The sequence below is a fragment of the Tinamus guttatus genome, unplaced genomic scaffold (assembly GCF_059628265.1).
Source record: "Tinamus guttatus ecotype Peru unplaced genomic scaffold, ASM5962826v1 Tinamus_guttatus_pri_ptg000566l, whole genome shotgun sequence".
NCBI classification, from domain to species: Eukaryota; Metazoa; Chordata; class Aves; order Tinamiformes; family Tinamidae; genus Tinamus; species Tinamus guttatus.
Genome location: NW_028289100.1, coordinates 1 through 140,707, shown reverse-complemented (window position 1 = coordinate 140,707; position 140,707 = coordinate 1). Strand labels below are relative to the sequence as shown.

Sequence of the window (140,707 nt, the reverse complement as noted above, 5' to 3'; positions counted from 1 at the left end):
TCCCAGATAGAGGGACAATTTGTGGCACCTGCCCCGTGGGACGGGGGCTGCAGAGGAGCCTCTGGCCACAGGGGGGAGGCCTCGCTCTTTGCACCGAGCAGGGTGCCAGCACCCTGGCTGGGATGTCCCTTGCATGGGGCTCAGGGGGTGGCACAGTGTCCCCAGCTGTCCCCAACACGCTGCACACGGTCACCACAGCAGTGCTTGTCACCAGCGCGTGGCCCTTGGCTTTGTCACCTTGTGCTAATACCAGTCACTGCTGTGTTGGCCTCGCCGCCACCTCCTGTCCCCCCCCACCAGCAGCGTCACGGCCTTGTCCCCCATCCCCTTATAGCCCAAACCCTTCTGCTTCCTACCCCCTGGCCTGGGCGTTTTGGGGACCCTGCGGATCCTGCTGTGGCCAGCCCGGAATGTGGTCCCCGGACCCCCAGGATGCAGCTAGTGCCTGACTTGTCTGCCAGCCAAGGAGCGTGAGCGTATTTATAAAATAATAAAGGGAAAAGAGAGAAACTCGAAAATCAACACAACAAAGTTGACTAAACCAAACATTTCCGTCCCTGTAGGAGGGCGCCTGGCTGACTGGAATGCTAAAATCCCCTCTATTTGCATCCTTTTAAATAGGACCCGATAAAAGCAAATACTCCAGCACCAATAATTATAATATTTTAATTGCGTTTCTTGGGGGCTTTTGTTTTTTTTCCAGGAGACAAAGGCAGCGTTGCGAGCTGGCAGCGATCCCTGCCGCTCTCGTGCGAGCGGCGCTTCGGCGCCCGCCGGCAGGGCAGCCCTTTGATCGCGCGCCCGGCCCCCTCGCCACCGCGGCGGGGACACGGGGACGGCGCCAGCGCTCCGAGGCCATGGAGGGGACCGGGGGGTGAACGCAGAGCCGGGGCTGCTGCCCTTCCTACTGCTCCAGCTCGCCCTGTGGAAGGGGAATAGCTGCCTGCAAGGGGCAGTTTTTCCTCGTTTTTTCACCCCGCTGGTGGAACACAAGCACATCTCCGAAATCCGGGATACCCGAGGGGCTAGAAGTCAGTGCCCCTCTTCTCTCCACGTGTCCCTAGGCAGCTCCCAGCACATGGTCTAGCCTCAGCCCAGACACTGTGGGCAGCCTGGCCCCTGTTTCGGGGTACTCGGGGTCCCGCTTGTCCCCAGTACCCCCCAAGGGCTGTCAGGGCCTTGGCTCTGCCTCTGCGGATGGCAAAAGTTGCAGCATTTCATGGTCGGATGGGGGAACAGGGGGCTCTACAAGCAGGGTCAGTGCACGGGGGTCCCCAGGGATGTGCTTAGTGCCCCAACTCAGCCCTGCAGCGGACCAGGGCCAGCTCGGGGCTGCCGTGGCCCCCGGGACCCCCCGCACTGCCCGTCGCGGCCGCCCGGGGGTGCCACGAGCCCGGGGAAGGCTCGGAGGCAGCGGCGGAGCCGGGAGCGGCGGAGCGGGTGGGTGGCCGGTGAGTGCCGGGCGCTTTTCTCTTTCTTTTTCCCTCGTCTTTTGCGTGTTTTTGTTTTATTTTTTCACGTGTTAGTGCAGTTCAAGCGGCCGGGCACCTCCTCGGGGCTCTGCTTTTGGAGTTAGGAACTTCTGGGCGCCGTAAGGGAGCCCCAAATTGGCTCCCCGGCACCCAAGAGGGGGTTTAGGCTGCAGCAAAGTGGGAAAACCCCGTGTCCCGTTGCCTGGGGTTGCTTTGCCGCTGTGTGGGATTTCGGGAGGCTAAACCGGGGCCCCCTGGTTCAGCCAAAGCCCTTTTCCTAGCCCTGGGGCCAGGGAAGTGTTTCTTGCCCTTGGGAACATGTTTTCAAGTGCATTTTGTTGTCCGGGCCCAAATTCCCCTGCAAACTTTTCCCGACCCCAGTGTGTGCTGTAAAACTCTGGCTTTGTGCAGACTGTGGAGCTCCCGAGCTCTGCAGGGAGTTTAGTGTTTAATGTCCCAAAGTGTCCTAGGCCACGCGTGTGCATCCCTGGGCTTGCTGGTGCTTTTCACCCGCTACCCTTTTCATTGAGCTCGGAATCTGCAGAAATAACTTGTAATAGAGGGGTTCATGCAGTGGGAAAAAGTCTTAGGAATTGCAATGGGAGCAAGATTTGCCCTGCTTGGTTCCCCCACAGCTGCGCCGAGGGGGCTAACGACCCTGATGCAGCAGGGCTGGTGGCTGCTGCTCATCTCACGCAGCTGGGTCAGAACCGGGCATGGAGGCTGCCGAGGTAGGTGCTCTTTGCTGTGCTCCCCGGTTCTGTCCCCACGGAGCGCGGGATGCTGTTCCGTGGGGTCTGCGTCCACGTGGGCTGGAGCTGGAGCTGGATTTGGGTAGGCTGGAGGGTGTGCAAGCCTTGGAGCGGGGCTGTTTCGGTGCGTGAGACAGGGAATGGTGTTGGGATACTGGCCCAGAAGGGCTCTCTGCCCTTTTCCAGCTGCTTTGGATAATGCTGAGATGTTTGGAGGGTCGAAAGGGGGAGATGGGTTTGTAGGGGGTCTCTGTGGGGCAGCCAGGGAGAACGTGGAGGTGAGGGATTTTCCCAGGCTCCGGAATCGCTCTGTGTCCTTCTGCACCAGAGTTATTTCTGCTGTGACTCCATAGGGGAGCAAAGGGGCTCCTTGCCCCTTTGGGAAGGGGTGAACTTTGTATTTTGCTTTCAGGGAGAGCAAAGTTTCCCAGGTGTGTGCAAAGATACACATGCACTAAGATATTTGCAGGGTCAGGGACTATTAATTTAAACTGCCGAGCAAAATAAATAAGTGTAAAACAAAACCAAACGCGGAGCGGCGTGGGAGCAGGCAATGTTGTTTGCTTTTCAAATAGACACACGGAAAATACAAACAGTAGCAGGAGCATACAGAGATTAAAAATTTTGTAAAAACAAAATACCCCAAATCCCACCAGCAAGTATTGTTTCCATTTTGTATGTGCATGAGATTAGAAACACTTTGCTGACTGCTCTGAGTGCCCCTCTCCCCCGCCCTGCCAAAAACTTTGACAAAAATGATTTAAAATAAAGGAAAAAAAGGATTGAAATTTACTGTGGGAAATACTGGCTTGTTAAATTGGAAACTGCCCCAGCTCCAGGCTAGGAGGCAGCCATAAAATGAACCGGCTGGGCTTTTCGAATACCAAAAAATTGAAAATTTGGGAGGAAATTAGGTGCTTTCCGGGTAAAACTTTACGTCGTTGCGTACCCGGTCCTTGCACGTGGTGGGGCGGCCCTGGCGCGCTTGGGCTTTGCATGTGGATAATGAATTCTGCTGCAGAGCACGAGCTCGCAGCTCCATCTGTAACGAGACTCGAAATAATTACAGCCCATGATTGCCTGGTACCTCAGCCAGAAAAAACAGAGCAGATTTTGGCCGCCGGCAACTGCAAGCGGCACCCGCTCGAGTGCGGGGGGATCTTTGGGAAGTGGGGATGCGATTCCGGGGACACCGCGGTGGGGTTTTGTGAAGCCCCCAGGTTGCTTTTGGGGCTGGAAGTGGCTCTGCGGGGTCTTTGCGCTTTGCTCTGGCTTTGCGAGCCCAAAACCCCGCACCGAAGCTGGGGTGGTTTTTACAAATCTGTTTCCTTTGCCCCTAGAGCCCGGCTGCGAGCGACGGGGACGGCGCCGAGCGTCGCGCGGGGACTCGCAGGTACGTCGCGCGCTCGGCACTGTCCTCGCGTCCGCGTCCGGCGCCGCTCCCTTATCTTGTTCGCCTCCAATCTTACAAGGATCTGCTCGGTTCTGCTCTGCACCTCCAATGCGCCTTGCTCTGCGCGCGGCCGCTCTTCCCACCTGCCGGATTTCCTTCTGGGAAACAGTGGAAATAGAGGCAGGTTTGGCGGTGGCTGGGAGCCCGAGGCTCCGCTCCGTGGGTCTCCTCGTGGTTTTAGGGGAGCAGGGAGCTTCTCAGAGGAGAAGCACCAGTTTGGAGTCACATCCAGGGTAATTCCAGCGGCTCCAGTGGCCGGGAAGCAGTTTCCCAACCGCTAAATCTCCTTTGATTCCGTTTAATTGGGACGTTGCGGAGACCCCTGTAACAGGGGCAGTGGGAAGCTGATCAGACAGCTCATTAACACCCAATTAACGTCGCCCTGTACGGCACAGCAGTAACTTTTAAAAAATGCATGTGTGCGGCTGCGGCGAGTTAAACGGGGCGATTCTGTGCGTGCGGGACGCGAGCTCCCCGCGCGCGCCCGTGTGCCATTGAAGAGGGATCAAAAGCTGAAGTGCACTTGTTTTTTTAGGTGAAGGCAGTCACTTTCCACAGTGTGGAATTAGTTCATTTTTAATTCATGGGTGCAATTAAAGGGCGCTAAGAATAAAATTCACGCATCTTTAGCTACTGGATCGTGTTTTGCTTCTGAGGACTCTTTCTGCTGGCTCTGTGATTGCAATACTAAGTTTTAGCTGCTCCCTCGGTGCTCTGCCTTGTCAGTCCGGGGGCACTTCATAGGGGCTTGTCTAGACATGCCCCTGCGATAGGTGTGTGGTTGCTGGTAGGGTTTGGACCCGCCGTTGCATCCTGCATCCTTCTCTCCCAGCGTTTCCCCCTGCACAGGCCACATTGATGCGGCTGGAGGGGTAATTACCTGTCATTTCCCTAATGAGCTTCGGGCTCCTGTGTGCTGGTGGGGACACAGCTTTGATCGGGGCACATGACGGGTCCAAGGGGGAGATTCCCGCCAGCAGCTCCGTAATCCAGCTCCCTCCGACCGCTCATCTCCATCAATTGCCATTTCATTGAAGGGCACGCTGTTTTTCCCCCTCCCCCCTCTTCTTTCTTTCCGTTCTTTCTTTCTTTATTTTTATTACATCTGCACGCTCAGTCATGCAAAAAATTACATGATTTCAGAGATTCGGCTGACTCTGGGCTCGGAGCGCGAGGGCTGCTTAGCATCCCCATAACTGTTCAATTAGGGCCGGCACACGGAAAAGATGTCCTGGAATAACGCGGCCTTTGCCTAAAAGCCTTTCCGTCCTGTCCTGCGTGCTCGCCCCTCGCAGACCTCCTTGCAGTCCATCCTTGGCCCTCCCTGCCTCAGTTTCCCCACACTCCATGCCTGCATCCTCGCTCCGGAGGATGCACTGGTGCTGGAAGAGCCCCACATCATGGAGTGACCCTGTGATGTTCTCATGGACCCACTGCAGGGTCTTCTCATCCCCTCCGTTTGGCTGCTCTCTGTCTTAACCTGGGCCCGGCACGGGGCAGCGGCCTCGCAGCAAGGCCGGTTTCTGCCCAGCTCTGCGGTCCCCGTGTCACATCGCGCTCGCGAGCCCTGTATTTTTGCCGCGGCGGTGATTAAAGTAAATCTGTGACTTTGAAAGCGGGGGCAGAGGGCAAAATAAAAGTTATTTCTTTCTTTCCACCTCTGCCCTTGAGGAGAAATTGATAAAAATCCAAAAGCGGGTTTCTGCTCCGCCACAAGATCAGACTCCAGCCCGGCTTTGCCTAGGAGCCATGCGGATAAAATATTAAGTACCAGGGCTGGAGCAACGAGGGTACAGCAGGCATAATCAGATGAGTTGTTAAAGGTCTGGCATCCTTCGGGGACACGTGTGATTGATCAGCCCTTGCAAAAATAAATAACCCAGCCCTTTAGATGTGTGTAGCAATTTTAAATTTTTAATAAATCTGTACGTACGGTGAAGGGTAAGTCGTCACCCTGCCCTCAACGCCTCTGATCGGCGGGTGGATTTATCACGCCCGCCCTTCCCGTACACTCTGGATCTTGGGCAGGGACGCTCTGGATGGCACCCCCGATCCCGGAGCTGGCGGAGGGCTGGGAACGGTGCGCAGCAGGCGCAGCAGCTGCGCTCCCTCCGGGACAGCGAGCGAGCTGCTGTCACCAGCTGTGCCACCGCGCGAGCGCGCGTGTCCCCGGCTCGCCGTGTGGCTCGGAGCCGTCCCTTGCCCCCTCGGCCACGCTGCGGCCTCTTTTCCTTTGCCTACGCACGAGCTCCCCATGGTCCCTAGCCCCACGGCGAGTTCCCAGCCCCCGGCCATCACTAGAGCATCAGGAGCAGGAGGGAGAGGGAAGCGGCTCCCGGCAGCTATGAGGACGCTGCCACTACCTTGTCACATCGTTTCGCTTCCTGACAGCATCTCTAGCCTCTCCAAAGCTAGGGAAGGAGGGGGACACATGCTCGGCGTGCATTAAGCGATGATGAGTGTGGCTTTGGCTTCCTCCCCCCTCTTCTACTGCAGATTGCGCTGAGGCCCCGCAAAACTCGCTGCGGATATTAAAGCGGGTGCAGTCGCACCATGTGAGCTCGGCCCTGCACGTGCTGCAAACCTTCCCGCTGATCTTTAAACCCTCTCCTCAGCGGAGCCCTGAGCTGGCAGCCAGATCCCTTGCTCGCCTTTCAGCGGCTGATTGCATCCCTCCTGCGCTCCGTTTGTTGTCGCCGTGTCTCTGATCGGCAGCAAAGATGGTTTTTAAGACATTCTGTTTCTTGCTGATAATATTCCTCCGTGAGCAGTCCTGCTTTACTGCGTTCCTGATCCCTTTCTGGGGTACGAGATGTGTTTAATACAGCTCCTGCAGCACAACTGCATGTTTTTTCCTCTCGGCTTCTCCCGTTTGCTGCTCTTTGCAGGGGCAAAGCTTTCAAGAGGTTCACTGCATCCTCCTCAAGGTTCCTTTGTGTTCAGGACCATCGGTCGCACGATGCTGAGCAGGCTCAAGAGGACTCCTGGGTCCTACAGAGCTGCTTGAGCCCAGTGGCTACTTCAAGGATGCTCTTCTAGCCTGATGCTTTCAGCTGAGAAACTCATCCCAGCTCCTGTCTGGGCTATAGGGTGAAGGATCCCCAGGATGGACCAGCCTTTTCCCCCCCTAATCCTGCCTGGGGCAACATTTTTAAACTGTCCCCAAAGGCCCAGCTCTGCTTTGCATCCTGTCGCTTGTGCGTGCATGTGAAAGCAGCTTTCATCCGCCGGGTCCTTTAGCATCCTCTTCCCGCCCCATTCTTCTTTTTTTTTTATATCTAAAAAGCAGAATTTTTAGAAATGAAGCGAAAGAGAGAAAAAGCAAGCAGGCCCAGATGCAAGTTTCTGCTCATGAAAGGGAAGGCATGGAATACAACAAATTAAATAGCCACCCAGTGAGAAAAAAGGAACCAGAGTGAGAAATGGGAAGGGGGGATGAAGGCCAGACGAGCAAGGCGAGCTGGTGCCGGCACGTGCCAGACGCTCCCGGGAATAGCGGCATAGCATGGTGGTGAAATAATTGTGCCCCTTTGGCTCGACTCCAGCGCTTCCTTTCTGGATTAGTGGGTTTTTTTATCTGGGATTAGTTTTATGAAGAGGCGAGCGGATGCCACGTGCTGGCCTTTCTGCTCCGCGTGTGCGTTCCCTCTGGAAAGTTTTCTCCCCTTTCTCCTCAACCAGTTCTCCCATCTGCATGGAGAGGAAGCAAAACAACCCAGTAACCCGGGAAAGGGCGTCTTTTCCGAGATCCACAGGGACTGGGGAGGAGATTGTTTGTGCTTCTTGAATAATGGCTTTTGATATGTAATAATATATTGTGCGTTTTTGATGGCCAATATTGCATTTATTTCAAATGATATAATCAGCCCTTGGTGTCTCAGCTGATTTAGTCAATTAAGATTTTAACCTCATGTTTTCAGTCTCATCTGTGAATAATTTAAATGTGGTGGTTTTAATGAAAGTACAGCTACCTGTTCATTTATCCAGGCATATCATTGCCCTTTCCATCTTCCATGTGAGGATTTGGAGATGTTTTTCCCCTTGTGCATGGGGATATTTAACTGGAGTGAGGAGACAATAAATTAATCGGCATGAGGGGGCTGTTCCTGTCCAAATATCCAGATACGGAGGATGCAGTGATGTCCAAAGCTCCCTGCAAGTGAAAACGAGCAGTTAGCAGGCATGGCTTCACCTGGATATCAGACAGGGAATGGAGAAGGTTGGGAAGGGGTGGTCTGAGTCCTGGGAATGCTTTCCCAGGGACTGCTGCCTTGTTGCCTCTGAGGTTCCCTTTAAGCAGAGCTTCAGGCTGCAGCTCTCAAAACAGAATTAGAGGCAGGGTTGAATCATACAAGCTCTGGAAATATAGTAGATTAAATCTCTTTTGAGGAGGGCGGCTAAGCACATTATTTGCTGTGCTGGAATCTGCAGGGGGTTGGAGACCGGAGAACTAGATTTAAAGCTTTTAAATTCCTTCTTTTTTTTTTTTTTTTTTTTTGAACAAGAGGTTCTTTCACAACGCACAGTTGGGCAGGACAGACTTGAAAGTGATGGCTAGAAAAGCAGGAACGAAGAATGAGAGGAATGGAGGCACTCATTGAGAGTAGACCTTAATAGTGTGAAGTGCACTTCTGCTCGGGAAGGGATTTTTGGGGCACTCGGAGGAGGTTTTTCAGGGAGATTGTGCTGTATTTCACCATTTTTGGCGAGATTCTATTGAATGAATGACCCTGTTCTGTTAGTTGAGGCCTGCAGTTGGGTCAATGTGCCGGGAGCGCAACCCAGGCCTTAGATCGCTGCTCCTCGGCCCTCGTCAAGTGTTGTGTGGAAATGACAGCTCATTAGGCATTCAGCTGCTAAATAAATAAATTAAACTGTTCGAACCCTTCGTTCTGTGTGTAGAAAGCAGATCACGAAGCACTCTTGATTAATTAAGTGTGGACATTCAGCAGTGAGCACGGCTCCTTGTCAGCTTGGTGGTGCTGGTCTCCATGCCCTGATCCCTTATGGATTCGAGTTAAAGAGCCCAAGTTAGGGAACAGAAACCTGATAGTGAGTCAAAAATGGCTTGACCCGAGTGGGGTGCATGCCTTTCACCCCAAATTGGGCAGTCGATGCTGCTTGGACCTGTCTAGAAGGAGCCAGATGGGTCTCACTCTTAACACGCGGTGACCAGGGCAGATATTTTCTATCCTTGGTGCTTAATCATCCAATTTGCACTAAGGAGCCTCAGATTTTGGTTTCCCACTGTGCAAGTACAGAAGATGCTGCCTTGTTAATGAATGTGAAACCTGAAAGGTCTTCGGATGGAGGGGAGCGTGGTTGGAGGTGCCCCAGGACGCTGGGCCAAGGCCTCGTGCGCAGGCCGCGGCCCGAATTTTAGCCTTTTAAGAGGATTATCAGGTATCTGTTGGAATTACTCTGACACGAACAGTCAGTCAGAAAATGTACATTCATTTGAAAGGTCAAGTACATGTGATTGCTGTGTTTGGTATGCTGGGGCTCATCCTTTCCACCCTCCCTCTCCTAATGAGATTCTTGTTTCAAAGTGCTCAGCCGTGCGCCCGGGGTTTGATGGTACAGCTAGTTTTTGTTAACATTTTTACCCTTTCATCTATATCCCTTCTCTTTTGTGCATGAAAATGGAGGTGGCAAATCCATGCAAATAGTGCAGGACCCCAAAGGTGGTCTTGGTGCTTTTGCAAGGCCATTGGTCACCAAAGGAAGCCACGGGCTCTGTCGGAAAGTGCCGTGGAAATGATGCTGGGTTTATCCAGGAATGGTGGAATAGTGTTTCTTGATTAAATTAATGTGTATTGATATTTCTCCTGTTGTTTTGACTTCAGAGGCTGTTTAAATTCAGCCTTGTCACAACAAAATACAAAGGAGGTTGCTCCGAGATTGATTTTTTTTTTAATCCTGTCTCTGAAGAAGAGTATTTTAAATTTTTATTTTTTGTGGCTTCCACGTTGACAGCCAGAGGAGGCTGCAAATGTTAAAACTGTTGCACACATAATTATGTTAAAACGTTGCGCATATATTATGGGCGAAGATGCACGTTGATTGTAAAGCACGAGGCAATTTTCTGCGTCACCAAATTACTGACATCAGGGTTTGCTTTGGTGGCTTATTCCCTTGAATGACGATTTTGTGACTAGAAACCCAGGAGAGGTTTTTGATGGGTGAAGCTTTGGTCTCTCTGCTGTCACCGCGTTTTTCTCCCCGCGCGCAGAACAGTCCCCTCCAACTTCTTAAAAATAGACTCTTTCATGCAAGCTGCATCCCCAAACGCTCCGCCAAGTTAAATAACATAGTCACAAAGCCAAATATTGAATAATGACTGAGGGGAGGATTAAGGGAGACAGTCAAGGAACAAAAGAGAGATTCTCAAGTGTTTTGAACACAAAATTAAGAAGACAGGGACACACGAGGAGGGTTATTTTTGCTCTTTCTGTTCTGCAAGATGATGCAGATGAAAAGAGTCCCCCGGCTCCTGCTTTTCCCCCAGCCGGTATAAGGTGCAAGGTGCCCACCCATTTAGGTAAAACCTTCTCAGCAAGTCTGGATATTGAAGAAATTGGGGGAGGAAAGGGAATGAGGCCGTGTTTCATGTCCTGTTTTCCTAGAGGAAAATCTCGGGGAAGTTTCATTGGTTTTTGGATAGTGACTTCTTGAAAGCAGCTGTTTCAGTTTTGCTCGTTTCTTTGCAAGGGCGCTGCCCGAGCAGCCCGATCAATCCCCATTTTCTACATGACTTCTGCTTTGAGGGAAGATTTAAATAAAAAAAAAGCACTAGTGGAAGAAAAAACTCCCAGGCGTGTAACTTCTCATGGGATTCATCATCTTTTTCTAGTCCAGCTCTAACTTGGTGAGTTATAACAACCGTGCGGCGAGTAGCTTTTGGATGCTCTTATAGTGAGAGCCAGTGTCTGTCTCAAAGACCGGGAGCTTTTGATGTTGCACAGAAACGTATGTAAATGGCTTAGCATAGCTTGAGTGAGAAAAAAAGCCTTCGAGGACGGTTCTGCATTTAAAAGCAAGTGTTGGAAATGCTGCTGGCTAGACATGGGAAATGTCTTCTCTCTGCTGCACTTTGCTATTGCAGAAAGGTTCTGCAACCCTTCTGCTGGTTCCTATTTTTTATTTTTCCTATTTTTTCCTATTAGGTCTGGGGCAGTTTGCAAAGTAGCCTAGAATAAATCCCGAGGTGATGATTTACATGGCAGGTGACACCAGGAAGCAAATTATTCTGGGAGGATGCACGAGGTGGGATGTATTTACTGCCTGTCTGGGCAAATTAGCTTCTCTTGAATGCTTGGCATGTGTTGGTGTGGAAAATGCATATGTCCAAAATAGCGTGTAAAGGAAGGATGCACAGAACAGCAGTTAGCAAATACAACCCTCCCACAACGGTTATTGCTGTGTCTCTTGCCCTTGCTTTCTAACTTGGTCCTTGGCCAAGCGGATGCCAGAGTCCAAGTGAAAATAAAGCTGATTTGGGGCAAGCAAGCAAGCAGATAAATGTTATTTCTCCAGTGGAGGTGAGACAAGCCTGAGCGCTGGTGGGAAAGGGGGAATGACCCGTATTTGGGGTCATTTCTTGGTGTAGTCATGTTGGCTGTGATTTCCTCTAAATGTGTATACCTCCTCACCCTCCCTTATTAGCGATGAGCGAAAAAACCCCAAGCAACGAGGTGCAAGGGGTGAAGTCCCTAATCCTGGTCCGTGCAGCTCACAAAGTGCAGTGATTTGGGAATGGAGATGCCGTTTGCAAGACTTGACCTCTCCTGCCTCGGCTCAGGGACTGCTGCAGGCCACATCTATTATGGATGGATCGCATGTGTTTCCAGAAGGCTTTTTCTTTCCCCCTGGGCAGGTTTCAGGTTGACTGTGTTTTCTTTGCGTGTGTGCCCAAGTAGAGCTCAGGGCTTCATCTGGCTTTTAAGCGTATACTAGCAGGTATTGTAGGTGGATGTGTAAATTAGCCTACTGTTTATATAGAAAAGTATGTGTCGTATAAAAACAATTTGCTTGTGAAAAGCTCCTCCCGTCTCCGGAATGTGTTTGTATCTTAACACAATGCGAAGTAATTGAATCCCCCCCAAACCCGTACATTGTTTGCCTCCTGGTCGCTTTCCAGCAAATTTTTCCTTCATCAAAAGATAAATCAATTTGCAGCAGCTATTGGCAGCTGTTTAAGCCAGAGCCCTGAACGGCTTAATTAGAGAAAGTGTCTTAGGGAATGTGAGGGGCTCTAACACGCGCTGGGGGACGATGCTTCGGTGCGACGGGTGCACGTGCCCTGCGTCCCACCGCCTGCACCGCTGTTTTGGCAGGAGGGGCCGCTCCAGAATTATCGCTGAGCACGGGCAGCGCTGCAAATAGAAATGATGCATCGTGCTGCTGCCCAAAGGCCCGGTTTGCCGGTCGGGAGATGCCCCAGCAAGAAGCAACAAGTCCTCGCTCAATTTACCCCTGGGCTTTGGGGGCTCTGATGAAGTGCAGCTGAGATCAGGGTAGTCTTGCTAGGGAAGAGGAGTGCTGTCAGGGCCGAGCAGAGCAATCTCCATCTGTTCCGTCGCTGTCAGCAGCCAATATTAGATGCCTCCAGTGCAGCCTGGGAATGAGTGTTTTTGCAGCAAAGCCTTCACGTGGGCAGTTTTTCTCCCCTGCTTTCCCTTGCTAGCGCTTAGCTCACACCCAAATCACCCTCTTGGCCAAAGTGCTGCTGCTCCTGCTGGTATCTAGGTTGGTTTTATGGTCCCCCCGCTGCAGTGGAGCATCACCTCGACGCTCTGCAGCCTGCAAACCTCCCGGCGTCCTAGAGAGGGCATGGTTTTGCTGCCAATCCATGCGGTTTTGTAGCAATTGAAGTGGTCCCGTGGGAGGCTTGCACCCAGGCTGCATCCCTCGTGCATCCCCAGGGCGCGCGCGCTTTGCTCCCGCGTTCCGCGTTTCGTGCCCGGCTCCGCTCGCGATCTCCTAACGATCTCCCACCCGCCGAAGACAGATTGCTTTGCACGGTCCAGCGGGCACAGCTCAGACATTCGTTTTAATCAATAAGACAGTCAAAAGAGAGAATAGATTTACTTGTTTCTGTTTTTTTTTTCTTTTTTTTTGTGCGTTTAATTGAAAATTTTCGAGCGGTTACAAACACAGATATTGCATGGATTGCAGGGGCAGGAGGCAAGGAGGGAGCGGGGATGTGCCCTGAGGATCCCCTGCCCTCCCTGCAAAATGGGAGGTGATTTTGAGCGTTTTGGGGAAGAACAGCTACTCCTTGTGATTTTTTTCTAATGTAAAAGCAGCTTTTCCTTGAAAAGAAGCTTCAAACGGAAAACTTTGACCAACCCAAATTAGAGGGACTTAATTTACTATGGTAAAACACTTGAAGAGCTGCAGATGAAAACTGCAGTTTAAGTGCCTAATATTATAATTATATCCTGATGTGTGTTATTAATGGGATTGCATGTGCAGAGCTTTGTAGTAATGAGCTTTTTTGAAGATTCGTGTAATGGAGCTTTCTGATGGGAAGGATCCCAGTACTCTGGTCCTCTCGGAAGCTTCTAGGAATTCATGGATTAACCAGGAACAGGGATGACTCATTGGCTTGGCTAGTAATTAGCTGCCCTTGTCCTGGAGGAGCTTGGAAGGGGAGAGGAACCCAAATTTCTCCCTTTAGGGCAGTCGACGAAGGAGCTTTTGGAGTGGTGGGACAAGAGACTCTGGAGCAGATGAAGGGTTCGGAGACCCTTGGAGTTGAAAGGTGTTGTGCTGACAAATTAGCACTTAGCAGATTGCTAGTATTAAAGATCCGTGGCTTTGAGCAGATCTTTATAACACTGGGGAAGAAATAATTTCCCCTCCCGAATGCACTTGTCACAGCAAATGGGGACAAAACATCAAAACCTGGAGCATTTGCATGCGCTGAGACATCCCCTCCCCACCGAGCTGGGCTGGCTCGGTTGAAATGATGTATTCTTAGAGCTTGCGTCTACTTGCATATTCCATCTTTTATCTGTAAAAAAATCCTGGGCAACGCTAACCTAGATTTTGAGATGAAGACAGGCTTTAAAACAAACAGGTTTCAATTTTAAAGAAACCCTTGGAATAGGGTATTTTGATAAGTGAACTTTTTTCAGGTAATCAGTTTTTCACAACTGACTCTTTGCTGTGAAAAAATTTTGACTTGGATAAATCAACATATAGTATTAATTATATTAATAGACACATTAATAATATAAGTGTTAGTGCATTAGAATTCAAGGCTTTCTAAGGCTGAATAGGTTTAGTAGGAAAATATAGAAAATAAAGTAGCAAAGTATAGAGATGTTACAGTGTGGGCTGGATATTTCTTCCTAGGTATCTTTTGACAAGAAAAAGAAAGACTTCTGTAAAGACATCACAATGTTCTTTACAAATCTTGCTGTTTTTTTTCAATGCTTGCTGTTCTCCAAAGCATGATTAGCTTGGGGTGGGGGGGTCCATTTTGTGCTTCCTTTGGAAGTTGTGGCTGCTTTTCCAACGCGTTTGGAGGTTGTGGTCCTTTTCTTCGGTGTTTTTACCCCGTTTTTTCGTGATAGGGGATGTTTGGCTTGGCCTCGCTAGCTGGGGTGGGTTGGGATGAAGGGACATCACGTTGGCAGCTCCCCATCCCGTGCATTTGTCTCCAGGCCTCGATGCCTCCCGCCCTTCCCGTTCGGAGCTGCCGTCGGTAATGAGATGGGCAAGGGAATGGGAAGGGGCCGGGAAGGCGGCACCGCCCTGTCCGCCCCCGCGTTATGCTGACTTATTACGCTGTGATGAATCGGACCATTCTGCTCCATTATTTCATATTTGAGGAGATTTATAGATTGTCGGGGTGGCTGAAGAGGCAGTGATTAAGGGAGCGCGGCGCTAATGAATGAGCTTCAGCACAAAGCCGTTTTAATTAACGCGCGCCCCGGGGCCGTAAACGACTTGCTGATAAGGAACCTTGCCCGGGCTGGACTTGAACCCGCGGCTTCGCGTGAGGCGAAGGCCGCTCTGGTGCTGGGGTGGCAATTAGGGCTAATCAAGCGATCCGTGTCCCCTCCAACAACACTGGCGGCCCTTCCCCTGCCGCTGTGGCCGGCAGAGATGCCGTTTTGGCTCCTACAGCTGTTCCTCCAGGAGATAATTTATGGGCTGGCAGCTGCATCTGTTCCTCAACGTGGCTCCGACAGGGATTTTCACTCAAGGTCTCTCTGAACTTGCCTGGAATTTCCCTGAGTCAGGTTGTTCTGGCTCCTGCTTCCGAAGGGGCTCTTTGCTGCTGGTGATTCTCTTTTTTGAGCTTCTCTAATGGAGCGTCTTGGTGAGAGGGAAGGCAGCAAATGCGTCCGCACTTGTTGTCCATCCATCCTGGAGTGCCGTCTTGCTCGGCTAAGCAGAGGTTGTGCTTGCTCAAGCCTTGAACGGGGTCACCAAGACGACAATGTCACCATGTCAGCGAGGAGCTGGCAGCACCACGGCCTTTCTGTTCTGGATGAGAGCCCCTCGTGCACCTTGGCCATGCTATAAAGCACGCTGTGCTGTATCTGCACAGAGCAGGGCGATGGTTACGGCCGAGCAGCATCCTTGGGAAGTTATGGGCCGCATCAACAGCAGAGGTAGATCTTTGCTGCTCCAAAGGAGTCCCAAGGGGACCCAAAGTCGTCCTCCATCCCGTCTTATCAAGGTTTCAGCATCTCCATTTGGCCTCAGCGAGACCCTCGTGGGTGGAAGCACTGCTTTCAGTGAGAGCCAGCGAGGGTGAACTTTTAAAAAGTAAAATAAAAAGGCAACAAAATATAAATGATGCTGCCTGTGGCCTGTAGATTTAATGATATTTACCCATTTGATTGATGAAGATGATGAACGAGGCTTCGTGGCCTGCTGAGGGTGAAAAGTCTAAGTACCCGAAGAGAGAGTGAATCAATCACTGGTCCCGTTGCCCTGCCAGCCGGGTTCATCAGTTAACTGCCGTTCCCAACAGGGTCATCTGTTAGCCCGGCTGAGGGCCGGCGCGGCAGCCGCGCTCTCCTCGGGAGAGATCGATAACCCGCGGGGAGCGGGAGCCGCGTGAGAGCCCTAAACCTCCTCTCCAACCTTATCCGCGCGTTGGGTTTTGTTTGCTCATAGGTACGGCCCCATGCGATGCACAGCAAGGCTATGAGGTGACATAGCCTGTGTGGTGATGGTCTGGTGGAAAATAGTCTTCTCCGAGTGGCCCAGTTCTTCTTCTAGAGGTACCTTTTAAGGCACATATGTACAGCTTGAGCACTTGCTCGTAATTCCCATGGTGAAGCCCGTAACACTTCCATGAGGAAGCGTTTTGTCCCTTCTGTGGGACACAGAGACTCAGGATGGGAGTTGTCTCACCCGGAGCCTGAGGATTTCCTGCAGGGAATATCCTTAGTTCACGTTAATGATAGAGCAATTTCCCAAAGGCTCTTGGGGATACGTTGTATTCCTCCAAAGGTCAAACAATTCATTCCTTTGGCATCATGAGAAATATCCTCTTTGTGCCATCAGAAATTTGGGAGCTTTTATTTTTCCTGAGCGCCACCAACCTTATAAGCAAAGCCAATGTGATTTATGGCTTTGTGTTATGTTCCTGTGAAACTTGCAGGGTTTTGATATAAAATTCTCCTGGTTTTAACTGTCAAGTTTCACCTGAGTCCTGCTCGGAGCCCATTATTCTTTATGTTGTCATTTCTGAAGAGCCTTTTACAGTGGGAGCCTGGCGTTATATGGCACTTAATAACTAGCAGGTTACACTCTGGAGTAAAGAACATTCTGCTATGTTCAAACCTTTTTTAGTGATCATTGCAACGGGTTGATGTCCAGGACAGATGTACGGAATATTTTGCAATATGGTTGGGTAGGGAAACGCTGTTCTACTAAAGCACTTTTGCCTCGTGATTTAGAGCTCAGAGGTGCTGGAGGATTTTCACACCAGCTGAGCTTGGTTATCTAAAAAAAGGGCCGAGTTAGGCTCTGTGTTTTGTGTGTTGAGTGGAGGAAGGGAGGCTCCTGCCTTCGGTGCTGCGAGTTATCCTCAAAAGGAGGATGTCCCTCTCCAGAACTGGCCGATTCCGTGTGCAAACTGCTAATATTCAGCCCAGTGCAGTCATTAGAAACTGGCTTAAATTCATTATCTCCTTTTCATTAGCGTTAACCATTAACTCTGGATGGTCTCGTTATTGATATAAATGTCTCCGCAACCTTCCGAGCTCTCGGATTCCATGGGAATTGTTGGGGAGAGTGCTGCTTTTCACCCGTTTTGAATTTGTCACCATTTCCCTGGAATCAAAGGGGACTTCTTGTGCTGCAAGGCAGGGAGCCGGGAAGCACCGCGGGTACTTTGTCTCTCTCATTCATTATTTCATATACATTTATCAAATGGCTTCCTATTTGTCTCCTTTATAAGATAAATAATCTCAGCCCTTCCAATTCCTTGTCATACGGTGACAAGAATGATTTAAGGACATGGGAGAATTCCTTATGACGGGGGATAGGGAAACTAGTATATTCAGTCTGGTTGTCTCTTTTCCTGGAAAAAGACGGAGCCGGCCAGGCTGAATATGCGAGTCCTTGTGATAGCTGATTCCCACAGGAACGTGTGCGTGGGTACACGTGTCCCCCCCATATTTTGTGAACCCAGAGCTGGTTGCTTCGTCCTTTCCTTGCTGGCAAGGGAGAAATCTCCCCGCGCAGCCACGTTTAATTCACCTCGCCGATCCGGTGCTCGCCCTCCCGCGCTCCCGTTTAGCACCATTGATTTATTGGATTGCGGGAATATTAAGAACCTCCAACTGTTAGTCCTGAGCGCAACTTCTCGGCGGCTCCATCACTCCGTGTGTCTTGCCCTGCTCGCAGGGAGCCGAATTAAACCTGGGAAACGCCGCTTCCTCCCCAGGAATGTCCTGCGCATTGGAAAGCTTTTCTCCAGCTCTTCTTTGACACACACGGTGTTTGGTCGTGGTTCTCGGGTGCACTTGGGCCCCCGGCGTTGTCCCTTGCCGTGACGGTCGCGGCCACGCTCGAGCTGTGGGCTGCCAGCCCGGGAGAGCAGCGAGCGCGCCGCGTACGGAGCAGCCGGGCTGCTTAAGGAGCGAAATTTATTTCATTTTCTAACCTGCAGCTGGGAAGAAAATAAGGAGCCATTAGGCTGTCAGTTGTCAGGGCTCTCCAGGAGCGTCAACACGCCGCGTTGTTCTTTACGGGGACGTTCAGGGTGTCAAGGGCTGTGATGGAGCGTGTGGATCACACGCGGAGGGCAGAGCGGGCGGCGAGCTCGGGCAGGAGGTCCCTTGTTCTCCCTTGGAGGCCAACAGCCTTTCCTAGAGGGAAGGCCGAGATGCCCAGGACACTTGGCTGCTTGCCAGGCATCCTAGGGGCTGCATCCATCCCGCCGTCACCGTGTCCTTGAGAGCCGCGCGCCGTTTGCGTTGTCACCGGAACGCGGCCCATCCTGCTCCCGTCCACCGGGATGTCAGCAGCTAATAACGGGGCTGGCGCCTTCGTTCCCATTTATATCACCGTGGAATAAAACGCCGTTGTCAAGTTGCTGTGCGGATTGCGGCTCTGCTTGTGCATGGAGGGGCTGGATGCTGCTGCTGGGAGCAGGCTGGCCACGGCACTGCTGCATCCAGCACCGTGCTACAGGCTCCTTGCAACTTACAGCAAAAAGGATTCAGTGGGAATGCAGCTTTTATCGTTTTCCGAAGCGTCATTGGGACATTTTTCTTTTTTTGCACGGTTTTACAGAATGCACAAAACCTCCCCGAAGCCTCCAGTGAGTGGATGTGCAAGGTTCTCCCGAATGCAGTGTTTGGTCTGGATGAAACGTATGATGAAAATGTATGGCAAATATTTTATTTCAGATGCTGGCATATTTGCACTGGCACTGACTGCATTACATGTGAGTGATGAAAGGCCCTGTATAAATATGGTGTTTCCGCCGGTCTTGGTGGCGTTCTGACTGCGGTTGCTTTTGCAGCGGAGCTCACGGTGCTGTGTGTGTCCTTACACACATGGTCATCACCAAGGGTTGCCCGGGGCCCGTTTCTTGCTCCTCTCGGGTTGTGGCTGGAGCAGGAGTTGAGCTGTGGAGGGACAGGGATATCCTTGGATAACCCCAATCCCAGCAGCTCCTCCCGAGCTCTCCGGAGGCCTCAGTGCCTGGCCCTCAGCCACGCGGATGGGGGAAAATGGTGAGGGGGAGGCAGGCAAGAGGAAGGGACACCAAATACGCGCGCTCGGTGACAATCCACATGAGTTTGAAGTCAAAACATTCTGTGCGTGCCGGCTTTTTTCTCCGCTCGCCACCTGGTAGCTATTATCAGCTGACAGTTTATTCCAAGCGTCCTCTTGGGAGGAGGTTTCGTAAGCGCCGAGATTTAGACCCAGCAAAGGCCGTCGCGCTCGCGGGCGTTGCACGAGGCAGCACGTTGGGCTCTTGGCTCCTGTGCGGGGCTGCGTGATTTGGCTTTGCAATCTGGCTTTGCAGTTTGGCTTTGCATCCTCTCCTGCAAACCCTTAGCGTGCCCAGGGCGTGAGGAACGTTGCGTTTTGGCCAGGGCAAGGCGGTGCAAACTGCAGCTTCTCCCCAGCAGTGAATATAGACTCGACTATTCCGTTCGGTTTGGTCTATGGACTTGGTTTGGTTTCCAGCAGATATGTATCCCCATATAACTTCACTTGGTGGTGATGCTGGGGAAGGAGAAGACAACCATTGCCGTCATTATCTGCATGGAATCCAGTGATCTACAGAGCTTCTTGCCTCTTGGTTTTGTTAATGCTCTGGCCTCCTGTCTAACCCAGTGAAGCAACGAGGCTTGCTTGGCTCGGAGGCCTTGTGCTCGGAGCCAGAAAACAGCATTTGGAACGAGACTGGAAACTGGGTGAATTCTGTCGTGTTCTAGATTTTGATGCAGATCCGAATGTCAGCCTGGATTTATTGTTCTTCCGGGAGCGTCGGGAAAGAGCAGATGGAAAGGTGCGACCGTAAAGTTCATTGCCTGCCGAGCTTGACGCCGGGGCTCGGGTGAGCTTTGCTCTTAAAGCAAATGCTGGAGGTTGTAAACCCCTGTGGAAAGGAGGCGATAAAGTCTGGGAGGCTCCTCCGGCTCCGCTCAGCCACCCGCATCCGCTCGGGAGCCCCCTGGGACTCGCCGATGCCCATGGAGATCCTTGCTCGGGAAGTGCTGGGGAAGGACAAGGTCTGCGGATGTGGGGAGCCGAGTGTCTCCCAGCTCCCCTGCCCTCAAACAATGCCTAGAAATACAAGTTATGCAAATTATAAACTAATTCAGATGATGGAGCATGGGAATATTGCTCATACTCCCCAAGCATGGCATTTCCAATCATATCTTTGTTTCATTTTTAAGCAAAGAAATCATAATCTTGACATGTTTATCATTCAGTGCCGGCACCAATTATCTCTTTGGGTTCGTTCTATAGTTCATAGAGCTGATAGATTATGATCATGTTGTTAGGAGAACGGTGCAGTCATTATTCCTCCAGCTGGAGGAGAAGTTGAAAAACAATTACGAGGAGCGATTCCCTTTGGATTGCTTGGGGAGCTCGTGCAAGGGGCGAGTTCCTGCTATGGAGCTGCAAGGCCACGATCCAAGATTTCTCCATGTTGGGACTCATAGAAATCTTCTCCCCACCCTGTTGTTTCGCAGGGCTCAATACTGAGTGCTCAAGCAGGGGCTGGATGGGTGTTTTTGCCTGCTTGAGCCTGGCAGCACCTTCGAGAGTCCTTGAAACTTTAGAGGGAAGACAGAGAAGCAAACATTATTATTTATTATTTTGGAACACCTACCACCCGGAGCTCCCCGAGCTAACAGGCTCCCCGTAGGTCTCCGCTTGTTAGGATTTGGTGGATGGATAAACAGACTTTATTTCTTTATAAAGGGGAAGTGTTGTTTACGAGCTCTAAAACAGAATGGAAATGCTGTTTCCCATCAGAAGTGTTCTGCGAGCAATAATAAAATAATGCTTAAAAAGCCCTTGAAGTGTCCCTTTCAAATGAAAAATCGAAGTACTGGGAAGAATATTAAATGGCACACAAAAACAAGGTATTAATGTGTATTAATGAACTAAGAAACAATAAAACGTAACTGAGAGCAAAATCTGTGCCGGTGCTCAGCGGCGGCAGAGCCGGGATGCAAATCCCTTCTGTAGACTCTAAGGCTTTTATTTTTCAAAGCCTCAAAATCTGTTTGCTCCGAGTTCTTGCGTCTTTCCTTGCAGAATTTAGAATTCCCTGAGAAAAGGGATATGGATCTGATCAGGTTCTGCTAATGCTGCTTCTTGCTGTTCTCCTTAACACGTATTTGACTCATTTCTTTCATCTGAGGTGGCAGAAGGGGTAATATTTCTGGTTGCTTCTCCTTTTCCTCCTAATTAGTGCCCTAAGGATGGGGAGAGCAGTTGCAGAAGCAGGAACCCCGGTGGAACGTATGGAATCGGAGCAAGACTTGTTTGGCTTGGGAGAAGGATGCTCCAAGGAGCTAGCTCAGGTTCCTGGGTGGTCACAGCAGCCACAAAACACAAATATTTCCAAGTGCCAGAGGAGGGAGCCAGCAAAACGCAGGAAATCTGGAGGGTTCCTCTTCTCCATGTCCCTTTTCCGGATGAAATTGGAATAAACTGGTGCGAGGGGCAGCGCGGGGTGCCCGGGAGCGCGTTGGCACCGGGATCCGGAGGCCGGGATGTTCCCTCTCCGCTCTGCTCCCAGGCTCCGGCTCGTTTCCTGCCGTAGCCGCTTGGCAGGGGGGTGTCTAGGTGAATTTGCCAGCAGGTTTTCCAGGTGCGGAACAAAACAGGCTCCGGGGAGCCAGCGGGAGCTGTCACCGCCGGCCGCGCGGGCCTTGCCTTGTGATTCGCTCCATCCCCCTGCAAATTCCCATCCTCTGTCGAGTTGCCTTGCAAAACCGCCTGTGCCGCATACGAAATGGAGGAGATAAAATTACAGGAGCTCGGAATTGGCCGGGCTCCGTGCGGCATGTAACATAACAGATGGTACTACACGATGCCTCTGAAATATCTGTGCAATAGCATTTTAAGGAATGTATAACTGATCAGGCAGCATATGGAAAATACTTTGTGTGCCGAGAGCGGGTGCGTTGCCCCCTCCCCAGGCACCTGCTCCATCACCCGAGCTCGGAGATGCCCTCGCGTTGCTGCCCGCGGAGCCGGGCGCTGGTGTCACCCTGTGCAGCAGGATTTCAATGTGCCGTCTTCTAATTAAAAGGCTTTGCAGGAGGGAAGGGGGTTGAGCTGCTCTTTGCAAACCCAAGCTGCGGGCTGAGCATCCTCCGGGTGAGGGCAAGGCCCCCGAGCGAAGGTGGCCGCGTCGGATCTTCGCCCGTGTCACCGCTCCTGCTGTCGGCAGGTTGTTTTTTGCATCGCGCGGCTCTGAACTCTCTACGTTTGCTCTTGCCGGCCCTTCTTGCTGGGCTGCCGCCTGTCGTCGCGTCCTCCCGTGTTGGTTGACCCTCCTGCCTCATAGAGGGGACGATATTTCCTCCCTGTGGGGCTCGGCTTGCGGGCTGGAAGGTGCTTGGGGGTCACGGCATGAAAAGCTCCTTGCGGTGGTGGTGGAAGTTGAGCTGGGAATAGCTCCATAACGGAGGCAGCAGGGAAGGTTTCCAGCATAACAGAGGCAGCAGGGAAGGCTTCCAGCAGAGACCACCGGGCCCCGGCGATGCCTTCATGCTGGAGTCCTTTGCAAAGGAGCCTCGGAGCTCCGGCGGGCGCCCTCAGGGGCCTGTAGAGATCCCGGGAACGTGAAGCATCCGCAAGATCCCCGAGCTCCGCACGCGAGCCTTGGGCTCCCGAAAGGTCCCCGTGGGCTGTGAAGGGAGTCGAGGCCGAGGGAGGCTCCAATAACAACATGCGCCTTTGCTGCCGCTCTGCTTATTCCTCCAGCAGCCCCGAGTTCAGAGTCTTTTTTTTCTTTTTAAAATAAACTACTATTTTTTTCTCTCCTCTTCTTCCCTTGCATGAAATGCAAATCAATAGCTGTTGTGCTCGCATTCTAACAAGATGTCAAGGAGAAAAGGGTAGCCTTGCACTGGGAGAGACGCGACGGGCGCAGGCAGCACCGGGGCTGCGGCGGCTCCTTCCGCGCTCGGCCTCCCCTTTCCTTGGGATGTTCCGCTTTCCGGGAAGCTCTGGGCCTGGGGGACCACACTGATCCCTGTGGGAAATTGAGGCGGATTGGGAAAAGGACCTGGAGATGGGCACAGAAAATCGTGTTGAAATGTGCCCACCAGACCATAGTGTCTTGCAGATCTAGTGCCGCTTGTCATGTTTAAATACGCATTTTTTTCCCTGCTTCGCCTCGGAAAATTAACAGCCCTGTAGTCGCCAGCTACCCCAGAAAGCTCTATCAGCCCAAGGCAGCCGTGGATTTATATTTGTGTGTTTGGGAGCCGTCAAACGGAGCAGGATGGTGCCTCCGTTGGCCCTGGAGGGCCGGCAAGCAGTGCTGGGGGGAGAGGGGCGAATGGTCTGAAAGGGAGAGGAGACCTTGAGCCCCCAGCGAGTAGGGAGGGAGGTTGTTCTGAGCAAAGCAAAGCCTTTGCTTTCGCCTCCAAGCATTTTAAGATGCTTAAAATGTATTATTAGTGAGGCTGCAACGAACGCGAAATATGAGTCGGAGATGCTTCTGTTTGGGGAAATGTCAGAAATAAGTGTTATTTCATTTCAAAACTTTTCTCGGGAAACCAGCTCAAGGCCTTAGGCTGCGGATGCTTTTTGCTGGACGGGGGGAGCGTTCCTGCTGGGAAATATCATCGAGTGGGGCCGGGATGCAGCGGGGGACTGGGATGTGAGCGTGCGACGGGGGGTCCCGCGCGGGGCGGTGGGAAAACGTGCGATTGGGCCCAATTTGTGCTGAAAAGGAGCGTGCGGGGAGGCTCTTCTTGCATGCGTGTCCCGCGGGGAGCACGGGATGCGGGGGCATGGATTGCACGGGATGCACGGGGCAGCACGGCTCCCGCAGCATCCCGCAGCGTCCCGCATCCCCGCAGCGTCCCGCAGCGCGGGCCGTCACTCAGCGCGCGGAGCCAATGGGGGCCGCGCGGGAGGGCGGCGAGGCGGCCGTTCCCGCGTGCGTGCGGGCGCGCGCGGGGGAGCTCGGCGCTCGCCGCCCGCTCGCGGCTCTTCCCCGCGCCTGCAGCTCGCCCTCCTCCCTCCGCCGACGGTGGATTTAAACCTGCTCAGGATTCCGCGCAGGCGAGAGCGCGGCAGCAGCAGCAGCAGCAGCGAGCGCGGCCGCCGCTCGCCTACCGCAGCCCCAACATGTACCCGCCTGCCTGCTGGGTCGCCGTCGCCGCCGCCGCTGCCCTGCTCTTCGTGCCGGGTAGGGCAGAGCGCCCGCGCCGCGGGGCCGAGCGCCGCGGGCCGGGACGAGCCGCGTTCCCCTCCCCGAACTTCGCGTGTCCCCGCAGCCCCCCTGCATCCCCGCTCGTGCCGGGCTCCCTTTGCAAGGCGAAAATGCGTCTCCCCCCTGCAAGCACCTGCGCTGATGCTCGGGGCTCCGTCACCATCGGGGGGGGATGGAGATGCACGTTTTGGGGTCCGAGTCGCCGGCATCTTTTGATGGTGGGATGCGTTTCTAGCAGCGGGAGGGTCCTGGCCGCGGCGCGCACAGGACGGTGCCTCCGGGCTGCGCTCCTAACCCAATGTGTGTTTTTGCAGCGGGATTGCGGGCGGGGGGGATGCGTGGCTGTGATTCCCGCAGCTCCCCGGCGCTCGGTTGCGGCGCTTTTCGGCGCAGCGGTGGCACGTGCGGGAAGGAGCCCGGAGCGGGGAAAGGTTGGCTGGGAAAACGGCGCTGCTCACCGCAAGCAGCGCCAGGGGCTCAAACTTCCATGTGGGAGCGTGCGCATCCGTGGGTCCTGCGGGAGCAGGGCGCAAAGGAGCCTCCAAGGGAGGCAGGGGTAGACCTGATGCCCAGCGCGAGCACGGGGCCGTGCAATGTGCCCCTCCAGGAGGAGGAGGATGCAGGGACACGATGGTGCCAAGTACACAGGGGATGGCTGGAAAATCTCCCCGTCACGTTACCAGTTGGGGCCAGGCAATGCTTGTCCCCTTGGGACCGAGGGACGTGGGCAGTGTGAGGACAGCGGCCGTCACCGCCGCGTCCTCCGCGTGCAGCGGCCGGCGGGGAGCGTTGGCGGCCGCTGGCGCCGACGCGTTTTACCCGGCGGGGCGCGCGGGGGCCGCGGGCTCCTTCCCGCCCGGATTCGCAGGGATCCTGCGGCATCGGGGCGCGGAGGGAACCTGCTTTTGCAAGGTGTAATTAGAGGGAAGGGAAACATCACAACTTGAAGGCTCCTGGAGAAAATAGCACCACAAAGTTATTATTAGCTGTAATAGCTTATTTGCCTGTGTTTTTTTTTTCTCTCTTTCTCTCCCACCTCTGTTTTTTTTTTTTTTCTTTTTTTTTCCCTCTTTTGTTTGGAAAGACACGTTTCCCCATCGAGGCTTGTGCCGTCTCGTTGCCAATTCACTCTTGCGAGATGTAAAGACAGGAAAGGTTAATGCAGTAATGAAGCCCTGACCCCGGCGGTCACAGGCAGCAGCTCGCTCAGCAGCTCCTTATTCCTTTGCAAGACAAGTTTCCATCCAAAACCATCCCCAAGGCTCTGCTGCCGTCACCTGGGGAGGTGGCACCGGCCGCTTCCCTATGCGCAGCCTTTCCCATGGGAAGGATGGGTGCCAATTCCCAGCCCGCCGCCTCGTCCCCGCCAGCTGTTTTCTCCTGGCTTTTGTTTCCCGAACTTGTTGCTATGCACGCGGCGTGTGGCAGGAGCTCCGGCGAATATAGGCCACACTTTGATTGTTCAGCAAGCTGGAAAATGACGCTTATAATTTTTGACAGAAGGGAAGGAGGGGGCGGCCGATCTCCGGGCTCTCAAATCTGCTCTGTCACGAGCGGGATGGCGCGAGGGCCGCCGCGTGGCTCTGCCTCCCCAAAGGAAGCAGCAAGAGGGGTCACGGAGTGGGATTTCTCCCCAGCGTGGGGGCAGAACCGCGTTTCTCGCAGCGGGGCCCGCACCTTGCGCCGCTGTCACGGCGCATCAGCGAGAGGCGGCAGCGCCGGCCGCTAATTCGACGGGAGGCAGCCGAGAGAAACCTGGAGCGGCTGCTGCTGATGAGAAAAAAAAAAAAAAAAAAAAAAAGCAAAAATAGCAGAATGGAGAGGGAAGAGCGGATCACAGGAGGACGGGTCAAATTTAGCTGCGTTCGGACCCAAATTGCTTGGCCGCTCATGTCTCCTGCCCATCCCTTCCAACCCAGACTGGATCCATTGGTGCATTCCCTGCGGGAGCTGCCCAGTTGTTTACTTTATTTAATGGCTCTGGCTAATTTCCACTTTAATTTTTTTCCCTCTTTTGTATTTATTTCAACGCCATCACCTCTAATGAGGCTAATGACATTTAGGCTCCGTGGCGGCGCATTTTAATTTGGCCAGGGAAATGTCACCGCGTGGAAACCCCTCACTATCTGCCCGCTGCAAAAGGTCCCTGTCCCTCGGTATCTGCTGGAGCATCGGGGACAGCATAAAATGTCCCCATTGCAGGTGGCCATAGTGGAGAGGTGGCAACTTTCCCGGGCCACCCTGTGCTCGAGCCCTCTCAGGATGCAGCGCCGTTGATGCACGGGCCGTTTTGCTTCAAAATGGCCTTTTTCTCTGCAATCTGAGCAAGATTTGGTCCGTTCTCCTTTGATCTGCTCTTCCCTCTGCGTTGCGCGTCGCCGGAATGGAGGAAGATTAAAGTTTGCAGCTTCCGAGCGAGCCGGGTTGCTCATCACGGCGTGAGACCCAATTACCTGCCGGCAGCGCGTATCGATCCCGCTCCCATCCGAACTCGTTGAACCGCAGAGCCCGGCTATTGCCGGCGTTTGGCTCGGGACGAGCCATTTCCTTTGGGAATCACAGCCCGTGGCGCCGCCGCGGCAGGTCCCTTGTCCCTGGCACGTGGGAAGCAGTAAGAAATAACAGCTTGAGGTGGCATCTGCACCCGGCAGAGCAGAGGAGGGATGTGCACGTGATGACTTCCCTGGGCATGGGGAATATCTCTGCTTTGCAGAAAACGGCGAGTGTTTTGCAGAAAATGGCAAGTGTTTTGCAGAACCCATTGCTCCCCACGCCGGTGGCCTCCGGCTGGGCAATTCCTTGCCATAGGGTTGGAAACTTCATCTTTCTAAAGCAGCCCTAAGTGGGCGGGATAATATATTTGGCTTTTAATAAGGTGTTGCTGATTGCACACGCTGTGAGGAGCAATTAGGCTAAGCCGTGAGCCGGCCCTTGGCCCACGTGGGAGGATTTACGGGCAGGAGCATCCGATGGGGCTGCTCTTGGCTTGAATCCGGGCAGCACTTACGGAATGACCCCGGGGCGCGCGGATGCAGCGCGTGGCGGGCGCTTCTTTCCCGGAAAAGGGGATCGCTGCCGTTGGGAAGGCTCCTCTCCGTTTTGGAAGCCGCGTTGCTCCGTTGTGCCTTGCGGAGCGGGCAGGGGGGATGTTTCCGAGCCCGCTCCGAGCGGCTGTTCCTCGGCTTTGCTCTCGGGGTTGAAAGCCTTCCGTTTTCACACCTCTGTAATTGGTGCTAGCTGCGCGGAGAAACTCTGCGACTCCGGCGAGCCAAGGTCAGGAGGAGCCGGGCTGAATTAAAAAGGAGCAGAAATTGGCTGGAGAACGGTGCAATTTCGCTCCTCGGGGCTCCTGATGAGCAGGGAAAGCGATGCCAGCCCCTCTGCGCCCAGGGGGGTCTGACAGCAGCCCCCCCACGCCGGAATGTGCGGATCCATCCGCTGAAAACACGGGAATGAAGCGCAGCATCCCGGCCTTTTATCTGGCCAGTGGGACAGGGCTCTGCTCCTCTGCTTCCCTGGCTGGGCTGCTCGCAGCTGCCACCTAAATGACCTTGCGGTGGTTAAATATGGAAAGAAATGACGTTTTTAATGTAGAAAAAATAAAAAGTGGAGCCGTGCTATGGGCGGATGACACGGAGAGTTAAAAGGCTGTGCTCTGATCCTAGCTGTAACTCAAATCCAGGTGGAAAAACCTCCATGTTGGGACCTCCTGTGTTGGAAAAGGCTCTTCTGAGCACCTGGGCAGAGCTGTCTTAGGGGCCTAGACGTGATGCTCATAGGGCTGCTTGGACAATTTCCCACAAATCTTTTGTTTGTTTTGGTTTTTGCTTGGAAAAAAACGTAGGTTTCCTTGCTCATCAGAACGTTCCTATGGTGAGTACTGTTTGCTGGCAAAAGTTGCTTAGTTATAAAGAAAATCAATAAATAATGCGCCCTTGGCTTGGCTCGGGGCTGCACTTTCCAGGAGCAGGAAGGTGCCCGTTGCAGGGAGCACATCCCATGGCTCCAGGTCCCTGCTGTGCTGCTCATAGGGAGCATCCCATTCCCAGGCTGTTGGTGCTTTCCCAGCTGGGGGTGATTCCTGGCTTGGCCCTAAGCTCTTCCCGCTTCCCAAACCCATTGGGAATCGGCCCTTCAGGAATAGCCGCGGCGGCTCCGTGCAGAGCAGAGCCGCTCCGACAGGATATTGCCTAACGCGGGAGGACTTTTTTTTTCTTTCCCCCCTTTTTTTTCCCTTCAAATCGCGAAATTTCAGGGAACAAGGCAACAATTTTCCGCCCGTTGGGAGCTGGAGCGAAGCCCTCGCCGCCTCCCTTTCTCTCGCTGCCCAGCTGGGCTGGCACCGGGGCCGCGCGATTTATCGGGAGCAGCGGGAAGGCGCGTGGCCAAGGCCGCCTTGGAGGATGCCCAGCGTGGCGCATCCCGGGGCGCTCCGGGCGGGAACGGCGAGGAGCGGGGCCGCTCTCCCGCCTGGAAAAGCGCCCGCGCGATCGATGCAATCAGCTCGCCCTTCAGCTCCTTTTTGGGCTGGATGGAAGAGCTGCTCTGAGTGAAACCCATTTATCGAGCGGAGAAGGTGCAACGAAATTACAAGCTGGAGCTTTTACCAGCTCCTGCCTTTCCTTGTTCTCCAGGAGAAATCCCAGCTGCCGAGCGTGCCGGTCCGGCCCACATCCTGCTCCATCCCTGCACTCTTTTTATATATATCTATAAACTGACCTTCCTCAATGTATATGTCTATACATTTAGGAAGACACTGACCTTCCTTGGCGCTCACCGGGGAAATCCGTGTGAATTATTTCCCTGCAAAGCCGAGCGCGAGGTCGGAGTCAGAGCCATTTGCGCTCTGCTCCCGATGAATCCCAGGGCTCTTTAGGACAGGAAGCGGAGGCATTAAATGCATTGCAGGGAAATTAAGTGCAGGATCCTGAATATGTGATTCAGCAGAAACGCTCCAGCGCGGAGCTGCCAGCGACATAGTAACGGGTGGGATGCGCTCCGGGAATGCGCCTTGGGGTGGGAATGGCGGGGGGAATCTGTGGAATTATGCAAAAAACACGCGCCGGCTTTCGTGGCATTTCTCCAGCAAACCCTGGGGAAAGGAGATTTGGCTTCGCTCTCCTCCCTGTCAGGATTTTGCTTCCTTAGGGAAAGGGGAGTTTTTGGTTGTTTCTTGCTTAGGCAGGAAGGCAAATGTTGACCCTCAGAGCAGCAGGTTTTGGTCACTTCAGGCTGATGCGAGCTGGTTTTTTTTTGCATGAAAAGCTGCGTGACTCATGGGGGATTATTCTCTTTATAAAGAGGCCTGCACTCAAGTCAGGCCTGAAATGAGAAAAAAAAAAAAAAAAGGAAAAAGCATCTCGAGTTTGCTCTCCTTTAATCTCTCGCGCCTAAGAGCCACCCTCGAGCTTGCTGTGATGTTTGCTGGAGTTTTTTTACATCCTGCAGTTTCCACCAAACTTCTTTTTCTCTCCCAATGAGCTGTTTCTTCCCGCCGACCCCTTTTCCCTGGAAAAGCCGTGGTGGCTCCTTGCTCTTTGGGCCGAGGCCTTGGTGCGGCGGCCGCTTCGCGCCGCCCGGCCCTCCAAGTCAGTTCGCCCCCTTTGCCCATAAAGGCAAACAAAAAATTAAATCTATAATTATCATTACTAATTCCACTTAATTAGTCACAAGCCAGCAGCCAAATTGGCTTTCTCATAATTATCAGATAAGCAGTAAGCACATCTCATAGATTATAATTAACATTGCTTAATTAAAATCTAATATACATACACCCTTTCCTCAGCATATGCCTAATTGGGTTCACCAAGAGAGGCAGGGAAAAGCCCCCATGCCCAGAAGCTTCCCGAGAGGCTGCTTTTCCCATTGACTCCATGGAGCTGGATGGGAAAAGGTGCCTGGATGCTCCAGCTTGCAGGGAGCCGGGATGGGCTTTCCCGGGAAAAGAAAGGGCAACTCCTGCCGGATGATGAACGCGTGAGAGATACTGCCGCGACTTAACTATTTCTGCTTATTATTATTGTTATTGCTCCAGCTGCGGCCTCGCCGTAATCCCCCCATCCACACCGGCCTCTAAGGAAGGCGCTGGAATAAATGAGGCGTTCGGAGGCGAAGGCTGGATTTGACGCCAGGCTGGAGAAATTCCCTGTGCCATTTCCCCGTCCGAGCGGCGCCCGGCATCGCGCGCCCCGCGAAAAGCCCCAATTCCTCCTTTTTCTCCCCGATCCGGCCGCGGAGGCAGCGCTGCTGCTGCTGCTTATTAATTAGATCATTTTCCTGCCAGCTTTTGCTGAGCTCCTCTCTGGCGGGTGAGCTCGTTCCGGGGGGAGATGCGGAAAACGCCGCTTGCGGGATGCGGAGCGGGGTGGCTTTTGCTGGATGCAGGCGCCTTTCCCGGCGCTCCCGTCCCGCCAGCATCACATCGGGCATCCTCATCCCAGCGGCAGCTCTTGGCCACTGAATAAGTCTAAGTAGGTGGTTTGGAGGCCGCTCGTGCTCCGAGCCGGGAGGTTCCCGGGCTGCCGAGAGCAGAGGCTTGGCACGTGCGCCGGTGTCGGGGGAGGATTTGCGGATTAGAGACGTGTAATTGTATGTAGTGCATGACAAAACAAAATAAGTGGCAGAAAGAACTCGGTCGTATTAAGAATTCAAAGCGACATTAAGCTATTTTTTTAACATAATAAAAAAAAAAAAAGGCAAGCGAAACGTGGAGATCAATGAGAGGCAAAACCCGCGTTCCTTGCAGCAGCCTCCGCTCCGCGCGCGTCTCCTGGTGACCCCACGGGCTCCTCTTCCTGCAAGACCGGACGGTTGTGCATGAGCAACGTCACTTCTCCCCTGTGTGCTGGTTTTCCCTTGGCCCAGGCTGGTTTTCCCGGGGATTTTGGAGCAAACGGAGCCATCGGAAGACACGGCTCCGCGTGCTCCGTTGCCGCGCGTTCCCGCTAGCCTGCGCCAGGCAGCTGCACGCCTTTTCCGTGGGGATTTCTCGCCATCGTAAGATCTTCCCAGATTAAGTAAATAATTTCACGTTAGCTTAATTAAGTCTAATGGGCTCATTAGTTTGCTCTCCGCGCTCGCTCCCAAGGGAGCGATGGCCGGGAAGCGTGAGGAGTTGCTGCGGAGAGATCCTACAGCGCCTCGGAGACGAGTGGGAGCTCTGCTCCTGTGGGCAGCTCCTCAACCCCAGGCCATGAGCTTGGGCATCCCCTTCTAAGCAAGACGGGTCTTTTTTCCCCAAAATGACGTCTACTGTTGACCAAGCAGTGTTGACCAAGCATGGTCCCCCCATCCCCTGGTGTGACCTTGGCGCACTTGGGGGATCTTGGCTGTCTTGGAGCTTGCAGAGCCACGAGGTCGCTCAGGCACCTCATCAGGTCTGGGTGATGCTTGAATTTTTTGGCACTTGTGCAGTTATGTCAAGTTATGTCAAGGGCACAGAGAGCATATGGGTAGGTGACCTCTTGGGGCATCTGCATAAATCTAAATAAATAAAATCGAGCTGGGAGAGAGAGGCAGGGACCTGCAGCCTGAGAGTGGAGACGGGTAGGTTGGAGGGATGCGGATGGTGCTTGTAAATGGGAATTAAATTCCAGACACATGGGATAAGCAAGAGGAGATGCTGCAGTGACCACGATGCAGAGGGTGTCGCGTGTCCGGGCAATGATTTCCCCAGCTCCGGATGGGCACTGGCTCCGGAGGGGGTGGGAATGGCAAGAGGATGGATTGAAGCACTTAATGCACCCAGCGGGAAGCAGCTGGAGCCCGTGGAAGCCTTGACTACATAACCTATAAAGGAAGAACACAATTTTTCATTTGTTTTGTTTTATTTCACAAGGAAAAAAAATCTTCACAGCCCAAACTGTCACTTTGGAAATAATTCGTGGCTGAGGATTTCAACACCCACTCCAATGATATTTTATTCTGACCCTAGACAAAATCAATAGCGGTTTTTTGTTCTTTATTTCTTTTTTTTTTTCTTCTTCTTTCCTGAGAAAACAGTATTTTTCAGCTCAGTGGAAGAAGAAAATAGATTCTACCCCACGTTGTTAAAAAGATATTATAACCAGTGTCTCTGGAAGTGTAAAAAGTCCACGATCTAATATGTCTGAAGCGAGGATGCTTTATTTGGGGCCAGGGAGAAGCAACAGCAAAACTGGGAATCTGCACGGGAGGGCTCAGGGATGCGGTTTTCCGCCCTGGCTTTTTCTTGGAATTTGAGGCGAGTTCGGGTGGCACCGGGTTGTGCTCGGATGGCTGCGTCTGCCGCTCCTCAGGGGAGCTGCAGAAAACCTCGTTTCTCAGACGGGAGGCGAATGGGGAGAAAAGAAAAAAAAAAAAGCCAGTCTTGTGAGTTTTAAGATAAATTATGAATTATTTTTTTTTAATAAATTATGAATACATTTTCTCTGCCAGGGTTTGAGGCTGTGCGCTCTGATCAAAAAGTTTTTGAGCGGGCTCTCTCGCTGCTTCCTCAAATGCAGATGTGTGCATTTCTGCGTCTGATTTGGCTTTTATTTTTGTTTTTATTTTTTTTTTGATGAATTTTTCACTCCGCCGCCATCCAACGCTCTGTTTGCTCTTGACGGGCGCCGGGAGAGCGCCGGGAAGGGCTGCCCAGGGGAGGACGGGGCTGGTGGACGATGCTCTCGGGTTTGCTCCGCCAGCCCGAGGTTTCTCACCTAGGAAAGGGTTTTCTGGAAGGTTTTTTGGCAGTTCGTGGTGCAGAGTCTTGTTGCTGCCTCGCAGGCTTCTTGCAGAGGGTTTTCTGGAAGGTTTCTCGGCAGCTCGTGGTGCAGCGTCTTGTTGCTGCCTCCCGGGCTGCTTTGGCGGCACGTCCTTGGGCTGGATGCGAGGGACTTTATTAGCCTTCCTCTCGCGGCATGACAGGAGCAATCACTCTTGTAGATTTTAATTAAAATGTTTAATTAGGCACGGCTCGAGCAGGCAGGAAAGTTAACGCCGGTGCCGGCCGCGTCCTGCAGCTCGCGGAGGCGAGCGCCGAGCGCGTGAAAGATTGCGGAGTGGGTTGGAGATGGAGTAGGGGGAAAAATCAGCGCATGGCCGTGTTATTTGGGTGCCCCTGGGCTTGTGGACCTGGGGCCTGTCCAGCGGGAGCCCTCGGCCAGAGGCTGAGGGTTTTACGGGGCGATTTGGGGTGAAAAAGCCAAGGATGGCAAATCTCCGTGGCTGTTGTTGAAGTCACTTCTCCATCTCCTCCGGTCGCCTTTTTGTGGCAATCGCTGGCGTGTTTATTCCTCTGATTAACGAACTCTGCAAATTAACCTCCACGCTGCTCTATAATTGCTATTAAGGCTTCAGAAATCACTTAAGCGTTTCCGGGGCTGGCGAGCCCGTCCCGCTCGCGTGGCCGGCGCCGCGCGCCGATCGCGGGGAGATAGAGCCGCTCTCCTGACCTCCGCGCTTGCAATTAATTATTGCATTCAGCACCCAAATTACCCCCAGCCTCCACGTGCTCGGCTTTATCTCTCTGCACACACAGGCTTGGCTTTTAATTAAAGGCCCTTCAAATTAAATGAAAACAAATTCAATTATTACCTCGCGCTGGAAGAGCTCGCAGCAGATGCCCGACTATCCTTCTATGGAGAACCTGGCGAGCGTTGGTCTTCCATAACCCAGGATAACTAAACTTGCCTAGTATGTTGTTTTCCTTATCATCAGTTGAGCTGTTTTCTCATTGCTGCCTCAAACGTGGGCTTAAGGACAGCCAGGAATTAAGACAGGATATCAGAGTCCACGTGAATTCCGGTCTTCCTTCCCGTAGCTTCTTTCCATCGGTGGATGCCGAGGCACGTCAGTCCTTGCAGTTGGCCTGTGCACCACTGAGCCATTGGCATCCATGCTTTTGATTAAATAATTGTGCTTTTGGTTAAGTAATTGCAGTTAAGCATCTTTCCCATCAGAGTTGGGCTTTGACCTGCCTTTGTCACTGGAGCAGGGAGACGTGACTCCGCTCAAGGTGGTAAATTGTCCCCCTGTTTTTCCGCAGGCTGCTGTTTTTCCCTTCCTTTTCCCCCCTTTCCTCGGCCATCCATCATCATTCCGCGCTTGCCGCAGTGATTTCCCCAAAGCCATCCATCCAGGGGCCGCGCCGCGAACGCGCCGGCTGCAGCGTGATGGGTTGGTTTGTTCTTGGAAAACGATAAATATTCCTGAAGCCGTGGCCTAAGGGGGCAAGACTGTTTTTTTGAGTGCACCTCTACATTGCGGGGGGCTGAAACCTAATCAAAAAACTCAATAACCCGGTGTATTCAACGCAGGTGATGGTATTTGGCAGTTCTGTGTCTTGGATTGTGGCTTTTTAGGAGCATCCGGGTCTGTAGGGCTTGGTGCAAAGTGTGTCCGAGATGGTTTTCCCAGGATCCTGCACCCGTCTGACTCTCCAACGATGGGTTCCCTTCTCTGGGTGCTCCAGGAAGGTTTTTGAGCTGATCCCTGATGATTTTCCATCCTGCTTGGCGAGGGCCAGCGATGCATTTGAGTCAAGTGCTTCCGCCACAGATGCATTTGATTAGGTGCCTCTACATCCCATTAAGTAAAAGCAAAGCCTGCAAAACCTCCCAGCGAGCCCAAACTCTCTTTTTCTACCCGGAGTGTCGCCCAAGGCACGAATGAGGTTAAATCTTCCCTTTTCCTCTCCATCCCCGGTGAAGACTGGCCGCCTTCGCCAAGTGTGATTGGAGCAGTTTGTTTTTAAGCTCCACATAAGCACTGTGCTGGATTTATGGCGTTTTCATTCTTTCGGAATCGACCCGCTGGGAGCCATTAAACTTTTATTGCTCTCTGCAGTCGCCTGGCCGGAGCGGCGCAGAGAGGCCGGATACCGGGAACGCTCCGTGTGCTGCTCCCGGGGCGCCTTGTGCGGAGCGGGAATGCCGCCATGGATGCATTCCCGAGCACCAGGGCCTTGCTCATTAGCTGCGAGGTGCTTTATGCCTCCCAGCCTCTGCATGCTGGATAAAGACCTAGGAAAATGTCCCATCCTGTGCCCTGTTTTCCCGGCTTTTGCGCCGCAGGGATGCGCAGCGGCACCAGCTCGGCAGCTCAGCGACTTGCTGGCCCTGTCTTCCCAAAGGGGCTTGTCCAAGAGCATCCTCTGCTCGGCTTTAAAAGCCGGGAATGGGCAGCTGGGGGGTTTCCCAGGACGTCACTATTACTTAATTCCTCTGCTTAAAGGAGCGCACGAGTCGCTTCCGAGAGGGAAGGATGTGGGAACAGGGCCCAGGGGGAGCAGAGGCATCGGCACCCGCTGCTGCCTCTCCGGAAAGCTGCTCCTCCAGGAGCACCATCCCTTCCCGATGCTTTCCTTGGTGCCTGAGCTTCCTGCAAGCTGTTGCTGTGTGTCCTAGGAGAGTCCTGCTTGGAATGCGTTGGACTGGGGCGCTGGGCTTTCGGATACCCCTTGGAAAGTGGGAATTGTGTGGACACGGAGGGGACACTTCCCCTTTGACACTTGCAAACTCTTCTTCTAGCTCAGGGAAGGCCGGGCCAGGGTGCTTCTCCCGGCGTGTTTTCTAATTTAATTACTTATCCTTGTCTCAAATTGTTTATGGTACACTAGGCTATTAAATGTGCCATAAGCAAATGGCTCTTGAAAGAGGAAGAGGATTTATTTGTTTTAGCAAGCACTCCAACAAAAGTCTATTTCCTCAGCTAATTAAGATTCCGTTCGCTAATTTAAATGTTATGCTAATTAAAGCATAATTCTGAAACTGTAAAAAGAAACTTAAAAAAATAAATAAGGGAGAGAAAGAAGTGGCAAGTAAAAAAGCAAGCTGGTTGGCCTTTAGGAATTACATTAAATTTATTGCGTTGTTGTAACAATGGCGAGCGCCGTAATTATTTTATTTGCCTCTCATGTGCTCTTCATGTTGCTTTTATTCATTTTTCCCCCCGTTATCCCCACACTTTGCCTCATTAACTTTCCCTGCTAATGGGCATCATCTTGCAATGCTTGAGGATGACTTGGGAGCGCGATCCCTGGAATGATCCTTGCGGTTCCCAGCGAAGGAGAGCGTCCGAGCCGGATATTTGCCCCCCAAACTGGGCCGCGCTGTGGCCAAACTGGTTCAGAGAGTTGCGTTCACTTTCGTTAACATATGAATAATCTGGATGCACGGCAGGAAAGCAGGAGGAGCAGGTGGGAGGTCTGTTTTGGTGTTTGTTTTCTTTATTAAACGGGATGTCTCGCTATCTCGGCGGCGCCTGGAATTGGCTGCGAGTCTCGCTTTGCTCACTGCGTTCTTGGCACCGCGTCTTGCACCAGCCTCTGCACCTCGGAAATCGCCTTGTGGGCTCCCCGGGGGATGTTTTAACTCCCCTGAGACCTGGGAGATGGTCTGGGAAAAATGCAGATCCCCAGGGGAGCAGGGGAAGCCTCATTTGATGTGTACCAGGGCCTGCCTGTCCCCGCTCCATCCTTGCCCTTGGATTCGTGGCCGCTCCATCCCCTTCCTCTCCCTTCTCCATGCCGGGATGCTCCCGGCCAGCAGCATCTCCTCCCGGCTCCCCTTTGCTGCAGCAGCAAATGGTTTCACCTGCATCTCTATTTGGTTTGGGGATGCCAGGAAAGATGGGGGGAAAAAAGGAGGGAGCAAGGAGGAGAGGAAACCACCCCAAGTTAATTAACGTGTGTTGGATACGTTAGTCCCGGAGGCTTTCGGAAGTGTCTTGCCAGCCCTTGGATGCGTCGCTGCTAATTCCAGCACCTGGCTGGGGGAGGCGGCTGCTCCCGTCACGTTTGGCCCCGGCTGCTTTTGGCGGGGGAGCCAGATGTTGGATTGGGAGGAAAAAGCCTCGTGGAACTTCCCTGAGCCGTTAGGAGCAGGCGGAGCAGAGCCGGAGCGTTCCCGGCGGGACGGGATGCTGGGAATTGCGGGAGGCTTGCGGCGAGCCTGAGCGCGCCGTAGCCAGCGGCGTGGCTGGCTCGGCTCACACAGGGAAATGGGATTACGTGCGTGGCAAGGAGGCCCGGGAAGCAGCAGAAGCCGCTTTCCCTAGGCTGCTTAGGCAGCTGGCGGTGGGATTAGGTGGGAAATCTGCCTTTTGCCGTCGCGATTCCGCCACCGCTAGCTCGGTTTGTCGCTCCTTGCGTTTTTCCCCGCCGTAGAACAGAGCATCCCACAATGCGGAGCGCTCCTCAAACCTCAGACCAACCAATGAGTCCCTCCATCTGTGCCACAGCACTAATAATCCCTATTTTCCTTTTTATAAAACAGAAGATGCTGCGTGTGGTCCTCCCTTCCACCCCAGCCAAAACGGGTCCTTCCCAGGGACAAGTATTTGTGCCGTGCAATATCTTTTCTCGCCCAAGACTCTTAATTTCAGGTGTGAATATGGAGACATTTTTCATTAGGAAACATATGGTGGTAAGGTTAGGGGGAAAAAAAAAGGCAAAAAAAAAAGCGATGAAGTTTGACAGCCAGGCACAAAGCAATGAAGTAATAACTACAGGTGGGCAAAGCCTCCAGCAGCGTTTGCAAACAACAAAACCGAGCCCGGGGCCGTCCGGAGCCGGGTGTTATTGTAACTTATTAGAGCCGGTGGAAAAATTCGCAGGAGAGCGGCTGCTTGATGGAAACTTGGGTTTTCACCAAAAAAGCAAATTTCTGCGGGAAGCATTTGACTTGTGCGGGAATTTTTGGACATCTGTTTGAAACAGGCTGAATATCCGCGGGTGACCTTGAGGAAAGGCCCTGGCTTGAAAGTTGGGGTAGGAAAACAGCACAGAGAGGCCCTCAGATTCCAAGGGGTGTGGGATTCCAGCAGGCACAATTCCCACCTATTTCCATTGGAGAGGAGGAGTGCGGTGAAGCAGCAGAGTAAGGAGGAGCAAACGTTTTGTAACCGCAGAATTCCGTGCAAATTCACAGTCTGGGTTATGCATGCGGCGTTTTGGGGGGATTTCCTTGCAAACGTGCGTTCTCAGGGGGATCAAACTGAGCTCCGTGGCACTCGGGTTAGTCCTTGTGAAGTGTTTAGGTCTCAGGGACATGTGAGTGCCCCAAGAGCCATCGAACGGGTGGAAATTGTATGTACAGGCTGCGCGCTGCCTTCTAAACCACAGCCCTGTCACCAGGCAGCTTCTCCACAGGTTGCTGAGCGAAGAACCTGTGGGAAGACCCAAATGGCACTTAAATTATATTTGCTCTTTGATTGTGCCGACGTTTAGTGCCGTTTAATAGAATCAGAGCGCGGTTTAACTCCGCGGAGAGGGGGAGGCAGCCTCGGGAGAAGCGACACTGTGGGCTGGGGAAACACGAAAAAAACCCGAGCGAGCAAAACAGCAGGGCTGCATTTACTACCCGGGGAATTATTATTAGATAAAGCGCCGAGTGGGTCCGGGTCTGTCAGCACGAAGCGCTTTGGTGTGATCCTTCCCCAAAAACTCCGTCACTCATCACCTTCCGTCTTGGAATGCGAAAACCCGGCCTTGTTTTGGGCGAGTTTCCTTTGGAAAAGGCTGTGGAACAGCCAGGACAGCTGCAGGCACCCGGTCCTGCTCATAATAGGGGCGAATTTCTGTCTGTCTCCCTAAAATAGCTGGATCTGGCCAATCCTCCTGGAAAAAGGCAAGGGATTGCATTATTACAAAAGGACAATATTTCATTTCCTATAAGTGCCTTAATCCCGTGAGTAAATATTACAGCTTTGTGCCATAATCCCTAAGCTGGTATATCTCTTCCCTTCCCAGTTACCTTTTTGTGTTGATTTACATTTAATATGTTGCCATTAAATCTCTTTCTCTCTCTGCGGCCTATTATAAGCGCAGTATTTATTCTGTTGAGTCTTTTTTAGGCACATTTGTATTGTATTCTAATGTGCTTGCACAAAAGGCTGCCGGGCACGTTCCTGGGATGTTTGCATCTTGTCTCCCCCATTTCTGTCTGTGCTGCCGAAAACACTCGCTGTTCTGGCGCTGCCCCCAAACTCGCGTTCCCCATGCGGATGAGGTGGCGGCAGGAAATGCTCCCCGATTCCCAGCTCCGAGGTTTTCCCGAATGCTGCCCTGGGTGGCACCCAGGGCTTGGAATTTGGGAGCTTGCGGCCTCCTCCTCCTCCTTTTCCTTCCTGGATGTTCCCCCTGTTTGGAGAGCGGTGTTCTCGGGTAAGGCGAAGGCTCCTGGCATTATTTTGGAGGGAGATTGGGGGTATTTGGGTCCGGTGCCACCCGGGTTGCTGATTTCCTTGAGCAAAATCTCTGTACTTTGATGAGGCTCCGTTCCTTCCTCCCCTGTCCCCTCACTGTAATTGCTTTGCTCCTTTCTAAAGTGCCTGGATCTCTGCAGATTAAGGGTGCTCAGCGGGAGCTATTATTATGGTGATGTTGTTATTGCGGGGAGAGATTGAGATTTTAAATGCCGCCTTTAGCCTAAGCTTTTTAGAGGCAGAGCCGATTGGATGGGATGGATTTGGGTGGAAGCGGCTGTCCCGGGAGACAACCTGCAGGAGGACGCAAGGAACCCAGGCATGGGCGCTTGGAACACGAGCTTGGCACCTCCTTCATGGAGCATCCTTGCCCATGGGAAGCCACGGAGTGGCACCCGGTTCTCCCATCCGTACTGCAAAGCGTGAGGGCCCAGGCGTCCGGGAGGATGTTGGCGAAGAGCTGGAAGGAGAGCGTGTCCCATGCGGCTGGAAAAGGGCTGGGAGAGCTGGAAAGAGCCGCTTCCCAAGGCCGCTCCGGCAATTAGCATGGACTAAACGGCGCGGGCTGCCAGGCCTTTCCCTGGGCGCCTCGCCTGCCGGAGTCACGTTCTGCAGGATTTAAAAGGGAGCCAGTACATCAAAATATCCAGAGGTAGTTCTAAAATGGTTGCATTTCTAAGCTGTTCCAATGAGGCATAGAGCAAAGGAAGGAAAAAACAAATGTTGGCGGCTGGGGAGGAGGGGGACGGGACAGAAACGAGGCTTTTATCTCCTTTCAAATAACCCCGTTGGGTTTGATTTCAGCTCTTCCCTTCTCTCCAGAGCGATTCTGCTGCGCCGCGCGAAGCGACTGGGGGAGTTGGGAGGAGAAGGGGAAAAAAAAACAATTAATTGAATCCTTGCATTAGAGCGAGCACTCGTCAGCCTGATGGTAGATCTTGGGTGTGCTAATGGCTTTGAAATCCCTTTCCTCGCCGATTCCGCTTCCGAGCAGTGCCTGATCCCATGCACAGAACATCCCTGGCTGGAGCGATGTGCGCTGGCCGCGCTGCTGCTTGGAGCCCGTCACCCAGGGAGGGTTTTGGGGGGCGAGGGAGAGGAGCCTTCCCCGGATCCTATTCCAAAGGGCTCCCGTTTTGCTGATAAGGTTAATTGATTCCTTTCGCTTTAATTAACGGAATTCAATTCCCGCTTAATGAGAAGGGTTCTGGGGCGGCGCGCGCAGCCGGCTCCGAAGGCGACGCCGGTCCCCGCGCGTCCCCCAGCTCCGCGGGACCGGGGTCACCGGGACTGCCCGAGCCGGGAGCACCGAGTGTGTCGGAGCCGCACGCGCCGGCCAGGGCTGCAGATAAGGGAGAGCGATTCCTGCTTTTAATTCCCCGAGCTTTCACTCGAGGGCAAACAAAGGCGCCGTTTGCCTGCTGGCAGCTGCCTGGGCTGCTGCGTCAGATAAGGAAGCGCGTTGCTGCCTCCCTGCTAGGAAAGGGGCCAGGAGAGAGGCCGGGACGCGCGCCGGCAGCCCCGGGGCTCCGTGCGGGCCATGACATAAAAACCAAGTTTGTTCCTGCTCCGATCTGCAGCTAGAGGGGCTGGCAGGTGCGGTCCTGGCGCGCTGCCTCCTCGTGCCTCATCTGGGGTGACCGCTGTAAGATCTGCTCTCGCTTCCCACTCCTCAGCCGGGCGCTTTTTTTGCACTTCCAAGGCGCTGCGATGGAGCTGAAGGAGAACTGCATTATGCAGCCTCGTATCCATCTGTTGTCCTTACAAGTTAAACAGCCTTGCAAAAAAAAAGGAAAAAGGATTAGAGCCTGGGCTCCTGTAATGAAGCTGCAGTTTGTCTCCAGCTCCTGATCCCGGTGTAGCCGAGCTAACCAGCTGGTCCCGGCATGTTAAACACCTTCCGAGGGGGCAAAAAAGCTCCAGCAAGGAAGGGAATGGGGGGAAAAAGCAGCCCTGGGCAGTCGGGATGTTGGATGGGGGCCCCACGCACGGCAGCAGGGCTGGATGTGTGCTGAGGGGCCCAGGCGTCCTGCTGCCCAGGCCGGGATAGAGAGAAGGGCACGGGGGGCACCTGGGGTCTGTATTCGTGCCCATCATGTGCTGTCCATTCTGGAGAAAAGGGAAGGCAGAGAGAGAAGATGAGCCTGAAAGCAAGGCTTAATTTAAATGAAGGAAAATTCTCCGCTGAGTGCGGAGGGTTGAAAAGGAGGCGAGAGGAGGGCTGGGGAATGAGGAGCCTGACGCGCTATTGTGACAGAGAAATCTCCTTTTATTTCTTGTTCCTTGGCTGGAAAGAAAAGTAATAGAGATGGAGGGGAGAGAAAAAGGAGAGGAGCGGTTTAATAAGCAAGTGGGAACACCTGGGAGGAGAGGGGCACCCTGCGGAGGAGGTGGCATGGGCAGGATGGGGCCACCGGTCCTGCTCCGCCGTGGCCTCCTGGAAGAGCTGCAGGAAGCCAGGACGGCGGGATGGGACTCCTGGGCCTATGGGGGACACGGAGGCTCTTTCAGCAGGGATCCACGTGGGAAAGGGCTGATGCTGAGGTGGGCGGTTGTGCGCTTTGGCTGGCGTCTTAAATGGAGATGATCCCAAATTGTGGTCCGGGATGAAGGCGCCGTGGTGGATAGGTGCTGCCTTGGTCCTTTTGGTCCTGGTTGCGCTTGGTTTGCTGGGAATTGCTGGGCATTGCACAGGGATTGCTGCTCCCAAACACGCAGCCTGGCTTCTAGGTCCTGGGCGCACGGGCGGATAGAAAGGGGACAACCCCGGCCAAAAGCTCCTTGTGTGTTCCTTGCCGTTCACATTATGGAACTTTGATGATTTAGTCATTTTTCTTTATAAGGATTCATTCCCTTGGGGCCAAAAAGAATGCTCCTTGATTCAAAATGTGCCGAAGTTGCCCTGTCTCTGGGTAGGATCCAAGTGCTTGGCCATCCTCCGAGGCCAGGTGAAGCTCCCTAAATCCTCCCTTTGCTTGGGTGATTTGGGCCCCTCCGGCTTCTTGTTCTTCATGAATAGCACTAAGTAGGTGTTAAAATAGTATTTGTGAGAAGCTGGCTGAAGAAATAGGAGGCAAATTGCCTGTGTTCCCAATCAACAAGCAAACAAGGGACTCCGGAGCAGTGGCGAGCAGCTGGTGTGCAGCGGAGGCGGGTGGCAGCGCCCGCTCGGATGGATGCGGCGCCGGCATGGGCTCCTTTTCCGGATGGGAAGCTGCCTGGAGCAAAATTTGGACCCTGGGTGGCTAAGGAGGGTAATGGAGGGGAAAGAGCTCTTTGCAAAGTAGCATCCTTGTGCCTGAGTCAGAGTGAATCACGCTCTCCCCTCTCCAAGTTCTTACCCTTCGTCGCCACTGAAGTATTTCAGGCTCCTCCAGAAGGCAGTGAGATCATATGGTTTCGTTTTTCTGCACTCGCTTCTTTTTTTTTTATTTCTTTCCCCTGAAGAAAGCTGTGTGAGGAGCGTGAGGCCAAGATTCGGGAGCCCTTCCTTAAGGGAGCCCTTTCCTATTTGGGAGGTTCTGGAAATGTCCGAGTTTCTTCTGCCAGGCCCAACCAGGTAACGTGGCCACCTTCCTCCTTCAAAGCATGGAGACAGGGCTCTGTGATGGAGGGAAGCAGCTCCAAAGAGGGCCCTTCCTCTCCTGCATATAATTCCAGGCATGGGGCCTTAATTCTTCCTAATCCAAGGCTCACATCCTTGGTTTGCTGTGGAGGATTTTCCCTCCAGCCCCACCAGCTCTCTTCCCTCTGCACTAACACCTGCTCCTCGCCTTGTCCCCGTCACGGGGAGGCAGCCAGATCTCCTCCTGCTGCGGAAACGCAGCCCTCTCCGTCCCCCGTCGCCGCTCATCCTCCTCCCAAATACTGCATAATGTCAGACTAAATCCTTATCAGAAATTTTAATGAGCAAAATAAAACCTGAAATCTATGTGATTAAAATCAAATCTTCCCTCTTCTGCTCGGCTGGAGCCGGCTGCCGAGGCAGAGTCTCCGCGCTGGCATGGGGAGGCCCCTCGTATTTAATGACCTCGGGTAACGAGCGCGGTGGAGAAGAGCAGCCAAAGGATTGCTCAGGTGCTCTCCAGGGCCATACCAGGGCATGGGGGCTGTTGACAGTCTGCTCCTGGCCCCAGGGATTCGAGCATCTCCAGGGCTCCCTAGGGAGAAGGGTTGGCCAACGCCAACCTCGTGTGTTGCTTGCTCTTCACGGGACACTTCTGGAAGCCTTTTCCACGAGTGGTGGGTCCTCACAGCAGCTGCCCTGAAGACCTTCTTGTCTTCCCAGCACCCTATGGAATATCTCCTGCCTTCTCCCTTCACCCGCATTGCATCCGTGCCACTAAGGGCCTCTCCGTCTTTTCCTACTCCAAAGAGATCTCGTTTTTTTTCCCCCTCATGTTAGTGGTTTTTAAGGCCTTACAGGCATCTCGCGATGCTTTGCAGTTGCTGCTATGGCAAACAGATGCAGTGCTGCTAGGTATCTCCATCCCGAGGCATCTTCCTTGAGGCCCGGGATGGATGCTCATGGGATGGAGAAGATGAGGTGAATTCTGATGACTTCTGCCCATTACCTCCATGCTGTCCAGTTCCACACTCCTCTTGTTTGCTTGGCAAATTCTTCTTTCATCCCCTTCCTTGCAAATATCGTGTCTCTCTGCACCCAAACGACTGAGGAAAGTCTCCCTGAACACTCCTTGTGACAGACTTCCTATTGTAACTCCATGCAGTGCCTCAACAAGCTCATTGACTTATTCCCCAATTACTTCCTTGCCTCTATTAATTCCTTGGGTACCTTTCAAAACCCGCATCTGACTTTCCTAAAGTCTCTTGAATTATGTCTTCAGCTGCATCCTCCATTTGTCTCCTTCCAAGAGGCTGTTTCATTTCATTTGTCCTTCGAATGAGGCGAGAGCATATTTCATGAGCCGTAGAATTGAATCAAATAGAAGAGAGCAGGGAGCACTCACCTGAACTCAGACCTTTCCCCATTAGAAAGAGATAATTAAGAGATACTTGAAAGGTGCAGACAGACTATGTTTCTGGCAGGCATCCTCACTGGGTATCTCTCTTTGTCTGCCTTGCCCAGAATGCAGGAGGCTTAAATTACCATAATTTAATGGCAAGAATACAAGAATCTAGATAGAAATAAGCTAGAACAAATGGTAGGACGTGAATAAGAGAACCTCGCTAGCAATGACCTTGCCGCATCCTAAAACCTGATAAGTCACAGTGACTTGAGCTGGTGAGACAGTAATGAAGTGGATATATGCAGGTAGAAGTGTCCTCCTGGGTTCGCTGTGTCATTGCTCCCAAGCTGTTGGGACAGGACTGTCGGCAACAACTCGTATTGGAGACGGATTGTAGTTGGCTGTTGCAGCAGGCTGTGCAATGGTGGCATGATGGTGGGGTATAGACTCTTCGTTGCTCTCCCGTTTTGCAATAGCAGGAGTAATTAGGCAAAGATTAAAGTGCTAATCATCGTTTGCAAATGGGGGAGTCATTTCCACGGAAGCAATAAGGTATTGAGCAAAGATATGGATTGAGAGGCACGTTGCAGGTCTGCGAGACGCCCTGGAACCGTCGTCCTTCAAGCACGTGGCTCTTCGACCTTGTGAATCTAATGGGGCTGATCTAATGGATCAGAAACCTATACAAATCGTAAGAGAAATCCTGTCCTGATTGATGTCAGGGAGGAAATTTTATCTGTGCGCTCCCCTTCATATTCCCCAAGCCGTGTACTGGGAATGCTGGGCGGGAATAAAGCATCTCCTCCTAGAAACGGAGTGAAACGGATGGGAGGCTTTGCAAAGCTGGGGCAGTACAACACCGTGCCTGCAGTCCCTGTGGCTTTGTGGTCTTTGTGGCTAGTGCTTTTTATCCACGAGAACAGAGAGAGACATCTTGTTCAAATGCTCTCCTCTCATTTGCCCTGCCCAGAAGTGAAAAATCCGCGGGGCTGCATGCGTGGAAGCTCCCCGGAGAACCAGAGCTGCCTCGCTCTAATTTCATTTCACGTGACGGTAATAAAATACAAACCCACAATTAAATCCGTATTAATAGGTACAGATGCTCAAAGTCACGGGGATGCTGGATGAAGGTGCAGCCCTGTGTGGTGCTGGGCACCTTCCCTTCCCGCTGCGATTGCCGTGGGGGCCGGCGTGTTGGCAGCCTCTCCCGTGGGGCGCTCGGCATCCTGCAGGCTTGGGGCTCACGTTTTGCAAACCAATCCGTCAATTCCGAGCGCTGCAGCCTGCTGCTGAGCAAACAGGAGCGTTACCGTTTGTCAATTAGTAGCATTGGATGCCCTGGAATGGGAGCAGAGGAGCCCGCGTTAGGGACGTGCCCGGCATCCGCGCTTTCCCGGGAGAAAAACTGCAGCGGTGGGCGCCGGGATGTGTCAAAAACCTGCTGCAAGACTTGGCCTGCTTGGGGAGAGGAGGCGTTGGAGAGTTTGGCTTCATGTGAGAGTGAAAACGTAGGTGCTACCTCCTTCATTTCACAGCAGTCCCAGGCTTATCCGAATCCCGTCTGTTTTCCAAGCGCCTCTGTGTGACATTGGGAATTCTTGTGCTGTATCACCCTCCCTGGGACGCGTCGGTGTTCCCGCCTCCCTGTCCATTCCCGAGCACTGCCCAAGCATGGGGACAATTTGCAAAGTGGCCTCTGGGTCCACCAGAGCCCTTGTCTTGTCTGCTAGGGCAGGTGTTGTGTCTTGGACCATTAAAGTCTGATGGACTTAATTAAGGTAGCTAGTTATAGAATACCCGTGATTGGGAATCTAATTATACTTGGCATTCTTGGAGATTTGGGATCCTCTTATTTAATTATTTATTTACTTATCTATGCATTTTGCAGAGCTCAGTGAATTGCCCTTTTTTCTGCTCATTTGCTCGATGGAAAAGAGGTTCCAAAAAAAACGGGCAGGCAAAAGGAAAAGAGAGACAAAACCAAAATTGATGGTGTTGGGAGCAATGATGCAGGCGTTCACCTAGCAGCACATATCCTATAGCCTCAAATGTCTATTGGAAACAAGGCCAGCTTTAATTGCTTTCTCTGGTCGCCCTCCCTTCTCCAAATCTGCCCTGCTTGCTGCTGTGCAAGCTCAGGCACAGTAACCTTAAACATTCATGGCATGCTATATATTTAAGGAACATTCATATACCACTTTGCCTAACAGCTACAGCGGTGCACCTGAGGGATTGGAGCTGCTCTCTGTCACAAGTGTTTAGCACTTGATACATATGTTTATTATATATTTCAACTAAATTGGAGTCAATGGACTATCTGCATAAATACAATCTATGTGAGCAAAACAGCCGTCCCCTCCCCGCGCAGGCTATTTGCCAGGCAGGAGCTCCAAAGGAGTTGCTGGGATGTCTGATTCTTGCTTCTGTTGTAATTGGCATTAAAATATAATACCTTCCCTTCAAAGAGAGGCTCCCATACTGTGAAAATGCCTTTTCTGTCCAGGCAGGGGCCAAATAATAGCAAATTACAAGCATGGAAAATATTTAGAACAAAAAAAAGAGAAAAAAGAGGAAAGAGGAGTCTGAATTATCAGAGCTGATCCATAGCTTGCAGTCTCGTACAATTTGTCTTTTGAATACACCGTATGAACCAGCTATGAATAAAATCAGTCAATTTAACCCAAAATCAATGCTCTTTTGTAGAAGTGCTTAAAATCTAAGTGGAAGGGAAAGCTTTGAAGCCGCTTTCCCTTGGTAAACGCAGCTCTTTACTCAGCGCTTGATTTTAGCAGGAGGGTCCCTTGGTCTCCCGGTGCCCAGCACAGCACCTGGATTGGAGAAGCTGATGAGTAATTAGGAAAAAAAAAATAAAGGTGGGAAATGAAAATGTATATATATATTATAGTGATGCAAGGTTTTGCATGATGAAATTATGGGGTTATGGCTGGAAAGGGTCACACAGACCCTTGAGGGGGTGAGATGGGCACGGTGATGGCTTTGCTCCTCTAAGCCGGTTTCTGGGGTGCGTAGCTGTGTTCTCCCCCTCTGGTTTGCTGAATTGCTGATGAATTGCCCGGTGCCGTGATGAATGTTGAGCTGAGAAATCTGAACTTGCTCTGGGCCTGTCAGATTTGATGTATAACTGATGCCCGCGCTAATTTGTACAAATGCTTCGCCACGTTGGCACCACTCGCGCTCTAGAACCACAGGAATTCACGCGAAAAGTCCAGCTTCTCCCCCATCTGAAGGCAGGGGCCATTAATACACGCACAGCTCGTTTGGCCAGCTGATTTTGTGACCATTAAACCCCGCTTTGGAAAGCCCTGCATTTACCTCCAGGTTGATGTGCCCTCGCTCGGTACCCAGTGCTCAAAGCTTTGTTTTTTGCAGCAAGATCTTGCTGGAGGTGAACACAGCAGGCTTTTTTTTTTTTTTTTTTTTTTTTTTTGTCTTTGTTTGCATTTTAATTGACTGGCAACTCCTTCCATTTCTCCCCCCTCCAGTCCTCATTTAGCCGGGTATGTAATTCCGTACACAATACGCGCACGCTGAGGTGTGGTTTCAAGGTCTTAGCGTGTTTAGCAAATATTTCAGCCGAAACGATCTGTTCAGCTGTTACATTGATTGCCAAGATTACAGCGCGACAACAAACATTATTTGGGGGATCGGAGACGAAATTACAGCCCACTCGCGCCGGCGTCTGCAGCGAGCAGCAGATGCACCGTTAATTTTGTGCCGCAGTGTCCATCGCGGCGCGGCGGCGGCGCGGCCAGCCGTGCCGGGGGTTGTAAAGCCCGGCGCAGCCTGCCAGGCAGGGGCATTTGCACGAAATGTGGCCAAAAACGTGGCAAAGCAGGTGGCAGAGGTTGGCTTGGCAGAGCCGCGTGAGCGCCTTGGATGCAAAACGCGGCTCTGGAGCCTTTCTGTTGCATGCAGGGCAGCGGCACTGGCCGTGCTGCAGGTTATTTTTTTTCTGCATGGAGAAGATCTGTCTTGGACAGATGGAGCCACTGCATGACCAGCCAGCGTGCCTCAGTTTCCCTTATCTGCACAGCGAGGAGCATCTGCACCTTGTCGTTAGCGAGCGCAGAGCGCGTCGCCCGCCGCGCCGGCGCGGAGGGTGCTGAGCGCGGAGCATCAGCGACGGGAGCACAAGCAGGGGGACGTGCTGTGACATCCCTCTCGCGCCGTGTAGGTGGGCACGCTGTCGAGAACGGGGCCGTCTCCCTTGGGGGAAAGGAAATCTCGCCCTTCCTGACGGCTCTCGCTGCGGCACCTTCCCTAAATACACGCTTTTCACCTCTAATATTGAGAGGGTAAAATATCTGCTAGAACACATGAGGCTGCCGCATGCAGAATAAGGTCACTGCACTTGATCTCATTATGAACTTTCTTTATGGCTGGGACTTGAATATCAACCGTAGCACGTTGGATGAAGGGAGAGGCGGATGCAGCTCATCTGCGAGCACCGGAATAGCTGCCTTGAAGCCTGAGACAGGAGCTGTGCAGTCCCAAGGACAGGGCTCTCAGCGACCTTGAGCGAGCTGCTTTGCTGCTTGTTATTCTCATTTCCTCCTGTAGAAAAGCGGAGCAACCTCGCTGCTGCTTGGGAAGTCTCCAAGGTGGGTAGATGGGGTGCCCCAGCATAGGGTGCTTTGTTGCATCCCTCTGTTTTGGCGCATGGTAGGGACCAGGCGGGCGGTTTTCCATGCCTTGTGCAGGTGCAGATCCCACCCCACCCTCCTTCCCACGAGATTTCTGGATAAGCAGCCTGCCGAGAGAAGCCAATTTAATGAGATTTCTGCTCCCCGGGATGCTAGCAACAGGGTCACCCTTCATATTGCACTTATTGATAGCTCCTCAGGAGTGCGTATAGAGTTAATAAGTGGTTAGCAGATGTTAGAAACATATTGCAGATATTAGTAGTAGATTGGTGTAAACCCGTCAGTAGATGATGCTGCTGATGGCCACGTGCCATGGTCACGGGCTCAGCACTGACTCACTGGCTGCATGTTCAGCGATCCAGTAGCTGTTAACTATTTGCCTCCACTAAGCCGTGGTTGATGGTTTGGCTGGTGAGAACGTGCAATGCCCAAATCCCAACGCTGCTGCCTAGATCTTAGCTGGGAACAAGTCACCTGGCTCACGCTGCACCCAGATGTGGCCTTGAACTCGGATCGCGCTCTGAGCTCCCGCAACCTTGTCCATTATTCAGCGTCTTTGCCCTCGCAGGGATAGGGATGCGGAGGAGCGGGGGATCAAAGGGAAGGAAGGGGATGAAGAGGGATCAAATATTAAACGTCTGAATGTTCGCGGCGAAGCACGGAGGGATGAGGATTACGAATCCAGTGTCCAGAACCGCAGCTCAAAACGGGAAATGGAAAAAGCAGACAGCGAGAGGGACCCATCGCAGTCCCATACCCCGCTAAACGGCGCCTGCCAGTGTCTCTTCCCGGGTCTCCTCCTGCCTCGTGCGACGTCTGTAACCGCTCGAGCATCCGCACGAACCTGCCTGGAGCTGCTGGCGGCGGCGGAGGAGGCTGGGTACAAACTGCTGTAACCCTCTCATCTGGATGACTCACGCGCGTGTAGACCTTGCGCTGACATTTGTCACCGCCACGTCCTCCTCCTCCCCGCGTGAGGACTCCGGAGCGCAGCGGGAATCCTAGGGAAGAAGCCTGGCTAGGGATGCTGACATGGGAAAACCGAGACCCCGTTGCCGGTGCGGGATGCGAGGGGTCCTGCGTTTCTGCTGAATAATCCCGACAGCTTGGGGGAACGTGGGCTGGTGTGATGTCCCTGTTACCATAGCATCGAAGTGCTGCTGAAATGTTAATGTGCCCATGAAATGGGTCGCTGCTATTATTCCCATTAAACAGATGGGAAACTGAGGTGTGGAGGAACGGCGGACCGGCTCGGGCTTGGTGATGCTGCCGCTATTTTGGGAACGTGGACCGCGGGCGCGATCCGTAGCTGTGATTTAGGAGCTGCATTTTGGGTTCTTCAGAGTGGGGTATTGCTCATGGGGAACCTAAAATCTGGGGGGAAGCTCTTCCCCTCAGAAATACGTATCGTGGGTCAAGTAGGAGCTGTGTTGAGAACGTTTTTCGGGTTGCACTCAAGATAATCACCATGGTCTACCCTTCTTTCCATTTGTTATTTTCTTACTATCATTATTACTCTAATCCCACATCATGGGGGATCTTCAGCTAGGGAATCCGTGGCCTGTCAAAGCACTCAGTGCATCAGGTTGGATTGCAAAAGCTATTTATTACTTATTTCCTAACATTAATGCATTATTTTGCCTCTTCTGAGTTCTCTTGTATCTTCAGCAGTTGACATTTCCCGGAATTATTTTGTCCCTGATTGCCTATATTTTTGATGAAAGAGAATTAAGAACTAATCAACGTACACGGTGCGTCTGAAGCCAGACAGTTGCCGAGCGCGTTCGCTTCCAACAATACCACATATCAGCACTACAAGCTCTGTTTTGATCTTGCCATTTCTTTATTGTTTTTCTATATAAAGCTCCTTGTGCCTTGTCTTTCACGTTAGCATTTCATGAGGTTTTGGTCTGCTTCTCTGCCACCCGTGTCTGGAGAGAGGGAGGATGTTTATATTGAATTTCATGCTCACTTATACTCGAGTCTAGCTTTTGCTTAAATGGCTGACATAGTTTTAAGAACCATGGATGGTTACATATTGTGTTTCCTCTCTCAGTTGTTTGGTTCTTATTGTATTTCGAGCTTTTCCCAGTCCCTGTAGCGTGCCTCCAGTTTATTACGCAGGCAAAATTTAAAATGCCCGTGTCTTGTTAAAAATAATAAAGGTTTAAAGTGTTATTCTCTCAGCATATCTTTAGCTGGTAATGACCTTTAGTTCACTCAGGTGAACTAAAGATGTGGTTGTGCTTTATTACTGAAGGCATCTAACTAAGCCACATTTGCCAATGTCAAATTGCTTGTGAGCTGTTTGACCTCCTATTTACTTCTAATTTCTGCAAGCTGTTAGCGAGAGCTACACTAAATCAACCTGTCATTTGATCTTGGCTTTCGGGACCGTAACTGAGAGATTTTATACTTATGAGCATCAGAGAGGAACTGCTGTAAAACTCCTTAAGAGCATATTAGAGTTTGCAAAGTGTGTAGGAAGTTGTTCATGGGTATAAGTGGTGCAATTTAGGGGGGGAATGTGCTGAAGGAGAGGAGAGAAGACAACCTGGTGCCTGCATGATGCTTCTCTCAAAGGAGAAATGCAGGGAGTAGTGAAGAAGAAGAGGGGCTTAAAGACAGATATGCTTGAGAGGTTGCAGTGAAATTCTGTGTTTTTTCTCAGTTTTTATAGGCAGGCCAGCAGCTACCTGCTGTATTTCCCAATTGGGTTGTGGTGGCATTACTGAAGGGAAAGAAAAGAAAGATGTGATGCCCTTCCTTGAAACAAAGCTCCAGGGCTTGAGAGGAGAGGAAGGATGTGGAAGTGTCTCGGCAATCTCAGCCCCGGGCACTGGGATGTGACACAGATGAGGGCGATATCCGTCTCCAAAGAGATAGCAGCGTTGTGCAAACAGGGCAGAGTAAATCACTGCTCCCCAAGCGGAGCGAGCCCATATAAATCAACAATAATATCTCAGCCCCGGCCGCGCGCACGTCCGAGACACCGTGCACAGCTCCAGTCACCGTGTTATGAGGAAGGAAATTACGGAATAAGAGGAGGTGAGAATTAGGGCAGCAGGACCAGAGCTCTGTGAATATCTGATTTTTTTTTTCTTTTTTTCCCATAGCAGTTCTGAACAATTGGGGTCATATTGTTTTTGATTTTTTTTTCTATAAAATCAAAGTAACACTTGAAATGAAGTATCAGGCAGTGGAGAAAGAAAAAAAAGAAAGAAGGTTTGAAAAATCATGCCCTTCTCTAGGACGTACCTTTTTTGCATTCCTGGAGCCAAAAAATACCCCCCAAAATAGTGAATGGCCTCAGCAGAAGTTCATTGGGGATTGCATGGAGCCCATTCCTGCTGGGGCCATGCTCACTCCCAGATGTGCACAGCTGGATCACACCTAGAGCCTCCAAATGTGGGAAGAGAGGACTCCGCCGAGCATTAAAATGGGTCAAAATTGGAAAGGGGTGAAGGATGAGGGGGTCAAACACGCTGCTACATCCCTGTCTGTGCAACGCTCAGAAAGAGATGAGAGAGGGGGGTTTTGGTGGCATCGGGAAGGCCAATTTCTGCCTTCGGGGGTCAGACGAGGCGAGGGGAAGGAGCGCGTGGGAAGCTGAGGTTTACTCACCGCATCTCCAAGATGTGCACGTGGGTGGCCGGGGTTTTTGGAGCGCTCGGGTAAAACTCAGCGTTTTCTGCCAGAAGAGGTTGCATTGCAACCGGGGCTGTATATGGAGCAGCATTATTCCCGGGAGGAATTGCCTCTCGGGAATAATGAAGTGTAAAGGAGAAGCCTCCTTTACTCGTGCCCGCTAACGATCTTGCGGCTCATCATTAGACGCCCGTGTGAGGGGTTCCTCATCCCGGGCCCCGTTGGCATCGCGCTCCGTAATCCCGTGCTTGCGGCAGGGCTGCTCCCCGGGGCCTTGGATGTGTCTGAAACCCTCTTCGTGACTTGCTATTTTAAGAGTCACATTTATAAGGAAAAAATAGACAGCGAGAGTAGGCCTGCAATGTCTTCCCTGTCAACAACAGACGCATGGGAGATAAAGAGCCTTTTCTCCCTTCTTCTCCTCGTGCCAGGGAGAGGAGAAATCCTCTTGATTCATGGGCCGGGAAGGCTGGAATGGCCGTTGTCTCCGAATCTCCTAATCACAGATAGTAACGGAGCCGAGCGCCGGAGCGGGTCAAGCGTCCGTCCCGCGGCAGGAGGTGGAGATGCCACCAGCAGGAGAAATGGATGCAGGGCTTGGAGAAGGGGGGTGAGCCCAGGAAAGAGCGCGGAGGGACGAGGCTCCCGTATCTCCGCGGCAGATATGAGCAAACATCTCGTGTTGTAAACGGGGGAAATTGAATTGCTTGCTTGCTTGTAAATTTAAAGAGATAGTGTTTTTCTATCAATAACCAGGCGCTTAAATAATAGACCGAGCTCCGACTACCAATCTCATTTCCCCATTTGGGGAGAAAGTCTCCTAGAGCAGCCGGGAAGGTCTCCACGTTGCCGCTTGTCGCGCTATCTATCACGCACCTTATCAGCGCGTGTACTACAAGTTTTTGCACCGTGTCATCATCTCTCCCTTTGCCTCTTCATCCCCTCGTGTCCTCCAGTTTGCGCCTCCTGCTCCAGGCAGGCAACGCGATGGCCAAGGCCAAGGCCGTTGCGACGGGAGCATCCATGGGGCGGGAATTGTCGCGCTCCCTCAACGGGATCGTCACCGCGAGCGCCGCCGGCGCCCCGTTAAAACCAGCCCGCACGGAGAATCAGTGCAGCACGGTGGAAGGGACAGGCCAAACAAGTCCGAGGCTGCAAACAACAAATTATTCTTGAATCAAACATCTCATTAATGGCTGCAGTGTCGCCGCTCTGCTTTGCATAATTAAGTTTCATGGGGCGTTACAATTAACAGTTGTGCCGCAACGTAGGTAGGAACAATCTCCCGTTTATTTACCCGGGCTGTATCTGGAAGTGCTGTGTGGTGAATAAGATGCATTTACAAGTAGATTAGGGTGCATTCTGGGTCATAAATTGAGTAAGGCTGTAATTGCTTTCCGACAAAGGAGAGCTGCAAATAAGACAGGCCGCTTCTCTCTCCCTCTCTCCTTTTTTTTTTTATTTTTTTCCCTCCAGAAACCCCTTTTTCCTGTTGACGTGTGTCTGAAAATTCTCATCCCGAGCTAAATAACACAGTTATGGCATTGAAAACCTTGTAGGAGCTTTTTCAACTTGACAGCTTCTACTCTGTAATATTTCAGGGCGTATTTTTCTCCCCTTCTTCTTCTCCTCCTTCCTTCTCGTGACTCCACTGCAGAGACTTGTTTTAAACCCGAATATTGTGGCTTTCTGTATTATCAGCCAAATATCCGTGCATGCATCCATGATGCTAGGAAGGGGAGGGGGGCGAGCGAGACGCTTGGGTTTCAGGCACTTGGAATTAACTGGGAAAGAAGCCAAAATGTCATTAGAAGCACTTGGATACGGCAGGATGCAAACCACCTCCAGTCTATATTCAGCCACGAAGGCAGCACCAGGAATTAAACATTTATCGAGGCAGGGGGATTAAAAGCTGACCAACAAATGCTCTTCTTGGTGAAGGGTTTTCCCTGCAAGGAAGGAAGGATGCGGAGAGTTCGCTGCAGCCTCCGCCAATGCCGTTTCCATGCTCTTAAGGAGCGATGGAAGCTCTCACAGTCTAGAAACTCTCTAGGCCAAATGAGCTTTTCTTGCTTCAAATATTTCTTAATCATAGTTTCTTATAGGATTATGAGGAGGATGGGAGAGAATTTTTTAAAAATATGCTTTTTCAGCCTTGAAAGTTATTTCTTGGGTGATTGGTAAGACTTGGAGCTGGAGCAGCTAAAAGGGGAGGGAAAGATTCGGCTTCCGACAAATTTTGCTCCTCGTTATACACTTAAGGAGGAGCTGCCACTTCCTGCTGAAAAACCATTTGTCTTGCAAATTTCTATAATGAGCAGATTTTGGAATAAATACCATGTAATCTGCGATGACAGTTCTCTCATTCCTTTTTTATTAGTTCAATCTTCTCAGCATCTGAAAAACGTAGCCGGGGCGTCTCAGAAGAGGTTTAGGCAGCTCTGGGGGAGGTTTTTCTCTTATTTTTTTGAAGCACCTTGGCACAGAGCTCCGCCAATTGCCTTCCTCCCCTTCCCTCTCTGTTACCTTCCATTTATTTATCCAGTTGTGTATTTTATAGCATCTGTCTATAGCCTCGGGTGCCCTTGAAGTAATTTGGAGGACTCACAGTTGTGCATTAGCCAGACGTGTCCCACCACATCAGGCCCCATTTCTGCAGCAGCCTGCATCAGGCCAACCATCATCACTTTATTTATTCTAAAAAGACCAGAGAAAAAAAAATGCAAGGGCCTTTTTAGAAGGGCATTAAGCAGATTTCTCCACCGGGACAGGTCATATTGTTGTCACTGAACGCCAAGGACCCAAGTTTTGGATGTCTCCTCTGGATGTGGTGGTAGGAGGGGAGCTTGTGGGCTCTGAAGACACGTCCTCCTGGCAGCACAGGGGGAAAAGCAGCCAAATGAGCCCGTGAGAAATAAATAAGAAAGCAGCCAGCATGCGGGATGGCCTTTGTAACAATGCACTGACCTTTACCGAGGCGTATTTAAAACTCGAGTTTCCCCCTTTGTGTTTGCGGCAGGCGGAAAGTGAATTACAGATCCCATTGCCGGCAGAACGCGCCGTCCTCGAGCTATAAAACTTGGTGAACTTTAACTTTTATTTTCGTTTCTCTTTCTCCCCCTTAATGAGTAAGTGGCATTTGTTTATTGTTGAATTTCTTGAAGGTCCAGAGAGGGGAATGTAAAGCATCCTAGCCTGGCTGGAGCTGCCTTGGAGGCTCAACCTGGCTCCTTTTACCTCATTTTCTTTTCTATCCAGCCCAAGCTGTTCCCATTCCCCATTCTCAATGACTCCTTTGCTGCGGTTTTTCCCCTCCAGTGTTTTGCCCCATCTCCCACACGAATCTTTACATTATTTGCTAGGAGCACAGCGGATAAACCAGGTGATGGGATGGGCACAGCTCGCTTAAAAACATATAGGGTCCTTTTTGGTTTGGGCAGAGACGTGCTTTCCCCGGCCCTGCCAGCGAAGGGATCGTTATTTTTCTCCTTTTGTTTTAGGCTCCTGTGAACCAAAAGGGCTTGAGGATTTTAATGGCCTATCTTAAAGATTGAGAGGCCCTTTATATGTCAAGCCACAATCCCATCCTCGGCTGTCCCGGCCCCTGCTTGATTTTATGAAGCTTATTTTGGATAGATGGTATTTTTACAGCTCCTGCCTTGCTTCACCGATGGCCGTATTGATGTAGCGCCGCAGGACAGGGCTAATAAATAGTTTATAAAACCGTAGGTTCATTCTCCCGAGTGATGAACGGCTGCGTCGGCGCGCGCTGCAAATCACGGTGCAAAACAGCGGCGCAAGGGCCGCCTTTGGGCTTCCTCTCGCCCCGCAGCCCCTGACGCCACCCAAATTGCAGTGACTCCTCTTTGAATCCCTGCTTTAAATGCCCGGGTCTGGTCTCTGCTTGGCTGGTTCTTCCTTCTCCATCGCTGTCTTTTTACTTCTTCCTGTTTGTGTGAAAACCCACAGCTGTCTGCTTGGATCAAAGGCTGCATCATGTTGCTTCCTTTCGGGTATTAGAGCTACAAGCCTCTCTCATTTTTCTCACTTCTCAATCTTATAACGCTTCGGATCGAGGAGTCAATGAGGCTTTCTCTTGGCGGATAGTAGCACACTCTGTAACGCGGGCTTGGAAGGGACGTGAGGCGTCTCCGTTAGTTTTTATTCATCGCGGTGGCTTCGGCTGCCGAAAACGCCGCCGTTGGCTCGAGCGCGTGCGCGGAGAGCCGCTCGCATGGGCGGTGGATGCGCACGAACACGCGGCCCTGCTCGTCTCGGAGCTGCCCGGGGCCGCTGCGCATCCCCCGCCACGGTCTGCGCTCGCCGCGGGCGGTCTCGTAAAGCAGCGAAAAGCCTCGTCCCGTCTTCGGGATGGATTTCCTTCCTTCGCACGTAGCTCCGAGCAAGCGGAGAGCCAAGGCAGCCCCCGGCCCTCTTGTCATCCCCCCAATTAGCGTTTGGCAAACGGTGCGGTATTAACGCCGCGTTTTTCAAGCGCGGCGCCCAACCGCCACGTTGTCCTTTTGCTTTGGAAGGGAAGCGCAGTTGGGGAGACATATGGAGGCGCTTGTTCTTCTCGTTGCCATGGGTATGTGCAGCATCTCCCCGCGCCCAGCTTTGCCTTGGGCCCCTCGGCCCCTCTCCCACTCGCTTCCCAGTGGTGCCGGCTCCACGTTCCCAGGGAACGTGCCGGCCTGTCCATCCCTCGGCTTTAGGACTGCTTGCCCCGTCAGCTGTGTAATTGGAAGGCTAATTTGGTCGCCTTTCCCTGGAGACCTGTGGGAAGGCCATGGCATTATTGCTGCCTTATTCCTAGCGCCAAGCTGTTATTACAAGTGCTTTTTGCAGTCACTTGAGTGATTAATTTCTGTTTAGCTACGTCTTTGCCACAAAAGCTGGGTTTCAGCCTGGCTTAGAGCTGTCAAGCTCCGGTTTTCCCAAGCTGAGTTTAAAGCACCCACAGGCTCCAGGCAGGCATTTGGTGCGTCCCAAGAACCAGGACAACGCTACAGAGCAGACCGCAGTCGTTCTGCCCTGGGGTAGGATTTTTGGTGCTTCGAGGTTTCGTTTTGCTTGTTTAGGATGTCTGCTTGCAACATGTAGGGTCCTTTGAGACACAGATCCAGCCACATTGCAAGCAGATGTCTTATTTGACTCCAGTTTGCACAACACAAAGGGGAAAAAATACCCGAACGGAGGCATCAATATCTTTTCATTTGCCAGCAGAACCAGTCTAGGGCAAAGTGGCGTGTTGGTGCAGGAAACCTGAGGCTGCCCCTACTTGTTTTGTTCCTTGTTATAACCATTTTGCGGTTAAATTTAAAAAGACTTTGGTCTCCAGATATCTCAGCTGAATGTTTTTTCCCCCTCTATTACTGTGCACGAAAGAAAAATGCAGCCTTTCTTCTGCGCTCCGTGGTAGAATGCAAGGAGAGGGATAGTTGGAGTTGATGCATTTATTAGCACCATTAGGACCCAGAAATGGGAGCAGATACCTTGCTAGCTCCATGCTTTAAAGTGCCATTTCCCCCTCGATTTCCATTGCTCTTGCTCTTTCTGTGCTGATCCCGGAAGGTCCCAGCATGGGATGATGAGATCAAGCGCACATTGGTAGCAAATGCAATTTGTAAAATGTTGGTTGGATAAATGACATTGTGTATAAGAGGCATGTTGCAACACAACTGTAGCAATGCAGCCATGTGACAGCAATTTAATGCATTTTCCCCATTAAGCTACTTGTTCAAGACATCTTTCAACAATTTTGAGTACACCAGTGATGTGTAAGACCTCTATTTTCTGGGTATTACTCATTTTGCAGCTAACAGATGTCACTGCCTATTTGTCCCTTATGGAAGAGTCCCTGTAAAGTTCAATAGGGATTAACTTGTCAGGCTCTATAGAAACATAACAGGATTCTGTGGAAATTACTCTGCAATCCTATAGAACGTAATAGACAATCTCCTCGTCTCTGGAGGTATTTTAGCTCTTATATAATTGTGGACCAGAATAGAAAACCTCCATTAAATTCAACAGGACAGCTCAAAAATCCTATAGGAAAATGATCTTTTTTTATTATTACAATCAGTGGGACTTTTTCATAAGAATGTCGGTATTCATTGGGAGGTTTTATTCGTTTGCCAATCCTCCTAAAAAAGTGTTTTGTCAGGAGGCTTGATGCTCGCTTTGTGCTAGCGAACAGTGATCTGTGCATAAGCGACGCTTATGTCCAACGGTCCTATCATTTGTGGCAAGGCACTAAATACCTTTTCAAAACAACTGGAGCAGGAGGAGGCTTTAAAGCCTGCAGGGAGGAGGAGAAAAACAGGATGGGGATTTGGGAAAAGGTCTGCCCGTGTTGCTATTATGTTAGATAGGTTGCCCGGAGCGGCACAGCGGAGCGGGGCCGCCGTGTTGTGCACATGCACGGCCGTGCCAAAGACACGAGCTTTGCTCTGTCATCTCCTCGGCTGCTTATCTGAAGTGTTCAGCCCGGGATGCTGCAAATTAGTGTTGGATCGAGGCTCCCTTTCCGATAAACCCCCCGCGTCCGCTCCGGGCGCATCCGCGCGCCGCTTCCGAGGGGTTTGGATGAGCGCTGGCTCCAGCGCTCGGCCCGGGGCGGTCGCTGCAGCGTCCCCATCCCTGGTGGAGCAGAATCCCGGGCAGGATCCCTGTCTCCAGACACGGAGCGTGCAGCTGTGCATGCTGATGAAGGTAAGGCAGCCACGGAGCTGCTCCACAGCCTGATTGCTCCTTTGGTGGTGGGAGGATGAGTCATCTCGCGGCGAGGAGCTGCCTCCTCAGGGGGCATTTGCAGAGGATGATTTCAGCGAGGAAGATGACTTCATCCTGGCAAGGCACATCGGGAAGGGCTTCCTCGAGAGGAAGGCGGCCGCTGCTGCCATCCCGCGTCGTCCTTACGGGCTCCGAAGGGCTGGGGGATAGCGCGGAACTGGGTCTTGTTCCTGAGCATGCCAGGAACCTGCGGAATGGTCCCGTTTAGCAGGGAATAGAAACGTGTGCCCAGCTGACATTCAACACGAGTTTGCACTTCGTGGGAGAGCGGTGATTGACGGTGCTGTGTAAATGACATGTACACTCTGGTAGAGGCTGGGAAACATTTACCCTTCCGAGATACGTGTGTACATTGGAGAATTGCATTGACTTGCCATGAGCGTAGGCACATCTGGAGGCATCATTCCGTGCACAGCGCTTTGCTCTTGCTTGCAATTGATACCTCTGTGTGGAAGAGGCAATTGCAAGGGGAAGCAGCCCTGTCTGGAATAAATTAGAGCCTGCATTTTCTATCCTCAAGCTGGGAAGAGGGGGGAAATAAAAGTAAAATACGGCTCCCCTCCTCCCCAGGCTCCTCAGGTGAGCAGGAATATTTGAAATGAGGAATATAAATTGACTGATGCCTCATAGCTGCCTGAGAGTATCTAGATGGTGATAAGGGGAGCGTGGAGTGGGCGATGGAGATGCCAAGGCTCAGTGTCTGTCGGCGTCTCCTGATTCCTCTGTGGATAGCAGCATAGGAAGAAAAAAGGCTAAAAAGCACCGAAGTGCATGGAGAACCCTGCTGAAAGGCGTCCCGGCCCCGTGCCCCTGGTCTCAGAGCTCTCCTCCTTGATGTTTCCCGAGGTCTCGAGTTGCTGCGTGCTCCTCCGGCCCCGCCGGCTCCGTACGGTGCGTGTCGTGTTAAAGAGCTGCCTTGGCAATGCCAAGCTCTCCGAGCCTCGTGAAATGATGGGGAATTAACTGCGAGCTTAAATACTTCCTTGGCCTTTAACTCTGCTCTGTACCGAGGGAGGGAAAGGTTTTTGTCTCATCAGACAGAAAGCGCTTTGAAGAGGAGGGAGTTGTTCTTTTCCCCGGTGGAATCCGTTTTCCTCTTAATTGCTTTGTCCAGAGCCGTGGCCCCATGCTCAATGTGAAAACCAGCCACAGGCTTTTTATTATTATTAATATTCAGCCACATATTAATTTATTTTATTGGAAATTCCCATTTGCAAGGTTCCTTTCGCCCTTGGAGCTGAACCTTCAAACTAAGCCTCCGTTTTCGGAGCCTTCTGCGCCACAGCTCGCCCCTGTAAGGGCTGACCTAGATAGCGCTTTCTTTTTTGGACAAAGCAATAAACAATAGCTTTGCTAACAATGTGCCTTGCTGCTAATTCATACCGAGCAGGGCTCGGGCTCAGCATTATAGAAATATTCGCTCCGAGACGGGTTATCTAAGGGACTCCGGTGCCCCTTATTACCGCGGCATCTGCGCTCGGGGATGCTTATGTGCCTGCCAGCCCTGCAAGGCTCCTAACTGGCAGTCCCTGGGCCTCATCCATGTCCCATCCCAGCGCTTTATCCCTTCCCTGGCCCGTGCAAACCAGCACTGACCGTGCCATATCATCCCCTGTGCTGAGCACCTTGCCCCACGTCTATAAAACTCACTTAGAAGGTCCCAGAGCCCCTTAAATAACATCCTCTCCCCCAGCACGACATCCCCAGCTGATTCGACCTGCTGGTCCTGTGCATCTGGGGGCTTCTTTGCCATGTTGCGGGGAGGATAATTTACGGAATCGCGCTGCTTCCGTTATCTCCATTTACACTCCCTTAATGTAGGTGGGAATCTGCAAATTCCCTTTTACGCTGTTCCGAACGTAACCTACTAAACCTTAATCATGGTTCGGGGAGTAGTAATTCTTTCTTTTATATGACTGGCTTTTATTTTTTTCCTATATAATTTTTGCTTTAAGAAAAAATCATTAATCCATATTTCCGAGCCTTCCTATCAATCTATAATTGAATCATATAAAAAAGACTTGATTTTACATCCTTATAAGAAAGAATCCAATTCTCCCTAATGCCTGCAGATTTATAAGTCTTAATCTCCAGATTTTTCTTTTTTTAAAAAAAAAAAAGTTCTAATAACCCAGCTCCTCTGGAGTTATCTAAATTAATTGTGAACTTTAATATACTGTGATCTGAGAAGATGGGTTATCTTTGCCGCTGAGGGGACACTGCCAGCTTAACCGGCCCGTGGTGCAGGGCAAAAAAATCTGCTTTTAGGGGATGTATAGCCCCCGTGCGTGCACCTTGCAAAGGGGAGATACGGGTGTGCAAATCTGCATTTCGGGGCGCTCGGGAAGGGCCTGGTCCTGCCGCCACTCCGTGTTCGTGCTGCTCCTCTTTCATTCCGCTCGTGCTCTCCCTCCTTCCACTCTGTTAGCCGCATCCCGACTTTCAGATGGATTATCCAGATTGCAAAGCTCAAGCCGCTCGCGCGCCTGCCAGCCCCTTCTGTTCCCGCGCGCTAATTCCTCGGAGCGGCTGCTCCCGTTCGTGTCCCTGCGCATCCCGCTCGTGTCCCTGCGCATCCCGCTCGTGTCCATCGCGGGCCGGTGCCACCACGGCAGGGGACCGCAGATGTCAGCAGCAGAGATCTTGCCCCATCTGCAAAGCTCCAAGGGCTCCTTGCAGGCCTTGCAGGGGCTCCGTGAGGAGCTCCTTCCATGGGATCACTGTAGGACCGCAGGGATTGTGTTATTAAAAGCACTGATGTTGGTATTTATTTGCATTCGTGACTTTATTTTTTTGCTGAGGTGAGGAAATCTCTTCTGCCTTTTACACTCGGGGAAACGAAAGCAGAGCCCGAAACTGCACAGCAAGGCAGGAGCGATGGGGAAATGAAGGGCACGAGTTCCCCTCCTTGGACTTCTGCCTAGGATTGAGCAGAAGAGCAAAATGTTCTTCTGGATAGATAGATAGAAGAGGCCCGTGGTCGGCCCTGGAGGGAAATTATAAGCCCCACGATGACAAAATAAGTCATCACGCCTAAGTACATTAGTGCCGGCCTCCACATTTTGCTGCGCTTATTTATGCAACCCCTCTGGGAGTCCAACTAGGGAGGGAAGAAATTGCCTGGAAAAGCCTCAGCCCACTTCTAATTCCCTTCTGCACTGTTGTTGCCGGCCCTGAGTCTTTGCATCGAGTCTGAAACTTTGGAAAATATCATTTTCTTTTCCATCGTGAGTCAGTTCTTCCAGCTCAGTTCTTGCAGATCCAGCGATCTCCCGCGGTGGGACTTGATTTTTCTAGTTCAGATGATTGGGAGAAGCTTTTCCAAGCATTGAGACATGGGGTTGCCCACTGCTCTGGCTATTTTTAATTTAATTATAGGGCTGGTGGTTTTTTTAATTGGAGTTAGGTGTGCAAAGAAGGTTGTGCAGAATTGCTTCTACCTCTCTGATTTGCTTATGAAAAAAAGCAAAGTCTGGAGCTTGTAGAAATCGTCATTATCTCTTAAGAAAGCTTGTCTCTTAACAGGGTAGGAAGAGCTGGGTTTTACTTAGGGACAGGCAAATCAAATGGAGATATTTAGCCTCATCTTCCTCATCCAGAGTGATGTGAGCAGCTTAATTAGCAACTGCCACTTCCTTTGACATCCCCACTTTCTTTGTGGAAAAAGTCCTAGGCAGTTTCACGGCGACGTTACTAATGAATGTCTGTGGAAACGGTTCTTCGAACATATGGCAATGAATATTTCTGTTGGGTTCGGTTTTTGCTACCCCGGCGAGTACTTGTGACAAGAATATGATTCCCCATTTGCTTTGAAAGCGGAGCGCCCAGCCTACGGCGCTTCTTTGCTTGGATTTTTTTCCATAAAGATGGACGGCGTGAGAGGAAAAAGAAAAATTATTATCGATCCCTAATTGCTGCCCAGGTAGAGCGCGGGGTTTTAGTGCACCCCGAACGGGGTGCGATGCAATGCGAGAGCAGAGGGGTCCCGCGTGGCTTTGGGGCTTTCACACCGGGGCGGGCGGCTCTTCCCTTTTGTCTCTTACCCTGTTTATAAGTCCGGGCGCCTTGTGCTTGTTGAGAGAGTGTGGGAGAGCTGCGCACGAGCCGGAGCGTGTTAATGCTCTCATCCCACTGCTTTACGTGCCCTAGTTCTTACTGAACGCCCGCCTCAGCGCTGGAGACGCCGATGCTTAGCAGCTTATGTAGCAATCGCCGAGGATTTTGTGTACCTGCCTCGGCTGGCGAGCCATGGAGAGCCGCGTTTTCACGTGCTGAGCCTTGCTCCAGAGCTTGCGTTTCGCCGGAGCTGGTGCTGGAAGCGTGGACTCCCCGAGCACCGCGTGGGCCAGCGCTCGCCGAAGTGCTGCCCTTGGTCATGTCAGTGATGAACTGATCCACGGGGCGCCCGGGGCCTTGTGTGGCTTCACGGCCTGCCAGAAGCTCCACGGCTTTGCATCAAGGGTTCCTCATCTGGTGAGGATCAAACCCAACCTACCAAGGTGTAGGCTATGGGATGCATGATGGCTTTGCATCAACGGCTCATCATCTGATACCCAACCTACCAAGATGTAGGGTATGGGACACATGATGGCTTTGCACCAAGGGTTCACCATCTGATACCCAACCTACCAAGGTGTGGGGTATGGGATGCATAATGGGTTTGCATCAAGGCTTCCTCATCTGGTGAGGATCAAACCCAGCCTACCCAAGGTGTAGGGTATGGGATGCATAATGGCTTTGCATCAACGGTTCATCATCTGATACCCAACCTACCAAGGTGTAGGGTATGGGATGCATAATGACTTTGCACCAAGGGTCCATCATCTGGTGCGGATCAAACCCAGCCTACCCATGCTGTAGGGCACCGGGTGACCCTTTCATTGGTCTTTTTTCCGCTCTCCCAACCTGCCGAGGCGCCCAGCATCCAAGTGATGCATGAAAGTGCTTGGAAAGGGCAGGCTTCTCTTTGCGCCATGCGCAACATTGCATAAGCTTCTTGGAGAGCAAGTAACTTTTGTATTTAGACTGTAATTGGCTTTAAATTCCAAAGGTCCATCGCTAATGATATTCAAAGCAGTTTAATTAAAGGGGCACTGTCAAGTACTTCCTTTATAGTTTCTCTTTCGTGTGTGCTCTCGGTTGTAATACCCTTTTTTGCAAGCTTGAAGGTAATAATTAAAGTAATTCTCTGCTGATTTTGTCCTTTTCTATTTGGCAAACCTTGATCCGTTATTATTTTTTAATGGAGATGGAAGTAACACGGCCACTTTTGTTCTGTAACCGTTTCGCCTCAATGCGGCGTCTTGTTGCGCTCAAGTCTCTTGTGTCGGTGGCGTCACTTGGAAATGACATTGATGCCACTTTGGGGAGTGTTGTCACGGCAGCTGCGCCGGGTCGCATTAAGTCCCCGTGTCTCCCTTCTTTTTTTCTCCCCGGAGAATCAATTTCTCAGTCTTTAAATGGTAACTTCGTTGTGCTAATCATACAATAGGATTACTAATGAATGTCTCAATTATTTAATGTTTGAATTGAGTAATTATTTTCTGGAGGTAACAAATTGAGGTTTTGAGGAGGAAAAATGCCATCTCCTCCCTCCTCCCCTTCTTTTGCTGCTACACAATTAAGTAATTGTATAGCCACTGATTTAATAGCTACTGCATCAGGAGCGACACGTTTTATTTATTTTCAGCAAGAGCATTTCTCATTTCTTCTTTCTCCTTAGAAGAAAGCGGAGGCCTGGCCGCCTTGTGCCGAGTGAAAGGTTTGCGTTGCGTTTTCCTTGCATTTCTTTAGGCTCTTTGGAGAGGGAGAGCTCAGAGCCCGAGCAGCACTTGACCTGTAGCTGCTTGTGCAGGCAGAGGCCAGGAGAGCACGGCCAGGAACGTGGCTTGTCCAGAGGGTGCTCAAAGCGCGAGCGGGTCAGCGCGACGTCCCTCCGTTGGCGGCAGGTCCCAAGCTCATGCAAATCCCTCCCATTTTTTCCATAAATGCAGAACATAATCGCGGGGGAATGCCTGATCTCAGATGTTGAGACATCCCTGTGAGGAAAAGGAGCATCTAAAGAAGCAAGCATATTTTGTGGTGGCCTGCACGAGTAACGCGGCTCGTCTCACCTTGCCCGTGCGCTCCCGGCAGACACATCGCGGCTTCTTCAAAGCGGTTCCTTGTAGCGGGGTGATTTTGCTAGCGGGACTTGATCTGCAGCTCGTTTGCAAGCAGTTGCTCGGCAGCATCGACGTTTTTGTAGCTATAAAACGACCTGATAAAAAATGAGTGATAAGCCATATTCCCCCTCCCTGCTGGATTCCCGGTTTGGGCATGGTTGTTGCTTCCTCAGTAGATGCAGCGGTGCCTGGGATTTGCATCCAGCCCGGTGCCGAGAGCGACGGAGCCGCCGTCCCCCGCGACACCGGGTTAAACTCCCGTGACGATGCGCGATCGCTCCCCACGTGACGAATGAGCCGAGGCTGCACTGCAAGTGCAACTAGTTTCTCCAGGGCTCAGTCTGATGCTTAAGGAATTCGGGAGCGAAAAGCCTCCTCGCCAGGTTCGTTGCTTCCCAATTCCCGTTATGGGGCTGTCTCCTGGAGTCTTCTCTGCTTCAAACTCGTAGCTTTTGTCGGATGATAAAAATCTCAGGTTTCCCTTGGGAAGGTTTCACCGTGCTGCAAATCCCCGTTGAATGCGGTGCGTGGGATCAGACCCCTCGTTCGGATCAATGGTTCATAGAGAAGGGGAAAGAAGAGATGAACCCTCAGGCTGTGGAGAAAACGGCGTAGGGGGATAAGGGAGAAGGGGGAGAGCCGAGTTAATGGAACTGAGATATCTCCAGCCGGTAAATGGATGAAGGGGAAGGGAAGGTATCGCGCCTCATCCTCCTGGGATTAATTTTGAATATCAAACGCTTGATCTCAAGCCGTTCCTTCGGCAGCCGCTCGTGTTTCCATGAAAGCTGTGTTTTGAAAAGAATTTTTGTGATGCCTTGAAACGGAGGAAAGCAAAGCAAATGACCTTATCCTGCTTTGCATTATGTCACACTCGATGATATTCTTTTGCACTACTTGCAGATAGCTTGACACATCGAGGCAGACAGCCCCTTATTATTAAATCTGTTTGCAAATGCGCTCAGATTGCCCTTCACATCCACCCTGGCTTATGAGCAGTGGCAGGTCGTGGCTGTGAATCACAGGTCCCCAAAACATGGGCCCGCTGCCTCCCCTTCTTCCCCCGCCTTGCCTGGCGCTGCCAGCACTTCGGGAATTAATCGGGTATCCTATGGGAAAAGGAAAGTGCTTTTTTCCTTCCCACCTCAGGCTTCTTCCAGTCTTTCCGCTCCCTTTTTGGGCTGCATGCAGGACACTGACCTTATTATCCTAGCAATGACTCCAAGCAGCCAAGTCCCTTCCCAGCCACGTCCCCTGGGTCTCTGCGGGGTCAGATGGGGCTGGTGACACTCTCGGCTGCCACTCAAGAAGAATCAATGCTGCCTCATGCTGCCCAGACTTGCTATTACTGCTGGCGAGTGGCTCGGTGTGTGCTCCACGGGGTGCATTTCCCTGCAAAAAGTTGCATTTTTTGACTTAATTCCACAGGTAGCTGGGAGGAAGTTGGGGATACCGTTTTCTTCCGTAAGAAGCAATACCGTGTTTCACCTGTAGCATGGCCATGTTTTCGGGTGTTTTTTCTTCTCCCTTACTTAATGTGTCTCACTTTCTTGGCTGGTAGGTTGTGCGTGAGGAAATCCAGTTATTTTTCCTTGAGCAGTCACAATTAAGTCCGAGAGCATCGGTGTGTGTGAGTTGTTGGAAATGCTCCTTAGATGGGTTAGGAAAGCTCCGTTTCCACGGAAAGGTCATGGTGAAGGTGTGTTGCAACGTGGGCACTGCCAAGAGCCTGTGTTTGCATCCACGTGCCGATGCACTTGTGTCCTTGCTGCTTCCTTGTGCATCCTCCAACCCAGAGCGACTCGCATCTAGTCGTTGAGTTTGGTCATATTTTCTCATTGCACCATGGATATGATACTCGGAATGTGTCTAATTGAGCCGGCTGAAGAACTGTGATTAAGGGGATCGGGCTTTTATTTTTCACTCTGCCACATCCCTGCTTTGTGTGGCTTCTGACAAGCTGCTCTTCTTCTTCCAGCTATTGTCTGTTTTGTGTATTTTACACTCTCAATGCCTTGTTCGAATGACATCCCCTAACAATGCATCTGTAATAAGGTGTTTTTCATCTTTGTAGCCTGCTGCTTCTTCTGTGGTATTGGTAATTATTAATCAAGACATTTTTGAAGTTCCAATAAATTATACCTGCTCTTCTTTGAGGTATTGTTGAATTCCTCAGAGAGCTCTGATGGATTGGAGAGGTGTGACTTTATTTTTTAAAAGCCGTGCTGTTTGCCATGTCATATTCATCTAGATAGTTTATTACAACTTTCCAACTACTAATTTAACCAGTTTGCTTAATACTGTGATGAGCCTTTGAAGTCTGGAAATATCTGTTCTCTACCAAAGCGAGGGATGATCATTTTCACGCCGGCAGAAATTACCAAGTGAAATTTTGTGGGCCTCACGTTGTGAAGTAATTTCAGCCTCACTTTAGCTCTGCGCAAGTGTTTTAAATGACCCCAAAGTGGCTCTTCTCTTCTGCTGATTGCCCCAAGTTTCTTTCTCTGCGGGCAACGAAACCATTTGGTGACTTGGTGTTTGTAGGGAGCTTGTTGTGGCTTCCCTGCTGTCTCGGCAGGTCCTTGGGAGCACCTGGATGGCACGTTGGGTCTGTGTCCTTCCAAGGGGCTGATGACCATGAAGAGGTGGAGAGCCCCTGGCACAGCTCTGGAGGCAGATGAAGGGCACGGAGAGAGTTTATAGGCCCATCTGCAGGAGCAGAGCTTGCTGGTTTGATGCAACTCACTTGGCCTTCCTCGTCGGGGTGCATCCAAAGTTAATCACTGGGAGGTATGCTGGCGTCTTTGTCACGGTATTTATATTTTATGGAACCATCTGGTCCCATTAAAGCTCGGCAAGGCGGCTCGCGTTGTGCTGAGTTTTGCCGCAGCTGAGAAGAGGGCTCTTTGACAAGCAGCGGGACGCAAGACGGGGGAAGAAAGAGTGTTTTATTGCCAGCGAGCACCGATGCCTCCGCAGGCAGCGGGATGAGAGCAGCGATCCCGCCTTGGAGCACGGAACGGGGCTTGGGGCTGCATCCTTCCCGAAGGCAGATCGGGAAACGCCGTCGGCGTCTTCTCCTCTGGGGTTATTCAGAGAGAACGAGACCTTGGCAACCCTTTGCGAAGGCGACGGTGACAACTTGAAAAATGGCTCGGCCAGGACCCACGTGTCCTTCCCGGGCAGCCGGTGTAATGAGTTGCTCCAGGACATCGGAGTCTCCAGCCGGTCCCATCAACGGCTGCATCCCAGCGGGATGAGCGCGTTGCACGAAGGAGTGGAGCTACCTAATTCCGCACCTTGCTCCCTCCAGCCCTCCCTTCTGCTGTCAGCTTTTACAAACGCAGCTAAATTACTTCCATCAGAAACCGAGCTGGAGCTGCTCGGATCATTGCTCTTGTGCCACCTCCTCCAACAGCTCTGGCGGTTCCAATCCCAACAGCAGAGCAGCTGCCGAGCGATCCAAACTTGGAGCCTCCTGCTTCCCATTTGCCTGCCTGGACAAGGCTCTTGGAGAGCGCTGGGCGCCTTCCTCTTGCTGCACGTTGCCTTTCCAGGGCTGTGGCTTGGAAAACCACCCCGTGTGTTGACTCCGTTGCCTCCTGCCTGCCCAAGCTGGTGGGTTTCCAGGCTAAGTTGGCCTCATTTCACACCCAGGCTGTGGTGGCAGCCTGTGTCCGGGCTGGATTTGGCTGGGACACAATGCTCTGCACTGGGGTTCAAGCCGTTACCATGCAAATAATCTGCTTCCCAGCGTGCTCCCGACAAGCGCAGTGATGGGAGAGGAATTTGTGGGTATTTTGTTTTTTGTTAGTGAGCACCTCAGGTGTCATGATAATTCAGCAGCAGCAACATTTTTCTTTCTGCTGTAAACAAAACTTACTCTTCCTGGCTGGATCCTCCGGTTCCCAGCAGGTTTGGAAGGCACAAAACAAAACTTGCATTGATTTCTTCCCGAGAAGAGCTGTGCGTTTCCTCTGTCCGTGCTCCTGCAACCCCCTGTGAGTCTCCTAACCCCTCTCCATGACCTGCTTCTGCATGAGGATCTCCCAGCAGCAGCGGGATGGGGACTCCTTGCCCTCAGAAGGACGGTGGTAATGAGTTTTGAGAAGCCCCTCGAGGTGCAGATGGAAGTGCCTCTGCAGGAGCCCTGCGTGGCATTTCCCGGTGGCAGATCCCAGCGGAGTTGCTCGCTCCTTGCCCTTTCCGAGGTGGGAATGCGAGGCAGCCTCCCGAAAAGGCTTGGCAAGCCAAGCGTGCGTCTCTTTGCAGTGAGTGATATTTTACAGCCATGACTTTGCCTTGATTAGGTTGGTCCCTTCTCCTTGCTGAGTATCTCCGGGTTGCTGATAAAACCGTGGCCCCGGGGCAGGGGCTTTTCAGTGGCGCTCTGCGTGCTGGAATTGAGCGGATAATTCGTGTAAGCAATTTGTTCATCGAATCCACCCGTTTCAAGCTTGGGTTGTATCTGCTGAGCAAGTCGCTGTTGCCCTCACTTTATTAGTCGGCGAGTAATAAGTGAATGTATATTGAAACTTAATATATAGGGAAAAGCTTATGTAGCTCCAGGCCTAGCTGGCTAGCGCGGTGCCTGGATGAGCCGTGCACGCCGTTTCCTTCCCCATGGCTTGCCCAGGGGATGGGGATCCTTTCCCATCTGCAGGGTTTCCCTGGATGCTCTGAGGTGCTGAGCCCTGGGGTTGCAATGAGCATCCCCGGCTGGTGCATGGTGCTTGCAGCCCCTGCGAGGAGCCTTGCAAATTCAGAAGCAAAAGAGCTAAATTCCTGTCCCCGGGGGCTGTTTTATTCACCCAGTGCCCCCGAAGAGCAGGGAATTGCAGCTCCAAGGAGGATTTGGAGTGACTTTCCAGCTGCTGCCTTCCTCCCATCATCGCGCCGCCCCTGTGTGATTAATGACGGGCCCGGCCACTCCAGCACTTCCCTCTCTCCTTGACTTAATTCTTCCTTTCTTTTCCCCACTCCGCCTCTATTTCTTTTTCCCCTCACCCAAACCACTGATCTAAACGTCCAAAATAAATTATGCTGAATAATGGATGAGGGCAGCTGCATAATTTAGAGAGCCACAGGGTGCGTGGAAGCCGCGCGCGCTCTTCCTGCCCGGTCAGCAGGGATTTAACATTGCAGGATTGCTCCCATGGGGGTATTCCAGCTATTGCACCTCTGGCCTCTTTTCACAGCCCCTAATTCCTCAGCCCGTGGCATGCAACTTTCCATGGAAAAGCCTCCTTATAAACCGGTGCCGGCGTGTTTTGTTTGGGCAAATTGGAGCAATCTTTTTTATTTTTCTGTCTTTAATGTTATACGCTAAGCCTCTCGCTGTGAAGATATCAGATAGAATTATAATATGTTGAAACGAAGTACTTCAACCTTATCAAAAGTAACATTTTGATAATTTTTCACGGGAAAATGTCAGCACAATCAATAGTTGCAAATGTTTTGGTTTCATTAAATTCCGTGGATTGTTTGGCTGGAATGTTTTAACTGGCAGTAAATACCCTTTTTCCACATGGGGATGATCCTAGATAATAACGTGGCCCTTGGAGTTGCAGTGTGACAAAGTGCCATTTTTGGAGTGTTGTCCTCGTTGTTCCAAGGGGACAGAGCTGCTGGGATGACTGAGAGAGACTGAGGCAAAGAAAAAAGGGTATAAGTTTATGGAGAGACATCATTTTTCTCCGTGCAAGTTTATTATGCCATCCATTTACCTCCGTCTCCTTCTGATGCCTTGTCCATCAGCCACTAAAACCCAATTCTGTAAGAAATAAATAGGACTTGAGTAAATTAAGTGAAAAGGCTTCGCAGAACCCAATTACTCTCTGTCCCTGGATACTGGGGAGCGGAGCTCGTTTCCCCGTGATGAACAAAGTGGCGAGTGACAGTTTGGGAAAATGAGGCTTATATCGGAGTTAGGACAAGGAGGGGATGCGAGGTACGTAGGAATGGATGTATATGTGGATATTCATGTGTATGTGTAGGTATTTTGTGTATATGTAGATATTCTGTGTATATGTAGGAACCAGGCTGCAATAGGGGAGGTTTTGGAGCTGCGTGCTGCTTTGCAAACCAAGGAAAAGATTGCAAAGGGTATGAAAATGTGCAGAAAAGAGCATGGGGGTGCTAGAGAGGAATGTGGTTAAGGAGCTGGCCTGGAATGCGGGGTGTTCCCCGCTCTGTCACCGGATTTAATGGCACGACCCTCAGCAAATCCCTCTGCAGCCTGTTCCCATGCGCCCAGCAGTTTGTCATTCTGCTCGCTCATCTTGTGTGATTGCAGGCAGGTTTGCTAAAAGATTTGTCTGCCCCTCGTTGTGTGTATTGAACTTTGCACAAAAGAGCCTCCTTCCAGCTGTTGCGGTACCCGGAGCGCGCTCTGGAAAGGCTGGAAGAGGCTGGGATACCCGAAGCATCTCTTTGCTGTTTGGGATGCTTTGACATAAACCTTCCTGCATCACCTTCCTCGTCTCAACGGGCTCTTGTCCCGCACGGACGTGTTCCCTGTGCCGTGCTTGTTTTTCCAGGGAGAATTGATGCCCGTTGGCCAGAGCGGGAGCCAGCACCTCTGCCAAGCATTTGTATTAGCTCCATACAAAGTGCAGGAGGGTATTTATTGATTCCCGTGATCCATTCCCATAAGTAATGTCATTTATAAAGTTTTACGGAAGGAGAAGTGATGGAAAAACTGGCTGCGTAATCTGATTTGCTTGGGCATTCAAAATACCTTTATTGAGAGAAGTATTTACTCTCTGCCACTTTACTCTGGGGCTTGTTTGAGCTTTAGGAAGGACCCGACAAGCAAACTGGAAAGCTTTATTTTTTCCCCATCTTTCACTAATGTTTTACAAGGCAGCGAGCAGATGCAGGGAGCTCCGTATCCCATCATTTCTCTCGATGCATTTCTTGAATGAGAATTTAATATCCAAGTGCCCCAAAATGCCTCGGGAAGTTCCGCCTGGCTGTGTGTTTTCTGGCTGCGTGTTTTCCGAAAACTGCCTGTAAATGTGTTTTGACAGAATAACAAGGAACTCGAGCTGACTGGTTTTTACGTTGTTAGCAGCTAGAGGAGGCCACGCAGAGCAGGGGATGCTATTGAGAAATACAAGCCCTCGTACCCGCTCCGGTGCAACTTTTACCCGTCACGACTATTTCGGTTGGTTCGGTACAATTTAGGGACACACAAATCCGTGCCTGTTTTTTCCTCTTGGCACATCTATGGATTGAGACTGAGTAGAGGTGGTTGGAGGGCGATACATTAAGGAGCTTCGGGGATGCTAAATAGCGTTGAGTAAGAGACGTGAGGGATGAAAAAGCAAGATGGTAGCAGCAGCCAAATGTGGGAATTAGCTTTATTTGGGGAAATAGTCCGGCCTACTGATTTATTGATCCATCCTGCTTCTCTAGCTACGCGTCAGCTCTCCCTCCTTGCCAGGAGAGCCACAATTCCAGGTCAATCCCCTATTCCTGACTTCCCTTGTATTCCTGCTGCTTCCCATTTCTCCTGCAGCCAGGGTGGAGCAATTTCCCTGGGTTAACTGCAGACTCAGAGGTGGACTAGGAGCTCCCCGGTACTTTCTCGGGTCTAGTCCTGCCCTCTTTGGGGGAATTTTAAGCACGTCGGCGCAATGGCTCTGCACAAATCCCCAGCTGCCTGCTCTGGAATTCATTAGGAACTTTTGTGTTTGCAGCTGTCCCTCGGATTATATCTTTATCGATCCCGCCTGCCCACGGCCAATGGGAAATACGTGGAAATGATGAAGCGCTTCCGAACGGGAGTCCATAATCTCGCTCGAACAGAGCAGGGCCCCTGGGAGGGAGGATGAGCGGCCTGCGCGGAGCCTGGTTGGAGATGACACGGCTATATCGGGTGTCGTTCCCCTTGTTTTCCCGGGATAACATTCAATTATCCCGGCCGACAAGGGCTTCCTGCAGGGGTTGTTGAGATGGCTAATCCCATGCCCCATTCCCTCCAAGGAAGATGTGTAAAGGGATCGTCCTGGAGAGGCACAGGGCACCGGTTTGGAGGTCCCTGGAGCTCGGACGTCTCCAAAGGAGTTGCAGAGCTGTGAGTTAAGTCTCAGCCCCCAGCTCTGCTGTTTGCGGGAGGCCGAGCCGGTGGCTCCGTGCGTGCTTTACCCGGCGTCCGTTCACACATCGCTCTGGGTCCCAGGTCATTTTTTCCACGGAAATCTTCCCCCTCCGGGGAGAGACGAGCCCGGCCGTCTCGTATCCATCCCTGGCAGCACTTTCCTGCTCGCAGAGCCCAGCGAGGAGACAACTCGCAAGACGGCGGCGCGTAGCCCCTGCCAAGGCCGCAGAGCTCCCCAGTGTGTTTCGAGGAACACGTTGTCTTGCCGTGTCTGCTTCGGAGGAGCCTTGCTAATCCCTCCCGAAAAGCCCGGAGGGGAATCCAAAGCGGCTTTTCATTAGCCAGACAAGCCCTACAAGCTCCCTGGCAAAATGCAGACGTCAGGAGGGAAGCTGCCTCGGGAGCAGCGGCTGAGCCGTGTGCGGAGCGCGCGGAGGAAGCCTCTGCTCCCCTTCCCGATGGATAGCAGCACCTGGATAGGTGCATGGGCAGGGAGACGGGTCCGGGGGGCTTCTTGCAGCTTTTGGGGCATCCCGTGTCTGCAGGCAGCGCTTGCTGGCTCGCTCGTGCGAGCAAGCGGTGCCTGACGCAGCGCCTTTCCGGCACGCTCCACACGGCCATCGGATTGGGTTTTTCCATTTCTTGCTGAGGCAGGAGAGCCAGTCCACAGGATCTGTGTGTGAACAAGTCCCAACTGTGTGGAAAACACTCGCTCATTATTATTTACTGCTTATGCGCCGCGGAAGGGATGGGGATCCCCGTGGCACCGAGGCTATGGTCCGTGTTGGTTGGATGTCCTGGGGACGTGGAGCACACGAGGGATAAACAGCAGGGCCGTTTGCACGAGGCGTAAATCCCACTTTGCTTCCCGCTCGCCCGCCCTGGAGCCGCGGCGCGCGCGGGATGCAGCTAATAGGTGATGCTCACGGGTTGTCAGCTCCGTGTCTGCGCGGGGACGCGTTTGCCGGGCTGCGGGAGCTAAATCCGGGTGGACGTGACTCGCATGCCTGGGGTTTGCGTGCAATTTGCAAGACCTGCGCTTGCTGGGAAGTGCTCGGGCGATATCTGCAGGCATGGCATAAAATCATTTTCGGGGGTGGAAGGCGGCTCTGCTGAATGGATAAAACCTTGTGAGATTGCGCCGGGCTGCGAACGATTTGTTGCAGCCTTCCTCTCCCGAGATACCAGCACTGGAAAGGTCCAGATTTACCAGATCTGCAATTTGTGCAACCGCTTAAAACACTAGGGTTGCTTTTTTTTGGTTTTGCACGGGTGCTTTTGTGGCCTGGAGACTGCAATGCCAGCCCAGCACAGCCGGCCCTTGTAAATGTGCAGGTTTGCTCCTGTGAACGCATGAGTGCCTGCTAATGCACTGCAGTTAGATTTAACAACACATCCATCCCGCCGAGGCCAGGAGAATAACCGGCTGAGGCTGAGCTCCTGCTAAGGACTATTTTTATTTATGTGCATATATATATATATAATATGCATGCGTGCGCACACACTATATATAAACACGCACCCGCTGGTATATATAGAGATAGCCACACATCAGCTCAGCACCAGAGAGGTGCAAGGAAATGGGTATCGCCCCTTGCCTAGGGAGGGTTTCTTTGTACATCTCGGCCTGTTAGCAACTGACTTGTGTGCCAGAGCCTGAGGAGTCTGCATCCCTCGGCTGCTTTCAAGTTTCCCAGTCTATTAGCTCTCTTCGTGGTCTTCTTCACCTCTGATTTCAGCGAACCGCTGCTCCCGCTCTCCCGTCATTATAGAGCTCAAACCAGGCTCGTCAGAAGCAAGATAAAAACCACAGACCTCTCTTATTAGAGAGCTGCCTCTGTGGGTTTCCGGAGGACTCAGGGACTCCCGTGCCGGCACTGAGGGCACTCCGGGTGGTTTAACCTCTCAGTGCCTCTGTTTACCCTTTCCACAAGGTGTAAAACCCAGCGGGTCCGAAACTCAATTACTGCCTTGTGTATTTTGAGATCCCTGGGTGAAAGTGTAGAGAATTATCCTGCCAGTCTACTTCAAATATTGTTTTCATTAAGATTAACACTGCTCAGTAAACAGCGCCATTAAAACCGTATTAGGTGTTCAATAAGTAATGTGTAGCTGGTATCCATCAAGCCATCTTTTTGGAGCCAGCTGCTTGGTAATGCCCAGAAACAGTGAGCATCCTGCTTTTAATCGCTCCTCACTATGTGTTTGATGATTAGTACTTAGATTTGCAGCAGGATGGTTGAGTAGAGCTCATGGAAATGGTCTTAAGGGCAGCAGAAGCCAGGGGAGCATCGTGAGCTTCTCCACAGGTGGTTTAGGCCCAAATCTGTGATCTCAGGTGTCTTGTAGTTTAGGCCCAAATCTGTGATCTCGGGTGTCTTGTAGTTATTCTCTGAGTCCAGAGTGAGGCAGCAGATGGACTATTTGAGGGATGGATGGAGCGCTGTCAAATCCTGCTGCATTTGGGACGGTGCCCTGCATCTCAAAATCAAGACACAGTGATTTCTTGTTGCTCAAAGGAGAGACGTTGGCATCACGGCTGCTTTATCTAGCGCTAGCTAAAGGGAGAGCTCTTGTGCTTGGGCTTAACCAGAAATGACAGCAGAGTCAAGTGGAGCTGCATCTGCAGATGCTTAAAAGCAGATCCCTGGAACTAGGTCTTCAGCTGGGTCAAACGCAAGCGTGTCTTGCTGCCCCGGCTTGCCGGGGTTCTCGCCTGCAATCTTGTGTGATCTAACACAAATCCTGCGGTGCTTTAGGCTGCAGCTCTGCCTCCAGCCTGGCCGAGCTCCCCGTACCAACGGCACGGCCGCCGGAGCCATCCTTCTGTCCATCTTCTCCTCGCTGCCCGTCCAGACATAACTCCAGCTTAACTCTAATGGGCCGCTAACAGCAGAGATTTTTCTCGCCCTCAAACATTGAGCGGAGCAGCTGTCGGCGCAAATCAGGATTTCTTGCCTTTCCGACTCCCGCTCCCCTGCCGTCAGAAGGGAAACGGAGAGATGGAGGGTTTGCTCAACCTGAGAGGTTCCAGTCAACCCCTGAGGCTCTCGGTTTCCTCTGGGCAGCACTGGGAGGCCCCTCGAGCCGTTTTTGGGTTTCACTCTGTCGTTTTACAGCAGTTTCCCCTGGTAGGCCGTGCTGAGGCTGTTACTGATGGGCGCTGTTGGGTGCTGATACGTTGCCGCGTGCGCACGGGGGCTAATTGACCGGTTACGGCCACGTTCTACAGCGTGTGCTGCGTTATCCGCCTTGGCAAGGGGGCTTGCCTTGAGCCTGGGCCAACGTGTGAATAACGCACATGAGAGCCGGTGAGAAAAGGCCTTCGTGTCGCAGCGTCGCAGGCTCCGGCTCGGGGTGAGAAACCCGTGTGCGTCCCATCCGGGAGCCCGGAGCTGCTCGGATACTCGGAGATACTCGGAGCTGCTGGAGACGGCCGCGCTCTTGGGCTCGCTCAAGGCAGGCGTGAAATGAGAGCGTCTGTAAGCCCTCGGCTGCGGGTCCGCTACCCCGGGGAGCTTTTGTGCTGAGATATCACTCGCTCGGAGTTGTGCTCGCAGCTGAGTCCCAAGGAAATCCCGCTCTGCCCACCAGCCAGCCAGCGAGTCCGTAGGATTTCTCCCAGCCCGGGAATGATAGCAGAGTAACACCAATTAAGAGGACAGGCTCAGCCGACTCCCGCTGCTCGGCGGAGAAGATCAAGGTGGGTTTGTCACCGTTTGAAGGCCGGCCTTTGAGAAAATTGCCAGTGAAGATGTTCTGAAATAGCTCCAAACCCCGCGAGTCGCTGCCGCTCGGAATACAAATCGCTCGAGTGGAGTTTCCACTGAAGAGGTGCCAGCGGGGCGCCCTCCCCAAGGCAGCGCTGGGGGCGAGCGGAGTCCCGGGACGGCACGTGGGGAAAGGAGGGAATGTGGGAGCAGAGCAGGATGCGCGGGAGCCGCGCTCCTCCTTGCCTCGAGCTGCAGGACGAGCGCGGGTGAGAGGGGACATGGCTGGAAGACCTGGCCATCCCGCGTGCTTGTTCACCCACCCCTCTTTCATCTCTGATGAAAGATCAGATCAGATCTCTGCTTTTGGCCCACATGGCCTCAAATGACTCCTTCCACCGTGTCCTTGTGCCCGTGAGGATGCGGCGTCTCCGCGCCGTTTCGCCCTCCCAACGTGCTCTTCCTTGCGCTCGCTTGGCTCCTGGTGTGGGACCAAGGGCTGCATGGTCTGTGCTGGCCCTGAGTGCTACAAACACGGAGCAGCCCTTGGCTTGGCAGCCGGGAAGGGCAGATGGAAGAGCAGCTCCTTGATTTTGGTGCCTCTATGAGAAGGCGCCCGCGGTTGGGCTTTGGAGATGCTCTTCAAGCGGGTGCAACCTGCCCGGGCACAGCGTAGACCTCGGGTCCCGGCTGTTCCCGACCTTCTGTCGCTCGCGTGGAGGTGCCCAGTGCTCCTCTGGATTCCTTTGAATTCCTCGGAATCCAGTTCCTTTGCCAATCTGCTTTGGAGGCTCAGCCCGAGTTTTTGGCTTCCCAAAAACCTCCTGCGAGCTCCTGGAAGGGCAGGGAGCCCGTGTGCACTAGCCGGGGACCTGGCACCGAGATCAGGAAGGTTTTGGCTGCACCAGCCCGTGAAACAAGGTCCTTGGCAGGTTTCTCTGAGCGCGCTTTGATGCTAACCAAGTTTTCCCGGGTTAGGCCAGCTTAGCCTGCGCTTTCCGACCCAGTGATGCATTCGGAGGAATCGGCCCCTCCGTAAGGAACCCCAAGGCGGCTCCGGAAGCGCACGGGGCCGAATTCGGCACGTGCTGCTGCCTCCTTGCAGGCTGCTGCTTGCGAGGAGGAGGGGGAGCTCCAGCAGAGACGCGGCCAAGGCCAGATGGCCCCGGTACCAGTCTCACCGCCTCTTGCCTCCCCACTAAATAAGTGAGAGGGGGATCGGTAATTCGCTCGCAGGATGCGTGCTGGCCGGCGCTCCGAGTCCGTGTGGATTTGACTCCTCGCCCATCTTGTCCGGAGATGCCAGCTAATCTATGCGGCTCTTGATCAGGATCTCATTATCGGCTGCTTCAGCAGCGGGCTGGCTTCTTTTTTTCCTCCCTTCCATGTTCATTTAGCTCGGTAATTTCTTTCCCTCAGGAAGCTCAGGCTCAGATGCAGCATCTGGGTTCTTCAGCGAGGTCCATCTTTATTTTATGCTTGCGACAGGCACTCGGTTTTCCAGCTGTGGAGAAGGAGAGAGAGAAAAAGGCATTTTCAAAGCCAGGCTTTCTTCCTAGGTGATGCTGGATGCTGTCGGTCGTGCAAGTGGGAGTGATACGTGGGGAAAGGCAGCTCCTGGCCAGAAGCAGAGACAGTCTCAGCCATGGGTGGAGGTGCTAGAGGCAGAAGTTGTTTCTTATATCAGAGGAGCCCATCTCCAGGGAGGGTAGGAAGCCTTCGGGTTGTAGCAAATGCTGGTGGCTGCATCCAAGTGCTTCCATGAGGTCAGGCTTGGTCAAGTCCCATGGAAGGCCCTGGGGCTTGTCCAGCTCGGGATTGCGGAGCATCCCTGTGCAGAGTGGAGTGGGACGGCAGCCGCTGATGGAACGGAAAGCGCTGACATAAATTAATCAAACGAGGCATCTCACAAGATTGAATTAGGCCCTGATTTATGACTGCAGTGCTGCTGCTTCTGCAGTTCCGATGCTCCGCGCCGATTCCTCACCCCCCTGATTTATGGGAAAGCAGGAGCGCTCTATCCACGACGGGGCCCGGATGGAGGGAGAGGAAGAGTGGATGGAGGGATGGATGGATGGATGGATAGATGGATGGATGGAGGGAGGGAGTTGCCAAATGGGCAAAGAGCAGCCCCCATCGCCCTGTGCTGTTGCTTAGGAGTTCAGTTTAGCTAAGTCACTTGGGAAGGGGTCTCAGTTTTATTCCAAGCGCCGCTGGTGCCGTCCGAGATCCAGGTCCCAGTGGGGACCCCCGTCAATCATTTGACACCATTTCGCTTCTGCCAATCTGAACCTTCTCCCCTTCCCTGCCAGTGAGCATCCCTCCGAGTGAGCACGGAGATGGGGACCGGGAGGACTTGGCATTAGCAGGGGAGCAGGAGCCCCCAACCTTGTGTGCAGCAACGTTCCCTCGGCACCCAGGGCCGAGGAATAGAAACAGATCTTCTGTCTTCCTGCCGCGTATTGATTTTTTGCTCCCTGCCTCAGCCTTTCGCTCGTCCTTTTCGGCAGCTGGCGGTGGAATGAAATATAAGGTTTGAAAAACTAAAAATACAAAAAGTGACAGCTTCATTGCTCCGAGTGATGGTATTTCAAAGGGAAGCGTGACCTGAAACGTTGCCGCCCTCGCCTCCTGCTACCCGCTTGGCCAAGTGGGCAGCAGAGCATGCCAAGGGAAGCGGCCGTGGTCCCAGAGATGTGTTTTGGGACAAGCAGGGGGAGCATTTTGGCCATTTGCAGCTGCTTGGGAGCCCTGCGAGGGAGGTTTTGCCATCCAGGACCTGCTATTTCTTGTTGCTGTCACGGGTTCAGTGCGTAGCACGAGCTCTGCCCCTCCATCCCCATCTGACAGGCAAGGGTGGCGCTCAGCCATCCCGGGACCCGTCGGTGCCGGAGCTGGGATAACCATCACACGCTCTCGCTAGGCGCCCTGCACCTGGAGCAGGATTTTAAGGCTTTTTCCAGCGTTCGGAGTGGATTCTAATTAGCGGCGGCTGCATCGCGGCGGTCTGCGTTTGGAAGGAGAGTGCCCAGCAGGGTTTGAATTACTTGTCATTTGCCTTGTTTTGCCTGGCCATTTGAATGGTTGACTCTCTCCTAATTGGCATCGTAACCGCTGGGGTGATGTGGTTAGAGGGTTTTGATGGGCTTCGTTGCGGGGAAGGGAGGGAACTGGCCGACGTAGCAGAAATGAAGCAATGGGAATTAATCCCTCTGCGTCATGTACACAGCGAGACATCCTTTGGGTTTTCCACACCAGGGCAAGCCCAAGGTGGGATTTGGATGATGCAGGCGAGATGAGGCACTTGGAAACCCCATCGTTAGCTTGTTCTTCCTTGCATAAATGCCAGGGCTTTGGCAAGGATGCTCTCAGGGGCCACGTGAGCCCTATGGAGCTCCTGCAACGTCCCTCTTATTAAATCCGATGGCGATGAATGGGACATGACACCTGTGTATATGATTCAAATCGAGTCATCCCATTACACGGCGTAAATCAATAAACAAAATGTGGCCACTGACAGCGTTTACAGTTCCCCCTATTACTGCCAACCAGCCCATTTTCTGCGCGTGAAAGAGGCATTTACACCCCATTTACCTGCGCTCTGATGCGGGATCCTGTTCCTGGGAAGAGCGGAGCCTCTGACAGGTGACATTAGGGGAAGTGGAGATCTACGGTGTTCATTTGCAGAGCCCCGAGCCAAAGGCTGGGAAATAGGGAATATACATGGGAGCTGTCTGGTACCCCCATCCATCAAGTGTGGCATTGGGAAATGGAGCTTCATGGCCGGGGGACAGATGCACTGAGAATTCCTGGTGATCCAGCTCCTTGGGAGAGCGGGAAAAGCTGGTTTTTCCCTTTTGTACTGACTGGGCTGGGTCTCGCTTCCATGCTGGGCAATAGATGGAGAACGGGAAAGAGGGACATGGGCTGGACATGCAATAGGAGATGTCATTCCCGGAGTACCTCCGCTCTCCGACGCGGTTATATTGAATGTGCTCTGCAATCCGGTGGTTCAGGCTTCCCTGATGGCCTTTCCAATGCTCAGTCTTTCCAGCTTTTCCCTGTTTCTTTTCCACTGCCTCCAGTCTGGGATAATTCCCTTTAATTTGGCATTTGCAGAACGTCCTCGGTGTTACTGCTACAGTGTGATTTTGTCGGGGCGCGTCCATAAACCACAAGCATAAATGCATGTTTTTTACATTCCTAATCACGTTTTTTTTGTGTAGATTCCCACCAAAAAAGTCCCCCAAGCTCCAAAACGCAGCCGTTCCTGGAAGAGCAATATTCCTATGTGCGTTGCTATCCTAACTTTGCTTCCAGCAAATCTCCTCAGCTGTTGGTATGGAAGTTAGGCTCTCTGTGTCACTTCTGCAGGATTCTTATGCGGCTTTTCCCTCTTTCCCTGGCTCTCTATCACCTGCTGCTGCCAAATTTCCTGGACTGTGAAATGAAGGTTTTATTATCTTCCAGGAGGGGTGGGGGCAGAAAGGAAATTAGTGAAATTAAAAAGATGATGATGGTGACGGCTCTAAGCTCGCTGCAGCCCTTTGCATTACGCCACGTGCAACGAGGCAGCGGGCTCTGTTCTGGGGCTTCTGCTTGGATCGGTGCGAAGAACCCGACTTTTACTTCCAAATTAACCTGTCAAATCACATGCATATAAAGGAATTGAAGGCAGGAGAATGAGGGTCCCGGATATTCCCACGCATCAATTAGGGGGGAATTAATTACAATTTACCAGTGCTAGCACGTTAGCACTCCCTTAATTACAGAGCAGATCACTCTGTGCCGTGGAAAAAGTCACAATTTGGGGTATATATGGGGGAAGAGGGGCTGGTTTTGTGGGGGAAACCAGATCCCGCTGCTGTCTCCTTGCTCAGCCTTGGCCTTTCCTTAGTGCTGGAAGCCCCAGGAAATGTGGGATCGTCACCAGGGCCTCTCGGAGGGCCCGTGTGTGTTTATTCTGGGCCTCGCTGAATATTTCATGTGCCTAAATCGGTGCTGGAAGGAGCTGCAGGCAGCGCTTCCCCAGGGGAGCTCACGTGGCTGCCCGGACACATCCCTGCAAAGTTGCTTCTGGATGGGGAATCCGATAGCGTCTGAGCTGCATCTCTGTAAAATTCTTGCATTTCCTATGCTCCTCCGTGTCCTCGTCATCCTCGCGTGCTCTCGGGGAGCTCTTGCATAAGCTGAGCGGGCGCTCGTGCGAGTTCAGCGAGTGCTCGTGCGTGTCCTGAGAGGAGGACGTGACGCGTGTGGTTGCATCCGTCTTGGAAAATTGCAAAGGAAAGAAGGAAATGGCCCTGGCAGGAGGGGCAAATAAATCAGGAGTAAACGCGTTAGGATTCCAGCCAGGGCTGCAGCGTTTGGTGACGGTTTCTTGCCTGATTGAGGGTGGCCATTAGTGGGTTTTGCCCTTGCTTTGTAGACCACCCATCTCCGTCTCGGTGGCTCTTCCAAGGCATCTCCATCTGGGGATGGGGCATCTCCAAGAGCACAAGCACCGCAGGGAGAAGGCCCCCCTTGGCTTTTAAGCATTTTTCCAGGCGGAGGAAGGCAATTCCCTCAAGGAATTACCCGTAGACTGGCTCAGAGCTGCGTTGGCCCCTCGAATTTCATTTCCTTGCTCGGGAGCTGAGGCCTCCCCGAGTTGAGGCTTTTGCTATTCCGGCCGTTTCGCCGGCGTTTCGGGCCGTGCCAAGGCGGGCGGGCGGCGCGGCGGCTCTCGGCCCTTCGGCATATGGCCCCGTCGTGCTCGGGCGCCTCGTTTTAAAGAATTACCCAAGAACGGCTCCATCTGCGGCCCCGGCACCAGATGGCTCGTGGCAAAACCGCCCCGGAGGAGGGAGGCCAGGAGCCCCGGCCAAAGCGGGGGCTCATCCCGCAGCCCTTGCGCTTTGCTCCGTGCGCTGCTATTTGCATTGCAGCTTCCTCGCTTGCTTTCCAGGCTTTTTTTTTTTTTCTAGCGAAAACGAGCGCTTTGAGGCTGTGCAAACGTGTGCAGCGTCCTGCTCCTTCCAGCTCAGCACCCTATATTTTGCTTGGCCGTGTTGTCCCTGTTTCGCTAACCGGAATGGGCTTGGAGCCAGGTTTCTCGGACTATCACCCGGCACCGGGTCGAATATGAGAGGGTTTTTGAAATAGCCCATCTGCCCCTCGTGTTACCCACGCTTTCCCTGGGAATCCTCCGTGCATGCAGGCGCTGACCCCGTGCGCTGTGACGAGCTCCACAGCTCTTGCCAAGGCACTAGCGACCCGCTCGGAATAATATCTGCCAATTACGTGCTGAGCCCGGCATTATGCAATATTTATGCCTGCGCCCGGGCTGTAAAACAGTGATTATCTACGAGCCGTAATTGTTTGCAGCCTTGCACCAAGTTCCTTTTCTTTTTTGCCCCGTGAGGCCCATACTGTTAATCAGCAGCTCCTTAAACGCTGGCAATAAACCCAGCCCGGCCATTAGCCCAGCAGGACCCGCTGGAGAGCCGCGCGCTGCTGTTTTTGGCCTCCCCGCTCTGCCACGTCTCCTTATTCACCCGATCCGCCCGCAAACCTTCCTTTTTGGGGCCTTCCCTCTTCCCAAACTCGAGTTGTAGGCGGAAACGTTTGACAAACAGGCACCAAAGCCCCCCAAAATAAGCCAAAGCTCAAGTGCGCGTTACTGTTTCATGCGCCTCCCTCTCCCGTTTGCTTTTAAAATCACAAAACGCTCTGATACATTTTTAATCCAATTGGCTCTTCCCATCACTACGTGCATAGCGATCGCGATAAAGGAAAAGCTCAATATAGGAATGTAATGGGATCTTTGAGGAGCTGGCCGATGGCTCTTGGACAGCTGTTTTCGTTTCTATTTCTTTCATTCCTTCATTTTTTCTTGGGGATTTTTTTTTTCCCCAATTCCTCCTTGCAGGCGGGAGATGAAGGGCACATCCAGGTGCATCCTGTGTATTTGTTAGTGCAGCAAATAGTGGGTGGAGAATATTAATAGAGGACTAAAGCCACCCCTGGCACGAATCACAGCGGAGACATGTGTTGTGACAACTCTCCTAAGGGGCTTCTGGCCAAGGTAGATACCGAGTTTTTCCCTGGAGGCGAAAGAGGAGGGAATGACAGCTCTTTTCTTTGCTGGCCTGATGTAATTAAGGAGTTATAATGTCCTTTAACTCCCCTGCCCTCGGCACTGTTGAGCACTGGATATTTATTTATTTCTCGGCGGCGGCGGGCGGCTGGTTGGGTTTCTGCGGAGAGAAACACGTTCCAGAGTTGCGGACGGGGGAGATGATTGTGTTTCCCTTGGAACGAGCATCCATCCGTCTTCCCTGCGCCGCTGCCTCCGCGCTGGGCGCGAGGTGAAAGGCTCCGTCCTCCCAGGCACCGGTTAACAGGGGAGCTGGTTTTAAGGCGATAGAAAAACACGTTAGACCCCATCCTCAGGGTGAATTTTCCTCCGGTCTGAAGGAGAAATCCTGCTATTGAATGCGCCCTCCCAGCCCCGATGCCTGCAGATTTGTGGCCGCATAGCTTAAATAATAATAACAACAATAACAGCGGCAATAATATCCTTTGCCGCCGTCCTTGAGTGACAAGGGTGATGGAAAATGAAGTTGTAGATCGCTCGGGACGACAACGCGGGTATCCTCGACCCATCTCGCAGGTTATTAGCAGGCGTCAGTCACTGGAATGAATCTAATCATTTCCAGATGCTCTTCTTCTGCAGATGTCTCCTCCAAACCGGGCTGTAGCGTTTGGGCTGAAAAAGCAAATGTCTTTTTGCGGACCACATTCCCGGTTTCGCTCTGCTCCATTTGGGATGCTCTGACGGGACAGGTGCGTGTGATTGAGTCACGTCAACCTTTCCACCCGTCGTCTCTCGTTGGCTTGGTGGCTGATGAGTGATCTGAGGAAGATGATGATGGGCAGCCCTGAAGCGCAGGGAACTTCGCTCTCCATCCTCGTCGTGGCACGTGCTGTTTCTGTGTTTGTGTTGCTCTTTTGGAGCGATTATTATGGGGAAAATCGCCTTGAATCGCTCCCCGTTGACCCGGTATCTGTCGCACCTTTTGCGACGAATCCTTCATGGATGGATGGCGAGGTATGCTTGCAATCGTAATTGCTTTCTGAATTTAAATAATAAAGTACATTTGACATTGAGATTTGCTGCCAGGGGAGAGCAAAGCGAGCGCAGCGCAGATGAGCTCCGCTCCCCGCGCCCCGTTCCTGGGGGCCCGGGCGATCCCGAGGAGCCGGGAAATGGCCCGAGTTCATTGTCTCCCAAGCAGGTGGTGCTCCGCGAGCTTCAAGTGAGCACCAGATGGGCAGAGATGATGAAAGAGGCATCAGCGCGAAAGGCTTCCCTCTAGGGTGTTAAATATTGCATTTACCGCGTCCGCGGAACTGTTGAAACCAATAGGACTAATTAGAGAGCTGATGCCTGCAAAGGACATGCTGGCGCTCGCAGCTCCAAGAGATGTTGGATCTTACCCCGACGTCCCTTCGTGCGCCCGTGCAGGGCTCACGAGGTGTAAGGGAGCAGAAGGGCCTGCGGGGTTGCACCTTGGGCTTTCCAGGCTTATCCCAGGGTGTTCTCCAGCTTGCGGAGCGCCCGTTGCCGTCCGGAGGGTCTTGAGGTTCATTGCTTTGGGCAATGAGCAGTTGGGTTTCGGAGGCAGCCGTGAGTCCAGACGTGGTGCTCGCTTGGCCACCACGTGCTCTTTGCTGGATTGAAGGCCTTGACCTTGGTGCCGTTCCCTTGGGAGCGATCGGGTACCCATCCACGACCTCCTGTGTGCTTGGGCTCGCGCCAGCGAGTCTTCCTCCAGGTTTCCGTCCCCGCTGCGTTTTGCAGGAGAACTGTCTGCACATCCTAAACGGGAATAATTCCATTACTGTGCCCTTGTCAGTCTGGGGCCCTGTTATGTTAATGGACTTGTTAAGAGCATGCATACCAACAGCTGCCCTAAACGAGGGCAGAATTAGCCAAGCCAGCCCATACCATCTGTGGCCTCTGCTGGAGCCGCTTCACGTCTTTGTGCCGTAAGTGCCCCTCTGCCTCGCTCTCGCTGGCACTCGTTGCAGTGGAAATAATAATAATAATAAAAGAAAAGGGATTAAGACAAGGAGGCAAACATAAAGATGAGTTGTTGCGCGGCGTCTGTGCAGATTCGGATCTCAATGTCAAGAGAGCATCATTGCAGCTAAATGGCATCCTTGCGCGCGAGCACTTTGCGGCTGCCATAAATAAACACGGCGGCCGAACGGCGCGATAGCGGAAAGTGGAAACTGAGGCACGCGGGGTCCTTCTTATTGCGGGAGCAAAGTGGATGGGGAGAGGAGCGAGCCAAAAGAAAGCGCCGACTCCCGTGTCGCTGCCTTGTCCCTGTCACCGGGGACCTGGCTGTGGTAGGTTGACAGGTTGTCTGGATAAAGAGTTTGGGGGCAGGACACGCGTTGGTGATGGAACTTTCTTGTCCGCAGCCGGGCTCGGGAGCTCCAGAGGTGCTGTCAAGGACGGCCGAGGCTCTATAAATCAGGACAGGCTTTTTTTGTCTGCCTGAAAAGTCTTATCTCGGAGTTCGTCCAAGCAATTTTTTTGAGGTCTCTCTAGCTTCCTCCCTTCTCCTTATCAGAGCGCCACAGCTTTAAATGCAGATAGATACCCTCTAATGGAAGCACAAGCCAGAGCCCTCGCTCCTTGTAAGTGCCAGCTCATAATTTAGCCGTGCGCCCTTTGGCATCCGCGCATCCATCAATAAAAACCACCGCGGCGGCTCCAGCGGGTTGCTCATTTCCCCTCCTTTCCCCCCAAAACAGCACTCGCTTTTCCATGGGTTGCATGAGCCCAAGTGCATCCTCACCCTCTGGTTGGGTTTAATGGGTTTTCCCTCCTTGTCCTGCTGGGCTGTGCCCAAGAGGGAAGCAGGAGCCACTAATTGCTTTGGCCCTGCGACTCCCGAATGATGGCAGAGATTAGAAGGGAAGGGAAACAGCTATTATATCTCTTTCCTGAAAAAACTTGCAGCATGAAAGGCTCATTAACATCATTAGCGTTTCATTAACCTCTAGCCAGACAAATAAGCCGGCGGTAATCTAACAGGATAGGGGGGAAAAGGGAAGAAAATTAAAAATTATCCAGGTGGAGGTGCCGCGGGACCTCGTGGATCATAGTCTGGTGTTTCCCACCTGTTTCCCTATCCCCAAAGCCAAACCCAGGCGAGTCGTTCCTTCTTCCCTATGCAATATCCCGCCAGATTTGCCTGTTTTTGCCTTATTTTGGCTCCGTGTTGTTTCCCGTGGTCATTGGCAGGGCGGGAGGGGGAGATCTCTGCACCTTCATTAGCTCTAATCTCCCCTCTCCTATTTACTCTGTGGCTTTGAGTGAGTCACTTGGTCTCCGTGGCTCCATTTTTCCCTATCTCTAAAACGTGGATAATTCGCACCGTGTTGGGCAGATTAGTGGTTATAAAGAGCTTTGGAGTTAAGTGCTGAATGTCGTGTGCTAATGCCAAGTTCTTGGATCTTCCCCCACTTTTACCCTGTGTTTAGCAAGACAGGAAGGCTCGCGAGCCTTTTGGGTTAGGCAGGGTTCAAAATCACTATGGTCTGTACTGGAACAGCACAAATATCATTTCTATGGCTGTTTCTCTGTTTTTTCCTATCTACGTTTCCACCCCATCCCTTTGGCAGCTGCATATGAGCTATCGGGATTTATTCATCCCAGCTAAAGCTATTCCAACCTATGCAAGAAGCCCAGGGAACCATTTAACAAGTATATATATAGAGAGAGTTCACTGAAATTATTCGACCCGCAAGCACTCAGGTTTCGGTCAGTGTAAATTTGAAATAAATATTTGCTCTGACTCTTATCTTAGCCTGGCTGATTTCCCCGGCAGCAGAGCCGATAACTCCTTGCGAATCTGCAGCAGCAGCGTCTTCCCAGGAGCTGCATCCCCGGCAATTCCGCCGCATCCCTGCGATCCTGGGGAAGCAGCACCATCTCGTGTCCGTGCGCGGCCGGCACAGCTGCAGCAGCGGCGGGATGCGGCGAGCTTTTCCAGGCCCAACTGCTGCTGCAAAGCTGTGAAAAAGCCACATTTGGAGACGTAACGCGCCGCACTCCCCGCAGCAGCGAGGGTGCTTTGCTTGGCTTTTGCAAATACCTGCATTTGCATCTGCAATACACCTGGGTTCTGTGTTTTTTCCTTAGAGGAAAAAACAGCAACGCTTTGGAAAATGAAACCTGCCGTCTCAGCAGAAAGACTAAAATAGCCTCATGTTTCCCTTTTATTTTTACATTGTGGCCCACGAGGGGTTTTCCTGTTGGCACGAGGCTTCCTGGGACGTGCCAGCCTGGAGAGCAGCAGTTCTCCAGCGAGTCCCTCCGCGCAGTGACGCTGGGAGATAGGAAACACCCGTGTTCTGCATCGCCTCCGAGATGCGTTCTCCAAGCCTAAGGGCTTCCTTGGTGGATGGGAAGCAGGATGGGATGGAATGTTGCCTTTGGGCAACGAGGAGCTTCCAGAGGATGCAGAGAACCGGCGCAGCTTGCAAGGGACCACGCTGGATGTGACGGGATGCTCCCGCAAGCCCTGCATCCGTAGGAGCATCCCTGGGCTGAACCCGCCGGTGGGCTTGGACGCTGACATTGAAAGTTGGCTTTTTGAAAGGCACAACAGCCTTTGCTTGCTGCAGAGCTAATTATTATGCAAATGCATGCTAATAAACCCTGCCTTGCATGTTGTTCGGGGCTGCCTTTCCCGGTTAACATACCAGTAATGAGAGGTGGATTTGTAATTCAGATGCTGGTGGTAATACCCTAAATTACTCTGCGCTATAATGGACTTTATTTCGTTCTCCCCCCGTCCCCGTGCAAATGTCAAGGCAAATCAGTGACAAGCTGGCATGCGTATCGCCAAAGTATTTGTTATTGATGAAGGGAAGTCACTGGAGGTGGCGAGAGGCCGCGGTGATGGGCGCGCGGTCTGTTGTTTCAAAGAGATTCTGGGGTCCCCCTTGTGGCGTTTCAGTTTTCTGGCTTTTTGAGGGGAAAAAAGAAGAGGAGTAGCAGGAGTTTGGGTTGGGGTGATGGAGCATTTCTTGCTTTGCTTCCATTTGCATCCATACGGGGAGAGCCCGGGCACCGCTGGGAGAGACTTTGGGAAGGGGCGAGCAGGTGCTCGGCGCCTCTCGACCTTCCTCCTCCTCCTCGTCCTCCTTGCTGGCTTTGGGAGCGCAGGGAGACGAGGAGCCGGCCCGCTGCCGGCTCCCGATCCACCCACCCCGCTCTTTGCAATTGTTCCGCAAAAAGGCCAGGCTAAAATTATCCGAAATGTCCCTTCCGTCCTCAAACCATCGATGAGTCACCGAGGAGCCGCGCGGGTTGCAGAGGCGGAGCGGGCGAGTTGGGGACGCGGAGAGGGCCGTGCCGCATTCCCAGCGCCGCTGCCGGGGCCGCCCGCGTTGGCCGGGATGCTCGGAGCGCTGCAGAGCGCGCGGCGTGCAGTGCTGCGGCTCTGCCACGCGGTGCTGCCAGCGCTCCGTCCTCGCCACACGCGTCCCCAGTGTTAAACCCTGCTCCCCACCACGCGCCTCCGGGAAGCGAAATGGGGAAGGATGCCCGGGCGCATGGCCAGGCACTCGTGTGGTCCTACGGGGCCAGGAGACCCCAACGGCATCCTGCCCCCTGGACAAGCAGGGCTTGTTCCCCCCATTTTCGGGTAGGAAAGCAGGGCAGCGAGGGTGCCTCGATGCTCCGAGCAGCATCCATAGGGAATGGGAACAAACAGGGACAGGACTCGGACATGGCCAGGGACAAAGTCTCCCCTGGGAAGCGTGTGCCTCCCACGAAGTGCCTGTATCAGCTCCTTAATTGCTCCTTTAACTTCATTACTCTTCGTGTGTTGGCAGTGCCCCGAAGCCAGGAGTCCCACAGGTGCTTGGCTTCTTGCGTGCCAAAATTAGCTGCTTTTATTTAATTTTAAATAAACGCGGTTTCCTTTGAGCGCCTTCCAGCATCTGCTGCAGAAAGGGGCAGAGGGAACACGCGCTGGTTTTGCTGCTCCTTAGAGCCCGGTGCTTTTAGGACTTGTGCAAGTCCTAAATATACCCGTGAGCCAAGAGGGATAAGGAGCAAAGGGAATCTCTTCTCCCAAAGTTTGCAAAGAGGCAGTGTACATATGCATGCTTTACACAGGGCATTAAAATAATTTATGGCGAGCGTCTCCCTTTCAGCCGAGGAGGTGGTCAAGACGAGCAAATAAATCTTTAAAAGAATAATGTTTTCAAAATCAGGCTCCTTGTCCTCGAACCCTTTGATGTATGAGTGCAATAGTAGGTAGGACACATAGTGAAATAAACATGAGATCTCCCTGGAAGAGAATAGCGGAGTGGAGAAAATATTAGTGTTTACATCAAAACTCAATTGGCGCACTCGTTTCGAGATGATAGTTTATTATATTGAATGCAATTTAGTCCCACAAGGATGTTTCTCCTGCCGGTGACACGCGCGCTCTCTCCCCACCTCCTCCCCTCTCCTCCGCATCCCACTACCTGGGAGCTGCCATTCCTGGTGGATAATTCATCCTCGGAAGGGGGAGAATTCATCTGGGAAGTGGGGGAAAGAGCTGCTTTTGGCAGGTGAAAGAACCAACCCTGGTCCCAGCATCTGCCTGGGGACCCTGTGTGACTGTGCCCGGGGTGCCACCTGAGCTCCCAACTCTCTTCCTCACTCCTTTGTTTCCTAATGTGCAATTATTTATACATATGTAAATTAAAGGACGAACAGAAGATGAGTTTGAGCCTAAAAAAAAAAAAAAAAGAGAATAATTTATTCTGCTGCAAATGTTGTTTTTGGAACCCAGATTCTCTCGCCGGCCCAGGAGTGGAAAGAGGGAGGCGGTGGTGGAGGCGCCGGACAGAAAATGGGAAGTGAGGATGAGCTTTTCAAAGTCACTTGGGAGATGGGGATGCTCTGTTCCCATTAATTTTAATAAGAACAGGACATCTGTCTCACGGTTCACTTTGAAAATATCAGCCCAAACTTTGTCTAACCCTTAGTTCTTCCTCCACCTGTTGCTGCCTTGTGCCCATGGTGGCATTTAGCAAGAAAAAGAGCTTTCAAATGGGAGGCTCCTTTCTAGCTGCCTGCAGTGGATATATATACATATATGTATATATAGGCCTGGCTAAAGGGTGAAGACAGCTTTTTTTCCAGCGTGCTTGTGTTTTCCTTACGACCTGGCACCCAAACTGGCCTCCTCCCGTACTCCGGCCTGCCCTGGTTGGCTCGTGTCTGCCCTGCGCTTGGTGCGTGTTTGCACACCCTCCTCTTCAGCCCTATGCAGCGTCCGATTTCTTCCTCCTCAGTGCATGACTTTGCAGGTGTCTTTACCGACTTCCATCTTGCTGATTTTCAGCTGTTTGCCTAATTTATCGCGAGCGTTTTGCATTCTAATCCCGGCTCATGGAGCGCGCAGCGCTCCTCCCTGTCCAGGCTCATCTGTGCAGGATCTAATCCATTTTCTGTTTTGTTAGCCCAAGCGCTGCTGAAATATGGATGGGATCAGGGCCAGGGCGGATGAGGGATCCATGCGAAATGCCCACCCGGGTGTCAAGCGAGCGCTTGACAGCTAGTCCTTGTGTAGCTGTAGCCGGTGACATTTCCACCTGTGGTGCAGGCCACGCTGTCTTTCACACACTCGCTTATAAGGATGCCATATGGGACAGTGTCAGCTGCTTTAATGAAGTCAAGGTATATCACATCTGCTGTCCTCGCCGCGCTATCCGCGAGACCAATTACACCGTCAAAAAGGGAAATTAAGTTGGTTTGACGTGATGGGCTATTGACAAATCCGCCGTGGCTGTTCCTTATCACTCCATTATCTCCTCAGCGCTCCCCAAATTGATTGCTGTGTAATTGGTCCTTGCCTCGCGCGGGAGCCTGGGGGTATCTCGGTACCCGCCTCCGTGGTAGGAGACACCTTGGTAGACATCCCGGGTAGATGTGTTGGCCGTTGCCTCTTTGGCAGTGCTGCATGGGATGTGCGCTTTGTTATTTAGGGATTTTTGTTGATTTAGGGATCTTGGGGGACACTGGATGTTGATCTGGTTCATCCCACTGACTCCTACGTCCCTGGAGAGTGTAGGCAGCTCTTTAGTTGTCAATGCCGCTCGTCACCCTCAGCGCAGGCCCGGCTGCGCTGGCGACACCAGCTCCCTCGTTTACTCTTCTTATTAACACCACGATTTAGTTTTATGGCCCATTCTCCATCAGGAGATCAATTTTCCATCAGGAATGGCGGAAGGGCTGCTGATGTGTTTCTGATAAACGGCGCGGCAGGGAAAACACGTACGAGCGAGGCCTTGGTCTCATTTTGCCACGCACCAGTCCCACCTTCCGCAAAGGCCGACTCGCCGTGCGTTTGAGGCATCGTGCCTGGGTAACGAGGGAATATCGATTCCCTTGGGATTGGAGACGCAGTGGAGAGGAAAGGCATGTAATGGAGTTACCTTAACAGCGCGTCTCGCAAGGGAGAGCCTAATGTGCCTCCAGAGCTCGTTCCGCTGCCGAGGCCGCAGCCGAAGGGAATAGGATATGCGGGAGATGAGCCCGGCCAGCGTGTTCAGGGGGTTGTGTTGGTGCCGGGCCCATTGGGAGGGCGTTTTCTGGTAGCCCGGGCTCACAAGGCTTAGAGCTGAAGGCCTGTAGTGGCCCAGGTCTGATAAAACAAGAAGAAAGTCCCCGTTTCTGAATTCCAGTGTCGTGGAACTGACGGTTCCAGACAAACCTTTCAACTTCTCACCCCTTCTCAAGATGAAAACAAATGTTGAATTGCTGAGATTTCCCAGAGGAAGGAAATTCTGCTTTCCTAACACCTCTAACACTCTACTTTTTGTTGTAAATCGTTTTGAGCTGTACAGATGAAAAGCTCTTGGTAGATGCAAAATATTGCCGCTTTTTATTTTATTTATTATTCATCATGATAGTTCATGCCCTGGGAGGAATTCATATTCTCTCTTTCTCAGCTGCGGGGACCTAGGAAAATCACCCGGCTAGGGAACTTGTCATTGCTTAGGGAATGGGATAGTGCTAAAAATTCAGAATTTGGGGTTAAAGTGTCTTGTCTCCTCAATGGGCTTCAGCTGGCACTAGCCACCCACAGCATCTGTTCCTGCCCGGGGTATTAAAGGGGTATTGAAGGGGCTATTGAAGGACTCCTGGCAAAACACCTGTATGGTAGGGCAAGGAGAGAGTTTCCGATGAAGTTCCCCGAATACGCAATTAATTTTGACTTAATAAGACGTTTATTGTATAATAAACAACAACTGATTCATGAAAAAGATATTTATTGAGGGTTTACAGCAAGGTAATGAATTTGTAGCTCAGTTTGCTGCTAGTAGATTTATTTACGTAGCAGTTAAACCCCAATCAATAATATGCTTTTAATAATCACTGTATTTAAGTGGTATTTCAACAATACACTGTAATTAGGCCATGAATTCTGCAGTAATTCTTTAGATTTAGTATACTTTGGGGTTCACGGTCTCTCCTTGATCGTGACGCGAGCGCTCCATTAACGTTAATTAAGTGCGTGCCAATCAAGCCGAGAATAAACCTCGTCCTGCGTGATTCCTTGCGGAACACGGTGGTGCCTTGTAGGAAGAGATCCCGGGTGGGAAACAGGGATTTTTCAGCGCCGATTCCTACCCTTTTCCATGCCGCGTCCCTGCTCTCCTGGCCAAGCTGGTGCCAGCACAGGGGGGACAAGGACCACGTTGGTGGCGCTGGTCCCAGCACAGGTTGTTGTGGGTTGTTGCAGCTCCTGCTGCAATGCCGGCGAGCACGAACCTTCTGCTTTGCTTCTTTCCACCTGAGATAATTTTAACTCGGCTTTTTAGTTAGATTTAGTATGCTGCTTGGGGCCTGATAAATGGGAGCGTGGAGTGGGCGCGTTGCGGAGCATCATTCTGTGAAGTTTTGCTACGCTCGCAAAGCACTTGGAAGTCTTTCTAGATGAATAACACTTTAAATCCACATTTTTCTTCTGCTCTTGGTCTGTCTATCTCTCTAATCCCTCTTTGTCTGGGCAATTGTACCTCCCTTCTCTCTCTGCCGCCTATGATACTGCTCTTGAGACAGAGACAGGTATATATATTTAGCAAACGCCTGCTGCATTCCTCTCCCACAAGGGACAGCTGAAATGGCTTTGGAAAACAAAAAAAAAAGCCAAAAATATTGCCCTTCTCCTGCCTCATTAGAACAGTGCCCCAGGCAGCAGGGACGTCAGGTGCCTCTGCGTGCGCGTGGCAGCGCGAGGGAGGAGTTGATGCACGGATGAATACTTGCTGCACCTAGGAAAAAAATAAAATAAGGGCGTCAGTGCTAAGTTCTTTTTAATTCTTCACGTTCTCAAATTGCAAATTTCCACCCGAGCCCCGGCTGGCAGGCTGCGAATCCCTGCGCTCTGGGCTGCCCCGTTGCATTTGTGAGGATGACGCTTTGCTGGTGCCACCGAGTCCTTCTCCTTCCCGGCTTGGCTAGTGAGCGGTGGCCACGCGGGGCCCTGCTGGCCACATTAACATTCCCCCGGCGCTGCGGCCGCGATGGGTGCTTGGTCATCGGTTGCATTAAACATAGGGTCGCTCGTCTGCCTCCCCCTGCATCCTCTGCCTGTAATTCAGCGTCTAATGGCAGCAATTAGTCACTGTCCAAGAAGGGATGAGCAAGCGCCGGGCTCGTCGCGGCGCTCTGACGGATCGGCCTCTCCAGAGGGATGGAGAGGTCGTTAGCACAGGGTTAGTTATTGATCGGCTTCGGGGGGAAAGGGGGTCCAAGGGTGAAGCTCAGCACCTGGCCTAAGTGATGGGGCAGAGAGAAGAAAAATAGGCTGGCAGCAGCCCCAGGGAGCCCACGGCCACCGTGCCACAGATGCGGAGGACAAATGCTTATTGATTGCAGAGGTGGCTCTGGATGGAGGCGATTTTTTTCCCCCTCCCTAATGCGGGGACCAATTATGGCTTTTGACTGGCAGAGATAAATGCCAGAAGTACCCGGCTCGGATCAGCCTGTGCCGGAGCCTCGGGAGGGCGGCGCGAGGGAAGCCGCGCTGTCTTTGGGCATGGCCGTGTTGCAGGGAGAAAGGGAGCATCCTGAGCGGATTCGGTGATTCCAGGAGCATCCTTGTGGCGCAGGCGTAGCAGAAGAGTTCAGGCCATTGCCGGGCTCCTTGGGAAGGAGTTTTAGGGTGGATAAGACCTCGCTTGGGGCAGAGGTTGATGGATCCCCTGACACCAGCCCTCCCGTGTCCCCATGCCCGCCGGTCACACGATGGGAAAAGGGGACGTTGCAGCCCGCGGTGCCATCCGCACCCTGCCGGTGCCGATCCCATCCTCAGAGGCTTCTCTGACCTTCAGCAGCAGATGGATGATGCCGGGGAAGGCTCCGGGAGATGCGTTCGCCGCGGCAGCCGGCGTCGCCCGGCTCATTTATCCGCGGCTCGTAGATTATCCGCGTGCCGGCAGCGGGCGCGAGAGGCAAACGGAGAGCTCTGTGCCACCCGATCCGTCACCTTCCCGCCGGCAGCGGCGCCGGCTGCCGCGGAGCCGCCGCTTCCGCAGGGAGCCCTCCCGCTCCATCAAAAGGAGTCACGTTCCAAAGCCGCCCTGCAGGGAGGCCCGATCCGCGCCGGAGTTTTCACAGGGGCAATTCCCACCTTGGAGCCCGGACTCCTGGGCCCGAGGCTGGGTGGGCACGGGGGGAGATGGGCCTGGGGCGTCAGACCACAGTGCATGGAAAGCCTGAGGGCACCAGCACCTTTCTTCTTTCCCTGCCTCCGAGAAGGCAGCGAGTGAAGCAGGCAGCTTTCTTTGATGTAAATCCCTCTATATCTCTATCTATCCACCTCTATATATATTTAAAAGGTGCCCGTTGCCCAACCATAATGAGTTTTCTCCGCGTGGAGCGCTGGGAATGCTCCTCCATCAGTGCGTTCTCCGTTTGGGAAGCACCGGTTTGGGGCCTTCAAGACTGCCCTGCAGCAAAATCTGATGGTCAGCAATCCCTGGGGATAGATTATTCCAAACGGGAGCAATTTCCAGTGCTAGGAGAGGGTGAGCTGAGCTATTGCACTGGGATGCTCCATAATTTGCATGGGGCGGCGTGAAGCAGGGAGCCTTTTTTTGAGGCAAAAGTAGGCAAGAAGTAGAAGGATCCAAGGTGAAAATCAGTTTAGAAACTTTTGAAAAAAGAATGGAAAAAAAATTCCTTGGTTATGCTAGTTCTTCAGTAAAGCGAGCATGGCAGAAAACATGCAGGAATTGACGTTTCCCTGTGTTTTCAGAGTGGGAATTGACTGCCTCGCTGCGGAGCGTTCCTTCCAGTGACATTTGTGGACACGCTGCGAAAACCCTCCGACAGCAGAAAGCCGCATTCGGCTCTCAGCCAAATGTCACCGCTGGGCTCGGGTGGCAGCGGGACACGGGGACACGTAATGTCCCCATTAACCCGGGCGCAGGGGTCTTTGGCAGGGCTGTCTGTGCTGGGCGGTCCGTCCCAGCTCGGTTTTGGGGCAGGAAAAGCTATTTTTTCAACACGCAACCAAAGAAAGCGAATAGAGCGCAGCGCCAGGATGCGATTTGTCCCCTTGCCCAACTGCTCTGAGCACTCGTGTATCATTCTCTCTCTGTAGCCTTTTAATGTCTTTATAAAATGTTTCTTAATGGTAAAAAGATAATTTGGCGAACGCAGCCCTGCGCAATTATGTTGCCTAGTTAACGTCGTGTTCCCGCATCAGATGCCCTTTCATCTTCTCGCCCGTTTTTCATACCTGGGGTAAATATGTTTAATAATCAATTGGCATATTATTAACGCGCAATAACGATCTCGCTAAATCGAAGCTCGATCTTTATTTGAGACACTTACAGTAAATATTGACTGTTCTGCAGAATTATGGCAGAGCCCCGAGCAGTCTGTTCCAATGGGAGCTGGATCCATTTTTTAATACCGGTTATTGATTTTTTTCCAGCAAGAAAACTGCCTGGAGGCATCTGCGGGGTTATTTTTTTGCAGTGAGCCCTTGGGAGGGGATGGACAAGCACCGGATCCGCCGTTTCCCATTGCTGTCCATGGAATATCCTTCTGTGGGTGGCAATATGGATGACTTATACTGGAATGAGTCTCTGGATCATTCTTATTCCAGGCCAACGTGTCTATTGGTATCACTTAAGCTAGTGGGGAGCACGGTGCAGCTTCATGCCGGATGCACTAGGATTAATTCCAGGAGAGTTATTCACGCTCAATCTTAATCGGGAAGAGCTTCCCCATGCAGATGTGTCCCTAGGAAAGGGTGGGACACAACTGAAGGATGGGAACTGATTCCAAGGTGTCAGGTTTTTCCGTGCAACCGCGGCGCTTCAGCCGTAGCTCATTGAGATGTGAAGTCCATTGGCGCGCCCGCCCGTCCATGTATATTTATGGGGGATGCTTTGCGTCCCGGGAAGGTGCTGCTGCTTGTTATTTTGACTGATTACAGGCGAGTGACTGTACTACAATAGCTGCAGCCACTCATTAGCTTGGGCACCGCGCGCGCGCCGGAGGAACCAGCCGCTCATTCCATCCACATCCGCCCCTGGAGGTGAATATTAAGCAGGAATTGATCCCGGGTAATGAGAACAGAGGCCGGACTGCTGCGATTAGCACCGTTAGAATTTTAAATAGTTAATTATTACAAAAGGCAAAGCGGGGGGCGTTGAAGCGAGCGCTGCCCTCGGTTGCAGCAGGCGACGGGGACGCGCGCGGGGCCTGTTTTGGTGGCCCAAATGTGAGCGTGGCCTTGGGGACAGGCGGCCGTGAGCCTTGTGGAGGAGGTGGCAGTGCCAGGGGAGCGCGTGCTGCCTGCTCGGGGCCTGGGGAATTAGCCAGCCAGAATAAATACCTCTTAGAAAGAGAGGAAGAAAGAGAATTTTGCCCTTCTTATCATCCCCTGGCTCCCCAAATACCAAATCTCCATGATTAAAAATTGACTCAAATGGACAGGCAGACACGGTAATTGATTGTGGCCTTTCATTTTTTTGCAGCCACACTTAATTAACCTTTAGACTCAAATACCAAGCCCTGGGTAGATAGCGAGGTGTAGTCGGGGGAGAGGAAGACAGTGCCTGCTGGGAGGCTCCCGGCCTGCGAGAAGTCCTTCGGGACGGAGATGCCTGCATGACACTGGCTCGTTGGCAGGAAAATGGGATCTACGCGGGAATGCAAGGTGTGGGGGCGGCCTCTTTGGAGGCTGGCCTCAATCCCCGACATCTTTTCAGCCAGGGTCTCTGTGCGTGTGGTCTTTAATGCAAAGATCCTCCGACGCGGGCTCGTTAGAGCATGACCCGCTCTCCGGTGAGAACATATTTCGACCTGGAGAGTCGTTTCCGGCAGCAGATGGGCTAGGCGAGCTGGTGCATGCCCTGCCAGGTGCCGTGATTGCCTCCGTTTTTCAAAACGCTTTAGTAGAAAGAAACTTTGAGCCCGCTCTGGAATTGCAGAAGTACCGGAGGAAACTTGGCACGAGGCTTCAAAGTGCAAATTGAAAATTGGGTTACTCGTTTCTGAGGAGTCAAGGATGCAAATGAAAAGGCTCCGAGTGGTTTATCTAATAAAGGTGCTGCGACTTTGAAACTCTCGTGTAATAGCAGCTCCGGCTCTGAGATCAAACCCTGTTTCAGGTTTGACTGATTTGGGGAGTGTAGCCCAGGCCCAGAAGTGCAAATACAAAAAAGCCTCATATTGCTCGGAATAATAGGAAGCTTTCCGACAGGAACAGCGGCAGCTCTTGGATGTCGGTGGGAAATCATTTGCTTCCAGGCATTTAAGTGGAAGAAACTCCGATCTAGTGCCCCGGACTGGGATAAGATGGGGTGACCTTGGTTCAGGTCCCCCTTGATAGCACTTTGGCCAAGCTGGATCCTACCTGCAGCCAGTTTTCCACATGCACCCGGAGGCCTCGGGAGGCTCGGAGACAAATTGCACTTGCGCCTATCAGATGGAGACTTTGGGGGGCCGAGCGGGAATCCGCTGCCTTTTGTCACTTATCAGGAGGAGTCGGGGAGGGAGGTGACAGCGGAGCCGCGCGGATGCGGAGCGGCGTGGGCGTGATGACAAGTGGCTTTTGTCCGCAGCGCACGCAGCCTCCGAGTGCACCGGGTTGCGCATTTAATTTGTCGTGCAAGTGGCAGCTTTAGCAGCGCTCCGGCATCCGGCTGCCGCTGCCTAAAAATAACTGAAGAGAAAGTGGGTTTTCTTCCCTAGGATGAGGAGAGCAGGGGTGGGTCAAGGAGACGGATGATTTCTGCCCGTGGTGAGCGCGGTGCACAAACCTCGTGAGAGCAAACCGTGGTTTCCTACCTCCTTTGGTCCCATGCGCTGCCCTTGCTGATTTGAGAAGTTCCTCTGGCCATGGGCTCCATGAGACCTGGTCCTTCCAACCCCGCTCTCCTCTCACAGGGATCCCACAGAAGTTTGGGGTAAAAAGCCTTGCGAGCCCAGGGCCTGGCCCCCTAGAAAGATGAAAATTCCCTCTTTGCAAAGGAGCTGTCTGGCAAGACAGGTTCATTAACAAATTAATAGCATAATCAGCAGGGCTTTGTGTGTGGTTTGCAGATAAAAAACTGGTACCAGCGTTCTTTGACTCTTTAATGGGCTGATAAGAGCCAACTATCTGCTCCGTGGCTGGGCTAATCGGGGAGATAACAGAGGTTAAATCACTGTGCGTGGCTCCAGCGAGGGGGTTTGCCCGAGGGATGCGTGGATTTTTTTGAACATCGTCAAAGTCAGCAAAGGGAGGGCCGGGAAGGGAGAGGAACCGATGCCAGCTCCACAAGTGCTTCCTAGAGGAACCTGCGTTGCCTTCCTGACATCCCACCCAAGCGCCGCATCCTGCTCCCTGTGACGTCCTTGGGGACGACGCAACGGGATGAGGAGGCAGCTGGGCTGGGTAGCGATTCCCATCCCTTTTAGATGGAGGTGTCTCCTCATCTTTTTGTCCCATGAGCGGAATACGGGATGGCTTCGCGGAGCTCTTGCTCTGCCTTCATAAACTGCAAGTGTGCACCCTGAAATACCCGTTCCCATATAAAAGAGATCCTTGTGCTTGCCTCTGGAATGAGCGTTGAGAGCAGGGATGGAGAGCAGTCAGAATTCGGGGCTTTCTTTTGGCTTTCACCAGCCTCCCTTTTGGAGGCCTTAGGGTGCCCCAGCATGCAGGGACCACAGCTTGTGTCTGCGGACATCGACTTGTGTCCCACCAGCACCCAGGATCCATAACTTGTGTTGAGGAACCACAGCTTGTGTCCCACCAGCATGCAGGATCCATAACTTGTGTTGAGGGACCACAGCTTGTGTCCCACCAGCATGCAGGATCCATAACTTGTGTTGAGGGACCACAGCTTGTGTCCCACCAGCACCCAGGATCCATAACTTGTGTTGAGGGGCCACAGCTTGTGTCCCACCAAAGCCATCGTGTTCCCCTCACTGCTGGTAGGGGCAGGGCCACCCAGTTAAGCAGTTGCCTTTCCCCGAAGGGCTGTTAATTTGTGCAGTCTTTGCTTGGTTAAGGAAAGGACATTGTCGGGCGCCGTTGAAGCCGTGTGTGAAAGTGACTCCAATGAGAGGCCGAGCGGGCGGGCTGGCAGGAAGATAATTATAAAAACAGAGAAGCAACTTCTGGTGCAGCTCAGTGCCAAGATGAGCCCAAACCCCAGATGAGATGAGTGACTTTTATTGGCTGTTTAGGGGAAAATGGAATAAATGGGCAGAATGGAGGGAGGGGATGGTTTGGTGCTGGCGAGAAGCTGCCGCATCCCGTGCAGCTGGGCCAAATTCCGGGGCTCGGAGCCTCCGTGCGAAATCGGGCAGCAAGAAACTGCATTTTGGGGGTTTGGGTGTGTTTTATAAGGGCTGTTGGGAGGCTTAATTAATTAGTTAAGCTGTTTCTCGCTGCTGTTGTGCCTCCCCTCAAAAAAACAGTAAATTCTCATCAAGTGGGAGATCTAATAAGTGCCAATTATAGAAGTTTGCTAATTGCCAGATAATAATAACACTGATTAATAATGCTTTTAACACCACTGCTGTTTTCAAACGGGGGCACATGCACCACGGCACCATTGGTTTAAATTGCATTTCCTCCTGCTTTGCAGCCAAGCCGGGTAAACGTCGGTGCTAATTTTTGCCCAAAGGGCACGTTTTTCTAACCCCTCTCTATAAAAGCCCGGTGATGCCTAAGCAAGCGCTTTAAAAATAAATAAATAAGCGCGCGGGGATAATGCATTGTAAAAAAGCAGTTCGTTCGTTTCCTTGACAAGTGTAATTTAATTTTAATTATTTATGATACTTCATAGCCCTCTAGTAAATGCTCTGTAGTATATTTTGCAAAACTAATGAAGTCTTCGTAATGGGAGACCTGGCTCGAGCCCTTTGCTGAGGAGGAGGCAGTCAAGGTCTGGCTGGAGAACCCCGGGTTGGTGACATTGGCTGTGATTATTTCGGGTCAGATACCCCTAAATGGGGATGCTGGCGCTGTGCACGGGTCCAAAGCGTTAGCCTGGGTTTACGGTAAAAACGGGCATGCCCGGAAACCTAAATTTAAATGTTAAAAAGCTTCTGTTCATTACTGGTGGCATTTCCTCCCCCTCCCCATTTGTCACTGGGAGCGGAGCTGTGACTCTTTTAATATCAAACAAATAATAAGCTCCCTCTAAAGTGATTTTTCTGACAAGGAGCTCAATATATTAAACTTTATCTATATTTTAATAGCCAATTTCACACCAAACTGCCTTCTTAATAATGTATTTACCACCTGGGGATATTATTCCAACCCATCTGGAAAGAATTGGAAATTAACTGTCCCTAAACTGAGTCTGTGTGTGCTTTAGATGCAGCGGAGATAGCGGCAGTGTCATTCCTAGGGGAAGTGGGGGAGGAAGCTCATAATGTGGCTGGAGCAGCCCCCAAAAACCCCGTTTTGCCCCCGTTTTGCCCAGTGTGTCGTCCCAAAAGCAGAGCCCTTGATGGGCATCTCGTTGGGCGATGCTGCTGGCGGTCCGTGCATTGCATGGGAGCCCCAAGAATGAAAATAATTCCAGGAAAACGCCCCAAAAGGCATCGCACCTCCCTAAAGGTTTGCTGGGGCTTGGCGGTCCTGGAGGTATCGCCCGTTCCGCTCTCCACACGTTCCTAGGCTCCGTCGCTAGTACCAGCACTAAGGCAGATTAATCCTTGCAATGTTTTCTTTCATTTTTTTAAATAATTAAGGGCAGCTGCTGCTTAAAGTCGACTCAAGCCTCCCGCTTTTTAGATAAAAGTGCCTTTTGTTTGTTGTTGTAATGAAGCGGTTTGACATGGAGATGAAAGTCCCCGCTGTTTGTGTGGCAAAGAAATGGTTTTGTCGCCATTTTTGAGCAGTGTCAACCCGCTCCTTTACAATTGGAACAAGGCGCCCTTTGATCTAGGAAGAAATCCAAGATGTTGCACTCAGAACTAAGCAGCAGCCGCCCTTAATGATTTTAAAATAAGATCAAATTGGAAAGTGTCTCAATCTTTATGTTATGTCACATAATGACACCCTTGTAGCTGTTCCGTGTGATGTTCGCCGTCGCGCCGAGCGTCGGGAAATGCTGTAGAAATAATTCAAAATAATCTAAAACGCCTCAATGAAACACGGAAATTGCAAAGTGACTCTTAAAGGCGGCAGAAGAGGAATCCCAGCGTGGCGGGTCTTGGGTGTCATTGAGTTAATGGGGAGAAAGCGCGTGCGTGTTTTTCTTCCCAAAAACGGATCCCTGCTTGCTAGAGGTAGGTGCAGATTGTGGCGATCTTGGCCGAGCTGTTTTGGGATGGGGTTGCCAAGAGTTTGCTCGCGTGTTCTGGGGACCCGCATCCTTTCTGCAGCTTTCTGCACCCGGTGCCATCGGCTGCATGGGCAGAGGGGCTGGGGGACGGCGTTGGGTTCAGGGTCTCCCGCCTGCAGGCTCCCACGCACGGGGTTTTTTGGAGCTTTCCTCCCACGGAGCCGCTGCCGTCGGCTCTGGAGCAGGAGAGGCCGCGGTGGCAGCAAGCGCCGAACAACAGGAGCCGGCCCCCGCGGGCCCCCGTGCCGCGCCGGAGATAATAACCGATATAAAAGGCTGTCACCGGGCGATAAGTGATGAATTAGAATCAATTATATGTTTAAAATAACAGGCCTCCCCGCGGCGCTGGCGGTGGCAGCTCCTGCCCGGCCTTGGCCGCCAGGTCTGCTGGCACCGCGGGCCGCAGAAAAAGCAGCCGAAATCGGAGCTTTTGTCATTTAAATGTCGCCTTTCCTCCTGCTGCGCGGCTCCGCGTTCGGCCCTAAATTCCCCCGTCCTTCCCGCATCCTGGGGGTGCCGGGGCCCGCTGGAAAGCACCTTAAAGCATCGCGGTTTGGGTCAGCACCCCGTGCCCGGCCTCTCGCGCGTTGTGTTCATGGAGCAGCGCGCGGAGCAGCTCGGGAGCGCCGGGAAGTGCGCGCCGATCGGGGGCGCTGGGACCGGCGCTAATGCAACGAAGCGAGCGGCTCCGCAGCCACGGGGGTGCCCTGGGACTTCCCTTTTGAATCTTATTTACATTCGGCCTAACAATAGCTCCCAAGCTCAGCTATAAATAATTTCTGGGAAAGAGTTGTCTAATTAAATGTACAGCGGCAAGGAAAGTACTTTTAACCACAAGGCTGGTGTCCTAATGAACGTAATCACTGGATGGGGACAGCTTAGGAAACAGAACTTGACATCTCCCGGTGGAGGCGGGGAGATGGAGGGGAAATGTACTTGGGGAGAATTCCCAATCAATATTTAATTGCCGAGCATGTTCTCTGCCTGAGCATTTTTTAAAAAAAAATCAGATTAAGCCCCCACGGAAAGCGGAGAACCTTAAAAGCGGGTTTGAGGAAGGGGATGCATCATTTTTTACAGCTGTCTGGGGAGGGAACAACATCTAACTACCCCTGTAGGCATGCAAATGGTTCATGAAAGACTGTGCTTGGCAGCACAGTGTGAGCACAGGCTTCGACGGCGCACGGCTACCGTGTTCCCCCATCCAGCGCATCCCTCCTCCTCCTCGCCGCCTGTGAGCAGGGATGCAGGAATTTGGGGGATGCAGAAATCCCCCCGCAGAGCCGCATGCGCATCCAGCTGCAGTCTGCATCTGGAAGGGGTTTTGAGGAGTAGGATACGTAAGTTGTCTTGTGATTGCATGAAGTAGCCAGGCCCGTGTTGCTCACCCTTGGTTGGTCCCTTCTTGGCCAACCTGTGCTTGGAAAGGTCCATGTCTTGGTACGTGGTGGTGGAAAACTGGTTTTGGCTGATGGGTTTATGGTTGCACTTGATGCTCTCGATGGTCTTTTCCAACCATAAAGATTCTACGATTCCACAAAAGGCATTTTTGGTGGAAAGGAGGTTTTTGCCAAAAGGTGTTTTGGAACAGGGCAGCCCCAGGGCACAGAGGACGCCATGGCTGTTGGTTTGGGTCTTTTCTGCCCCATTTCGGCGCAGGCTGATGGAGAACGTGGCTCTTAGTGAGGCCTTTTGCCATCCCTGGAGAAAATCCAGGGCCTGCTGCGATTAATCTGATCGGCCACTGGATGTCAATGTTGCCTTATCCAATTGCAATGGGGAATGGGGAGAAAAGGCTGCTCCGAGGCCGGGGGTTTTGCCCGTTTACGGAGTTGGCTACGGAGCGGGTCTAAAACCCAACGCGGGACAAAACACCCCGGCAGGAGGAAGGATGAGTGACAAATATTGTCACTCCGGTGCCCGATTCCCAAGACAGGTGCTGCAGGCGGCATCTTCGGGGAATGCGCAAGTGCCTGGGAAGCCACGTCCCGAATTTTGGTGCAGGTTTTGGAGGGGCTGAGTTAAGACACTGGACACCCTGTAGACCCGGACCCCGCTCCTTCTGCAGGGAGGATATTGCTCCTGGAGCTGTCAACCCGCTGCCGTGTTTTATGTTTTTGCTAGTGGTGAAAAGGAGGTAGAACAGCCCCGTGGTTTCCATCCCGTTGGAATTACTCGCCTTCCTTTCCCGCCGGGCTCGTTTGTGCTGGCGAATATCTCCAATTTAACGATAAGCCTAGCGGAATTCATTTGGAAGATAAATAAGATGTTATTAGTGCGTTAGTGGCAAAAAAACGGGCAAGGACACCGCTAATCTGAGGTGAAAATGCCTTCCTGAGTGAAATTTAATTAGCAGATTGTGTTCAGCTAGTGACTTTTATGGGGAGTTCATGAAAATGAATACAAATATGATCCGGGCGGTCTCTCCTGCAAGAGCCCTGGCAGCCTAATGTGTCTCCCGGCCACGTCACTGCCGGCGAAGGGAATATCCATGGCCAGGCTGATCGGGAAAGCGAGCGCACGGGGAGCCGTTCCTCATGCAGGTGATGCTCGCGGTGCGACGGAGCTAATTAGGAAAATGATGGGGGAAATTAGCACTTTCTGCAGGTTTATTAATATTAATAAAATGGTTCTATGGTTAAAAATAATAATAATAAAATAAATATGCGGCTGCAAAAGAGCCCTGAGTAAGAGCGCGCCTCGGGCAGTGATCATGGAATAGCTTGACGGATTTGGAGACGGATTTCTTGCCCTCTCTAAAGATGGTATCGTGGAAGGGAGGATGGATTGAGGCGCATTATGGGGTCATTTCTTGCTTCCCACTTCTGTCTTTCCCATCAGCAGGATGGGCTGGAGCTCAGCAGGTCCTTAAGGCCTGGAAATATTTAGCGCTCATGGTCTTGGGGAATTGGGAAATTGGAAAAACGTGGGTATTTTCGGCAAACTGCCTCCGATGCCTGTTGCCTTCCTGCTTTTTTGTGACCCGCTGGGTCTGCAGCTGTAGCAGTAATAGTGAGAAAAATGATGCGCAAAGGAATCTTTGCGTTGCATCCCAGGCCTGGGATGAGGCTGTACCCATGGGATTCCCTTCCTTGCTTCCCTCTTCTGCACCATATATCCTTGCCGGAGTGGGAGGGAAGGGATGAACGTTCAGATTCCCGAGGAATTTGCAGGGCTGGCAGGTTTAGGGGGTGGGGAAAGCAACCCTATCTCCCAACTTGTAAATTAGGCAGATCCGGTCGGGAACTGTCACCGCAGACGAAGAAATATGAAACCTCTGGGGTCGCGTATGCAGAGGAATTTTTCTGACTGTAACTCTACTGAAAAGAGAGGATGTGATGAAAATGCTCGGAGCCTTTTCAGTGGAGCCGGCGGACACGCGATGCGGCTCCGGTGACGTTCGCCCCGTTTTTATTGGGAGCTGCTTCTTCCAAATTCCCCAAAACCAGAGTTTAACGCGTGGCTAAGAAATTAATGAGCTCCTTTGGTTATTGACTGGAAAGGTTCCTGTGTGGAGGGGAGGCCGTGGTGCCTTTTTCTTGTTTTGCAACCCGGGATGCAGCCAACCTTGGGATGGGTCCAAGGATGCTGCGAGTGCAGCTGGGCCTGGAGCTGCCCGATGGGATGGGATGGGATGGGATGGGATGGGATGGGATGGGATGGGAGGGGGGGAAATAGAATAAGGGGAATCAAAGACACCCCATCCTGCATCCCTCTTCCCCCTTCCTGCATCCCTGAGGCTTTAGCGGTGTAGGAATTTCGCCTATGTGTTTCCAGCAGCATCTCGGAGCCATTTGTTTTCCCTTTAATTGGCTAGCAGGGAAAAAATAACGAAGGGAAGTCATGCAGGGGGAGCTCTCGTCGGTGCCGTTTCTGGCACCCGAGCCACCACATGCTAAATTTATTTATTTAATTGCGTTATTAAAAGTATAAATAAAAACAAATGGAGGCGAGCCGCCGCATCTAGGCTTTGCATCTCTAAAATAGAACCATAAATGCCACGGAGCACCGGGGGGATGATTTATTAGCCTGTTATCGTGAGTGACTGGGACGCTTTCGGTGGAGTCCTTGCTAATTTCTAACAGCTGCATTAAATCACAGATGCTATCGGCCATTATAAAATAATCACCCCGCGGTCTGCAACGCAGCGGGAGCCCAGGGTCAGCGCGCGAGCCCTTCATTTGTTTCCCATCCCAGCGCCTCTTCTTCCTGTGAAGGGGAGAAAAGGGGGGGGAAAAGGAAAAAAAAAGGACTTGCAGTGGCCTCGTTTTATCACCGAGGCGCTGGTGATAAATAAAACCTCCATAAACCTCCTCTAAAAGGTGCTTGAACTGGGATTTGCAGGTAGAGGAAACCGTATTCTGTGCTTGAAGATGGCTGCGGGGTGTCAGGGCGTCCTGGGTCCTATTTCCCTTACATTTTATTTTTGGGCGCAGTCAGAGGATTTGGGGGCTTTGGACGGGGCTGGGAAGGCGAAAGCAGCTCCCGTGGCACTTGGGGACGTCTGATTTGGGTATAAAACCTGTCTAGGTGGGTTTGCCGCAAGCCGGGGAGGAGCGGGATGCGGGGGCAGAGGTGCCGGGAGCGATTCCCAAACCCGGCGGGGAGGAATTAGCGGCTGCAAGTGTGCGAGAGGAAAGGTGGTGCGAAAAGAAGGGGGCAGGGACAGATGGAGAGAAGGAGGGAGAGAAAGGAGGTGGGAGGAGAGGGAGGAGGAGATAACAGCGCAGGCAGATATTAGTTAAAAATCCTATAGCCCCGAGTGCAGACGCTCTCTTTATACCCCGCCGAGGCGCTTCCAAGGCACGAGGCTTTTTCCCCCCCTTTAAATCTTCCCTTTGCCCTCTGTGCCCACCCAGGCTGCCCTAGATGGAGTTTGATGTCCCGGTGCGAGCGGAGGGGTGGGAAACCCGGGATTTGGGGTTGTCCCGCGGCGCAAACCCCGCGCTCCGGCAGCGCCGCCCGCAGACCCCGCGTCCCCCCCTGCTTTGCGGTTGGCGCCGGGATGCGCGGGATGCGGCATGGAGCCGCTGCCATGACAACCCCGCGATGCCAGCGGGGCCGCGGAGCCGCAGCCGCGTCCCCCGCAGTGCGACGGGTCCCGGCGGGGATGCTCCGCGGGGAAGTCGCCCTCTTGCAGCGGGATCGGCGCTCGGGGGGCTGTTGTTTTGCTTTTCCATCCTTCCCCCCACCTTCATTTCATATATATATATATAGACATTGTATATATGTGCGCTGGGAAGCGGGCAGCCCCCCGGCTGCCTTTTCCAGCTGCCCTCCCCTTCCTGCCGGCGCCACTTACGCTTCCTCCGCGGGCTATAAACTTTTGCTGCGGGAGCTCCGCCACGGCGCGTGCCCAGCCGCGTCCTCGCGGAGCGTCGGGAGCAGGCAGCGCGCCGTGACCTTCATCTCCCGCTCCTCCTCCTCCCTCCTCCTCCTCCTCCTCCTCCTCGTCGTCCTCGTCGCCGTCCGCGCGGCCGCTCCGGATGCGGGGGCCGCGCTGAGCGCCGGGGGGCTGCGCTGAGCGCCATGGGGCCCGGCGGGCGCCCGCCGCTGCCCGCGCGCCGCCTGCTCGCCCTGGCGCTCAGGCTCCTCTTCCTTGTGCCCGCAGGAGTGCCCGTGCGCAGCGGAGATGCCGCCTTCCCCAAAGCCATGGACAACGTGACGGTGCGGCAAGGGGAGAGCGCCACGCTCAGGTAGGAGCCCCGCGGGACGCGCCGGGATGCGGGATGCGGGATGCGGGAGCGGAGCTGTCCCGTGGCGCGCGGAGGAGGGGGTCCCGGCTCTGCAGCGGCGCCTCCCGGCGCTGCTTGGCAGTCCCCGCACGGAGCCGCTGGTGCCGGATCAATCGCTTTTCCTCCCGGGGAGCGTCTCGCGCAGCCTGATGGATGCTCTGCCTCGCGCCGCGTGCCTGCCGGGGGGGATGTCTTTGGTGGGGATGCGGTGGAGCGATCCCTGAGCGTGGGAGCATCCCCTGGTCCAGCAGGGCCTCCCCTGGTCCGTGGGAGCATCCCGTGGTCCATGGGAGCATCCCGTGGTCCACGGGAGCCTCCCCCGCTCCGGCGGAGCATCCCCGGCTCCGTCGCAGCATCCTTTGCTGAGTGTGTTACAGGTGGATGCGCCGGTGCATCTCGGGGGCTCCCTAAAACACAGCAGCAGCCCCTGTGCAGCTGGCACTGGGACACACACATAAATATATATATATATATATATTTGTTTTTGCATTTCTGCCCCGGTGATGCGCATGGGACTGAGCAGGAGCGTTTCCTCCTTGCCGGAGCCGTCACCAGCAGAGGGCTGACTCGGATATGGTTATGTGGGGTTTTTTTTTAAGCTTTTGGCCTCTTTCTGCTGGGGGATGTTTGCGATCAGCCGGCCCTGTCACGGGGGCAGGATCGGAGCCTCTCGCCTTCCCCTCCGCGTCCATCCGCGCCGCGCGGCCGTGGCGCATCCGCACGTGCGCCGCCACCTCCCCGCCCTTTTCCCTAGGGAGTCTCCGTGTGATCCTTGCGGGAAGCGCAGCTCCGTCTGCAGGCAACTTCCAGGCCACCTGAGGTAGCGGATTCCTGCGTTCTGAGTGGAGAATTCCGGGGGTTTGGGTAGCTCCGCACCTTTCCTCTCCCAGGAGCTCAAGGCGCTTTGCAAATCCTTGCGTCGGCGCTTAAAAATAATGCCGGGTGCGAGGCCAAGCCCTGCTGCAGCGAAGCAGCAGACGCCAATATTGCGCAGTGTGGGACATGGGAACCCAAAGGGAGGCTGGAGCAGCTCCCATTTTCACTTCCCAGCTGGGATTAGCTCTGGAAACGGGACTTAAGCTGCTCCTTTTGGAGCTTTCCGTGCACTTGGATGCGCACAGAGCTGCTGCGTGCCGGCCCGGGATGCCGGAGGGTCCCACCCCCTGCGAGAACAGCCCTCACTTGATGTTTTCTCCAAAATACGGGTTTGGTTTTTGGAAGGAAGCGTCCAAGGGCAGGGAGCAGCGCCGCGGTGGCAAATCCTGGTGTAACGGATGCGCAGCCAAGCAGATTGCGCCGCGAGCAACGCACCCTTTTACAGCAGGCATCAGTACAGTTCATAAAGACATAAACCAACAGCTGCTCAGAATTTGCTGGCTTTATGGTTTTATCTGTATTTAAGGAATATCGGCAATTTTTTTTTAGCACAAGGAGCAGTAGCTGGTGTGAGACAGGCATCAGGGACCAGGTTTTTGTGCAAGCAGCAGCAGCCGTGGGCTTGTTTTCACACTGCTTAGCAATGCAGATGTACTATGTCCCCCCGTATTTAAAAGCACATTTTCAAGTTGCCTCTCCCCAAACCTCAGCCCACCCAGTTGTTTCCCTTTAAAAAAGACCAAAAGACCATCAGTGTCTTGCTAATTTGCACAGAGGACTCTGCGACTCGCTGAATTTTGTCAATTAGCGAGTACGAGAACAATTCCAATTAAAAATAGAAAGGCAGAGTAAAACATGGTGAGATGAAGCTCCTCCATTTATTTTTGCAATTATAGGTTTAATTATTTCTGACAATGCTGCTTTTTTTAACAGTAATCTGCTGCAGTCCATTCCCCAGCGCGTGATGAGGCCTCAGTGAGATACCACTTGGACGGGGGGTCTGGGGAGACAGGAAAACTGAGATTTTTCCCCTGGTTTCCTCTATTATTCCCGTATGTCCATTCGGAGGGGAAATCCTTGGGAAGCGGGAAGAGGCTGCCGTGTATTTTTGCATGTTGATGCCAACATGGGGGGATTAGCAAAGCGTGGATCATCCAAACCTCGTTCTGGTTCCCCCCCCCCTCCCAAAAAATAAAGTTTTCTGGAGCTAAATATATACCTGCTGTTTCCAAGGTGAAGCGTGCGGGAGCCCTAATTGGCGACTCGGGGAAATTGCAGCCCCGGATTCTGGCATTTGGATCCTCCCGGCTGGCATAATAATTTCTCCCTAGGTAGCTGGTATTTAACTTGTCTTCCCTGCTCCTGATGGCCGTAATTAAAGCGCCCGCTAATTTCGGGAGCCCGGGCGCTGTCCTGCACGAGGATGGGCCTGGATCCCCCCGGATTGCACCCGGCTGCTGCTGCCTTTTGGCGGGATAAGGATGCTCTTCCAGCCCCTTTTCCCTGCGTTTCCCCATGGCCTTGGCTCTTCTCCCAGCTTTTTTCCCTGTACGCAGAGCCTGCCATTTCTCCGCTTTTTTTTCCCCCGGCAAGCCCAAAACATGGATGCTTCCTGCAACAGCTGGACATATTGTTTTAAGCGATAATCTGTAGATAGTGCCGGCAAGCAGACAGCTCAGAGGAATATCTGATTCCGTGGCTGTCGCTTCCTTTTCCTCCCTCGCGAAAGGGCTCCGCGGACTACGACGGCCCGTGTTATCCTCTTATTTTATTAATTAAAGGAAAAAAGGGCTCTGAGGAAGGCACCGCAGGCGATGCTTGGCCGGTAATGGGTTGTTTATCGCAGGTTTGCTGGGATGTGTCAAGTCCTGTTGTCGTTGAAGAGCAGAGCTTCGCGGCTGGGCCCGTGATGCCGAGCGTTCCCCATCCTCAGCTCCCGTTTTCCAGGACCGCTTCCCAAGATTTGGGCCAAATCGGTTGTTTCATTCCTCAAAGGGGTCTCGAGGAGAAGGAGCTGGGAGGGGATGGAGGAAACGGCAGGTGCAAGGAAGGAAAAGAGAGAAAAATGGAAAGGGACAAGAACGGCCCTCAGCCCCCCAAAAAAGCTGGAATGAGGGGATGTAATGGGAAACTGGAGAAGTTTGGGTGCAAGCGCTTAAATCACTGACTATCAGCCCGGCCAGCTTGGGGACAGGCCTGGAGGATCCTGAAATTCACGGGGTTTTGGTTCCAGCCACCGTGCTGGGACCCACTCACTTATTTATTTATTTTTCTGTGTATTCCTGTATCTATATTTGTGAAAAAAAAAGGTTGGGGGGAAAAAATCTAACAAATTTCTAACCCATATAAATCCAATTACCCATGTTTTGCCTGCAGGGAGCCAGGGAGATTAATGTTTGGTATTTTGGCAGGAATGTAAAAGGGAATAGGTGGTAATAACAATGAAGGCTCGTAAAAAAGGGAACCGATAGCCGTGTCGTGCGCTTGGGAAACCTGGCTCTAATTCCACCGGGATGCTGCCGGGATGCTCTTTTCCCGCCGGAGGGGCCGGGAAGAGCCGAGGGGGAATCCTGGGCGCTTGACCATTCATCCCATAAGTGGAGATGACTTTAATGGGATAATAACGGAAGTTGATCCCACTTGATGCTCCCGGGGTGGTCTCCTCTAACGCGTCCCGCTCGGGACGGTGCCGCAGCCCCGTTTTCCCGGGAGATGAGCGATGTCCCAGGGATTTTGCCCCGGATTTGGGGGGCAGCCCTGCTCTTGGCGTCCCCCGCGCCGCGGGTTAATCCCAGCTCCGATTGCGCCTCCCTGCAGCACTTTCCGCTGCCTCCGCATGGGCCTCGCTGCTCTCCGGTTATTCCCAGTGCCGTGTTTATACCCCGCTTTATCAGCTGGGCTTTTTTCCCCCTGTTTTTTCCTTTTTAAAGAGCATAATCCACAAGCAAGCCATGGCAGAAGGAGGAAGGGAGGCGCTAGCAGAGCCGAGAGCCTCCACACTTATACCTTAACGCAGAGGCCTCGTCATCGTGTTTAATTCCATCAAGGAGGCTAAGGACAAGGTTTAGAGGTGGCAGGTAGAGAGGAAGAGCCTCCCTTTCCAAGGAGCCTCCAAGCTCCGTGGGGCACCCTTAGCATTCGCGTCACATCGGGCCCCGCTTCCCGGCACCCTCCCTGCGCTCGCTCCGTGTTCCTTTGCCTTAAATCGATTCGTTCGGCCCTTTTTTTCCCGGTTGTAACGGCGGGGAGGGCTGGTTTTAATTAATATTCCTGGCTGCACGGTAATTACCCCGCTGGTCCCTTCGCCGCCTGCGTCACCCTCTCCTCCCTGGCTCCTGCGGGAGGGATGCTCGGACTTAATTAAAGTTTGGGATCCAGGGCTCGCCAGAGCAGCGGGAGCCGCGCGGGGCTTCCCATGGAATGATGGCTGGGGGGAAGCGGATAGTTTCTCCTGCTGCAACGCTGACGCCTGTGGTGCGCTGTTTCGGCCCCTTTTCACCCCGTTTCACCCCGTGGCTCTTTTCCACCTCGATATCCCAGCCTGGCCGGCTCCGAGAGCCGTGTGGGACGTTATCCTGATGCCGAGTGACAGCCTCTCAATGGAGGCCCTCCGGGGACTCGCGACGCGCTCGTGCGAGGCTTCCAAAGCGGCTCTCGTCCCGCGCCAGCCCCGCGCTCCGAGTGCTCCCGACGTCCCGTGAAACCGCTCATGCCTTGGGGGTTTCCTCCCTCCTGCGTCTCTGCGGCTCCTCGAGCCTCTTGTTCCCATATCTACCACCTTGCTGGGCCGCATGGGCAGCTCCTTGAGCAAGGCCATGGCCACCCGTTATCCTGGAGAGCAGGCTCCAGGCCGCTGCAGGAGGGCGAATATCATATTTATCTTTAGCGCCTGGTCTTTAGAAACCACTGACCGGTTGGCTTCAATCCTGAGACAGATTCTGGCGCAGATAATCAAGGGGAATTTTTGTGCGTGTGATTGCCTAGAAGATAACAAGAAGCAGTGCTACAGCCAGCCTAGAGGTGTCAAGAATAAATTGTGTCAGACTAATCTAATTTCCTCCCCGTGACAGCGTAACAAGCCTTGTGGCTGAGGGAGAAGCAGGGGATGTCTCAGGTATTGACTGGAGCAGGACTTGAGGTGCTGTCTTGCCTGACATCCCCAGGTCCTCATGGAGAAGCAGGGTCCACGTCTGGTCCCTCGCGGGCCACCGCGGGCGGCACGGCCTGTAGTCTTAGCACGTGTATCTCCCACCTGGCTGTTATGTTTTGTATGCCTTAAATAAGCAGTTGGTATTTCACCAGCTTACAGCACTCCCACTGCCTTCCCGAATCTGTAGGATAACCCGAGCTACGAGTTATTGGGCGTTAATTACTGGACGGTGATTAGAAACAGAGCCGCGGCCCGGCCCTAACGCAGCGTGTCCGCAGAGCCGTGCTCGCTGTCTCCTCGTAATCGATGGGTGTTTAACATGCAATATTTGTCTAATTAGCACGAAATTAAATGCTCATCGACAACACTTCGGGGTAAAAGATCTGCATGGAATATGATGGATTAGACACGGAAGGCCTGTTGTTGTAAGCAGGAGATGCATGTGCCTCCTTCCAAGGGCACCAGGGATGGAGCGATGCCGGGATGTTGGATTCGCGGGCGCGGAGAGTGGATACGAGCAGCGATCCGATTGCTGGACTGCTTTGCCATTGGGAGCATCCCATCCCTCGTCCGGGAAGCTTGTGGATTGATATCCGCCGCGCGCTAGGGGAGCCGGGACACCAAAGTTGGGAGAAGGGCGAAAAAAATGTCTTCCAATTAGCAATTGAAATTGTTCTTAAAAGAATTTGCCTATTCTGCAAGGAATGGTTAGTAATTGATAGCAATTTCGAGCAATTAAATACGAGTTAATCCGTGCTACTGAGTAGCAGCTTATTTATGGCTCTGTATTTATGGGCACTCCCTCTCCTTAAAAATACCGCCGTTGCTTTTGATAAGTAATTAGAGTTTTGCTGAATAATTTCCCAACGCAGGTATGAATTTTAAATGATTTCTTAGTAGCAATTTCTTAGTTTTGGTGTATCTCCGAGTGAGGGGTTGCTGTTGATGTCGTAGCAAGATGTAGTGGCTGGGACAGGTGCTCTTGCCCGGGAGCAGCGTCTTTTGCTATTTTTTGGGGAATTGCAACTCCCCGTCAGTGGCAGTAACTGTTATCCCGGCCATTCCGGAGGGGAGGGTCAGGCCCCATGCTGGAATTAACCAAAATTGTGTATTTTGGTTAAGTTTGCTTATTTTTTAGTTTGGATTGCGGGTTTTGTTTGCCCTGCGGCTGCTTGGGTCAGGCGCGCGCTTCCCAGGCCCATGGATTTGGGAGAAGCGGGGCAAGCGGCCGTGGGAGATGGGAGCCCGCAGTGCTTTTCCGGCCTGCGAGGGAACTCTGCCCGGAGTTTGCGCTCGGAAAAGCTCCCGGTTCCAAGCGCCTTCCCCGAGGCTGTGCCGGAGGCTACGTGGCTCTCCTTGAAGCGCCCGGGAGCTGCTCGGGGACAGGCAGGACCCCGAGCGGTGACGGCGCGTGAGCAGCCGAGGACAGGCTGGCGACGCGCCTCGTGCAGCAAAACCCGGCGCCTCGCTCTCCAGAACGTGGGGATCATCGTAAAGAGGCTGTAAACGGGCAAAGCGGGCGGTGGGATGCGCAAATTAGAGGATGCAGCGGCATCCGCACGGGGAGGATGCCGGGGAGCGAGGGGGGTCCATCCTCGGGATGCCAAACCGGGTCCCAGGGGGGCTGTCAAGGATGGAGCAGCTCTTAGGAGATGGCCAAGGCTTTCAAGCATCAGTCGGCTCTAAAACAATTACGACTATTTTTTGGAAATGCCGTTCGATCCATGCAATAGCACAACACAGTAATCCCGGGTTATTTAACGGAGCGTTTGCCGTGAAAACGGGCCTGGCTCTCCAAGCGCGGCTGGCTGCACGAGCCTCTTCCCGTTCAACGTGAGCGGTGCCGTCGGGAACGTCCCGCACCGTGTTGGGTTGTCGGCTCCTCCGGCTGCTCCCCTCCCGTCCGGCTCCGATCTCCTGGTGTAATAGCCCATTTCCCTTATCTGCTCCAAACCCGGGGGATTTAGCTATTTTAATACGGTCTACGGGGCCTGCCGCACTGCGCAGATAAGTCGTTTTTGCTGTTAAGTTAATTTAGCATTTCGTGTTGAATTCTGCATGTTTGCCCCCTCTCCTGGTTCCAGGGAATTGTGTGGGATGTGTGCTATTTACTTACTTATTAGACCTCTTCCAGGTACCGGGCCCGTGGGAATAGGCAGAGATACCTCTCGCGGGCTGCCCAGAGCCTTTGGTTTAAGCAAAATAGTTGTGTTTAAAGATTAATTTAAGGTGCTTTAAAAATTGAGCAGGCCATGCATTTTTAATTTTGATTGATATTATTATAAAAGATTCAGTTGCAACTTTTCTCACCAGGACCTCTGCGGGCGCCTTCGTCTGCGAGGGCCTCGACTTAGTTATTTTTAATCGCCAAGCTTCGCTCCTGCTAAATTTATGGGAAATTCATGGCTAGCGGTGGACGAGTCCCGTGTCTCCCGGCTCGCGGGTTGCGAGAGTTGTTGCTATTATTATTATTATATCAAATTAGCATGGTCCCTGCCGCGAATACGTGCGCTGGAGAGCCGGCGCCTTTCACCCCATCTATCACTCTTATTAGTTATTAATAAGTCCTCCTCTGCCGTGCGCTTAGTGCCCTGTTAATAGTCAAGTGGCCCCGGAGTGTTTGGCGGGCGGCTGACGCAAGCGATTGGTAATGAGGAGGGACGGCCTGGCTATTTCCAAGCGGGAGCTTAAGGGGGAAAAGGGATGGAGAGGAAGCAGCGACGCTGGGGCAGCCCCTGGAGCGCACGGGATAGGGGCTTTAGGGAATGAGCGATGGTGCATGGGGAGCGATCCCCCTGCTCGAGAGATGGGGATGCCTGCGTGGGGCTCTCCGTCATCCCAGCCGTCTCGGAGCGGGCGGGAGCGGCTGGAATATGCCCACGGAAAGCCGCCGACCTCCTTTAAAAACAGTTAGAGGTGAGACGGGAACACCAAGGTTCTCCCTAGAGAAGATCTAGGCCTTTGGTGCTGTCCCAGGTGGCTTTTCTAGATGTGACAACCTCCTCCTCTCCAGGGCTTGGACACTGAATTCTCTTCTGTCCGATACAGAATCATGGAGCCACTTTTCCAGCTGCGCTTGAGACCTAGCGATGCTTACGGCAAGGTTTTGGGAACGGGGAAGAAGCAGAGCGACCGCGGGTGCTCACCCGTTAATGGCACGTGTGTCCACTGGCCCTCGTGGCTTTATGGATGCGGAGGACAGGGATGCTGGCTCTGGAGTCCTCGGCACGCTCCTTGCTTTTTTATTGACTGGTGATGACAAACTGGCTTGCGGACAGGTCTTTTATACCCTTTAGGACTCAGCAGTTATTTTAGGATGACGCTTTGCCTCACAATCTTCCTCCTTTCATCCTTCATAAATCTCGCGCGCGGCTGCTGCATCCAGACCCAGCTTAATATTCCTCTTGCAGATCTCTGCACAAAAATGACCGCGTCGCAGCCCGCGGGTGGAGGGATCCCGCTCCAGCCCTGCGCGCTGCTCCGAGGGCGACCGCAGATTCGTGACGGTGACGCGGGGTCCTGGCCAGGACAGGGATGTGGCTTTGCCATCTGGACAAGCCCGAAGGAGGGAGACTGGGAAAAATGGGGAGAAAGAGGGAGAGGATGAGCAAAGTGGTGTTGGCGGCAGTGGTTTTTGTGAGGAAAAGAGCGGAGGGGAGGGAGTCCAGCCCTTCTGCTTCACCCCTTCTCCAGGAACGCGCCTGGCTACAAAGGACAAATCCCGCGCGCTTGGCCTCGCTCCTCTCCTCATTAGCTCCGGTGACCTCGCGCTGATCCCCGCAAAAGGGCTATGGAAAGAAATAACCGGAGTTTTCGGAAAGGTCGCATCCCTCGTGAGCTAAACCCGCGGCCGTTTGTACAGGCTGTGGCGTTTCCTCCTCTCCCTCTCCTTTTCCCGAGCGTGCCGGGAGTTAATTCGGGAAGCGCCGCTCGCGCGAGGACGTTTCCGACGGGCGCCGGGTCGCGAAGCGCCGCAGCAATTTCCTCGTCTTTCACCCCATTTTTTTTCCGCTGGTCTTTTCAGGATGGATTTTCCTGACTGTTTAACCCAGGTAAATTGCAAATTACTTAGCAGCGTGTTCCCACACAAGGTGCGGAAGGAACGCTCCAAACCTTTGAAGTGGCTTTTAACAAATACGGATTTTGTTTCCTATTAGGGCCTCGCAGTGGGTTTCCGAGCTGCTTAGTGCTGCTCTCTGTCGCCGTTTGGGGTCCTCTTCCCTGCGTAATCCAAGCGAAATCCCAAAGCCGAGGCGGTTTCCCCACTCCTCTCGGGAAGGAAAGGCTCGGCAGGAGCCTCCGCGGCCCGTCCGAATCTCCCACCGTCGGCACATTTGTATTAGATATTGATTCCTGTTTAATAGAATAAGCCGGGAGAAATCACACTCTTTGTTGGCGTTCAAAGGATAAGCCATAAAAGCCATTAAGAAGTAGTGTAAGCGGCGGGATGATTAATGAGACTTGGAGGTGCATTCTAGTGACTGCTTCCAGATAATGTCTTTGAGAGCCCCCGTTGCTGCTGGCTGCGATTCAGAGCTATTTATTTGCAAGGTGAAGCCGGGAGCAGCGCTACGGAGCCGGGCGGGATGCTCCCGCTCTCCGCAGGGAATGTGGCTTTGTTTGGCGTGCCCGGGCAAGGTGAGCTCTTGGAAAATCCCCGGATCCTGCTCTCATTCCCTGCTCCTGCTTCCCAGGGCCGACCTGGGAAGTTGCCTCTTTTGCTGGCACTGCCCGTGGTGGGCGAGCACGGATAGCGAGGAGGTGATTTATACCGGGAAGGAATTTTCTCTCGGCGTCTGCAGTTATTGCAGAGAGCAACGTCTCTGCTTTTCTCTTCCATCCCTTCCTCCCGCTCGGAAGCGAGCGAAACCCTGTTATTTTGTTTACCCAAAATAATACGTGTTGTCAGGCACAGAGCCGTACGTGGGCACGGCAATGGGTCTGATGGCAGGAAAATGCTTCTCCTCTGCTTTCCGTCTGGAGCTTTTGCTGCTTTTACTGGCAAGAGGCGCTGGTTTCCCTGCGAGGACGGTGGGATTTGGGTTTCCGGCTCGCGTTTCGGCTGCTTTTCCCCTCCGGATACGGCAGCGTCAGGGGCTCAGGGAAGGGGCACGTGCCTACGGACCGGGTCACCTGTGAGTTGGAGTTCTCGTTGATTCCCCGTTGGAATGGGCTTAGTCTTTGCCTTTGAGAAACAGGAAAACCTCTTGAAATCGCACCCCGGTCTGACCTTTTCCTTCCCTTCCCTGGAGCCGGCCTCGGGCACCGTCTGACCCGTCCGCTCAATCCCGTAAATCGTCTCTTACGGGCATGCAAAATAGCGGCGGAAAAGACTTCATCCCCTTAAAGAGAAAAACAAACAGCTCCTCTCATCGTGAGCCGGGCTCTGGCGGGGGGAGCACAGTTGGTATTGACAGAGTTTTAACAGGGGGAGAAGACAAAACCACCCGAGAGAGGCTGAACTTTGCACAAAACCACTCGCTTTTGGTATTTACCGGTCCGTGATTGACCCTGAGGGGCTCGGTGGCACCAAGAGGGACCGGGGAGGAAGGTGCTTCCTGAGTATCCTTGTATTTATGTGGGGATCGGGACGGGATTGTGCCCTGCTGCCGGAGCGAAGGCTACGGAGAGTACGGAGCCTCCCAGGGTGCGCGGCAGCGCTCGGTGCCAAAGGAAGACTCAGGTCCTCAATGTTGCACCAGGCTTAAGTAATGGCAGAAGCCAAATGAATCGAGGTGTATCCGAAGGGAGACGCGGGCGCTCGCACGTTGCGAGCCGCGAAGAAGCTCAGCGACTGTCAACACACGCCCCAAATGAAGTCGTTTCCACTAAGCGGATTCGCTAGATGTGCTTCCCCTGTCGCTAAACGGTGTCGTTTGTTCCCGGATTTCTTGCCGGATGATCAAGGGTCTCCTCTGAAGGGCTCCCCCCGCCGCCCCGACCCGCTTCTCCCGGGGTCTTTGTTTCCAGGTGTGAAATTTAGTTGACTGACTCTTTTCCCGGAGTCTGGAGGGCGAGCGCGCTGCAACTGCCTTCGGGCTCCAATCTGCGGGAGTCGGGATTTGGACGCAGAACAAAGGAACGAGTCCAGCTGTAGCGATGATAGCAGAAAAGGAAGAATGAAAAACGGCTCTTCTCTCCAAAGGGCATCATTTGCTGGAGCAATGCAAAACTTGGAGGCTGGTGGCAGATTGAGGCCACGTCGTGCCTGAGTTTTTGCTCATCCTCCTTCCCGGGCTCGGCTGCCGACGTGGCCACGGCAGGCGGCTTCTGGTGCCGGCTCCGAGCGCCTCAGCCCCCGTCCCGGCCAGTGGGGAGGGAATGGAAGATGGAGCCGAGCTGAGCTCCTGGGCGTCCTGCTCTGTGCGGGTGCGGATCCTCCTGGAAAGCTGAGTTGTATGGGCCTAGGGAAGGAAGGAGCATCCTTCCTCCATGCCCTTTTTTATCCCATTTGCTAGGCTGGGCTTTGGATGCTGCTGGATTTCTGTCTAGCTTTGCCCTCCGCCTTCTAGTCCTGCTTTTATGTAGTGCGGAGAGGGAAGAGGAGAGGAGAGGGACGGACGGTTGCTCGGCCTCCCGCGGAGCTCGGAGCGCTCCCGGAGTCGGCAGGCGGAGGCATGAAAGCTCCTTTTCTTGTTCCCGCTCAGCCAGCTCGGTCTAGCCTTACGGATTTAGGTGTTCTCAGGCCTTTGCCTTTCGGTGGGCTTTGGGCGCGCGGCGCGCGGCTTCCCGTGCAGATCTCCGCTTTAAAGCCTTCCTCAGCGCCGAGGGCTCCATTTAACCTTTGCTCCCGTCTGAGGGAAGCGCGCGGCACGAGCCCCCGCGCGCAGCTGGAAACGTGAAGAGGATCTTTGCCCTTTTCCGTCTTCTGACGGCTCAGGGATCCCCCGCGAAAGCCGGATTTCCCTTACGAAGCAGTTAGTGGCGAAAGACGGATGAGGTAATTGGAAAAGGAGCCAGGTTGGGGATGAAAGTCGTTCCGTCGGCTGCGACGCTTATGGAAAGCTTCCCCTCCGGCTGGTGTAGCTCACGCTCCCAACCATTTCGGGAGGAGCGTTAGGAATCCCTCAGTGCCAATAGCCCCTCGGCCTTCCCCAATCCGCGATGGGCGCGGGAAGACACGTGCCGCGCGCTTTACCGGGCTCAGCGCCGTCTCCTCCGCAGACGGAATCGCTAACGATATTCCAACCTGTCGGAGCACAACATTGAGACATGGAGAAACAAGACCTGCGGCCACGTTGTGCAATTCAATCTTGTCTTTATTGCGGCGGCGGAGGCGCGCCGCGTATTAGCGAGGGCTTTTCTTGCCCCGACTAACCTTGGCTGGGTCTCCTTACCCGTTCCCGGCGCTGCCGGCAATGTGGGGCTGCGTGGGTCTTTGTCCCGTGGGCTTGAAGGTGACCGGCTTCCTCCGGGCGTGCTTGTCCTGCCAAACCCCCTGGAATTCCTGCAATGTCGGGGTTAGGGAGGGGATGCATCCCAGTGTCACGAGTTCCTGGGATGGCACCATAAAATGCGCTGGCAGCTCCGGTTTTGGCAGCTCCGTGCAGCTCTCCCCCGGCTGAGGGTCTGTGCTCTAATCCTTCCCTTCTTATTTTTATCTTCCGGAGAAGAACAATATATCTCGTGCTCTCCTGGTAGTTTCCTCTCCGTTCCTCGAATGAATTATACAGAGGGTGCACTCGAGTGGTTTTTAAATCTAAATGAAAATGTAAAGAACCCTTTGCCATAGCGCCGAGTCCTACAATAAGGCAAATTGTTTAACTTGTACACCCCCCCATCTGGCCCTAATTGATTCCTGTAACCCAACTGTGATTTCGAACATGTTCGAGTCGGAGAAATCTTCCGGCACTAATTCAACACGGGGAGCTCTGATCTGCCGTTTAATGCGGCAGCGAGCTCCATTTCCCTTCCCGAGTCAGCCTGCGAGCGCTGAAATAACAGATTTTGGGGCACTCAATGTTGGCGGGGTTGTCTTTTGTCACAGCCTTTCCCTGGAGGTTGAAAAGGGAGTGTTCTTCATGGCACCCTCTTCCCAGTCCCCCCTCGTGTCCCTTGCAGCACTGTCCTTTCCCAGGTGTCCTCCCGGGGCAGGCCATCAGTAGGAGCGGGTGTCTATCTTTCATCTTTGGGTAACTATGCCAAAAATGTTGGCTTTCTGAATATTCTTGCCTCTTAGCAAATGGAGTGAGAGCAGAGGTGGTCAGAACTCCCCTTTTGCTGTGGTTTTTGGAAGTGCTACCTTTCCCCTTGCCCTGAGTTTTGGTCCTCGCGGCTGTTTCCAGGGCCGCTTGCCCTGAGAAATCTTTTAAGCCAGAGGAGATAGGACGGGGTTGAGTTGTCGGTGGACACCGATCTGCAAGGCCTTTCCGGCAGAGCAGCAGCGGGCCGAGTCCTTGCTCGGAGGGCCCACGGGCTTCCCTCCTGCGTCCCTGCTAAGAAACGACTCTCAAAGTGGTGGTGGCGGGGACCGAACGCTCCCCAGATGCCTGTGGCGCCAGGACAGAGCTGTCACTGCCCTGGTCTCCCATGACGCCGCTGGAGGCATCTTCTCCAGGTGGCCTTTCTAGGTGCTTTAAGTCAACGAGCGAGGTATTTTGGGAGCGCCGTTCACCCGCCGCTGGCCTAATGCGACATGTCAGGTGACAGACCGCTCGGTGGCCAGACCTGGCAGGAAGCCGGGCTCCAAATTAGAGGTGACAGGTCCAGGCGGCACCAGCCCCATCGCGTCACCTTGTCCTAGGGCCCGCGGGGAGGAGCGCCGAGGCCGCGGCCCGGCCATCGCGCTGCCTGCATCCCCTCCCGCTGTCACACTCGTGTCTCTGGACACCACGGGGGCCACCTCCCTCGGAAAGCTGCTGGTTGGACGCTCCCTTTTGACTGCGCTCAACCAGATGAGGCGACGCCAGGAAGGGCGAATCCATGGCAGCAACTGAGGTGTTTCACAAACATCTTTGTTGGGCCAAAACTCATCCTCCTAAGGTCTCTGGTCATTGTCTCTGTGGATCTATGCGTGTATCTCTATGAAGACGCGCACGGTTTTGGGTCAGGAACCAGCTCGGTGTCCCCCTAAGCAGACCTTGTCCCCCGCTGACTTGTTTGCGGTAGTTTTTCTTCCAGTAGTTCTGCTAGGCTTTAGAAGAGGAGTTGAAAAACAGATGCTGGATTCGATGGGAAGCAGGAGATTTACATTTATAGAAGGACTAAAAAGCTCCCTTTTTATTTGTTTTTGCTCTGTTTGTTTGCCTTCGTACTTTTCTGACTGTTTTTCGCATTAAAAATTCAGGATATGTCTATCTTGTATTTTCTCGAAGGCTCAGAGGACATCTGGAGAACTTGTTAGGCTTATGCTGTGAGAAAGATGATTTGTCTGGAGGACGGGGGAAATCTGGCTGTCGGAAACGGCACTTTTGGGTGGTTTTTGTGGTCACCTCCTTTTCGGATCGCTTTTCCGAGAAATCCTTGTGAAAGGGATTTCTTCCTTAAACCCCATGCCTTAAAATGACCCTGGAAAAAACCCACCGTCCAACACCCGGGCAGCTCGAGCGAGTCTTCCCAGGAGGCGCTGATTTATATTCCTGGTTTGCCTGAGGTAATCTGAGAAAAGAAGAGGGAAAGCAAATGAGCCAAAACATTTTTCCAGGTAAAAATAGAGCAGAGCCACCCCCACGCCCAACCTTTCCGTATGCCTCCCTTGTAAGCGGGGGGAAAAAAAGGCAGCGCCCCGCTTTTTTTTTCCCGTTAAGCTTCCTCCATAATGTATTAATAGAGAATTATACCCTCGCTATAGGATTATTAAAAAAGGGGAGAGATAAAAATGATAGAAATGAATCCGTATTCTATTATGCGGGTGACAATAGATACACTTAAGCCTTGCAGCCTTGACCTTGGCACATGTTTCATCTCAACTCTGAAATGGATACGCTGACACTCGTCGTTAATATGACGAGCCATCATCTTCCCCGGGGAGAGCGCGGCGAGGGGAAGGATGGGGCCGGGGCGCAGCGGAATCGCTCGTCTTCTCGGGAGGGATCCTTCCGTGCCGCCCGTGCTCCTGCTTTTGTCATTTCGTCGTCCTCACGAGGTGCTCGCGCTGGCGGACGTGGCCGCTCCGTCCCCGGATTGCACGGGAGCAGCCGGGAGTGAGGAGAAAGATGCTGCGGGCAAACGCGGCTGAGGGAGTTAGTGCTGTTTGCGGCTGCTTTTTAAGGAACGCTGTTCTCCCATGATTTCGGTGGGATTTTCCCAAACCTGATGTGCGTGGCCGCAGACGCAAGCCGGCGAGGGCTGGAGAAGCGCAGGATCGGGCCGGCCGAGCGGGTGGCCTTATCTCCGCAGGCCTGCGCGTGCTTCTCTCGCCCGCACTCTTTTCATTGATAACCTTGTTTTTTTATTATTATTATGATTATTACGCCCGCTGAGCTGCAAAGAAGGAAATACTAGGGCAAATGCTTCAAGGAAATTCAACCGGCTTGTTAGGAGGAGTCGTTTCCCCCTTACTCCTCACTCTCCTCCACGAGTCCGGCATCAGGAGCGTTATTGGCGTGACGAGGCGCGCGCTGCTGCTGGAGTTAATGCACTGCCGAGCGCGGGAGTCTGAGAGAGGCTTTCACAGCCCTAATCGGGTTTTCTGCACCGTGTCCAGGCCTAGATTTGGTGGCTGAGGCTCAGGTATAGCGGGGAGCCGCTTCTGCATCCCCTCTGTGTGCCCCTATAGCGACGGAGGTGGGTACCGGCGGCTCCGGCAGCTTCACCGGTGACACCGGTTTGGCCGCAAACGCGCAGGATTTGGCCAAGATTGTGGGCGCTTTACGAGCAGGGCTGCTGGAAATCACCAGCTCGGGAGCTTTGCGGCACATATATAGAGCTGCCACCTCCTGTAATTAAATAAGCAGGTTAGTAGCCTCGACTGGGCGCACGGATTACGGCTCCCGTAATTCAGGACGGGCCCTGGTGTCAGCCCGGCGCAGCGAGGAAGCAGCAGCCCTTAATCAGTTGTTTTCCTCCTAATCCCGAGTGCTGTCCTGAGGATATAAAAAATACCGGTGTCCTCTACTCGGTGGGGCCCGGAGCGGAGTCCCTCTTAAAACACCTGCAGAGCAGGCATGTTCAGTTCTGCCAAATAACGCTGTTCAAGAAATATATACGTGTTATCCGAGGGGGAACGTGCTTGTCGAGCGAGCGGATTTAGTCGCCTGTGTAAGGAACGGGAATAGCGGCCCTCAATTCCGTGAAGGGGCTCGGGACACGGGTTCCCGGAGATTCGCTGCTCCCTCCTTTCCTCCTAAGGCCTGCCGAGGACAAAGGCAAGTCATTAAGCAGGGATAATGGGAAGCGTCCTATCTAGCTCCGACAGCCCTCGGAGGGTTATGCCTGGGTGCCCTGTATCTGTTCTGAAATACCTGGGCAGCTTTCCAAAGGTGCCGGGCTGGGATTTTTCCCGTGTCGGGTGTCCAGGGTGTTTAACGGGGGCTTGAGAGGCTTCACTGCCTCCTGAAAACCCAGACCGGGAAGAAGAGCGGGAACGCTGGGAAAGAAGGGAGAGGAGCGCCAGCAAAAAAACCTCGGGAATGCGAGAGCAGAAGAGCCGAGAGATATTTCCAGATGGATGTGGGTAGGAAAATGAGGGAGAGCGCTATTTTGGGCTTGCAATTAAAATAAATCTGAGCAGGAGAGGAGATGGCAGTGCTGAGTCTGTTGATGTGTCTGATGAAGCAAAGCTGATTCACCTCCAAGTTGACACAGCTGCGTTAATGCGCCCGCAAATAGCAGCTCTTGGGGATGAAGCCGCCATGCGAGGCCGGCCCATCACCTGGGGGGCTTTATATATATATATTTATATATGTGTGTGTGTATATGTATATATACATATATATGAACGGCCTAGGCAGAGGCAGCTCTCTGGGGCCACCACCCTGTACCCTTCCCCGTAGCCTTCCCATCTCCAGAGGCTTCCCGTGCGGAGCGCTCATGCCCCGGGCCCGCTCCGGGGAATGGCATTCCGGCTCATTGGAGTCGTGGTTGGGGAAGGGCCGATGGCATCCGGCAGCTTTTTGCAGCGTTTCGCGGGACCGGGCGTCGCGGGCGGTGCTCGTGGGCTCCGGCGCGCGCTAAGCCAGCCTCCAAGTATAGCCTGGAGGAACAGGAGGCTAAAGAGGCAGATGTGATCTCGGTTTTCCAATATGTCAGGAGCTGTTACGAAAAAGAGGGCGGTCGATAGCTCTCCGTGTCCGCTGCGAGACAGAACAGGAAGGAATCGGATTAGTTTGCAGGAGGGGAAGATCAAGGTTAGATATTTGGGAAAAGAAATCTCTCCCATAGGAAGCTTAGGAAGGCGCCGGCAGAGGTTAACAAGAGAGGGCTTTGAACCTCGCTCGCGGGGGCTCTCAAGAACAACTCAGGCCAACCCGTGTCAAGGAGGGCCCGGGCAGAGCTGCTGCAGCCGCCGGGGTGGCGCGCGGGGGACACGAGAGGCCGCTCGAGCGTGTGGCGCGCGCGAGGCGCCGCGTCGCGCCTCAAGTAGCACTTCGGCGCCGGGGACGAGCCGGGAGGCTTGTTGAAAGCAGAAAGCGCTAACGAGGGCCCTTGTCGGAAACCTCCTGCCCGGCTCCTCCCTACTCACTCGAAGCCTTTCTCGCCGCAGCCTCTCCCGGGTTTGAATTTCCCCTTCAAACGCCGTGGAGGGAGGGAAAAAAAAGGATGGAACAAGGTTCCTCTCTCCAAAACGCCCCTTTGGTCCTCGTCGGGAGGGAGGGAGTCCTGCTGGAACGCGGATGCAGCCCCGAAGTCGGATGTTTTCCCCGTTCACTAGCAGTACTGCAAAACAGGAGCAAATTCCCCGCAGCCCGTGTAGGGTTTGTGGAGCTGAGCGTGTCGGGAGAGCCTTGCCGGGGCCGCGTGGATCAGGGTGATGATTTTGGGTGACTCGGGAGGTTCTTCCCGCTCCCGAGGCGCAGCCCGGAGCTGCAGTTCCCGCCCGTACCTCGTAATTACCATTAATTCCTCCCGCTTCCGGGCCGGCCAGGGAGCGGGAAGGCGGCTGGTCACCGGTGCGGTGCAGGGAGGGAAAATCCACCTTAAAGCGGAGGAGACAAAGGCGAGCCGGGCGAAGTGTCGGAGTCAGCACAATGGCGCGGCGAGCCTAATTACCCTAACGATGCGAAAGAGCCCAATCAGCAATCTGGGGCTAATCTTTCATGTATTACAGGTCTCTCTTTGGTAGCGCTCCACGGCTAAATGCATTTTTAATGAAGATATTCCTAGGCGCGCGGGTAGTTTCCCCCTCTTTGCAAGGAGGGGGATCCGGGCTTGTTCAGCGGGTTGCTCTTCTTTACATATATCCGTAGCGCGTTTGGCTCGAGGTGCGGCTGGCCCGTCCCTTTGGGAGGGCAGCGGGGATGCAGAGGGACGTCTCGGCGCACACGGTGGCACCCTGTGAACACAAGCGCTTTGAGCGCCCGAGCTTTGCCCGGCTTGGGCCACGTTTCGCGAAGCTGCCGCTTGCAGCGGCGAGCTCGGGCCCCGCGGCATCGCCCCGACGGGTGGCTCGATGGCCAGCGCGGTTTGGTTGCCGCTGCAGACGAGCGGCTCCCAGAGCCATGTTGCGTTATGGATTAATCTCCTAATTGGTCCATCTGGAGCGCCTCCTCGCAGCATCACTTTATCTCTTGACCCTGCGAACGTATCGAAGGGAGCTTGAGTCTTCCTCACCCTGCACCTCCCGTCATCTCTCTGTCGTTTCCTCTCCCCCCGTATCCTCTTAGCCAATGTTTTTTTTTAAATATGTTGTGATGCCGCTGCCTTCTGTGTTTGGAAACCCATGGCAGGCGCTGACCTTTCGAGGCTCTTCATGATTAAAGCTCATATTAATTTCCTGCGGGGCTGCAGACACTCGGAGGCAGTAAAGTGTTGGGAGTTCATTAGCACGTGGGGCTTTAATTAGTCGGCAAGAAATCCGTCTCTGTCCTGGTTTGACCAAGGAAGAAAAGAGGAAGGGAGAGAAAAAAAAAAAGAGAGAGCGAGAGAGAAAATGATGTTGAAATAAAGCTAGTGGCTGCACAAATGACTGCACAGCGGGAGTGGATTTCAAGGCTCGCGATTTATTTATCAGGCATTTCAGACCTGCGTTTGCCGTGCGGAGCGTTGGCGGGATTGTCCCGCTGCTACTGCCGCTGGGGACGGCAAATAGGCCCGGCAAGAGGGCAGAGCGGGGTTTCAAAATACCCCAACGCGGCGCGATGGAGATGGGGATGGACGCGAAGGTGCCCTTGGGGCCTCCCTGGGAAAACCGGCTCCGAGGAGCATCGGGCTGGCGAGGTCCGAGCTCTCCCTCTCGGAGCATCGCGGCGCGCTCGGCATCGCCGTCAACGCGGAACCGGGCGCCGAAACGGAGCGAACGGGGCGGATGGCATCAACGCGCGGCCCTTTTATTTATTTAAACCTCTGGCGGCATAATATATGTTTGATTGCCCGCTTGATCTATTTGTGACAAGTGTTAAAACACGTGTGCATTGATTTTCTTTGAGGAGCGTATTTCTAAGAGTAATTTAATAGTGGTATCGAGCCTGGCTTTTACTGGCCGCGGAGGAGGCGGAGGGAGGGGGATTAGATGAAGAAGAGAGAGACGCTAATGGCGTTTTCGTAATGCAATTGCTTAGGTCAGTGGAAAGCTGTCACAGTTTAATGCACTCGCTTGTTGGGGATGTTATCATAGAGGGGATTAAGCCATTCCGCAACATGAAAACAAGAGCGGCTTGTTAGCGAGGGAGCCCTTAAAGAGCCGCTCGCGCAAAGTTACGGTCGTCGCGCGAAGGGTTTGGCCGCGCCGCGGGTCCCGGTGCCGGGCTCTGGAGCCGCGTTCGGCTTTCCCGCGGCTCCGGCATCCCAAGCGTTCCCCATCCGGCGCTCGCGGCGTCGGCAGGTTTGCGTGGGAGCAATTCGGAGCGGGAACGGCGCTCGGGGTGCCGGCCGAGCGGGGCTCGCGGCCCCTCTGCCCCGCGCGGCACTCGCTGCCCGATCCGGTCTGCTCCGAGCCGTGGAAAACAACGGAGCGTCTCCTCCCGGGAGAGCGCTCTGCGGAGCTCTGCGGCACCAGCTTGTGCCGTATTTACATCTGACCTAAATTCGCGCTCATTCTCTCCTCTCGTTTCCCCTCTCTGGCTCTGCCAGTCGCAGTTTTACCCTTCTGGCCTCTCTGGAGAGTTTCCACACCCCTCCGGGTTGGAGCGGCGTCCTGCCTGTATATGTGCCTTAACCGGGCTGTAAATCCTGCTAGGTGACAAGGTTGCTGCTATCGGGCTGCCGCCGTGACCCCCCGGTAAAATGCACGATATAAATCACACGCTGTGTACCGTAGGAGCCCTTTTCCCTCGTACGGATCCCTCCTCCGGCCTCGGGAGCCGCTTTATCCACCAGGAACGCGGATAGTTCCCCGCTCGCCTCCAACTCTTGGAGAGCAGAGAGGAGCTGGGGGTTATTTGAGCGGGGCCGCATAAAGGAGCTAACTAGCCCCTATCAGTCCAGCTACTCCTTGGCCTAAAGTTGCCGTTAGTGGGATTTTATTAGCCCTGTTTTCCCCAGGAGCACCAATGGCCGGCGCAGGGCAGAGGTAGCCAATTTGTGCTTGGAGCCTTTTTCTCCCGACAGAAAAAGGCCTTTTTGTCAGGAGACGCGCTGACGCGAGAAACATCTGTTGTTTTTGCTAAAAAGGGAGAAGGCTTCTTGTAGAAGGCAAAAAAGAAAAACACCTCTAGCATGTGATTTTCCCCCCACTCCTCCCACTTTTTAACTGGAAAAAAAATGCCAGCTCGCCGGGCAAAATAAATAAACACTAGAATCCAGCGGAGGGATTTTTTTCTCGCTGGGCAGCCGAGGTTCTTATTGCTTCGTGGATACCCAAATTGGCGCGTGGCGGGGAGTATAAGTAGAAATTGGATTGTTTTCCTGCTAGTAAAGCAGACAGAGGTACAGGGATGAAAAGAAGCGAGGTGTCGCACGCGGGGTAGCGCAGTGACAAGGAGGGTGGCCTCACGTATATAGTAACATATGACAAGGTCTCTTAGCGAGTGCTGGTGCCAAAAGCAGGGTGAGTGGAGATGCATCGGCTCCAAAAGTTGCTGGGCATCAACTCTGAGAGTCTCAGCCCCCAAAGCGGCGCTCCCAGTGCGGCTCCTCCCGCTCATTAGCTCGTAACGAACCCGGCGCTAATTAATTTTGTCAGTTGACCCGTGGTGCTCGGGCCGGCAGGTGAGGCCGCCCGCGCTCGCCCGCTTGTTTGCCAGCGCCTCCGCGTGCGTTCCCGGCGGCGCTCGGTCCCTCTCCGGGCGAGGGGGGCAAGGCGCGCGCCAGAGAGCGTATTCAATTAAAACGCGGCCGCGCTTGTAGAGAAAAAAGCCCGAGCTGGAAAGGTTAAGAGCTACCAGAGAGCCTCAGAACAGTCTCGCTCTGTTCACAACGAATTAATCAGACCGTCGAACCAATCTTTTAATCTAAAGTATCCCTTTCATTTCAGTGCTCCATAAAGTGAAGGGACTGGAGCGGGAAGCGCTCGCCGTCTCCAGGCCTTACGTGGGCAGGAGAGGAGGAGGCTTTGCCTGCGGGGTCCTCCTCTCTGGGAAGCCCCATGGGATTCCGTAGGGCATCCGAAAGGTGCCCTGATGCCAAAGAGCCTGATTTTAGGGTCACTCCGACGTTTCCCATCCGTGCGTGCGTGGGAAGCAGCTTTGCGGACGGGAGACTGCTGGGAGCAGGGATTTGGGAATGGACATACCCCCGTGGGAAGGGGAGAGCCAGCGCGAGCAACCGTCGGCCTCGGATCTGTCGAGGGGAGCGCGCGGGAGAGAGGCAGAGATAAAGAGAGGGCAAATCCAGGTAAAGCAGGCAATCCTTTCTCAAAATCAAATGTATCCTCTTCTTTTCTCTCCCCCTCCTTTTTAATACGCTCTTCAAAGCTGGCGAAGATTAAGTGCGCGATTTATCTCTGCCGAGTTGGTATCTTAAAAGGCACAGCCAAGTGTGCGATCGTATTATTAATATTTATGCCTCGTCACGGAATGTTGACAGATTAATTATGCAACGCGGTGTAAAAACCAGCAGGCAGCGTGGGCGGGCGGGGGCAAAGTTCAGGTACGAGTAACGCGGCGCCGGGACCGCGTCCCCGGGTCATCCGAGGCGCCGTGGTTGCGGGGACTCCCGTTGCGCGAGACGCTGCAGAGGAGGGTTGAGTCGTTAGGTGACGTTAGCAAGAAGCTGGTGGCTTGGAGGGGCCCAAACGTCCTCTGAGCATCCCCGGTGCCGCTTTGGAGCCACAGGCTGGGGTAAGTTTTGGAGCCCAGGGGTTGACGAGGACACGCGGTTTTGTGGTGACGGTTTTGCGTGACCGCATCTTCCTTGCTGCTGCCAAATAGGAAGCAATTAGGACCAGGGAAAATCTCCGCAGCATCCAGCTTTCCGTCGCGAGCGCCGCTCCTCTGCCGCTGGGAGACGTTGCGAATCGGGTCGATTTTGAGTTTCTTTTCTTGAGGATGCCGGCGCAAACGAACATATCCGGCTGTGCCGCCCCGCCGAAGCGAACTCCTCTGGTTCGAGCAGCCTTTTAGTTCTTTAAAAGACATAATTTTGTGTAGCGTTGACGTTGGGAGCTAAAAAGGCCGCGCTGACATAAACTGTTTTGATCAACCCGCAGCGGGTTTCTTTTCTTGCAAGATTCTTCTGTGATAAATGTCCGTTTTGTTATGGGTTTCTTTATCCTAATTGGGCTGAAAACAAATATAGACATTGCAGAATCTGTTGGAAAACGCTGGAATCCGGCTCCCCGCGGCCGGGACGGATTTGTTGTCGGCAGCGTCTGTCGGATGGGCGGATGGTCCTTAACTCAGCAGGAGCAGGGAAATGGCAAGCTGTGCTATTGGGAAATGGAAATGGGGAGTAAGAAGCGAGGGAAAAGGAACTGAAGGTTGTCATTAGCCATCCGGGTCCCAATCCTGGTGGGATGTTCCCGGAATTGCTCCTCTTTCCAGAGCGATGTTGCATAGGAGTTGTATTAGGGTTGAGCTCGTCCTAGTTGTCTCTTCTCCCGCTTCCCCAAGGTGACTTCGGGCACTTTTCTGGCCCCGTTTCCCTGCTTTCCCACCCCGAGGAGACCCGCTAATTCGGCAGGGAGCCGATGGAGAGCGTAGGGTGAACGGCAACATGCCGAGCTCTCTGGAGACCCTGGCGTCTTTTAGAGAGCATTGGAAAAACGTATTGGAAAAAGGCCCATTTCCCAGCAGGAACGCGGCTTTTTGTGCCTCAAGGTTCTTTCTTGGAGGCCCTCAAGGTTAAAGAGGGCTGCTCTTTCCAGATGGTCTCCATCCGAGGCCTCTCATTACGGCAAGCCCGGCCTCCCAGCGCCAAGAATAACAGGGATTGGAAGCCGGCAATGGTGCTCGCCGCCGTTCGAAGGGCAGAGCATGATTCTGGGGTCACGATGAGACCGTAGGGCCTTCGGTCACCCCTTTGCGCCTTCGAGGAGGGTGTCACCTCCGCATCCTCTGCAGCGCGCGCCGTTCCGTACGGCTTTAGCGAAGAAGCAGCCCCCGGGATTGGGAATTTTGGTCCCCGGACCAGAAGGAGCCAACTCCACGGGGAGTCGGCGCTTTATGTTTTTCCTCGCCGCTACCCAAGTTCAATAGCAGCGGATTGCCTATTTCTCTGAGGCTTCTCCGCAAACAATTTACAGTGTAAATATATTTGTTGGCATGCAAATCACTCAGCATTATGAGTCTTGATTAATATTATAATGTGTTGATGAAAGCCTGTGTAAGTGGTTCTTGGAACCAAGGTTCCTGACAAAGATAGGCTGTTTGGGTGCCCGGTGTTTGTTGAATATGAGATTAGGGTGTTTTGATGCTTTGTGTTTTCCCTCATTTTAATTTGCGCTGCTGCCGGTTAACGGACGGGGAGGTTTCCCCCTTTCTTAGCAAGATTCCAAGCGCGGAGCGGCACCGTCGTGCCACGGATCGCGTCGTTCATTAACGCAACGAGGGGCATCGAGGCTCAGCACCCCTGTCCCGGCCCCGCGGGGACCCTCCGGTGTCTAACGGGGCTGAGCTCAGCCTCTAGGATAAGGCGCCAAGAGATTCCCGGTGTTCCCAGACTGTCCGGCTTTGAGGCCGCTCCCTGTCATGGGAAGTGGCAGCAGGGAAGCGTCACCGAGCCCCAAAGCAGGGCGGATGCCCCGTCCCCCTGTCCCAGCCTCGAGGGTCTCCTCGTTGTTTGCTCCGCAGCTCCGTCCCTTTCCCGTTAGGGTGCGGATGCCGCTAGACGGCTCCCGCAGCGCGGCCGCTCCTCGAAGCGCCTCTCCCTTCTCCTCGCGGGAAGCGGCTCTCCGCGTGCCGGGAACGCGGTCCAGGCGGGGGGAATGACGAGGGGAGCCGCAGCGGCTCCTTAGAGGGCAGCGGAGCGGCGTGTGGCGACAGCCGCGAGTTCCGACCTCTGTTAACTGCCAGTTTCCTCGGAGAGTGACAGGGAGCGCTGAGATGGAGCGAGGTCCCCGCGTGTGCCATTGCAGCCCGCGCCCGGCTCCCGCGGTGGCCTCCGGCGCATCCCACCGGTCCCCGCCTCCCCCGTTGCCAAAAAGGAGAAAAAGATGGAAAAAACATTACAAGAGCAAGAGCCTATTGCCTCTTCTATTTGTTTTTTCCCCCCCTACCTTTTCTTTTCTTTTTTTTCCTTTTTTTTTTTTTTCGCCCTGAAAGCAGCTGTGCCTTTTCCCAGCACTTTTAAATGGTTGCCAGGGAAACAGAGCAAGGGAGAGCGGAGAGGTTAGATGGATATTGGACGAGGGTAATGCACTTGTTTCAAGGAAGAATTGACAGGTGCCGGGACGCGGCGGGGGCCGCTCGCGCCGCTCGTCCCCGGCGCCGCCGATCCGGTTTCCATCCTCGTGTGTCCTGTGTGCGCGTCCTCGTGTGCTGTAGCCCTTATGGGACATGCAGGATGAAAGAGCTGGGACGTTGGGCCTCCCTGGTGCGCTCGGGCTCGCTCGTGGGCCCTAATTTGGCACCATCCGGGAGTTTGCCGAGGGGGAGCCGTGGGGCTCGCGGTAGGACGGGCGCAGGGGCCGCCCCGGGCTCACTTGGTGTCCCGGGTCGCCCAGGCCCGTTCTTGGCGCTAACGGCCCCCTATAAATAAGCCCCAGGAACGGCGATGGGGTGCATAAATCTGAGGCGATGCTATAACCAAGCTGACGAGCCCTTTGCCAGGGATTTTTACATTTCTCCTGGAGCCCGCAGCTTTGCTGGGAGAGAATGATTCCTGCCGTCTTCGGCTTCGCCCGTTCCTCCTTCTCCCTACCCTCTCCACGGGACCCACCTTCCACATCCCACTCCGGGTGCTCCAGGCGGGCACGGAGTCTCCCGGCACGACCCGCGCCACGGCATTTGCCCCCAGGAGAGGCTTTTCCGTCCCCGCTGGAGCCACAGGGCCCTGTTTGTGGCGCGTTTGCAGCCGGGGAGCCGCCGGGCTGCTTGTTTCCCCTCCATGCCCGCGCGCGCCTCGACACGCTCTGCACGCGACAGACGACGCTCGCGGGTGCCAAGTTTGACCTGGCGCTTCCCGGCGGAGGCGACGCATGTTTATTAGGGAAGCGGCGGGCGGGAATGAGGCCCGTGCTCAGCACGGCAGACGCTGTCTCAGCAGATAATCCTAGCGCAACAGGTGCCGGTTCCCTGGCGGCGGATGCGGCACCTATTGCTCTAGTATTTCCCGCACGTCGTTTGACTTCTCTGTCTCTCGCCAGCCCCCTCTTGATCCCGCTACCTGCAGCAGCGCTAGATTTTATGGTGTGAATATTTCAATTAAATGACTTTATGGGGAGAAAAAAAAGCCCCCAGTGAAGTTGGAAGTGATCGCTGTATCACTCCAACTTTCCTCCGCTCCCAGAAGGTTAATTGAAAGGCAGCCATCTTGGTGACGTTTAGACAAATGAGGATAATTATGTGTTCTCCAGCTCCTGGAGAGGTTAATTGCTTAGATGTACGAAGACTTGAAGAACAAAGAAGGAATAAATCAGAAGCGGGACGACGACCCGATAACGCACTTCGGTATCGTCGCGTGCGGGTCGCGCAAACAAACCCGCCGCAAGATCGGACCCGCTCCACACTCGCTTCCGGGCGGAAAGGCCTCTCTGCGGGTCCCATCGGGAAGCGCAGGCTAATCCTCCCTAGCCACTTTCTTAGGAAAACGGCGAGGAAGCTGATAGCGGCCGCCTGATGAGGGGGGCTCCCACTGCGATGGGACCGCGCGCCGCGGACGCCCCTGGGTCCTGGGACCTCCCACTTTCGGGACAGGGGACAGGATCCCCCCAGGTGCACCCAGTCTCGGACACCCCCTGGAGCCGCGTGGGCTCCCCGAGGCGCCGGCGGCTCCGAGTCGCGGCTCTCGCTGCCGATCCGGGTCAGGTATTTTAGTCGCCGGAAAGTGGGTCAGCCGGGGAGTCGGCGGCGCCGTTTTGGCATTTCCATTTGTCATCCTGCAGAGAGACTTTGCCTCGAGGAGTGAGAAATGGCTTGGGGTTGAAGGGCTGCAAAGGTACTTAAAACTATAGATCTGTTTGTTTGCATAGGCGAGCGGGCAGGTCTGGCGCCCGCGTGCCGAGGCGGAGCGAGCGGTCGCCGTCTGCCCCCGGACCCGACGAGCGTGTCGAGGGGGTATCCATATCGGGACACTAGGTGCGATGATTCCTCGGGAAGCACGAGGGACGGGCGCAGTTAGAGCGGCCACGGTGTCCCCGGTGCCTCCGGGAGCTCTGGTTGGTCCTTGTCCCCCTGCTTGGTCACAAGGAGGATTCGGGAGGAGGCTTTTGCCCTCCCGCTCTTCGTTTTCCGGAGCTCTTTCCGGAGCGGTGCGCTCGGAGCGGGACGCGGTGCCTTCCAGAGTGTGTCGCTCAGGTTTGTCTCTGCTCTTCATTCGATCCCTTCCAGGGAAACCCTCCCAGCCCGCTCTATTATCCAGCTTTGTCACAGCTTGTCCGCGTTATCTAAACACTCGCCAGAAGTCTCGCTACCTGTTTGCTTACCGCAGCCGTGCTCCTAATCCCGCTCGACGGGAATGAGGTAGCCAGGACTGCACGTCGTCGCCGCGTCCCGGGCCTCGTCCGTCACCCTAACGAGGGGGCCGCGCGTCCCTCGCGGGGCTCTCGTCTGGATATTTATCCGCGCGCCGACACGCGCGTTGTCTGTTTTACATATTACTGCCCTGGTTTTGCAGCGCGCACGATGAATAATTTAGGGGAAACGTGTGTAAGTATCTCTTTATTATTCATTATAATGAAGTGAGACAGCGGTAATAGTCCACGAGAGCGGAGTCCCCGAGGGCCCAACTTAACTAGGCTGCGCTTAGTTCTCCCCCAGTTCATCCGCACGACGGGAGGGCTCGTGCCGAGCTTGCTATCCAACCGCGCCACCGTCGTCACCGCTGCGTCCTTTGCCTCACAGGTGTACCGTGGATGACCGGGTGACACGGGTGGCGTGGCTCAACCGCAGCACCATCCTCTACGCCGGCAACGACAAGTGGTCCATAGACGACCGCGTGGTCATCCTCTCCAACACCAAAACGCAGTACAGCATCAAGATCCACAACGTGGACGTGTACGACGAGGGGCCCTACACGTGCTCCGTGCAGACCGACAACCACCCCAAGACCTCGCGCGTCCACCTCATCGTGCAAGGTGAGCGGCTGCGCGCGGCAATGGGGCTCACGGGGACGGATCCCGCGCGGCCGCCTCCGGATCCGCGCCACGTCCGGCCTCTCGATTAATTTTTCAGAGTTGCTGTTAGTTCGGGTTAGATAAAGAGAATGAAAGTTTCCTAATCCTCTTAAAGAAGATTTATCTGGCCGAGTAGAAAGCTCTCGGAATACAATAGTGCGTGTATAAAACCAGGGCCTAATCTTGCCTTTAATTTCCAACAGCTGATGGGTATCGATTTTGCAATGAGCCCATCTGAAAAATTCCAGGGCCGCCACGTGGCTCAGCCCAGAAACCTGACCCGTACGTGTCAGTTTATCCGGCTCGCATAGGCGTTAGAGCCGGGGAGCGGCCGCGAGAGCGTGAAGGAGGAGCGGCCGCGCCGGGACGCGTGCGGGAACGTGAATCCGTCGCGTTGTCGTGCGGCGGGACGTCGAATCGTGTCGCGTGCCGTTCGCGGGCCACCTCGGTTTGTGGTTTCTGCAGGGAGCCCGCATCGGGGCTGCCCTTCATCCCGCTGGCCGTGGGTTTTTTGTTAATGACTCTATCTGCCACCCACAGCGCTGCTGCCGGCGCCTGCTCGCCGTCCCTTTTCCCGGGCCGGCGTCTGACGGCTCTGTGCGGAGCCCCGGTGTGGCCGATGCCCTCGAGAGGGGTTAATTGTCACTATGGGGCCTTTGCGGTGGGTATCTCTCCTGGAGACCGAGCCGGGCTTTGTAGCGCAGGAGTAGAGGGCAGGGAACTGCCAAGAACATCAAAAGGCTTTGAAGAGGAGAAGAAACCAAAGGAGTCGGGCGGGAAAAAGGCTTCCCAGCAGGAGCGGCTGCCCAAAGCGCGCGGCTCGCTCCGGGATCGCCTCCTCCCGGGGCGTTCGCGCAGGGCGGGCGGGAGGAGGAAGGCGGCCAAGCGGGAACGCCTCGTTTCGGTAAAGCACCATGGTTTTTCAGCAGTGGTTTTTGCAAGGCTGGCGCAGAGGTGCCGTGGGTGATGTGGAGCAGGGGACAACGCCCTATCCCCTAATGAAACGCTCGCGACGTGCCGGGCGCCCGACGGGGAGCGTGCCAGGAGCCTCTCCCCGCCCCGGCTCCCGCTGCCGCGCGCGCTTCATCTGTTCTCTCGGCACAATTGGCTGCGCCGCGTCTCTCAGATCGCGCTGTCATCGGAATTGATTTTATCAAAGCCCATGATCTTTGCTGTCAACACACGGCACTCGGCGAAAACGCCGAACGTCTTCTCCGTTCCCCCGTGCGCGCCCGGCTGGGAGCCGCCTCCCGTCGGTGACGTCTGCGCGAGCCCCGTGTCCTTATGGACCCGTTAGGGCTCCAGGTACCTCTGCGGCACGCGAGGCCACGGTCAGAGCACGGTGCTGCCTCGAGCCCCTCGGCCGGTCCGTCGGGCACGCGTAGGTTTGGGGCAGTTTTTCCTTTTCCCTTCCTCGCGGCGGGAGCGCCGCGCGCCGCCCCGCGTCCCGGCATGCCGGGAAGTGGCATTTTTTTCCCTGGCTTTAATTGCTTTTTGCCCGGGCTGTGGATATTTATGGGTTCGGAGATCGCTGCGTTATTTATTAGATGGAGTATCTGGGGCTAGGCGCCTATAAATCACTTAGGGCGGTATTGAATAAAGCAGACACTCGGTAATTTAAAAAGCTTTAATAAAAACGCTAAAATATGAGACTTGTCTGTGAGCGTAACGAGACTCAGTTATCAGGGGCTTATTGGCGATTCCGGGGGCTTTTATTCCCCCGGTGCGGCCGAGCCGGGGCCGGGGCGCCCGGCGGCGCGCTCACCCTCCGTCCCGCCCCGCGTCCCCTCGCAGTCCCTCCGCAGATCGTCAACATCTCCTCGGACGTGACGGTCAACGAAGGCAGCGGCGTGACGCTCATGTGCCTGGCGTTCGGGCGGCCCGAGCCCACCGTGACCTGGCGGCACCTCTCCGGGAAAGGTGAGCGCTCCGAGGGCCCCGCGGGCGGCGACGGCCTCCGGAGTCGGATTTATGGAGGGGCCGGGAAGAGGGACGAGGGGCGCGGGGGGCGGCACCCCTCGGCCGACATGGCACCCTGGGCCCTTCACAGGGCTGGGCTTCGTGAGCGAGGACGAGTACCTGGAGATCACGGGCATCACGCGGGAGCAGTCCGGGGAGTACGAGTGCAGCGCGGCGAACGACGTGGCCGTGCCCGATGTGCGCAAAGTCAAAGTCACCGTCAACTGTGAGTGGAGCGCGGCGGGGACGCGCGCCAGCCGAGCCGGGAGTGAGCGGGGGGGACCGGGAACGCGCACAGGGCCACGGAGGGGGCCCGTGAGCGCACGTTCCGAGCTCACTGGGCGCTCTTCGCGGTCGGTGATGGGATCTCGCACATTGGGAGGTGCCGCGAGGGCTTTTGGTGCCCACGGGATCCCAATGTGTCCCCGGGCGCTCCGCAGACCCGCCGTTCATCTCCAATGCCAAGAACACGGGTGCCTCGGTGGGCCAGAAGGGCATCCTGCAGTGCGAGGCCTCGGCCGTGCCCGTGGCGGAGTTCCAGTGGTTCAAGGAGGACACCAGGTGAGGGCGGCCGGCCGCGCGGGGGCCCCGGAGCGGGCGGTTTCCGTGGGGCATGCACTTCATTCCCATCATTTCGGAGCGGGGTTGCATTTTGGTGCAAATTCCCATTGGACACGGGAACACGGTTGCACCGCGGCGGGAGCCGGAGGCCGGGTCTCCCCCGTGACGGGTCTCTCTCCCGCCCGGGGCAGATTAGCGAACGGCCTGGATGGGGTGCGCATCGAGAACAAGGGGCGCATGTCGACGCTGACCTTCTTCAACGTGTCCGAGAAGGACTACGGCAACTACACGTGCGTGGCCACCAACCAGCTGGGCAACACCAACGCCAGCATCATCCTGTACGGTAGGTGCCGTGTTTGTGAACGTCTAGGTGTCTAGGTGCCGGAGCGAGGAGCGCGGTGGAGGTGGCGGAGATGGCGGAGACAGCGAGCGGAGCGTGACGTTTCCCAACGGAGAGACCCTGTCCGGGCGTGCGTCGGAGGCGCTAAGATTTGGAGTGAGTCGCTTAGAGGAATCGGGCCGGAGGGGCCCTCCGCTTACGCTTTCCAGCCCGCAGAGATGAGATGGATCTTAGCACAGTAGCTGGTGGTGGTTGTGGCAGTGTTGGCGGTGGCGGGTGACACAGTGGTGATGGCGGAGGGTTTTTTTTTCCTGCTCCCTGGAACAATGCCGGCGGAGGGCGGTCGACGCTGGAGCGCAGGGCTAGGGGCCCGTTAGCCAGGTGGGTGCGCACGCGTGGCCTTGGCGGCGCAGAAAGCAGCAGGGCGGCCGGTCGGCGTGCGGCTGTGTCGCTTCTGGAGGGTCGACGCTCGTCTGGGTAGGGTGAGTTCCACTTGGGAGGCGTCAGGTGTCATGATAGTGCTCTAGGGGACGGCACGCGATCCTCGCAGGCGGGCAGAGCGTGGTCCGGGTTGGGACATGGGGACCAGCAGCACAGCGTTAGGGGCCTCTCGGCGATGGGGTGTGAGAGACGGGCGTTACAGGTAGGAGAGCAGTGGCCGGGTCCTGCCGGACGCGCATTGCAGGGACCGTAGGTGCGCGCAGGGGGTGTTCTGTGACTCACTGTGCGCTCTGCACAGCTAGAGGTGGGCTGGGGGCATCGCAGGGATGCGAGAGCAGGGGCAGAGGCAGGGCTCTCCTGTCAGCAGTGCCCCGCCGGTCCGTGCCGTCAGGTTGAGTGCTGTGTTTTGGGGGCTCGCGTCCCCCTCTGTTAGGGACAGGCAGCGTCTCAGGAGGGAGAGCAGGGGACGGTGCCCAGGCAGGCAGGGCAACGGCTCTGGGCCGGTCCGGAGAGCCGACGGGCAGCTGGGGAACATGGTAGGAAGGGTAGGGAGCGGAGGGGTGTCGGGAGTCCGGGCTCCCTCAGGGCTGTGGGTCTGGGGCCTGTAGGGCGTCCAGGGTCGTGGTCCTCGTCCAGGGTGTGGAGGGTGCAGTTGGAGGCGAGAGTGGGTGCGGAGCAGGGGGCACCTTGAGTGGCCAGAGAGGGTC

The 140,707-nt window shown here is 53.5% G+C and overlaps 1 protein-coding gene across 1 annotated transcript; it reads left to right on the top strand.

Moving 5' to 3' along the window:
* Nucleotides 1-23,950: 23,950 nt before the first annotated feature.
* Nucleotides 23,951-139,573, top strand: LOC104575964 (opioid-binding protein/cell adhesion molecule homolog; the record flags this gene model as incomplete). The annotated part of the gene is made up of 7 exons (XM_088534554.1): nucleotides 23,951-24,060; nucleotides 108,803-108,887; nucleotides 136,428-136,660; nucleotides 138,494-138,619; nucleotides 138,750-138,884; nucleotides 139,099-139,219; nucleotides 139,411-139,573. Coding segments are annotated over exons 1-7 (924 nt in total), but the record flags the coding sequence as incomplete, so codon positions are not given.
* Nucleotides 139,574-140,707: the final 1,134 nt, after the last annotated feature.